The sequence below is a fragment of the Desmodus rotundus genome, chromosome 12 (genome assembly GCF_022682495.2).
Source record: "Desmodus rotundus isolate HL8 chromosome 12, HLdesRot8A.1, whole genome shotgun sequence".
Taxonomy (NCBI): domain Eukaryota; kingdom Metazoa; phylum Chordata; class Mammalia; order Chiroptera; family Phyllostomidae; genus Desmodus; species Desmodus rotundus.
This window is the reverse complement of record NC_071398.1, coordinates 47,615,190-47,759,368: the sequence shown is the minus strand read 5'-3', so window position 1 is coordinate 47,759,368 and position 144,179 is coordinate 47,615,190. Positions and strand designations below refer to the sequence as shown.

Here is a 144,179-nt window from a genome sequence, read left to right as displayed (position 1 = left end):
TCTCTGATGAAAACGGAGGCCAGTGACACCACGAAAAGATTTCCCACATTCACTGCACTCGTAAGGCCTTTCTCCAGTATGAACTCTCTGATGACAATGAAGGTGATGGACTCTTTTAAAACATTTCCCACATTGAGTGCATTCATAAGGCCTTTCTCCTGTGTGGAATCTCTGATGATAACGGAGACCAGTGCTACTGCAAAAAGATTTCCCACATTCACTGCACTCATAAGGCCTTTCTCCTGTGTGAACTCTCTGATGAATACGGAGGCCAGTGCTACTGCAAAAAGATTTCCCACATTCACTGCACTCATAAGGCCTTTCTCCTGTGTGAGCTCTCTGATGATAATGGAGGTTAGTGCTACTGGTGAAAGATTTCCCACATTTACTGCACTCATAAGGCCTTTCTCCTGTGTGAACTCTCTGATGATAATGGAGGTGAGTGCTACTGGTGAAAGATTTCCCGCATTCACTGCACTCATAAGGCCTTTCTCCTGTGTGAAGTCTCTGATGACAATAAAGGTTATAGGTACTTTTAAAAGATTTCCCACACACTCTGCACGGATAGGGCCTTTCTCCAGTGTGAACTGCCTGATGACGATGAAGGATCGATTTTGTTTTAAAAGATTTGCCACATTCACTGCACGCATAAGGCCTTTCTCCATTATGAACTCTCTGATGAGAGTGAAATTCACCCTTGTGGGTAAAAGATTTCCCACATTCACTGCACTGATATAGCCTTTGTCCATTGTTCACTCTCTGATAACAAAAACTAGGAAATCTAGTAAAATATTTTCCACAGTCATGACACACAAAACACCGTCTCCAATGAGAAATACTCTTGCTCTGAACATGCGTGTGACTGCAGTCAACAGCTTTTTTGCATTCATTCAGGGTGGAATAATTTTTTTGTTGAATAATCACTTGAGTCGTTGAGATTTCATCCAGCCTGTCCCTGGTGTGAGTAGCCTCTTGATGGCGATGTTCTGACTCAGTAGGGATGTCCAATCCAACCTCCCTACAGGTAAAAAGCTTCTGGGACACAGTATGATTGCAATCCTTGGCAAGTGGCATCCTGTCCACACCTCTCACAAAAGGCTTCTCTCTCACGTACTGCTCCTGGTGCTGGTGAATATCTGTACTGTGATGAAATTGTTCTGCACATGCTCCACACCTCAATAGCTTCTGACTGTTTTGTGCTTCCTGGCGCTCAATCAAGTGGAAAATATGTCTCAAGACAGGCCCACAACTCTCAAAGGGGTGGCTCTTCTCTGAAAACAAAGCTACCTTGAGATTCTTTGCCTGTGACACTCTTACAGGAACAGTCTGTTCAATCGGTGCTTCCACATTCTCTGCTCCACAACAGCAACCTGAACAAAAAGAAACACTGGTGAAGTATATGTTGATCTTATAAAGAAGGAACATCCTCATCACACATGGTCATCTGTCACAGCTAAGGATGATTCTATGAAACCATTTTCAATAGAAGTGAGTCAGACACTGAAGAAATGGCCCCAAAAGTAAGTCAGTGGTGGTGACCTCACCACAGAACACATGCAAGCAAAGGATGAACCATAAGGAAGGGAGACAGGGTTTAACTGTTCTTCCACAAATGGTTTCCCTTAGGACCTTTTCGGCTGGTGACGTAAGAGTGTGTAGAGTAATTTGAATGAGCTCAAACTCATCAACATTAATTGTACTAGAGCATGTTCAAGGTCAAGATAACAATGTGTGCATACTCCAAGGGTCTTCAAGCTTGGACAAAAGATAGAACACAGTTAAAAAAAAAAACCTGTAAAAGAAATGGTTGAAGTGAAAAGTTTAGATAGGTGAAGATTATCTGTGAGCTGGGAATGTGAGTGAAATGATGACAGAACTGAGTGGTCAACAAAGTGTCAACAATAAATAAGTAGAATGGGGTGGCGAACTGGCAATGATAACAAAATACTTTTAAATAAAATAGGTTCCTAATTATGTATTTAACAAATGCCATGTATCAAACCCTCTCCAACAGCCCTTCACCAAGGCACGACTGCCTCTGAGTACACCCTATCATGGACGGAGTCATATTTTTCCTGGAATGCACAAATGATTCTTCCCCTTAAATTCCAGTTGAGTCATTACATGGAATATAGAAGATAAAAATTCTGAGAGAAAAACTGAAGAGGTTAGCAGCACTGTGGTAGAATATCGAAGCATGAAAGATACCCCGGAAAAAAGTTCTATGTAACTTTAAGATGATGTCCAAATAAGAAATATGAGAATTCTCCCTTCTTCCAGAACAAGTAGACATCTATCCACAAACAGAATCAATCATGAGAGAGTGGAATAAAAAGCCAATTAAGACTAATAGAAAATTAGCCCTCATGATGTGGCTCTGTTGATAATGTGTCATCCTGATATGGAAGCATTCCAGGTTTGTTCCCCAGTCAAGGAACATACAAGAAGCAACCAATGAATACATAAATGAGTGGAACAACAAATGGAAGATTCTCTCTCTCTCTCTCCTTTCCCTTACCTCTCTAATACCAATTAATAAACAAATAAACAAACAAACAAAAGCCAAGCAGCAAAGCCAATTTGGAAAAAAAATAGAACAGCATAAAAAGGATGACTAGAAGGTGGGTTAGCAAACATATTTGAAGACCACTAGGATCAAAAACAAGGGTCAGTGTTACCTTTTACAACCACTAGTTGCTCTAAGGTTGAACTTATTGAACTGTTTGGTGAAAAACACTGGTTATTTGTTTTTAAGAACCAAAGAAGTCCCTACAACATCTGTGAACTCCCCACACCCCACAGTTTACATATCAGGGGACCCTACAGAGTTTCTCAGCATGATGTCCAGAGTCAATCCCTTGTCGATAACCTTGTCTAGTTAGACCACAAAAATCAGTATGTCCCATATGTCCCAGCAGTATTTGCCACCAGAGACTCCAAAACCCTTGATTGTCATTGAAAAGAAATGCTGCCAAAGCAACTGTGGACAGGTACATTTTTTGTTATTCTAACATCAGCTCATGTAGCATAAAGGGGACTAGGACTGGGACTTATCTCAAGACTGAAACACACCACCAACTCAGCCAACTCTTAAATCTATATGTAGATGAATCTATTTCTCTAGCCAGAATGGGTCCATAAAATTGAAAGAAGTTACTACTTCATCAAATGCATAAATACAGGACATAAATACAGGATAAAAATACTAAAGAGAAGGATGCTACCAAAAGAACATAATTAATTTTCCAATAATTGATACCAAACAAATGGATATCAATGCCTTAAAAGGTACAGGGAATAAGAACCATAATTGGTAGGTACTAAACAGACAGGGGGAGGTTAAAAATTGTATAGGAAATGGAGAAGCCAAAGAATTGAGAAGTATGATCCATGGACATGACCTAAGAGGGGAATGCTAGAGGGAATGGGGGTACCACGTGGAAGGGGATAAAGGGGAGAAAAAAATGGGACAATGTAATAGTGTAATCAATAAAATATACTTAAAAAAATTGCAGACTAGGAGAAAATAAAATGGTAAATCCAAAACTCTAAATGCAAACCATCAACATTTTATTCAGGAACCTGGTCTTTGGAAAAAATACCTTCCCAGAAACAAAAATCTATGGAAGTTCACTGCCACTTAACCTGACTTATTAGAAATGCTAAAAAAACGTTCTTTACGATAAAATGAAAGGCCTTGACTGGTGTAGCTCAGAGGATTGAGTGCAGTCCTGTGAACCAAAGGGTCGCTGATTTTGATTCCCAGTCAGGGTACATGCCCGGGTTGTGGGCCAGGTCCCCAGTAGGGGCCATGTAAAAGGCAACCACACATTGATGTTTCTCTCCCTCTCTTTCTCCTTCCCTTCCACTCGCTCTAAAAATAAATAAATAAAATATTTAAAAAATAATTTAATACATTTTTAAAAGACAAAATGAAAGAATACTAAATAGAAACTCAAATACACAGGGAAGTGTAATTTTCACTAATTATAGTGAGGGTAAGAATTATTAGTGAGAATTCTCACTAATTCTCACTAATTTTGTGAGGGTGAAAATGAAATGAAATTCACTATACTGTAGCACTGGATTGGTAGAAGGTGTATTATGTAACTATTATAAAGGTTTAAAATTAAATCTAGTAAAAACAATGAAGATAACACTCTATACCTCATTAGATACAAAATATAAAAAGTGTCAATTGTGACATCAAACACATATTAAGGGATACGATTGGAGATTCAAAAGGTAGAATTTTGTTATGCAAGGAAGTTGTTATCAGGATAAAATAAATTGTAAACAGCATTAGTTGTTTTATGTAAGTCTTTTGCAAATCACCAGCTAAAATGTATGTAATAATTATACAAAAGAGAAAAGAGTCAAATCCCTATACAAAGTCATCAAATCACAAAGGAAGACCACAAGACAGGAAGACAAACAAAGGAACTGCAATAGGATGAAACCAATGAAGAAGTGGCAATAGGTGCTCCTTAAACAAATTCCCAAACAAAAGACATAGAATGGTCCTGACGGGTATGACTCAGTGGGTTGGGCAACCTCCCACAAACAGCCAAGTCTCTGGTTGGATCCAAGTCAAGGTACATGCTTGGGTTGTGGGCCAGGTCCAAGGTAGGAGATGAGCAAGAGACAATCAATTGATGGTTCTGTCACACACAGATGTTTCTCTCTGTTTCTTTCTCCCTCCCTTCCTCTCTCTCTAAAAATAAATAAATAAAATCTATTAAAAAAAGACATTGTGTGACTAAAGATATTTTTTAAAATGAGATACTATATATGCTGCCTACAAGAGAGTAAACCTTTATGGACATAATCAGGATGAAAATAAAGAGATACAAAAAATCCCATGCAAATGAAACCAGAATATGGCAGCTGTAGCTAAAATTCTGGAGGCCAAAAAGACCTCCTCAAAAACTCACAAGGGTCTAAGGTCGTGACTGAATTGAAAAATAAGTCAATTCATCAACAAGATAACAATTTTAAGTATCATGCACTAAACAACACAACAAACAAATATGTTAGGCAAATAATATCAGGTCTGAAGGCAGAAAAAGAAACCCCACATTAGAAGGTAACTTCACTATTAACTCTTCAACAATAAATAGATCATCCCATCCAAAAGAAATAAGGAATTATTGAAGATTGAGTACAGTTTAGAGCAAAGAGTACAAATAGACATATAGAGAACAATCCATTCAATAGCAGCAGAGGATGCACTTTTGTCAAGCACACATAAAATATTCTCTACAAAGATCACAGGTTAGGTCGAAAATCAAGTTGCAAACTTTGAGAAAAAAAATCACATCAAATTTCTTATTTGATCACAATCTATGAATCTTGAAATCAATTTCAGTTTCAAGAAAGCTTGAAAATTCACAAATATGTTGAAATTAAACAATATAATCCTGAACAGTCAAGGGTAAAAGAAAAAAAAAAACAAAGAGAAATTAAAAAAAAACCTCTAGAGGCAAGGTAAGATTTGGCACAATGTACCAAATTAAGAAATGTCCAAATTAAGTAATGTCCACATTAACAAAAATGATCTCAGATAAACAAGCTATCATTTCACCTAGAAAACAATACATATAGCAAGAAAGTAAACCCAAAGCTAGCAAAGAAAAAAAAAAATTAAACGTTAGAAGAAATGTAAATGAAATAGAGATATGACAAAAAGAAGAACATCTAAGAGCTATTTTTTGAAAGATAAACAATACTGGCAAACCTTTACCTACACTAAAACAGAAGAAACAAGTTTCCTATACCAGACATTAGGATAAGACATTACACGTGACCCTGAGAGACACAACACCTCATAAAAGATGTTGGCAGACGCCATTTTATCCTGCATAGAAAATACTGATAAATTCCGACTATAAACTTCTGAAATTAATAAACAACTTCAGAGTCCTGTCCGGGTAGCTGAGTTGGTGAGACCATGGACTCCATGTGCCAAGATCGTGGATTCGATATCCACCAGGGAACACCGTGTTCCACCCAGTGAATGCATACATGGGTGGAACCACAGACCAATGTTTCCCTATCTCTCAGGCTCCCATCCTCTCTCTAAAATGAATAAGCAAAAATTTTTTAGTAATACATAAATAATTTGAGAAAATTTATAGGATACAAAACCAACATACAAATATCAGTTCCATTTCTACACATTAATAATAAATTATCAGGTAAAGAAATGAAGAGCCATGGCCAGGTGGCTCAGTTGGTTGCAGCATTGTCCCAAACCTCCAAAGACTAGTAGGTTTGATTCCAGGTCAATATGCAAACGTAACTTGCTGGTTGGGTCCCCAGTTGTGGTGTATGTAAGAGACAACAAAGCAATTTTTCTCTCACATCCATGACTCTCTCACATCCATAGTTCATTCTCATTCCCTCCCCCACACCCCTTTCTCTCTAAAATCAATATATATATCCTTAGGTCAGGACTAAAAAGTAAACATAGAAATGAAGAAGGTAGTCAAATTTAGAATAGCATCAAAAACAATTAAAATTCACAGGAATAAACTCAAACAAAAATTATGAAGTATTTGTACACTGAACACCATAAGAGTTCAATGAAAGAAAGAGATGAAAAATGAGTGCAAAGAAAGCCAGTGGTCTAGGAGTTTAAAAGTTAATATCATTAAAATGTCTATACTACCCAAATCAAATCAGTCTACAAATTAAATACAATTTTGATGATAACAATTTTAATGGCATTTTACACATAAAAAAAAAATCTTGAAATGCAGGGAACATCAAAAGGCTTCAAACAGCAAAAGGAATCTTGCGAAAGAACAAACTTGGTGGCATCACACATCCTGATTCAATCTATCACAAAGCCAAAGCACGTAAACAGTGTGTTAGTAAAATGAATACAGCACTGGCTGGTGTGGCTCAGTGGATTGAGAACCAGCCTGCAAAACAAAGGGTCGCTGGTTCAATTCCCAGTCAGGGCACACGCCTGGGTTGCACACCAGTTCCCCAGTGCGGGGCATGTGAGGGGCAACCCACACATTGATGTTTCTCTGCCTCCCTTCCCCTCTGTCTAAAAATAAGTAAATAAAATCTTTTAAAAAATTAAATGAAAAAATATTTTTCAAAAGTTTCCTTAATAAATGGGGTTGGGAAAATTGACATTCACATGTAAAACAACAAAACTGGAAACCACTGACAAAAATCACTTCAAACTGCATGAAAAATTAAACGGCAGCCCATAAACTTAACTTCCTCAAGACAACCTACAAAAGAAGTTTAAGAGATTTGCTTTTTAAAATCTATACAATTATTCACTTTAAAGATTTAATTTATACTTTCTTTCTGTGAAAGGGGAAGAGAGGGAGAAAGAGAGGAAGAAAGAGATGGTGGAATCATCAATATGCCACCCAAACATCAATGTGTTGCCTTTACCACACCCCAATCTGGGGACATGGCCAGCAACCCAGGCATGATCCCTGACTGGGAATCCAACCTGTAGCCTTTCAGTTTGCAGGACAATGCTCAACCCACTGACCCACACCAGTCAGGGCATCATATTTCTTTTTCAAATGATTTTCTGAATACAGAACAACCACTAGGCAAGAAAACAAATAAAAACAATGCAGACCTCAACAAATGAAAAAGTTTCTTCACAAAACAAGAGCAATTAACAAAATGAAATAAAATGGCAGACCTGAGGAGTGTGGCTCATTTGGTTGGTGTCACCCTGCAAAACTAAAGGTGGCTTGCTGGATTACTGGACAGGTTACATGACTGGGTTGTGTGTTCAGTTACTGGTTGGGTTGGGAGACAGAGGCAAAGGATTGATGTTTCTCTATCACTTAGCTGTTTCTCCCTCTCTTTTTCCCCTCCCTCAACCTCTATCCAAAACTAGAAATCAATAACACCTACAAAAAAATGAAAAATAAGAAAAAAAAACAGCAATCTCAGGATGGAAGAAAATGATTGCAAACTATATAAAAATATGGCTTGAAGATACTGTGGGCTCGGTTCAGAAAAACCCAACATTACTTTATTGACTTCCCCGTGAATAATGAAGTTATGTCAATAATATACTGCAGGCTATTAATAAAGCAACACCTTAGTCTAAATAAAACTCTGTATCATCAGTTAAAAATAACTGAACACCCCTGGCTGGTGTAGCTCAGTGGATTGAGCACAGGCCTGAGAACCAAAGGGTCGATGGTTTGATTCCTAGTCAGGACACGTGCCTGGGTTGCAGGCTGGGTCCCTAGTGGGGGGCGTGCAAGAGGCAACAACACACTGATGTTTCTCTCCCTCTCTTCCTTCTTCCCTTCCCCTCTCTCTAAAAATAAATAAATGAAATCTTTAAAAAAAAATAATTGAACACTAAACACTAATAATCTGCATCTGAGCCAGCTGAAAAACTAGCATCTAGACTTGCAGAACACAGGGTTACCAAAAACACTGAAATTATACTAAAAAAAGCAGTATCTGTGAAGCAAAAAGAAGCCAAGTACCAGTAAGTGAAAAAGAAATCAATATATAAAATATCCAAGAACTCAAAAGACTTATTAGCCAAAAATGTAGGAATAATTGTCCAAAAATATATATACAAACGACCAACGAGAATACAAAACTGCTTTTTCTCATTAATCAATATGGTATGCATTTGGCTCCCTGCAACTACAAACTGTAAATCCTTCCCTATGAGTTGAGTAAAATAGGTGTTGGTATTGCAGAGGGAGAAAAGAGCAGTGAGAACCAACTAACCCTAACAAGGAAAGTACGCAGAAAACTGGAAAATCAAGCGGTGCTTACAGTCCACATATAAGGAGAGAGAGCCCCCTAGAAAGTACTGGGCATAAAGAAATGCAAAGCCTAGTCCTCATCACTGGCAGGAGAGAGGGTCTTACCCAGTGAGGATATTAGTTCAAAATTGTCCAGCATCACATCCAGGTACAAGCATCTCTGATCTTCATCAAGCAGGCACCACTCTTCCCTGGAGAAGTACAGGGCAATGTCTGCAAAGGTCACACCAGCCTGTCAGAATTGAGACAAATGAATGGAGGGCTGTCTGAGAACCACAATCCTACTCCTTACACATCCTCCCCACGATCAATTTCCTCCAGGGCTCCCCAGTTCAGTGCGGACACCAAGCCCTAATGCCAGGCCTGGCTGCTCTCTCACCACAATCCCATTCATTACTGTTCACACATTCAGCAGCAGCAGCTTGCTTGGGAGTCGCAGGGGATGGCAGATCAATGCCATCTAAGCGATGGCCATGACTGCAGGGTCCCGTCCTTCCTGCCAAACACTCCACTGAGTCTCCAAGATCATGCCTCCAAGGCATAGTCACCGTTATGCCCTCACACTAGGGTCCAGGACCGTCACTTCACACTTTCCTAGTTGTGCACACCATTGTGGAATGTCTGCCTCCTTCACATCTTCGAATCCCAGGTTCACTCCCTCAGCTCTGCCACCTTTCTGCACCATAGCACAGGTATCCGTCTGGACTCACCCAAAAGCCAGGCATATGGCATCCACACAGTGCTTGGCAGGTTCCCGTGCGATCCAGCACAACCCGTTTCCTAACGGGTCCCACAGCCCGCCAAAGCCCCGAATGAGGCGCTTAAGTCCTCCCTGCCTGCCTTGTGATCTTTCCTTCAACAATCACCACCGAGATCATCACGGGAAACTCAGATAAGAGTAACTCCGTCCACTCTGCACTGTACTTGCTGTGTCCTAAGAAAGCACAACACTCTCTCCAATGAGCCTTCCTCAGGGTCCTCCACGAGGGTCCTGGGCGACAGGACATTCGTACACCTGGATGTTGGGTTCGCTGGGGTGAGGGGTCGGTGTGGGGGAGGTGTGAGGGGACTTGCACTTACCCCGGCCGGGCGTCTCAGCAAGGCCGCCAAAGGACGCCGGGGGAGAGGCTGGGCGGGAACGGAGGTAAGGGAGGACGCCCCCGGCTTCACCGCCCCTGTCCCGGCCCTGGCGCGGCTCACACGGGGAGCGTCGCCGAGCTGCTTGCTATCGTGTGTGCTGTGTGGACCACGACTCTGGCGCCTTCCCCGCCCCGGCATCTCCACCAACACCCAGCGATCTGGAGCTTTGGAGCATGAACTTCAGCGGGTTATGGCTGAAGCAAAATGCCCGCTGCAGAAAGATTCCGGAAGTCCCGCCTCTGTCGGAACGTCCCAACGGAAATGTCTTTTCTGACCCGTCAATGGGTAGGCGCGGCGGTATCCCTCTCAGGGTATTATGGGTAATATGGGTCTGAGACTCCAAGGCTGTGATCAGAGGTTTTCCCACATCACTTCAGCAGAAAAGGCCAAGATCCGCCTTTTAGGGTGCTAAGAAATGACAGGTGGTCAAGCAAGTCAAATCTTGAAAATGGCTAATGAAAGTTGTCATCCTTTCCTCGTGAAGGGGCTTGAGTCCATATTAATAAAAACACATTTTCTGTGAGACCAATACAGAGAGTAATAAAAAACATGAGTGGGTTCATTATAGACTCTGGAAAATTTTCTGACACAAATGACTTACTTACATCATCATATATGTATGTGACAAATATAACACAATACTGTAGGACAAGCCTTTGAAGGAAACAAGATGCTTAATGACATTAAATGGAATTCTATTGTTTAGTTATAGTTCGAACATCAATTAATATAAAAATTTTTTAAGTGGGAGAATTGAATTCTGACAGTTATTGGTGTTTTGGTTAATGTGTAAATCCTATGGTATTTATCATAGTGAAAGAGAATTTGTACTTTATAGACATCATGTGTAATATTTCGGGCATTCTCAATGTGTTCAGCTTACAAACATTTATAAATTATACTTAGAGCCGAAAGACAGGGCGAGAGAAATAAGAATCGGTTGCCTTTCACATATCCGCAACTGGGGAAACGACTTGCAACCCCGGCATGTACCCTGACTCGAATCGAACCTGCAACCTTTTGGTTCACAGGCAGGTACTGAATCCACTGAGCCACACCAGCCAGGGCTAACTATGTGATCTTAAAACCGTCAGGATCCACATGCTTGGTACTTCTAAGTGCTGCTCAGTTTATGTTTCCATATCATCAATAACCCAACGGTCTCTACAACAAAAGTTATTCGCTTTCAATTCATGGCTACTCCTTCAATGAAGCTATTGAACAAGCCTGGTTGTGATCACATTTCTTTATTCGCTGGTGTATATCACAGACCTAGACAGGCCTCTGAAGCAGTGAGATAATTAGTAATGGATTATCAAAGCAATGGAACATAATGCCATGGCTATTTTTTCACGATTCTAATTTATCTGCTCACACCTTATATTATCCTTCTCACCTCACTGTTTTCCCTCAAATTCTAATGAATAAATAGGACTCAATTTGTAGAAACAATTTTGATAACCACGTTTCCAGCACAGCTATAGTATATGTAAATTCTCTAATTTCTTAGAACTTAAACGTCCATTAATTACGTCCCATTGAGACTTAACCAATTCTCCAGCTTCAGAGCCTTTTGTCTTCCAGCTATTTCAAAAATGTTTACTTTACAATTCCACTAATCATCATGCATACTTTTCTGCAGTTTGCTCACCCCTTAACTTCATGCCACAAATAATCTGCAGTCCCATGCAGACATTGTCACTGTATTTACAGGTGTTAATGATCATTTTCCAACAAGGGGGTTAAATCCTGAAAGGAAAAATTACTCTCTCAGGTTCAAAGATTCATTTTCCCAACTTAAATAGAGGCGAACATGCACCTATTCCGGCACTAAATATAAATTTGGTACGCAGTCATTATTGCCAGGTACACATCATACTCCTAGATTTTCAGAACAAATCAAGTCTCAAAAAACTCAGTAAGAACTGTCACATGCAAGTAAAGGTGAAATGATGACTATTTCCCAGCGAGATGAGATCTTTGAATCCTAAGCCTTTTTCTCAGGGTCAGATGCCCACTTTCAACACCTTTATGGATGACAACATTGTAGACATCTTGGTAGCAAATGTTACCACACTCCCAGAGGTATGCTTTATTGTTAGAAATGACAAGTTATATTCCCAAAATACATTGAGAAATGTTATGGAGGAAAACAAGTATTTCCTGAGGTTTCAAAACAAGTATCGAGAAACAGCCAGATGGAATATATTCTGAGGAAACTAACAGTATGGAAAAACCGTATCTACTTGCTTTGGGGATGCCAAATATCTCCCCTCCATGTTCCCTCTATACCTGTCTTAAGTATTCTTCCTCTGATCACTGTGCAAACACCCTGGACCTAATGATGTTCACACTAAAAGCTTTGCTACTTATGATGTGAAGAGAATGAAAACTATGTGTTTTATTCAGTACTTTAGTGAACCTTCATGTTTTGAGAGCAATTTTTCTATATTCATTCTTCATCATTACAGAGCACGAATTACAAATGTAATCTGCAGGAACATTTTACTAAAATGTCTTTGGTAAAGGTGGATGTTAAATCTTCCTGCTGGCTTTAGTGAAAGAAACACACCCTTTAAAAGCATGCTAATAAAATACTGTAAAATATAAACAGCGAGATAATCACATATGTAAAGAATCTCAAAGCTACAGAATAACACTGGTGTTAGCATTCAGTATTTATAGTTCAAATGGCGCAACTTTCCTAATATCTGGTCCGTGCTTAGAGGACCTTGGCTGTGGCCGTGATTAGTATTCTCTGTAACTTGCATTTTATTTTTCTTACAAACTGTGTCTTAAGAAGTGTGGTTGTATCTGTCTGCTAACTGGAATCTGGGTAAGGGCCTCTGCTGTGGCCCAGGATGGATAAATTCATAGTGCCAACTTCAAAGGTAAGAATATTTCTCAGCAAAAACATTTCACTTACTAATATATCATTAATAAATATCCAAACACCTACGCAATGTAAATGCAAGAAATACACTGTTATTCCTATTACAATGGAATATAAATCAATGTTTACTTACAGAGCTGTGAAAGGCTGAGAATAAAATGGCCATGAAATAAACTGCCAGTGACAGTACTGATCAGTATTATGCCAATGATGATTGTTTTAGTATTACGTATAAGTGAAGACTACTCAAATTCTATACTTGAAATGTTTACTAAAATCTATATATCCAACTTTTTGCAAATAGGTTTAGCAGCTCTATATTCAAACACATTCTTATGTGCTCTGGATGAGACTTTACCTCATTCACAGTAAACCTAGCCTACAAGAGCCCTACTGATGTGGCTCAGTGGATTGAGTGCCAGCCTGCAGACTAAAGCATCACCAGTTTGATTCCCAGTCAGAGCACCTGCCTGGATTGTGGGCCAGGTGCACAGCTGGGCATATGTGTGAGGCAACCAACTGATGTGTCTCACACATCGTGTTTCTCTCCCTAAATCCCTCCCTTCCTTTCTCTCTAAAGATAAATAAAATCTATTAAAAAAATAGCCAACAATTAAAACTCACTGAAACCAGCGGGACTGCTGCCTGTTTCAAAATTCTGACATCCTTCAACTATATACACATTATTTTTTCTTTCTACAGGGCACCAGTGGCTCTGACGTGAATATCTGACATAAGACAGAAATCCACAAATATTTTTTTTTAATTTTATTGATTTGAAAGAGAAATCTGTATTTGTTGTTCCCCTTACATGTGCATTTATTTGTTGCGTCTTGCATGTGCCCTGACTAGAGTTTAAAATCAGAACCACAGCATATCAAGATGACACTAACCATTTGATCTACCTGGTCAAAGCCAGAAAACTTTTGATTATATTCAATCACAGTGACTGGATCAACAGAAGAGAAATATGCCTGCAGATCTGTGATTTGTGTACACACTGACCCTGCAGACTTTTTCTAAGAAACATTTCTGGATGCACACTCAGAAGAGGCACATTCCATCTAGTTGGCTGCAGTCTCCTCCGGCACCTATTAGGCCAGGGTTTCTGTTGCAATCAGTTTCCCCTAACCTCTATGGTGCTGCAACTAGTGATCATCACCCAAGTAATTGCAGACATTATGGCACATGGCCCTTTGCAAGCCCTGGGCCAGAGACTCCCTAAAATACTGATCACTACCTTTATAAACAATAAAATTCATGCTGCTCCCAGATGTACTTGAGGATGTCATAACTATCCCTTCTTTGGCGTGATCTCTGTGTGTCTTGAAACTCACAGCACTGAGCCTTCTCATGACACCCAGAGAGCGCACAGTCTTGCCTAGGTGGATGTGAGTAGGATGCAGGTTTACAAAAAAAATCACTGAGTTAATTCTGCAACAACAGGCTGCATGGAGGTAGAGAACGTTTGAGACACACATAATAGAGAACGTTTGAGACACACATAAAAGGTGTTCACGTCTTTATGCTTGTACAGAAGAAAGCTGTCTCTAAACTACTCCATCCAATAAATAGAGCAGTAAGATTAAAGAAGACTTAGGAAAAAGGTCTGGATGATTTTACAAACCAAGGAATATTAGCTCGGCAGTTCTTGTATTGGTGGTTTGACACTCAAAAATTATCACTAGTATGGAAAAAAAACATGTCCCCCAAAGGAAGTCCTTCTGCAAACTGAGCTGAATTCAGATGATTTTCTCTGGGCCAAAACTGCATCAGATCTGTGTCAGCTAGTTGTACAAGGAATAACCCCTACAAAGCATCTCCTGGAACCTTATAGGTGCTGCAGATGAAATACCATCAGCACAGAAATTTGCAGTGACATGAACTGGAAAAAGTCCTGGATTAACAGTAAGCGCAACATGGCCATACATGGTTCCCGTGTAAAAAGAAATTTATGGGGAACCTCCCTAGTGTTTATGTTTGGCAGTATGAGGTTTGATTCCCACAAACAAGGCTTCAGAGAGTTCCCTACACTGTTGTTTACTTGAAAAAAACCCTCTGAACATTTCTGATGCATCTCAGTATGTCAACCCATTTGAACTCTTACGTGCAGAAAAAGGTTATAATTTTGGCTAAAAGATTTCTGACATTAACTGTACTTATATGGCCTTTTTCCTGTGTGAAGTCTCTCATGATGAAGTAGTTGATACTTTTGGATGAAAGATTTCCCACAATAACTGCACTCATAAGGTCTTTCTCCTGAATGAACTGTGATGATAATGGGCGCCAGTGCTACTGGTAAAAAAAGATTTCCCATGTTCATTGCACTCATAAGGCCTTTCTCCTGTGTGAACTATCTGATGACGATGAAGGTGAGATTTTCTTTTAAAAGATTTCCCACATTCATTGCACTCATAAGGCCTTTCTCCTGTGTGAACTGTCTGATGACGACGAAGGTGAGATTTGGTTTTAAAAGATTTCCTACAATCACTGCACTCATACGGCCTTTCTCCTGTGTGAACTTTCTGATGATAACGGAGGCCAGCAGTACTCTGAAAAGTTTTCTCACATTCACCACACTTATAAAGCCTTTTTCCATTATGAACTCTCCTATGAAACTGAAGTTCACCTTTTTGAATGAAAGATTTCCCATATTCACTGCACTCATAAGGCCATTCTCCAGTGTTAACTCTCTGACAATAACAAAAACTAGAAATTCTAGCAGAATACTTTCCACAGTCACGGCGCACAAAACATTGTCTTCCAGCAGAAATACACTCTTGAACATATGCATGTTTGCAGCCAACAGTTTTTTTGGATTCATTCAGGGTGGAATAATTTTTTCGTTGGATAGTCACTTGAGTCATTGAGATTTCATCCAGCCTGTCCCTGGTGTGAGTAGCCTCTTGTTGGAGATGTTCTGACTTGGTAGGGATGTCCAATCCAACTCCCCTACAGGTAAAAAGCTTCTGAGAAACATTATAATTGCAACTCATGGCAAGTGACATCCTGTCCACACCTCTTACGAAAGGCTTCTCTCTCACATGGTGCTCCTGGTGCTGGTGACATTTTGTACCAAAATAAAATCGTTTTGCACGCGTTCCACACCTCAAAAGTTTCTGGCTGTGTTGTGCTTCCTGATGCTCAATCAAGTGGAAAATATGACTCAAGATGGGCCCACAACTTTCACAGGGGTTGCTTTGTTGAGAAAACAAAGCTGCGTTGAGATTCTTTATGTCTGACACTGTTACAGGAACACTCTGTTCTATCAGTGTTTCCACATCTTCTGTTCCACAGCAGCAACCTAAACAAAAGGAAACGCTGGTGAAATATATGTTGACCTTATAAACAAGGAATCACCTCATCACACATGGCCATCTGTCACATCTAGGGATGATTCTAAAACCATTTTCAAGACACATGAGTCAGACACTGAAGAAATGGCTATTATACCTTCCTTGGCCCCAAAGGTCAGTCAGTGGTGGTGACCTCACTGAGGAGGTGACAGAAGCATAAGATGAAACACGAGGAGGAGAGACTGGGTCTACTAGTGGTTCTTCCACAAATGGCTTCCTATAGGACCTTTTCTGTTGGTGATGTGAGGCATGTAGAATAATTTGAATGAGCTCAAACTCATCAACATCAGTTGTACTGGAGCATATCATATTCAAGATCAATATAATGATATGTGTGCACTTCAAGGGTTTGCAAGCATTCCCCAAAGTTAGAGTACAGTAAAAAAAAAAAAAGCCCATAAAGAATGTCTGAGGTGAAAGGTTTAGATAGGTGAAGATTATCTGTGGACTGGGAATCTGAAATGAAGACTGAGAACTAAGTAGATGACAAAGTGTCAACAATAAGTAAAAATAAGTAGAATGGGGTGACAATCTAGCAATGGTAACAAGATACCTTTATTTCTTTTTTAAAAAGATTTTATGTATTTATTTATTTTTTTTTAGAGAGAAGGGAAAGGAAGGAGAAAGAGAGGGAGAGAACCATCAATGTGTGGTTGCCTCTCGTGTGCCCCCCCGCCGGGGACATAACCCACAACCCAGGCATGTGCCCTAACAGGGAATTGAACCAGTGACCCTTTGATTCGAAGCCCACGCTCAATCCACTGAGCTACGCCAGCCAGGACACAAAATACTTTTATATAAAATAGATTCCTAATTATGACTTTAACAAAGTCCATGTATCAAACCCTCTCCAACAGCCCTTCACCAGGGCATGACTGCCTCTGGGTACACCCTATCATGGATGGAGTCGTATTTTACCTGGAATGCACAAATGATTCTTCTCCTTAAATTCCACTTGAGTCATTACATGGACTATAGAAGATAAAAATTCTGAGAGGAAAACTGAAGAGGTAGATGGCCAGCACTGTGGTAGAATATCGAAGCATGAAAGATACCACAGAAAAAAATTCTATGTGAGTGACTTCAAGATGATGGCCAAATAAGAAATATGAGAATTCTCCCTTCTTCCAGAACAAGTAGACATCTATCTACAAACAGAATCAATCATGGGAGAGTGGAATAAAAATCCAATTAAGACTAAGAGAATATCAGCCCTCACAATGTGGTTCAGTTGGTAGTGAGTCATCTCGATATGCCAATGTTGCAGGTTCTATCCCCAGTCAAGCACATACACAAAGAAACCAATGAATGAATAAATAATTCGAACAACAAACTGATGATTTTTTTCTCTCTCCCTTTCCCCTGCCTCTCTAAAATTATTAATAAACAAATAAAAAAGACAAGCAGCAAAGCATGAGTGAAAAAACACTGAACAGCATAAAAAGGATGACTGCGAAGATGGGTTACCAAACACATCTGAAGATGGCTAGGGTCAAAAACAAGGGTCAGCGCTACCTTTATCAACCATTGTAATTGTTCTAATGTTGAACCTTCTGGGCTATTCTGTGAAAAACACTGGAAAGTTTTGATTTTTTAAAAAGATTTATTTATTTTTTAGAGAAGTGGAGGGAGGGAAAAAGAGAGGGAGAGAAACATCAATGTGTGGTTGCCTCTTGCACACCCCCTACTGGGGACCTGGCCTGCAACCCGAGGCATGTGCCCTACCTGGGAATCAAACCAGTGACCCTTTGGTTTGCAAGCCAGCACTCAATCCACTGAGCCACACCAACCAGGCTTAGAAAGTTTTGATTTTAAGAACCAAAGAAGCCCCACAACACCTTTGAACTCCTCACTGTTTACATATCAGGGGACCCTACAGTGTTTCTCAGCATAATATCCAGAACAAAATCCCTTTGCACATAACCTAGTCCAGGAAGAACACAAAACTCAGTATGTCCCCAGCAGTATCTGCCACTAGACATTTCAAAATCCTTGATTGTCACTGAAAAGAAATGCTACCAAAGCAATTGGTACATTTTTTGTTATTTTGACCTCAGCTCATATAGCATCAAGGCTACTAGACTGCTGGGACTTGTCTCAAGTCTGAAACTCAACACGGACTCAGCCTACCTTTAAATCTACATGTAGATGAATATATTTCTCTAGCCAGAACTGATCCATAAAATTGAAAGGAGTTACTAAATTTTTAAAATACAGCGAGGTGAATAAAGTAACACCACCAGGATATGTGATATTTGCATTATGGGAATTGGAGGAAGTCCTGGTGCTGGTGGTGGGTGGACACAGAGAAAAGAAAAGGGAAAGGAGCAAGTCAGGTATAACTTTTATTTTAAAACAGTAAGCTGAAGACTGACTTCCCACTTCTGAAAAAGAGCTGTAAACAATCAAGTGCATGTATTCTCACAGGTCCTTGTACAGATTCAGTGCAAACTGGACTTTTCACAAAGACACAGTAAAATGAAAGTGTCAAAAATCAAAGGCAAAGAGAGCTGTGAAAGCACAAAAAAAGTAGAAATGACTTTCACACAGGGGAACACCTGAATAAAGGTAGCAGTAGATTCCTCTGGAAAAAAGTTGCAGACCAGGGGAAAATAAAATATGTAAAACACTGAATGAAAATCATCAATATTTTATCCATAAATTCTGTTGTTCAGAAAGAAATACTTTCCCAGAAAAACAGAAGATAAGGAAGTTCACTGCCACTCAACTTCACTAAAAATACCAAAATGATTTCCTGAGGATAAAATTTAAAAAATACTAAATAGAAACTCGATTACATGGGGAAGTATAATTCTCACTAGTAAAGGTGAGAATGAAATCAAATTCACTATACTGTAGCACTAGATTGGTGGAATGTACATTACATAGCTACTATAAGAGCTTAAAATTAAATCTAGTTAAAATAATAAAGCTAATATTCTGTACCTTGTTAGATGCACAATAATAAAAATAAAATTGTGACATTAAAAAAAAGGGATATGTCATAGAGATTCAAAAGGTAAAATTTTTGGATGCAATGAAGGTGTTATCAAGATAAAATAAACTGTAAAGTGTATGAGTTGTTTAATGTAAGTCTTTTGCAAATCAGCTAAAATGTATATAATAATTATACAAAAAAGAATCAAATCTCTATATAATCAAATCACAAAGGAAGACCACAAGACAGGAAGCCAAAGAAACTGCAAAGAGGGGGGGAAAAAAAAAAAAACAATGAAGAAGTGGCAAAGTATTTCCTTAAACAAATTCTCTAAACAAAAGACATGAATGGCCCTGACTGGTGTGATTCAAGGTTTGGGCATCCACCTGCACACTTGAAAAGTCACCTGTTCAATTCCTGGTAACAGACATGTTTGGGTTGTGGGCCAGGTCCTGGGTGGGGGTGTGCAAGAGACAACCAATTGTTGTTTCTGTCACACATTGATGTTTCTTTCTCTGTCTTTCTCCTTCCCTTCCCCTCTCTTTAAAAATAAATTAGTAACATCTTTAAAAAAAGACAAAGAGTGACTAAAGAGATTAAGGAAAAAAAGACAAAATATATGCTGCTTACAAGAGTCACTAACCTTTATGGACACAATCAGGCTGAAAATAAAGAGATACAAAAAATCCCATGCAAATGAAACCAGAACATGGCAGGCGGAGCTAAAATTCTGCCAGGTCAAAAAAGATGTCCTCAAAAACTGTCACAAGAGACTAAGTTCATGACAGGATGATAAATAAGTCGATTCTTCAAGAAGATAACAATTTTAAGTACTATGGACTAAACAATACCACTCCCCTCCCCTTTCTAAAATAGCATGGAAAGAAATAAATATGGAGGAATAAATTCAACCAAAAAAGGTGAAATGGCTGCACTATGAAAACAGTAAGACAGTGATAAAAGAAAAGGAAGAAAAGACAAAAGAGTGCAAAGACAGCCAGTGTACTTGTATTTTAAAATTTATTATCGGTAAAACGTCTACGCTACCCAAATCAATCTACAGATTCAATGTAACTCTGATAATTCCAATGGTATTTTAAAAGAAATTTAAAAAGAATCTTTAAATGAATAGAAATCAAAAGACTTCAAATAGCAAAAGCAATCCTGAGCAACAGCAATTTTTGGTGGCATGCTTCCTGACTTCAGTCTACTACAAAGCCAAAGCAACCAAACTGTTAAAATGAACACAGACACAAAGACCAATAAAACAGAACAGAGAATACAGAAATAAACACAGAAAAAGATGTTGAACTAATCTTTACAAAAAAAAAAAAATGCACCTATGTAAGAAAGAAAAGATAGTTTCCTAAGTAAGTAATGCTGAGAAAAATTGAGATACACATGTAAAACAACAAAAGTGGAAACCACTGATAAAAATTAGCTCAGACTACATGAAAAAATTAAATGTCACTCCTAAACTTTAAACTCCTTCAAGACAACCTAGAGAAGTTTTAGAGATTTGCTTTCTTTTTACAATCTATAATTTTTTTTAAAGAATTTATTTTTTCTTTTCAAGGAAGTGGAAGAGAGGGAGAAAGAAAGGGAGACAAACATCGATGTGAGAGAGAAACATCAATCTGTTGTCTCTGGCATGCCAACAACTGGGACCCTGAACTGCAACCCAGGCATGGGCCTTGACTGGGAATCCAACAAGGCAACCTTTTGGTTTGCAGGACGATGCTCAACTCACTGAGACACATGTAAGGGCTGAAGATTAGTTTTTGAAATGATATTCTCAATGTGACGATAACCACCAGGGAAAAAAGCAAATGTTAACAGTCTGAACTCCAACAAATGAAAGTTTCTTCACAGAACAGCAATTAACATAATGAAATGAAAAGGCAGCGCTAACCAGTGTGGCTCATTTGGTTAGGCGACATTCTGGAAACCTAAAGATGTTCCACTGGATTCCCGGTCAGGGCACATGACTAGGTTGGGGGTTCAGTCCCCAGTTGAGGTGAGCGAGAGGCACAAAGGATCAATGTTTCCCTCTCACATAGCTGTTTTCAATAAAATTGAAAAAAAATCATAATAATTAAAAGAAACAGTCTCAGCATGGGAGAAAATATTTGCAAACATACAAAAATATGGCTTGGTGATTCTGTGGGTTCACTTTGGAAAATGTCACATAAATTTAATCCTTTCCCAGTCAACAACAAAGTTATGTCATCACTACATAGCAAGTTATTAAAAAAACAAACCTTAGTCTAAGAAATACTCTAAATAATGTAATTAAACATAATTCATTATTAAACACTGGTAACCAGCCTCTGAGACTACTGAAAAACTGTCAAGACCAGACTTGCAGAATACAGGGCTTCCAAAGAGTGAAAATGTAAAAAAATAAAATTGATACAGTAACTACTATAAAGGACACATGGACAAAATCAAGGGGGAGAGTGGAAGTGGGGGAGAGAGGTGGGTTCGGCTAGGGTGGGGTGGAGGGATGGGGAGAAAAGGCATACAACTGAAATTGAGTAACAATAAAACATTTTTTTAAAATTGAGCAATGTCTATAAAGTAAAATAGGCAAATGAAAAAAAACATATCAGTAGGTGAAAGAGAATATATAAAATATAAAAGGTATTCAAAATACTCAATCAAAAACTGTAGAAAAATTTCCAAAATGAAATATATACAAATTGCTCTAACTGGTGTGGTTCAGTGTGTTGAGCATCATCCCATAAACCAAAAGGACCCTGGTTTGATTCCCAGTCAACGCACATGACTGGGTTGGGGGCCAGGACCACTATTGGGGTCACACAAGAGGGAACCAATCGATGTTTTTCTCACCTATCGATGTTTCTCTCCTCTTTCTCCCTCCCTTTCTCTCTAAAAATAAATAAATAAATACATAAATAAAATGTACATAAATGACCAACAGAAATAGAAAAAATTCTTTTTCTCACTAATCCAGGTGGTATTCATTAGGCTCCCTGAAACATTACTAACCACAAATCCTTCCCTATGAGTTCAGTGCAACAGGCGTTGGTATTGCAGGGGGAGAAAAGAGCAGTGCAAATAAACCAGTCCTACTAAGGAAAGCAACTACTCAGAAAACTGGAAAATCAAGCAGTGCTTACAGTGCACATAAGAGGAGAGAGCACCCCCAAGAGAACAGGGGGCATAAGGAAATTCAAAGCCTAGTCCATATCATTGGCAGAGTGAAGGCATTACCCAGTGAGGATATTAGTTCAAAGTTCTCCAGCATCACATCTAGGTACAGGCATCTCTGATCTTCATCAAGGAGGCACCACTCTTCCCTGGAGAAGTACAGGACAATGTCCGCAAAGGTCACACCAACCTGTCACAATTGAGACAAATGAAGCCAGTGCTCTCTGAGAACCACAATACTATTTCTTATAAATCCTCCCCATGTCCAATTCCTCCAGGGATCCCCAGTTCACTGTGGACACAAAGCCCTAATGTCGGTGCTGGTTGCTCTCTCATCACAATCCCATTAATTACTGTTCACACCTTCAGCGATAGCAGCTTCCTTGGGGGACAAAGGGGACGGAAGATAAATGGCATCTAAGCCTTGGTCCATGACTGTAGGGTCCCGTTCTTTCTGCCAAGAAATTTCAGTCTCCCAGTTCATGCCTACAACGCACAATCAAACATGACCTTATAATTCACCGTTATGTCCTTGCACCAGGGGCCAGGACCATCAGCTCACACTTCGTCTAGTTGGGCACATCACTGTGGAATGTCTGCCTCCTTCACATCTTCAGACCCCTGGTTCGCTCCCTGAGCTCTGCCGCCTTCCTGCTCCATAGCGCAGGTATTACTCTGGACTCACCCAGGCAGTAGGCATATGGCGTCCAGAGAATGCCTGGCATTCAGCAGGATCCAGCACAACCTGTTTTCTAATGGATCCCACAGCGGGGCAAAGCCCCGAAGGAAGCTCTTAAGTCCTCCTCCCCACCTGCTTCAATTTTGGCTTCAATAGTCACCACTTAGAACCGCAAATGAATTTCAGTGACGAATAAGCCCTGTCCCCTCTGCACTGTACTTGTTGTGTCCGCAGAAACCACAACACTCCTGCCTCCAATGACCCTTCCTCAGGGTCCTCTACGTGGGGCCTGGGCTGCAGGGCACCCGCACACGGGATGTAGAGTTCGCTGTGATGGGGCGGTGGAGGCTGAACGTGCGAGGGGCCGTGCACTTACCACAGCCGCGCGTCTCCACGAGGCCGCCAACGGTCGCCGTCCTCGAGGCATGGCTGGTCCCGCCCCGACGCGAGTCACCCAGTCACCCGGGGGCGATGCCCAGCTTCTTACTCTCCTGTGCGGACCACCACTCCGGCGCCTTCCTGGCCCCAGCACGTCCAACAGCACCAAGCAAACTGGAACTTCGGGGCACGTAGTTAACCGGATTCTCGTGGAAGCAAAATGCCCGCTTCTAACGGAAGAGGTCGCCGGAAACGGAAATACTTTTTATGACCCCTCATTGGTTATGGGTAACGGTTCTCCATGCAGGGTATTCTGGGTAATGAGGGTCTGAGACTCCGAGGCGGTGACCAGAGGTTCTTCCACATCATTACCGTAGAAAAGACCAAGATCCTAGGCTGAGTGCGGCGGGGAATGTCGGGTCCTCACAAAAGACACTTCTCTCAAATGGCTACAGAAAGCCCTCATCTTTTCCTGGTGAAGGGGCTTGAGTTCATGTTACTAGAAACAAATTATCTGTGATCCCAGTACACCGAGCTGTAAAGAGGTACGCCTGCATTACAGAGTCCTGATAATATTTACACAAATGACCTACTTACTCCATCATATGTGTATGTGACTAATATAATACAAGACTGTAGGATAAGCCTTTCAAAGAAAAAAAGAACTAAGATGCATAACATAAACATTAAATGGAATTCCATTGTTCGGCTATAATTTGAACATCAAGTTAATCAATTTTTAAGTGGGAAAATAGAATTCTGACAGCTATTTGCATTTATCATAGTGAAAGAGAAGTTGTCCTTTACAAACATAGTTAAGACACCAGGTGAAATGACATTTCAGGGATTCTCAATGTGTTCAGATTACACACAAATTTATAAATTATGGTTCGGTTAAAACAAGTATATATTTACCGCTAAAGTTGACCTAAGTATATCTGAAACTTTAAAAATCACATGAAATTGCCCTGGCTGGTGTGGCTTGGTGATTGAGTGCTGGTTTGTGAATCAAAGCGTCCTCAGTTCGATTCTCAGTCTAGGGCACATGCCTGGGTTGCAGGCTCGGTCCCCAGTTGGGGGCCTGTGAGAGGCAACCACACATTGATGTTTCTTTCTCCCTTCCCCTCTCTAAAAACTAAATAAAATCTTAAAATAAAAAAAAATCAAAAAGTAATTATGGGTATGCATATATATTTAATAAACACTAAATTCGTATAGGTTAAAAGGTTGTCCTATTTAAAATTTCAGAGCAAATATGACACTGAAATATAAACTATAATTTGAAAAACATTGTTAAGTAATGTAACAGAGGAGTTGACAAAACTCTAAAAAGTTACCAGAAATTATAGAAATCCTTGTGAATAAACACAATCTCCAGCATCCCGAAACTGTCACAATGATCATCAGTGCGGTCTGACACTGTCGGTGAACTACTGGCATGGGAAGATATTACAGCATCTTCTTGTCCATGAAACACCTTCCCCGTTAAGTCAAATCTCTTTTCATCTCCTTTAAATGTGTGCGCTTAGAATCCTCAGGATGAACATGCTTACCATTCTTGAGTACTGGTCAATTTATGTTTCCACGTAATATATCAGCTAACAATTTATTATATCATGAAATATTTTCTTTTTGAATTGTTGGCTACTGCTTCACTAAAGCCTTTGAACATCCCTGGCTGTGGTCACATTTCTGTAATCAGTGCTGTATAACACACACCTAGTTCAGCCTCTGAAGCAGAGATAATTAGCAAACAATTATTAAAGAAATGAAACACAACACCATGGCTATTTTCCCACAATTCTAAATTTGTCTCCTCATACATTATAGTGTCTTTCTCACCTCACTTTTTCCCCCTCAAATTCTAGTAAGTAAAAAGGACTCACATTGTAGAAACAAAAATTTTATGATAGCCATGTATGCAGCATAGCTACAGTTCATGTAAATTCTCTCATGTCTTAGAACTCAGTGTCCATTAATTACCTCCCATTTAGACTTACCTTATTCTCAGGCTTCAGAGCCCTTTGTCTTCCAGTTATTTAAAAAAATGTTCATTTTATAACTCCACTAATCATAATTCATACATTTCTTCAGTTTGCTCACCCCTTAATTTTACACCAGAAATAATCTGCAGTCCCATGCAGACACTCTCATGTATTTACAGGTGTAATGATCATCATTTCCCAGCAAGGGGGTTAAACCCTGAAAGGAAAAATTATTCTCTCAGGTTCAGATTCCCACGTTCCCAACCTACACAGATGCCAATATTACAGCCATCCTGGCACTGAATGTAAATTTGGAATGTAATCATTATTCCCACTTTCGGAACAGATTACAACTCAGAAAATTCAGTAAGAACTGTCATGTGCAAATACAGGTGAAATGCTTATTATTTCCTTGGAAAGAGAAGAGATCTTTGAATCCAAATTCATTTTCTCAGGGTCAGATGCCATTTTCAACACCTTCATGGATGACAACGTTGTAGACATCTTGGTAGCAAAGGTAAATTTGCTATGTAACCACACTCCCAGACATGTGTTCTGTTGTTAGAAAAAAAGCCATATCCCAAAAGTACATTAAGAAATATGATGGAGGAAAACAAGTAACTTATGATATTCATGCTGAAAGCTTTGCTATCCATGAAGTGAAGAGAATAAAGACTGTTTTATTCAGTATTTTAGTGAACCTTGTTTTGATAGCAATTGTTTTATGTTCAGTTTTCACCATTACAGAGCATGAATTACAAATGGAATCTTCAGGGACATTTTACTAACATGTCTTTGATAAAGGAGGGGGCTAAAGCTTCCCGCTGGGTTTAGTGAAAACAACACACTCTTTAAAAGCATGCTAATAAAACACTATAAAGTAGAAACAGCGAGATAATCAGGCATGCAGAGAATCTGAAAGCTACAGAACAATGCTGATGTTAGAATTCAATGTGTGGAGCTTGAATGGTGCAACTTTCCTAGTATCTGGTCTATGCTAAAGTATGTTGGCTGGGACCATGGTTATTATTCTCTGTAAAATGACTTGCCTTTAATTTTCCCTACAGATTGTTTCCTAAGAAGTGTGGTTGTATCTCTCCGCTATCTGGAATCTGGAGTAAGGGTCTCAGCTGTGGCTCAGGATGCTGAGCACTGCAATGAGGGTTTGTGTTCAGAAGGACTGTGTTCAAACCCAAAGGTTTGGTGTGTAGAAACAGACTACAATGGAGGATGTGGTTCCAGAACATGGTCCTGGCTGCAGGGCAGACATGGTGTGTTTTATTGTCTCATATACACAGTAGGGATACATAAGACAAAGTCACCTGGCCAGTGGGTAGCTTGCACAAAAAAGAAATGTCACTTTACAATGAGATTGGGATCCTTTAGGTACTCAGTATTCCAAATGTTAAGTTCCAGCATTCACAGCCATCTGGCCCCTCCACTTCAGGGTGAATGTCCATGCCACATAGGAACAACACTCACAAAGTCAAAATAAAGCACCAAATTCCTCAGAGTAAATGAGATCACAGCCTGACACCCAAAATGGGGATGAAGGTGCAAAGACACAATCCAAATGACCAAGGTTTCCTGAGTGTCAAACTGTGGTGGGACCAACAGAAACACAAACTGTAATTCCTTCTAAAAGGAGGTTCCCTTTTGTTCTGACAGATGTGGTCAGTTGGTTGGGCAACATCATGCAAAGTGAAAGACCCCTGGATCCATTCCTCATTAGGGCACATGCCCAGGTTGTGGATTTGACCCCTTGCTGGACAAATCAATGTCTCTCACATTAATGTTTCTGTCCCACTCTTTCTCCCTCCTATCCCTTATAAAAATGAATTAAGTCATTTAAAAATAATAAAAGGAGAATATCCTGGAGGACTGAGTGGCACAAGTTAGTGCTTTGACATTTTAGGGAATTAGGGGGAGAATCACATTGATTGTATTAATGCAAACCGCAGCTCCAGCTGACCCTCTCTGGTTTTCACACAGTACATGACCCAGTGAGGGTTTCACAGCAGTGGTAGAGGTGGTTTCTGGCTCTGAAGCCAGAATACACGGTTAAAATCAAGCCACTTAAATCTGACACTTGTGTGGTGAGTAAACTTAGAGAACCTACTTCATTCCTCTAATCCTGGAGGTTCCCAGCAATTCAATACTAGTTTCCACTTTTAAAGTTGTGAGAATTAAAAGTGAATCCTCTCAAAAAACAAACCGTGGAATCCTGGGATTGACAAGTACTCAGTTTGTTAACTTCATCTCAAATGCTACGGTTAAAAGACAGCATCACCCACATGTCACATCCAGCCAGCTGAGATTGGAGGAGCTCTAGCAAGTCACCTGCAGATTCCCAGGTTGGGAGCCCATATAGAGGGTCAGTGCCCCCCTGCAGGTGGGTCAGCCTGTACTTAAAGGCCTGATTGTATCTTCAAACACACACCAAAACAAAGGAGGTGTGGGTATTGGGTGAGTGAGGGGTGCCTGGCCTGGAAATGCCTCTGCAGGCAGAAACAAGGGTTGCCTGAGTCATAGAGGGTGTACACACAGCTGCCACATTGTGAATGGGCATTTTAGCACTTGACCTTGTCCAACAGCTGAGGGTTAAAAACATACTTTATATTCATTATACAAAGAACTAAAGCACAGACCAAATAGGGGTTATTTTTTGATTGGATACCTAAGAAGCTAGGAGAGTTCCTGGGCAAGCAGGATGGGGAGACTGAGAGAAGAAAAATAAAGAAGGTCAAACAATTTGATTAACTTACAGTCAGCTGGAGAATCCCAAGACCTTATCTCCCTTAACCAAGACACTCCAAGAGCAAATCATTTATACCTCTCCTCCCTGACTAGAAACTAGATCCTGGTCTGTGAAATGGAGAACAGAGATTTAATCCATGTCATTTGCAGCAGCTAAAGCCAAGGACAGATGAAGTCAAGGGAACAAATTTATTTTTTTTTAAGATTTTATTTATTTTTAGAGAGAGGGGAAGGGAAGGAGAGACAGGGATCAATGTGTGGTGATATCTCACACACCCCCTACTGGGGACCAAGCCTGCAACCCAGGCATGTGCCCAGACCAGGAATTGAACCAGCAACCCTTTGGGTCAGTCTACTGAGCCATACCAACCAGGGCCAAGGGAACAAATTTAAAAAATCACATTAAGAGCCAGACAGACCCAAGATTAAACTAAAACAGCATATTAGACCAAAGAATATTCCCCAAACCTCCATAAGCTCATTTTGAGGCATCAGCATATTAAAAACACAGTTGGAAAGGTAATGAATATTCTGCTGAAACACTGCCCTGAAATCCTCATCTACAGAAGATAAAAAGCCCTCAGGACAAAGGCTCAGGGCTGGCTCACTCTAGAGCATATCCACACCCATTCCCAGGCATGAATGTTTTACTTCCTCTTAAACTCTAAGGGACCCCAGGACACTTGCCTCCAGGAAACAGTGGGCAGGAGCATTTCACCTGGATTACCCCCTGATCCCGCCTCCAAGGCCCTATTTTCTCTGACCTCCCAGTGAGATGAAAGGAACCTTGCCTTGGTTCACTTCTGTCTCTGTGACCTCTACTTCCCAGTGAGGTAACAGCAGCCCTGCCTCGGGCTCATTCCTTTCCTGTAACTTTTCTAGGGAGCCAAAGCACAGCACTGCCTAGTCTCTCTCCTTTTACTTCCTCTACCCTAAATCCTTCCTTTGTTTCACTGTCCTCACCCTTAATAAACATATTCCAGGCTAGTTTCTGTCCTGTAACAATTTGACTGTGAGTCCCAATATTTCATAATCTGGGATTCAGGTCCATGGTGCCTGATCCAGGGCATGGGAAGTCTGATCACTGCTCTATTTCCCTCTGCACTGAGTTTTCATCCAAACCATTCCCTCCCATCCTGATGTAATCTGGTCTCCTTGAGAAACTGGTTCCAACTCAAGAACCTCCATAAGACACCAGAAAAATGAAACAAAATACAAAACAAGGGCTTATTGTAATACGAAATGACTGGACTTTTTAAACTGATGGAGAATGTTAGATACCAGAGATTAAAATAAAAAGTGTACATTGCATTGTGCTAAGTATAAAAGAGTACAAAGTATTAAAATGAATACAAAATACTATAACATCTTTCCCATAACCCCCCCCATTTACTTAATAAAGCAAGAAATGCCAAGAATGAGTAAAATTCCAACATACCCCCTTGTTGTTTTTGTCCTTTTGTTATAGAAAACCACCAAAAACTCAGATTAGTCAGAACTCAGGATCAGACATTTAGCAAAGGTAGACATAGTAAATACACAACTGAGAAAAGGCTCATGATAAATCCTTAGAAAAATAATATCAAACAACAGAGAAGTAGCACTAGATGTTTAAAAACAAGTTTTAACATGAAATGCTTTACCGATCAAATATTAACATTTAAAGTAAATAAATCTCTTACACACTGCTGGAAGGATACAAAAAGGTACAATTAGTTTATATTACAAATTCCTAATCTCTGTAATTTAAACATTCACCTACTCTACAACTTGGATTGTGCACTGAGTTATTGACAAAGGTAAATGAAACTAATGTCCATATAAAAACTTATACACAATTAATTAAACCAGGTTTAAACTAAAAAATTAGAAATAATCATTTTGAATGGATAAATTCATCGTACAAACTTCATAGACAAGAATAGAGGGGCAGGTGCCTCACTGGATTGAATACCAGCCTGCAAACTAAAGGGTCTATGATTTGATTTCCAGTCAGGGCACATGACTGGATTATCGGCCATGTCTCCAGTTGGGGCGATCGAGAGGCAACCACACATTGATGTTTCCTCCCTCTCTTTCTCCATCCCTTCCTCTCTCTAAAAATAAATAAACCTTTAAAAAAATATTTCTTAGCAAAAACAGATGAGTTACTAATATATTATTCTTCAAATATAAATGCAATGTAAAAGGAAGCAGAAAATACTGTTACTCTCAGTTATTTATTACAATGAAATATAAATCAATGTTTGCTCACAGAGCTGTGAAGGACTGAGAGAGATTAAAATGGCCATGAAGTAAAGTCCCAGTGACAGTAAAGGACAGTATTATGAAAATGGTGATGGTTTTAGAATCATGTATAAGTGAAGGCAGATCAAATATTATACTTGAAATATGTTTACTAATTAAAGCTTATTAAAAATGGTACAAGACTTTAAAAATATATATGCCCAACTCTTTTTGAAAATAGGTTGGCAAGTCTCTATTCAAAACACATTCTCATGTGTTCGGGATGAGACTTGGCCTCAGTGAAAGCAAATACAACCAACAATAAAAACTCACTGAAACCAACAGGACTGCTGGCTGGGTCAAAGTTGCAACATCACTCAACTTTTTCTTTCCACCAGGGCACCAATGACTCTGAAAAGGACATCCGACAGGAGACAGAAATCCACATCTTTTAAAAAGTTTTATTGATTTGAGAAAGTGGGGATGGATGAATCTGGATTTGTTTTTCCACTTATGTGTGGATTTATTTGTTGCTTCTTGTGTGTGCCCAGACCAGGGTTTAAAATCAGAACCATGGCATATCAAGATGACACTCAAACCAACTGAGCTATCTCACCAGGGTGGAGAACCTTTTGATTATATTTAATGAAAATGACTGAATCAACAGAAGATAAATATTCTTGCAGATCCTGAGATTTGTGCACAAACTGATCCTACAGTCTTTTTCTCAGAAAATTTTCTGGATGCATGCTGAGAAAATGCACATTCCATCTAGTTGGCTGCAGTCTCCTCCAGCACCTATTAGGCCAGTGTTTCTGTTGCACTCATTTTCCCCAGACCTCTATGTCGCTGCAATTAACCACCATCACCTACGGAATTGCAGACATTATGGCACATGGTATTTGGAAGACCTGGACCAGAGACTCCCTTCAAAAATGTTGGCATCTTTTACAAAAAAGAAAAAAAAATTCACGCTGCTCCCAGATGTACCTGAGGTTATCATAGCTACCCCCTCTTTGGAGGGATCTGTCTCCTAAAACACAACATTGAGGCTTCTCACGAGAACTAGAGAGCCCACAGTCTTGCCTGGGTGGATATGAGCAGGAATGCAAGTCTGGGAAAAAACTGCCATGTTAACTTCTGTAGCAAAAATTGTCCCCATGGAGGCAGAGAAAGGTTGAGACATTTATAAAAGTTGTTCACATCTTTATGCTTGTAGGACCAAAAACTGTTATTAACTACCACACACAATAGCACACTCAATATTAAAGAAGTTGGGGAAAAGGCCTTGATTATTTTACAAACCAAAGGGATATTAGCTTGGTAGTTCTTGTATTGGAGACTTGGGCACTCAAAAATCATCACTGGTATATTAAAAAAGCATGTCCCTAAAAAGGCCATCCTTCTGCAAACTGACAGCTGAACTCAGATGATTTTCTCTAGGCCAAAACTGAGTCAGGTCTGCGCCAATTAGTAGAAGAAGGAATAAAGCCCTGAAGTTAGGCTACTCCTACTTTTCTCTCACAAATCGGGTAACAGTTACCTTCTCTGAGCACATTAGGATGATGACTCATGCATCTCTCGGAACCCTACAGATGCTGCAGGTGAAGTATCTTCAGCACAGAAATCTGCACTGACATGAATCTGGAAGGAGACCTGGGTAAAGAAAGTGCAACATGGACACACATGCTTCACATATAAAAAAAAATTATGGGACACCTCTCTACTGTTCATGTTTGGCTGTATATTTGCTTCACACCAACAAGGCTCCATAGTTTCCACAGTATTAACATGGGGAAAAAAAAACATTGTACCTTTCCTACACATCTAAGACCTTTCCCCCTGCCCCATATAAACTCTTATGCGCAGAGGAAGATTGGAAATTTGGCTATTGGAGATTTCTCACATTAACCACACTTATAAGGCCTTTTTCCTGTGTCAGCTCTCTGATTACAATAAAGTTGTTGCTTTTGAATGAAAGATTTCACACATTCACTGCATTCCAAGGACTTTGTCCAGTGTGAATACTCTGATGAGAACAAAGTTCACACTTTCCACTGAAATACATCCCATATTCACTGCATTCACAAGGCCCTTCTGCAATGGCATATCAATGATATTTGTCAGCCAAACAGATGAGCTACTACTGTTAAAAAATCTCCAAATATATACAGAAATGTAAATCAATGTTTATTTGCAGATAGGTGAAGAGGTGGTAGAAACAAAAAAGGCCATGAAGTAAATTCCCAGGGACAGAGAATATCAGTATTATGACTATGGTGATGATTTCAGTTTTAAGTATATGTGAAGATTCACTAAATATCATACTTCAAATATGATATTAATGAATTAAAACTTTTAAAGATGGTTCAAGATTTGAAAACTTTGTATGTCCAATACCTTTTGAAAATAGATTTGGCAAGTCTATATTCAATCCATGTTCTCATGACCCCTGGGAGAGACTGCTTTAGTGACAGCAAACAGCCAACAAGAGAACTGTCATGAAAGCAAGAAGAATGCTGGGTGGGTCACAAAGCAACATCCCTCAACTAAAGATATCCTACATTTTTCTTTTCTGCCAGGGCACCAATGTCTTTGACATTAACATCTAATAAATGACCAAAATCCTCAAATTTTTGAAAACAATTTACTTATTACTCAGAGAGGCACATTCCATCTAGTTAGGTGCAGTCTCCTCAAGCACCTATTTAGGCCACTGTTTCTGTTGCAATCACAATTTCCCTTAACCCTTGTGGAACTACTAATGATCATCACCCATGCAACTATATGACACACAGCCCTTTGTAAAACCTGGGCCAGATTCTCTCCAAAATATTGGCATCCTTTGCAAAGGAAAAAATTCATGCTGCACCTATACGTACTTAAGGTTGTTTTAGCTACCCCCTCTTGGAGTGATCTGTCTCCTAAAACTCATAGCATCTAGGCTTCTCATGAAAACTAGAGAGCCCTCAAGTCTTGCCTAGGTGGTTATAAGAAGGAATTCAAGTTTGAGAAAAACTGCTGAGTTAACTTCTGCAACAAACTGTACCCACAAAGTCAGAGAAAGTTTGAGACACATGTACAATTGTTCACCACTTCATGCTTGTAGGGCACAAATCTGCTTATAAACTACCCCAGACAATACACAGAACACCCAAAGAATTTAGAAAAAAAGGCCTTCGTTATCTCACAATCCAAAAAGAAGGAAGCATGGCAGTTCTTATAGGGGTGATGTGGACACTCAGAAATTTATTACTGACACCTGGGTAAGAGCACATCCCTGGGAAAAAAAAAACAGGCCTTCTGCAAGCTGACAGCTGAACTCAGATGATATTCTCTGGGCTAAAAGTGCATCAACTAGTGAGTGAGAAAGGAATGAGAATCTAAACATAAGTTAGCCTACTCCTAATTTTGCCCTAGCTGGTGTGGCTCAGTGAATTGAGTGCTGGCCTGGGAACCTGAACGTCACCAGTTCAGTCCCAGCTCTGGGCTGCGGGACAGGTCCCAGAGGGGTTGTGTCAGAGGCAACCAAACAATATATATCTATCTCCCTAACATTGATTTTCCTCTCCTCTCTCCCCAACTCTAAAAATAAATACATAAAATTAAAAATATCTTCAACAACAGAAATACAGAATGACATGGAGATATCTGGCAAGACACCTGGTTAAACTGAAAAGTTCAACATGGACACACAGGCTTCCCACATAATTAAATTTTGGGGTTGTGGAACTTAAAATGGATGGAGACAAGATAGAGACATAGGTAGATACACTTTGCCTCCTCACACAAACAAAAGGACAACAAACTTAAAAACAGAAAACAACCAGAATTGCCAGAAGATCGAACTGTATGGAAGTCCAACAACCAAGGAGTTAAAGAAGAAACATTTACTCAAACTGGTCGGAGGGGTAGAGACAACACATGGTCAGGCGAAGGCTGGAGGTCCCACATTTGAGAGTGGATAAACTGTGAGGAACAACTGGGGAGCAAGACAGATTATGCAAGACAGGGTTCCAGCACAGGATAATAAAGCCTCAAAGCCTCTAACTGTAAAAAAACTGTGGGGGTTGCGGCAGCAGAAATCCCAGCCTCACAGGAGAATTTGTTGGAGAGACCCACAGGGTCCTAGAACGTACAAGCCCACCCACCCGGGAATCAGCACCAGAAGGGCCCAATTTGCTTCTGGGTAGCAGGGGAAGTGATGGAAAGACGGCTGAGAACTGAACAAGTAGCATTGTTCCCTGTCAGACTCCTACACCACCTACAGTGCCAAAACGCAGCGACCTGGGCTGTTCCCTCCAACACCGAAGGCTTCACCCCTTACAATGCAACAAGCATGCCAAGAAAAAAAATATATGGCCCAAGTGAAAGAACAGATCAAAGATCCAAAAATAGAACTAAGTGATGAAGAGATAGCCAAGCTGTCAAATGCACAGTTCAAAACACTGGTAATTAGGATGCACACAGAAATGGTTTGAGTATGGTCCCAAAATAGAGAAAAAAGTGAAAGCTATGTAAACTGAAATAAAGAAAAATATACAGGGAACCAACAGTGGACGTAAAGGAAACCAGGATTCAAATCAATGATTTGAAGCAGAAAGAAGAAATAAACTTATTCAACCAGACAGAATGAGGAAACAAGAATTCAAAAACAATGAGGAGAGATTTAGGAACATCCAGGACAACTGTAAATGTTTCAACATCTCAATCATAGGGGTGGCAGAAGGAGAATAGGAGGAGCAAGAAACTGAAAACTTATTTGAAAAAATGGAGAATTTTCCCAATCTCGCAAAAGAAGTAAGACTTCCAGGAAGTCCAGGAAGCTCAGAGAGGCCCAAAGAAGCTGGACCCAAGGATGCACACATTAAGGCACATCATAATTACCTTAGCCAGGATTGAAGATAAGGAGAGAATCTTAAAAGCAGCAAGAGAAAAGGAGAGTTAACTACAAAGGAGTTCCCATAAGACTACCAGCTGATTTCTCAAAAGAAACGGTACAGGCAAGAAGGGGCTAGAAAGAAGTAATCAAAGACATGAAAGGCAAGAACCTACATCGAGACTACTCTATCCAGCAAGGCTATCATTTAGAATGGAAGGGCAGATAAAGTGCTTCCCAGACAACAGTCAAGTTAAAGAAGTTAAAGGAGTTCATTATCACCAAGCCCTTATTATATGAAATGTTAAAGGGACTTATCTAAGGAAAAGAAGATAAAAAACTGTGAAGAGTAAAATGACAACAAACTCAGTTATCAAAAACTGAACTGGAAAAACAAAAACTAAGGAAACAACTAAAAGCAGGAATAAAATCACAGAAATGGAGATCACATGGAGGAATATGAGCAGGGAGGGGGAATATGAGGAAAAGGTACAGGGAATAAGAAGCATAACTGGTAGGTAAAACTTAGACAGGAGGTTAAAAATATTATAGAAAATGGAGAAGCCAAAACACTTATATTTACAACCCATGGACATGAACTTAAGGGGGGACATACTGGTGGAACTGGGGTGCAGGATGGAGGGTAATAAATGGGAGAAAAAAATGGGACAACTCAGCATAATCAATAAAATATATTTAAAAAAATAAATAATAAAATGGACAGAAAAATAGAAATGCAACAGAAAAAAATTTATGCGGAATCTATGTACATGATTGGCTTTATGTGGTTTGATTCAGATGAACAAAGCTTAAAAGAATTTCTTTTGGTATTATTAACATTAAAAAAAAAAAAAAGAATCTGTACAATTCCTACCCTTCTAAGACAATCCGCCATGTGAAGTCACGTGCGGAGAATGTTTTAATTTTTGATGAAAGATTTCCGACATCTGATTGTAACGATAAGTATTGCAACTGTAAGATTTCCCACATTCTCTGCATTTACAAGGCCTTTCTCATGTGTGAACCCTCTGATGATAACGAAGGATATCAATTCTGGTAAAAGATTTTCCACATTCACTGCAACAATAAGGCCTTTCTCCTGTGTGAACTCTCAGATGAACACGGAGGTTAGTGCTAGTGCTAAAACATTTCTCACATTCCCTGCACTGATAAGGCCTTTCTCCTGTGTGAACTCTCAGATGAACCCGGAGCCTAGTGCTAGTGGTAAAAGACTTGCCACATTCGCTGCATTCATAAGGCCTTTCTCCAGTGTGAACTCTCTGATGACAATGAAGGTGATTAATTCTGGTAAAAGATTTTCCACATTCACTGCAATGGTAAGGCCTTTCTCCTGTGTGAAATCTCTGATGATATCTGAGGCTAGTGCTAGTTGTAAAAGATTTCCCACATTCGCTGCACTCATAAGGCCTTTCTCCAGTGTGAACTCTCTGATGACAACAAAGATGATACATCCTTGTAAAAGATTTCCCACATTCACTGCAATGATAAGGCCTTTCTCCAGTGTGATTTCTCTGATGATAACGGAGGCTAGTGCTAGTTGTAAAAGATTTCCCACATTCAAAGCACTCATAAGGCCTTTCTCCTGTGTGAAAGATTTGATGATAACGGAGGTTAGTGCTAGTGGTAAAAGATTTCCCACATTCACTGCATTCATAAGGCCTTTCTCCAGTGTGAACTCTCTGATGACGATGAAAATCACCAATTGTGGTAAAAGATTTCCAACATTCGCTGCATTCATAAGGCCTTTCTCCAGTGTGGACTCTCTGATGACAATGAAGGTGATTAATTCTGGTAAAAGATTTCCCACATTCATTGCACTCATAAAGCCTTTCTGCAGTGTGAAATCTCTGATGATCTTGGAGGCTAGTGCTAGTGGTAAAAGATTTCCCACATTCAATGCACTCATAAAGCTTTTCTACTGTGTGAGCCTTCTGATGATAACAAAGGCTAGTGCTGGCGATTAAAGATTTCCCAATTTCACTGCATTCATAATTCCTTTCTCCAGTGTGAACTCCATGTTGTAACTGAAGGTAACAGAGCCTGCTAAAAGATTTCAGACACTCACTGCCTTCACGGGATTTCTTTCCAGTGTGAATTCTCTGACGATAATGAAAACTAGAAATACCGGTAAAATATTTTCCTCCTTGATGACGTACAAAACATTGTGTCCCAGTAGGAACACCTTTGTTCTCAAGAAATGTGTGGTTGTAGCCAATTGCTTTTTTATACTCATTCAGGGTATAATGATTTTTGCTGCTCTGAGGAGTCACTCCAGACGTCAAGATATCATTTGGCCTGTCCCTGGTTTGAATAGCCTGTTGTTGGAGATGTCCTGACCTGGTAAGGATGTCCTGCCCAAAGTTCCCATAGGTAAAAAGCTTCTGGGACACATTAAAATTGCAACTTTTCACAAGTGACATACTGTCCACGCCTCTCATGAAAGGCTTCTCTCTCACGTGGTGCTCCTGGTGAGGCTGACACTTGGCACTGAAAGAAAATTGTTTCCCACATGCTCCACATCTCAGCAGTTTCTGTTTGTGTTGTGTTTCCTGTTGCTCAATACAGTGAAAAATGTCTCTTAAGACTGGCCCACAACTCTCACAGGGGTGGCAATGCCAGGGAGAAAAAGGTGTTTTGGGCTGCTTTGCCTGTGACACTTCTATAGAAACATTTTCTTCATTTGATGCTTTCACATCCTCTGCTCCACAGCAGCAACCTGAACAGAAAATAAAAAGGGTGGTAAATAAATTTTGACCTTATAAGGAAGAAATATCCACATCATACGTGGCTATCTGTCACAGCTAGGTACGATTCTATGATTTTCAAGGAAAGTGAGTGAGACTCTGAATAAATGGCTGTTATACATTACTTGGGCCCAATGGTCAGTCTGTGGTAAAGACCCCATGAAGAGAGAGACAGGAACATAGAATGGGACACGGAGAAGAGAGGTAGGCTCTACACATTGCTCCTACACAAATGGTTTCTACAAGACCTTTCCTGCTGGTGATATGAGGCTGTGTAGAATAATTTGAATGAGCTCCAACCCATAAACATCAGTTGTATTGGAGCATATGATGTTCAAGGTCATATAATGATCATGTGCACTCCAACGGTCTGCAGGAATGGACAAAGTTTGAACTGCAGTAAATGGAACTTGTAAAATAAACGGCTGAGATGCAAAGTTTAGAGAGGGGAAGGTTATCTGTGGTCTGGGAATCAGAATAGAAATGATAACTTAGAATTGAGAGGTTGACAAAGATTCAACAATAAACAAGAATAAGTATAATGGGGTGAGGAACTGGCAATGGAAACAAAATACTGTTCAACAAAATGAGTTCCTACTTTTGACCTTAACAAAGCCCTTTCATCAAACCCTGCTCAGCAGCCACACACCAAGGCAAGGACACTCTCTGTCTCCCTGCCATGGATAAAGTCATGTTTATCCTGGAATGCACAAGCAATTCTTCCCCTTAAATCCCAGTTGAGCCATTACATGCAATACAGATGATATAAAATCTAAGAGCAAAATTGAAGAGACGGATGGCCAGCACTGTGGTAGAACAAAAAAAGCACAAAAGAGACCAAGGAAAAAAGATCTATATGAGTGACTTCAGCAAGACAGCCTAATCACAAACATGATAATTATTCCTTCTCCCAGAACAAGGAGACATCTATCCACAACAAAATCCATCACAGTGTGGCTCAGTTTATTGGGTGCCATTCTGCAAAGTGAAACACTGCCAGTTCAATTCCCAGTCAGGGGACACACCTGAGCTGTGGGTTAAGTCCTGGTCCAGCCTGTACAAGAGGCAACCAATTGATGTTTCTCTCTCACATAAATGTTTCTCTCCCTTTTTCTCCCTTCCTTGTCCTCTCTCCAAAAATGAATAAATAAATATATATATATATATATATATATATATATATATATATATATATATATAAAATTTTTAAATAGGTAATTCAGAAAAGTTACAGGATAGAAAATCAACATACAAATATTAGTTCCAACCTGGCTGCTGTGGCTCAGTTGGTTAGATGTCATTCTACAAACTGAAGTGTCACTGGTTAGATTCCAGGTTGGGGAATATGCCTGGGTTATGGGTTTAGTCCACGGTTGGGGTGCCTACAAAGCGCAACCAATTAATGTCTCTCTAACTCTTTCTCCCTGCCTTCTCCTCTCTCTAAAAAAAAATTTACTATACATATTTTATATGTTATTATATAATATATAATTATACATATACTATATAACATATAATTATATATAATGTATAAATATATATAACATGCAATTATATATATTATATAACATACATATATGTTTAAAAACATATATATATTCCATTTCTACACAATGATAATAAATTGTTTGATAAAGAAACAAAGAACCATGGCTAGTGTGGCTCAGTGCACTGAGCGCTGGCTTGTGGGCCAAAAAGTTGCTGGTTTGATTAGTGGTTAGGTCACATGCCTGGGTTGTGGTACAGGTCCCCAAATGGGGGTATTCAAGAGGCAACCTATTAATGTTTCTCTTGCACATTGATATTTCTCTCCTTCTCTTTCTCCCTACTTTCCCCTCTCTCCAAAAATGAATAAAATATTCAAATTTTTAAAAAGTAAAGAAATGAATGGCCATGGCCAAGTGGCTCAGTTGGTTAGAGCATTGTCCCATACACGAAAATGTTCCTGGCTAAATTCCCAGTCAGGACACATACCTAGGTTGGGGGGTTGGGTACCAGGTTTGGCATATACAACAGACAACTGTTCGATTTCTCTCTTTTTCTCTTTCTATCTCTCCTGCCTCAGTCTTTAAAGTAAATATACATACCCTAGAGTCAGGACTGAAAAAAAAAAAAAGAAGAAGAAGAAAGTAGTCAAATGTACACAGCATTAGAAACAATAAAACACTCAGGAATATATTCAGCCAAAAAGGTGAAGTGTCTGTACACTGAACACTACGAGACAGTGACAAAAGAAATGGAAGAAAACACAAATAAGCACAAAGACATCTGGTGTTCTTGGAATTGAAAATATAGTATAGTCAAAATGTCTATACCACCCAAATCAATCTACAGATTAAATGCAATTTCTAAGATAATTTCAATGGTATTTTACACACAAATTAAAAAAAAAATCCTGAAATGTATAGAATCTCAAAAGACTTTGAACAGCAAAAGCAATCTTGAGCAAGAACAAACTTGGTGGCATCTCACCTCCTGACTTCAATCTGTCACAAAGCCAAAGCAATCAAACTGTGTGTTAGTGGAATAGAAACTGAAATATAGATCCATAGAACAGAGAACACAGAAATAAACATAGGCACAGGCTTTCAACTAACATTTGACATTTAAAACTCAAGACTTATAAAAAAGAGCCCTGACTGGTGTGGCTGAGTAGACTGAGTACTAGCCTGCAAAACAAAGGGTCGCTGGTTCGATTCCCAGTCAGGGCACATGCCTGGGTAGCAGGCCAGGCCCCTGGTAAGGGATATGCAAGAGTCAACCACACACTAATGTTTCTTTGCCTCTCTTTCTCCCTCCCTACCTCACTCTAAAAATAAAAATAAATAAAAATCTTTTTTAAAAAAGATATATAAAAAAGAAAAGAGTTTCCTTGATAAATAGAGCTGGGAAAAATGGATAATCACAAGTAAAACAACAAAACTGGACACCATTGATAAAAATGAACTCAATCTACATAAAGAATTAAATGTCAGTCCTAAAACTTAATACTTCTTCAAGACAATTTAGAGAAGAAGCTTTGGAAATTTGTTGTGGATATGATTTTCTGGGATGTGACAAGATCCACTAGACAAAATATGAAAAAACAAACCGTCCAGACTACAACAAATGAAAAAGCTTTGATATAGCACAACAGCAATTATCATAATGAAATAAAAAGGCAATCTACAGGACTGTAGTGAATACTTGTAAAAGCATTTAAAGGTATCATTTGGAGGGAGCATTCAATCAGAACAGCAAGAAGAAATCAGAATTAATAAAAAACAAGAATAGAATAAGGAGCCTTTGGGACATCTCCAAATGTACAAACATCTGAATCATAGGGGTGCCAGAAGGAGAAGAGGAAGAGCAAGAAATTGTAAACTGATTTGACAAAAATAATGAAAAAAAACTTCCCTTATTTGGTGAAGAATATAGAAATACAAGGCCAGGAGGTACAGGGTCTCAAACAAACAAAAGAGGACCACAAGAGGACCACACCAGGACACATAAATAAAATTCCAAAGGTTAAAGATATAGAGAGAATCTGAAAAGCAGCAAGAGAAAAGCAGACAGTTACCTACAAAGGAGTTCCCTTAAGACAGTTACCCGATTTCTCAAATGATACCTTGCAGGCTAGAAAGGACTAGCAAGAAGTATTCAAAGTGATGAAAAGCAAAGCTATCATTTAGATGGGAAGGGCAGATAAAATGCTTCCCAGACATGATAAAACTAAAGGAGTTCATCATCACCAAGCCATTATTATATGAAATGTTAAAGGGAACTATGTAATAAAAAGATCAAAACTATGAACATGAAAATGGCAACAAATACATAACTATCTACAACTGAATCTAAAAAACAAACTACGTAAACAAGCAGGACAGCAACAAAATTGTAGATACAAAGATCATTTTGAGGGTTATCAGCTTATAGAGGGAAGGATAAGAATGAGGGGGAGGGTGCAGGGCCTAAGAGGTACAAATTGGTAGGTATGAAATAAACAGGGGGATGTTAAGAACAGTATAGGAAATGGAGTAGCCAAAGAACTTATATGCCATGGACAGACCCATGGACGTGAACTAAGGGAAGGTACTGCCGGAGGGTATGTGGTTACCAGGCAGCAGGGGGACAAAGGAGGAAAAATTGGGACAACTACATCAGCATAACCAATAAAATACACTTAAAACAATAAAAAAATTAAAGAAACTACACATAATTAAAAATAGTTTATCACCAAATACTGGTTACAAGAATCTAAACCTGCTGAAAAAATGGCAACACTAAACTTGCTAAATGTTGCATTGTCAAAAACACTGAATTTGTAAAAAAAAAAAAAAACAACACCAAACCAAACCAAAGCAAAACAAACAAAAGAAACAAAGAAAGAAAGACAGACCGCAATATGTACAATGCACAATTATGCAAATGCAAAAAAAAATGTACTTGTATGTGAAAAGGAATTAATATGTAAAATATATAAGGGACCCACTGGCCAAAAAAATGTCGAGAAAATATTCCAAAAAAAGAATGTATAAATGAGCAACAGGAATAGAAAAAATGCTTTTCCTCATTTAATCAAAGTGATATCCACTAGGATCCATGCAACACTATATACCACAAATCTTTCCTTTTTAAAAAAAAAAAAAGATTTTATTTACTTATTTTTAGAGAGAGGGGAAGGGAGAGCGAAAGAGAGGGAGAGAATCATCAATGTGTGGTTGCCTCTCACATGGCCCCACTGAGGACCTGGCCCACAAGCCAGGCATGTGCCCTGACTGGGAATTGAACCTGTGACCCTTTGCTTCGCAGCCCATTCTCAATCCACTGAGCTACACCAGCCAAGGCACAAATCTTTCCCTATGAGTTCAGTACAACACATATGGATATTACAGGGAGACAAAAGTACAGTGCAAAAACCAGCCCAGCCAATTAAAGCAGCTACTCAGAAAACTGGAAAATCAAGTAGTGCTTGCAGTCCACAGATGAGTAGAGAGCACCTCCTATAGAATAGGAGGCATGGGAAATGCAAAGCCAAGTCCATGTCACTGACGAGAGTGACCGTCTTACCCAGTGAGGATATAAGTTCAAAGTTCTCCAGCATCACATCCAGGTACAGGCATCTCTGATCCTCATCAAGGAGGCACCATTCTTTCTTAGAGAAGTACAGGGCAATGTCCGCAAAAGTCACACCAACCTGGCAAAATGGAGACAAATGAAGCCAGAGCTGTCTATCTGAGATCGACAATCCTATTTTTTAGAAATCTGTCCCACGCTCAATTTACTGCAGGGCTCCCAGTTCAGTGAGCACACCAGGCCCTAATGCCAGTGCTGGCTGTTCCATTAATCACCTCATCACCTTCAGCAACAGCAGGTGAGCTTCCAGACGCTGACAACGGCAGAAAAATGCCATCCAAGCCTAGGGCCATGAGTGCAGGGCCCCGTCCTTCCTGACAAGCAATACCACTGACTCTCCCAGATCATGCCTACAAGACACAGCCAAACATGAGCTTAAGCTGCACCCTGAAGTCCCCTCACCAGGCACTCAGGACCCACAGCTCAAGGTTCCTCTAGTTGTGCACGCCGTTGAGGAATGTCTGTCTCCTTCACATCACACTCCAAGTTCACTCCCTCAGCTCTATATCTTCCTGCTCAACACCACAGTAGTCTCCCAGGACTCACACATGAAGTAGGCACATGCAGAATGCTTGACAGGTTCCAGCAGGATCCAGCCCAACCCGTTTTCTGATGGATCCCACAGTCCGGGAAAGCCTGCAGTGAGGATTTTCGTCCCCCCCTGCCTGCCTCTGACTTTGCTTCAAAATTCACCACCCAGATCCGCAAGGGAATTTCAGGTAGAAATGATTCTTGTCCACTCTGCACTGTACTTGCTGGGTCCTAATAAACCACAACACTTCTCTCTCAGGTGAAACTTTTCCACTTGACAAGAGACCTGGGCTGTAGGACGCCCGCACACGGGGTACAGTGTTCGGTGTTGTGAGGTGGTGATGGGGTGGACGTGTGAGGGGACGTGCACTTACCTCAGTCCGGCATCTGGGCGAGGTCACAAACGGACGCCGTGGGCGAGGCCTAACAGTGGCAGAGGGAGAGGAGACCGCCTCCGATATCGCAGCCCTCGGGCCGGCGCCGGTGCCAGTCTCCCAGGCACCGTCGCTCAGCTTCTTAGTTGCCGATATTCTATGTGGACCACCATTCAGGCGCCTTCCCCGCCCCCTCATCTCCACCAGACTCCAGCGATTTGGAGCTTCCAAGGCCTTATTCAACTGGATTACGGCTGATGCAAAATGCCGACGGTGATGAGGGCGCCGGAAGTCCCGCCCTCCCCGTGCGCCATAATGGAAACGCCTTTTCTGGCCCTTCATTGGCTAGGCTTCTGCCGGCATTCAACACCCGGTATTTTAGGTAACGTGGGTCAATGAGTCCAAGGCAGGGATCAGGAGTTTTCCTACAACGCTCCAGCAGAGACGAGGACTACCCGCCGTTAGGGTGTATGGGAAATGAAAAGTCCTCATGACAGACACATCCTGAAAATGGCTAATGAAATCTGTCATATTTTCCTGGTGAAAGGTCTTGAGTCCATGTTCATAAAAATGTATTATCTGTGTGCCCAATACAGAGAGTCATAATAAAAGAGGTGTTCCTGAATTACAGAGTCTGGAAAATTTTATCACACAAATGATCTAATTACACCATCCTAAGTACATGACAAATATAACCCAAGACTGTAGGCCATACATTTGAAACAAAAATACTAACACATAATATAAACATTAAATGAAAATCTACTGTATAATTATAATTTGAACATCAATTCGAAATCAGTATTTTTAAATGTTTGACAATTAAACACTGATGATTACTGATGTTTTTGTTAATATGAAAATGTTATTGTAATTATCAGAGTTAAAGAAAATTTGTCTTTTACAGACATATTGAAAGCATCAGGTGAGATGTTTCAAGTATTCTCCATGTGGCAAGATTATGAACACATTTCTAAATTATATTTAGAATTAAGTAAAGTATATATTCATAAAGGAAGTTGACCTATATATAGTTCCAATAATTTTTTAAATCACATGAAATATTATAAAGAACTAATTATGGATATATATACATGCATTGAATATTAAAAATCAGTATTTTTGTAAACAGCTTTCCCTTTTAAAAATTCAGAGCAAATATGATAGTGAAGTATGTACCAAAGTTTGAAAAACATTAAAACAAAGTGTAACAGAGGAGTTGAAAAGTTTGCATGAAGGAAAATAACTCACACTTTCTAGAAACAAGAAACCCTAGGGGACCAAATTTCCAGCATAGCCATAGCTCCAGCAAATTCCCTCATCTTGTGCAACTCAGTGTCCTTTCATCACCACTCAGGCAGACTTACATGTTCCCAGCCTTCTAGGGCCTTTTGTCTTCTAGCTGTTTCAGGAATACACATTGTATAACTCACTCTTTCCTTTCCATAGTTGGTACAACCATCATTTTCTTTAGAAATATTGATCAGTCTCCATGCAGACATGGCCACTGCATTAACAGGTGAAATAATCACTATTTCCTAGCAAGGTGGTAACATCCTGGAATCCAAAATCTGTATCTCAGATTCAGATGCTCCCTTTCAACACCTTCAAATATGCCAAAGTTGTAGCCATTGTGGCAATAAATATAAAGTAGCTACATAACCAGTTGGAAATAGATGTCATGTTCTTAGGGAAAGTGGACAATATGCCAGAAAACGAAGTTAAGAACGTTATATAAATTATTTGGGGGGTTTGTGGAACAGAAAACACAAAGAGCCATACAGGGTATATTCTGAGGAACGAAATGGCATGGTGTCACACCATCCATTTGCTTTGGGGCTAATATATCACCTCCATGTGACCTCTACACGTCTGGAGTATATTCTTGCTCTCTTCACTGAGCAGACAACCCGGGCATCCTGATAGTCATTCTAAGAGCTTTCCTCCCTATGAAGTAGAGTATGAGGATAGTGTGTTTTATTAAGTGTTTGAATGAACCTTAGTGTATTTACAGCAATTAATGGATAGGTATTTCTGACCTCAAAGTATGAGTTGCAAATGAATTCTGTCAGAGTATTTTACTTACATGTTTATGATGAAGGTGGACGTTAAAACTTTTTGCTGAATGTTGTGAAAGGAAAAATCTTATTAAACAGGCCAATAAAATATTGTAAAATACATATAGCAACATAATCAGGCATGAGAAAAACCTCCAAGCTAAAAAAGGGAAGTGATGTAGAATTCAATGAGTGAAGTTGAACAGTGCCTGAAACTGACCTGATACCAGGGTTATGCTTAGGAAACTTTAACCTGTGTCCTTTCTTACTTTTCTCTTAAAAATGACCTACATTTATTTGTCATTATATATATTGTATCCTAAAATGTGTATTTGTATCTCAGTTGTGGCCAGTGTGTACTGGGCACTGGGGTCAGTTACTATTAAAAACAAAGTGAACAAAAACTACGTTTCAACACCAACTTCACTTGTGCAGACAAAAGTAGGCTGCAAAGGAATACATAAGTTCAGAACAGGTGGGTACAGAGACCCAGCCCAAATTACCCAGGTCTCCTGGGTGTCAAACTCCATGCTGAGATCAAAGAAAAGGAAGAGAGACTATAGCTCAGCCTCAAAGAACGTTCCTCTGAAGAAACCACAGGAGCTGACAGATGATGCCATTCCAGTGGAGACAGAAGGGCAGACAGTGTGTTCTGAAATTTTAGGAGAATAGAGGATCACGATAACTGCACCAATGCAAAGACCAGCTTCAGCTGAGCATCGCTGGTGAAGACCATACACTGTGAGGCAGTGTATATGCGCCAGTGAGAGCTTCACATTTGTGGTGGAGAATGTCTGTAGCTCTGGAGCTAAAATACTGAGTTAAAATCCAGCCTCTTGAATCTGACATTTCTCTATTGAGTAAACTTGGAGAACCTCATTCATTTCTTTAATCCTGGATGATTCAAGCCATTCAGTATTAGTTTCCACTTCCAAGGTTGTGGTGACAATTAAAAATGTGGAAATGCAAACCCTAAAATCCTTTCAATGACAAATACTTTGTTACTTTCAATGATCTTTGAAGGCCAAAATAAGGCCATCTCCATCTGCATGTCATATTCAGCCAACTTAGATTCAGGGAGCTCTAGCGAGTCCCCAGGATATTCCCTGGTTGGGACAGCACACTAAGGGGTCAGCATCAAAAGTACCTGCCTTCCTGTAGGTGGATCAATAGTAAATGCACACCCCCAAATATGGTGTTTGTGGACACTGGGGGAGTGAGGAGGGCCTGGTTTGGGAGTATCTCCACAGGCAGAAGCGGGAGTTGCTCCAGCCCAGGAGGCTGGAGACACAGCTGCTGTACTGCAAAAGGACACCTTAGTTCTTCACCTCCTCCAACAGCTCAGGGATGTAGATATACCAGATGCTCATTTCACAAAGGAGAAAACTAAATCCGAGTCCACAAGAGGGACATTTCATGTGAGTCCCAAAGATATCTGGTATTCTGGGATTCAAATCATGGGTGCCTGACCCAGGGCATCGTGAGTCTGATCAATGGCTTCCATTTCTCTCTGCACTGCGCTTTTGGAGTCCAAAACACTCTACCCATCCTGATGCCATCTGGATTCCTTGAGTCCTGTTCTGACACAAAAACCCCCATGACAGAAGGCCAGAAAAATAGGATAATACTAGAAAGCAAAAGATTAATTATGAAATGACTAGATTTTGAAAGTAATAAAAAGTGTTAGTAGTCAAAGTTAAAATGAATGTCAATTTTATTGTGCACAGCATAAAAAAAAGTAAAAAGGAATTAAACATATCAGTCCAACACAAAAAACATTTACTTAATACAGTAAAAAAGGCAACAAATGATTGAAATTTCAGTAAGGATCTTTGTTATTTTTATGTCTTTTAATTATAAAAAAACTCCCCAAATCGTATCAGATTAGACAGAACATAGGCTCAGACAATTTAGCAAACATAGAGAAATAGCAAATACATATATAAGAAAAAGGTTACCATGAATCCTTACAAACATACAATCCAACAACAGTGAGGTAGAACTGCAATATTTAAAAAAAAGTTTAGCCCTGGCTGGTATGGCTCAGTGGTTGAGTGCCGGTCTGTGAACCAAAGAGTCACTGGTTTGATTCCCGGGGAGGGCACAGGCCTAGGTTGCAGGCCAGTTCCATAGTAACGGAAGTGTGAAAGACAACCACACATTGATGTTTCTCTCCCTTTCTCCCTCCCTTCACCTCTCGAAACATAAATAAATAAAATCTTTTTTAAAAAAAGTTTAAATGAAAAAATGACTAACCAAACCAAATACTTTCTAGGATGTGGAGGAAGTGAATCCCTCATGCACTGCTAGAATTATGCAAAAAGTACAATAGATTTTGATAGCAAATTGCTAATCTTTGTAAGTTAAACATTCACCTGCCCTATGACTCAGGCTGTCCAAAGTTATTGACAAAGGCAAATGAAACTTATGTCCATATAAACAATTATACACAAATATGTATACAAGCATTAAAGCCAAAAATTAGAAATAACCGAATTCAATGGATATACTCATAGGGTTTTCTTCAAAGATAAGAATATTTCTCAGCAAAAACAGATGACCTACTAACATATCATTAAAAAAAAAACTCCAATTATACATGCAATGTAAATGAAAGCATAAAAATACCATATTCTCATCATATAAATTTAAGAAATTGCAAATTAATCTATTAGAATGGAATGTAACTCAGTGTTTACTTACAGAGGTGTGAAGGGCAGGAGATGAAAATAGGCATGAAGTAAATTCCCAGTGACAGTAAAAGACAGTATTATGACTATGATGATGGTCTTAGTGTTGTGTGTAAGTGAAGACTGATCCAATATTACACTTGAATTATGATGTTTACTAATAAAAGCTTATTAAAAATGGTTCAAGATTTTAGAGGTTCCAGCCAAGAAGGAGGGGTAGGTATATACACATCACTTCCTCGCACAAACAAAAGAAGGGTAACAACCAATTCAAAAACAAATCCAACAACCAAGGAATTAAAGAAACTTTCATCCAGACTTGTAGGAGAGGTTGGAGACAGGAAGCCAGGGTAGAGAGGACACATGGTAAGGCATGACTGATGGACAGGGGTGGGCAAGGTGTCAGCTGGTGGACTGGGATATCCCACTTTCGCATGCAGATAAGCCAGGAAGAACAACTAGGGAGTGAGACAAAGTGCCCAACCCAGGGTTCCAGCACAGAGAAATAAAGCTTCAAAACCTCTGGCTATAATAACCTGTGGGAGTTGCAGCAGCTGGAGAAACTCCCACTGTCACAGAAGAGTCCATTGGAGAGGCCTGTGAATTCCTAGAACATACACAAGTCCAGCCACCCAGGAATCAGCACCCGAAAGGCACAATCTATTTGTGGGAAGCAAGAGAAGTGATAGAAAGTAGGGCAAGAGCCAAGCAAGCAGGCAAGCTGCATTATTTCCTCTAGGACCCCTCCCCACATACAAAGCAAAGTGATTTGCCTCTCCCTAGTGAATACATAAGGCTGGGGTCCTTACAACATAATAGGTACACAAACACAAAGAAATATGGTCCAAATGAAAGAACAGAAAGAAATATGGTCCAAATGAAAGACAGGAGGAGTTTCAGCCAAGATGGAGGTGTAGGTAGAAACACTTCACTTCCTTGCACAACCAAAAAAAGGATAACCACCAATCTAAAAACAATAAACCACCAGAAGTGCCAGAAAATTAAACTGCGTAGAACTGTGACAACCAAGGAGTTAAAGAAACACTCACCCAGACCGTTTGGAGAGGCAGAGATGGGAAGATGGGCAGCTGAAGGGAGAAGACGTACAGCAAGGTGGCAGACAAACGCGGCGAGGTAGGGCTGGCTAAATGGGAAACTAAAGACTCAAAGCTAGCTATAAACTACTGTAGGGGGTTGCCACAGCAAGAAACTCCCAGTCTCACACAAGTTTGTTGGAAAGTAGGGCTAGAGGGGAGCAAGTGAGCAGCATTGTTCCCTCTGACCTGTCCCCCAAGACAGTGTCACAACACAGCAGAGAGGGTTGCCCAAACCTGGCAAATACCTAAGGCTCCGCACCCCCTAAAAACATAACAGGTGTACTGAGACAAAAAAATATGGCACAAATGAAAGAACAGATCAAAACTCCAGAAAAAGAGCTAAGCAACGAGGAGATAGCCAACCTATCTGATGCAGAGATCAAAACACTGGTAATCAGGATGCTCATAGAACTGATTGAGCTCAGTCACAAAATGAAGGAACAAATGAAAACTACCCAAAGTGAAATAAAGCTAAACATACAGGGAACCAACAGTGAAGGAAAGGAAACTGGGTCTCAAATCAACAATTTGGGACAAAAGGAGGTTAGTGCTATTGGAAAGACTTTCTACATTCATTGCACTTATAATGCCTTTCTCCTGTGTGAATTCTCTGAGGACAACGAAGAGCACTGATTCTGGTTAAAGATTTTCCATATTCACTGAATTCATGAGACCTTTCACAGACCTGAACACTCTGATGGTAACAAAATCCAGTTCTACTGGTAGACGTTTTCCCATATTCACTGCATGCACAAGGCCTTTCTCCAGTGTGAACTCTCTGATGATGATGATGGCCGGAGCTACTGACAAAAGATTTCTTACATTCACCGCACGCATAATGTCTCTCTCCAGTGTGACTTCTCTGATGGTAATGAAAACTAAATATTCTGGTATAATGTTTTTCACAAATATGGCACACAAGATACTGTCTTGCATATGAACACCGTCGTTCTCAAAAAATGTGTTGTTGCAGGCAACAACTCTTTTACATTCATTGGGGGTGGAATAATTTTTTCTTTTTCCTATAGTCACCCCAGATGTCGAGATTTTAATTGGCCTCTCCCTGGTATGAGTAGCCTGTTGTTGGAGATGTCTTGACCCTGTATAAATGTCTTGTCCAACCTCCACACAAGTAAAAAACTTGTGACACATCAAAATTGCAGCATTTCGCAATTGACATTCTGTCCACAACTCTTATGAAAGGCTTCTCTCCCACATGTTGCTCCTGGTACTGGTGACACTTTGTACTGAAATAAAATTGGTTTGTACATGCTCCACACCTCAGCAGTTTAAGGCTATATTGTGTTTCATGCTGCTGAATAAAGTGAAAAATGTCTCTCAAGACGGGCCCACAACTCTCACAAGGGTGGCTCTTCCTGGAAGGTAAAGCTAACTTGGGATTCTTTGTCTGTGACATTTTTACAGAAAAGCTCTGTTAAATTGGTGCTTCCACATGCTCTGCTCCACAACAGCAACCTGAACAAAAGGAAATGCTGGTGAAGAATATGTTGACTTTATAGGAAAGGAATATCCTAATCAGAAATGGCCATCTGTAACAGATACATGATTCTATAAAATGATTTTCAAGACAAGTGAGTTAGACTCTGAAGAAATCACTGTTATACCTTACTTGGCCCCAAAGGTCAATGGTGGAAACTCACCAAGGTGAAGACATGAGCATAAGATGGGACACAGAGAAGGGAGGCAGGGTCTACTAGTTGTTCCTCTACAGATGGCTTCCTATAGGAACTTTCCTGCTAGTGATGTGAGGCTCTGTAGAATAATTTGAATGAACTCAAAGTCACTGACATCACCTGAACTAGAACATATGATGTTCAAGGTCTGTATAATGATACTTGCTCACTGCAAGGGTCTGTAAGCATGGAACAAGGTTGAACTGAAGTAAAAAACAACCTGTAAAAGTAATGGTTGAGGTGTAAAATTTAGAAAGAGGAAGATTATCCATGGGCTGGGAATCTGAGTAGAAATGATAACTTAGAACTGAATAGTTGACAACATGTCAGCAAAAAGATGATTAAGTTCAATTTGGTAAGGAACTAGCAATAGTATCAAAATACTGCTGGAAAAAAATGGGTTCCTAGGCATAACCTTAAGAACACCCTGGCATCAAATGCTTTTCAACAGCCCTTCACCAAGTTAAGACACCCTCTGGGTTCACTTTGCCATGTAGATAGAGTGTCAATCTTTTCCTAGGATGCACAAATAATTCTTAAACCCCAGTTGATCCCTACATTGAAGACAGATGATATAAACGTTAAGAGAAAAACAGAAGAAATGGATGGCCAGCACTGTGGTAGGGAAAAAAGCACAAAAGAGATCAGGGAACAAGTATCTATGTGAGTGAGGTCAGAAAGATATCCAAATGAGAAATATGAGATTTCTTCCTTCTTTCAGAACAAGGAGACAGCTATCCACAAACAGAATCAACCATGGGGAAAGGGAATAAGAATCTGATTATGACAAACAACAAATTAGCCCTGACCAGGTAGCTCAGTTGGTTAGAGCTTCGTCCCGATATGCCAAGTTTGTGCGTTCGATTCCCAGTCAGGGCACATACAAGAAGCTACCAATGAATGCATAAATAACTGGAAAAACATATCAATGTTTCCCTCTCTGCCTGACTCCTTCCATCCTCTCTCTCTCTAAAACCAATTGCAAAAAAAAAAAAAAAAAAAGAGAGCAAAGCAAAAGAAAAAACAGAGAACAGACTACAAATGATGACCAGGAAGATGAGGTTACCAAACATATTTGAAAATGCCAGTGCTCAAAAACAAGGGTCAGAGTTACTCTACCAACCACTGTGACTGCACTCAGGTTGACTTTAGTGGACTGTTCTGTGAAAAACACTGGAAATTTTTGTTTTTAAGAACCACAGAGGCCCTTACAACATCTGCAACTTCTCATGTTTACACATCAGAGGACCCTACAGTGTTTCTCAGCATGAAAGCCAGAAGAAATTCCTTTGTCCACAACCCAGTGAAGAAAGAAAACAAAAATCAGTATGTCCTCAGCAGTATTAGCCACCAAAGTCTCCAAAACCCTTGACTGTCAGTGAAAAGACATGCTGTCAAAGCCACCGTGAAGCAGTACATTTTTTGCTATTCTGACCTCAGCTCACGTAGTATCAAGGAGAATAGGCTTGTGGGCCTTCTCTCAAGCTTGAAACACATCTTACCCAGCCAACACTCCTGAACCCACATGCAGATAAATCTATTTCTCTAGCCAGAACTGGTCCATAGGTTAAAAGGAGTAACTACTTCATCAAATCAATAGACATCAATACAGGATGAAAAAAGCATATTAAACACAAGGACACCAACAAGAGAAGATAACTTTTCAATAATCGATACAAAACAAATGGATACCTATGTACAGCCTGATAAGAAATCCAAAATATTTAGTTTAAAAATGTCTATGAGCTACATCAGAACATAAATGAAACCAATCAAATGAAGAAACCAACACAGAAACATAAGGACAATATCACAGAGAGAGAAAAATTTAAAAATAGTTAAACAGAAACACTGGAGCTGATGAATTGCAATGAACAAAATAAAAAATGAAATAAGGAGTATCAAAAGCATACCTCAAGCATGTCATCTCTAACAGGACATTTGAAAGTGTCAAGATGGAAAGAAATAAGGAGGGAAATAAATTTTTTAAATTTAGCAAGGTAAATTAAGTAACACCATCAAAATACAGACATATGCATTATGGAAATTCCTAGACACACTGAGGGTGCTGGTGGTGGGGCTGAGACAGAGAGAAGAAAAGGGAGGAAAGGAAAAATAAAGAGAGCGCATTTATTTAAAGAAAATAAACTGAAGACTGAGTTCCCAAATTGGAAAAAGGTCTGTGAATAAACAAATGCACACATTCTCAAAGGTCCCCGTACAAATCAATGTAAACTGGATTTCACCAAAAGATATTATAATGAAAGTACCTTAAATCAAAGGCAAAGAGAGCTGTGAAAGCAGAAAGAAAATAGAAACTGCCCTAGTTGGTAGATTGAGGGTTGGCCTATGAACTGAAAGTTTCAGTTCAATTCCTAGTCAGGTCACATGCCTAGGCTGCCAGCAAGAGGCATGCAAGAGGCAATTAGTTGATGTTTCTCTCACACATCAATATTTCTCTCCCTCTTTTTCTCCCTATCTTCCTTCTATCTAAAGACAAATAAATAAATAAAATCTTAAAAAAGAAGAAATTAATATAGAAACTCATCTCACAGATGGGAAACAACTAAGTAACGGTAACAGTATGTTCCTCTGAAAAACACTTGCAGGCTAGGAGAAAACAAAATCATATATTCAAAACACTAAATGGAAACCATCAATATTTTATCTAGAAAAACCTGTTCTTTGGAACAAAATACTTTCCCATACAAACAAAAGCTAAGAAGTTTACTGCCATTCAACCTGACCTTTTAGAAATGCTAAAAAAAGTTTTTGAAGATGAAATAAGAGATATTACATAGAAACTCAAATAGATATGAAGTGTAAATATCACCAGTAAAGTCAAGAATGAAATGAAGTTCACAGTACTGTAACAATGGATTGGTACAATGTATATTATGTACCAATATAAAGGTTAAAAATTAAATCTAGTAAAAGCAACAAAGCTAACAGTGTGTACCTTAATACCTACACAATTATAATAGATATGAATAGTGATGTGAAGAGCATGTACAGAGGTATGTGCTGGTGATTCTAATGCAGAATTTTTGTGCAACTGAACGTGTTATCAGGCCCTGGCTGGTATGGCTCAGTGGACTGAGCATCAGCCTGCAGTCTGGAAGGTCACAGTTTCAATTCCTGGTCAGGGTACATGCCTGGGTTGTGGACCAGGTCCCCAGTTGGAGGTATGCAAGAGGCAATCAATTGATGTTTCTCTCCATCTCGTTCTCACTCACTCTCCCTCTCTAAAAATTAATAAATATTTTTTTAAAAAGAAAGTGTTATCAGGATAAAATAGATTGTAAAGAGTATCAGTGATTTTATGTAAATCTTTTGGAAAACACAAGCAAAAATATATGTAATAGACATACAAAAGAGAAGAGATTCAAACCACAGTGCGAAACCATCAAACCACAAAGGAAGACCACAGACAGGAAGACAGAAAGTATACTGCAAAAGAACCAGAAACCAATGAAGAAGCTCCTTAAAAAAATTCTCCAATCAAGTGACATTAGAGGGACTGAAGAGATAAAGACAAAAAAAGAACAAGCACAGTATGTGCTGCCTACAAGAGAAACTGAACCTTTTATGTATACAAACAGGCTAAAAGTAAAGAGGTACAAAAAAATATTACAGGCAAACAAAAAAAGGGCAGGAGCAGCTTAAAACTTATCAGATGAAACAGGCCACCTCAAAAACTGACACAAGAGACTATAAGTTCATCAGAGAATGATAAATTAGTCAATTCATCAAGATAACAAATTTAATCATTATGTACTAAACAACAGAGCAACTACACATAATTAAGCAAATGCTATCAGATGTGAAGGCAGAAAAAGAATCCCAATTATTAGTAAAGAACTTCAATATTTCTCCTTTAACAAGTTGATCATCCCATCAAAAATCAATAAGGAATTATTGAAGATAGACTACACTTTAGAGCAATCAGAACTAATAAAAATATATACAGTCCATTCCATCCAAAAGCTGCAGATGATGGATTCTTCTCACGTGCACATAAAACACTTTTAGGTAGATCATATATTAGGTGAAAAATCAAGTCTCAAACTTTGACAAAAAAATCACATCAAGTATCTCATTTCATCACAATATATGAATCTTAAAATCAATTTTAGTTTCTAGAAAGCTTGAAAATTCACAAATATGATGAAATGAAACAATACACTCCTGAATAATCAGTTGTCAAGAAAACACATAAACCAAAAGAGAACTCCCGTGCACCTCAGAAAACCATAAACAAAACAAGAAAGTAAAACCAAAACTAGAAAAGAAACAGATTCCAATAAATATTAAAACAAACATAAATGCAATAGTGACAAGACAAAGAAAGAGTATCTATGGGCTAATTTTTTGAAAGATACACAAAATTAGCAAACCTTTACCTAGGCTAAAACAAAAGATTCAAGTCTCAAATAAATTAAAGAACAATTTAAGATAAGACATTACACCTGACACTAAGAATTACAACACCTCATAATAAAAGATGTTGGCACATGCCATGATCCTATATATAAAAAACTGTCAAATTCCCACTATGAACTTCTGAAACTAATAAACAGCTTCAGAATTCTGGCCAGGTAGCTGAGTTGGTGAAAGCATGGTCCCAAATGCCAAGATTGTGGGTTCAATTCCCCATCAGGGAACATGCAAGGGCCAGCCAATGAATGCATACAGGTGTGGAACAACAGATCAGTGCTTTTCCCCATTCTTTCTCACATTCCCTTCCTCTGTCTAAAAATCACTACATAAAAAAATTTTTAAATACATTAATTAATTGAGAAAAATTACAAGATACAAAACCAACATACAAATCCCAATTCTGTTGCTACACACTAATAATAAATACTTTGATAAAAAAGGAAGAGTCATGTCCAGGTGGCTCAGTTCGTTGGATCATTGTGCCATAACCAAAACATTATGGATTTGATTTTAGGTCAGGGTACACAAGTAGGTTGCAGTTTGGGGCGCATATATGAGGCAACCAATTGATGTTTCTCTCTCACATACATGATTCTCTAACTCTCAGCCCTTCTCCATTTCTCTCTAAAATCAATATACACATCCTCAGATCAGGATTAAAAAGTAAATAAATGAAAATGGTAGTCAGTATTATAATAGAATCAAAAACAATTAAATACCAGAAATAAATTCAACCAAACAAGGTGAAAATCTGTACAATGAACATGGTAAGATAGTGATGATAATATGGCTTAGAGGTATTGTGGGTTCAGATCAGAAAATATCACATTAATTATTCTGATTTCCCGGTAAATAATAAAGTTATGTCCACACTACAGTGTAGGCCAGTAACAGAGCAACACCTGAGTCTTTAAAAAAAAAAAAATCCTCTATATAACTTATTTAAAATTACTTTATCACTACTCACTGGTAACCACCATCTGAGCCTGCTGAAAACCTGGCAACACTAATCATGCTTCATGCAGGGTTGCCAAAATCATTGCAACAGTATAAAAAGTAAAAAGAAAAATTAATATCTGCAAAGCAAAATTAAGCCAATGGAAAAAGCCATGTCTCAGGAAGTGAGAAGACTTAAATACAAGGGATTCAAAACTCATTAGCCAAGAAAAATGTAGAAACAATTTTCCAAATTTGTACAATTTTCCTGTACAAATGACCAACAGGAATAGAAAAAATGCTTTTTCTCACTAATCAAGGTGGTATTCATCAGGGTCCCTGCAACATTACAAGCCACAAATGCTTCCATTTGATTTCAGTACAACAGGTTATTAGTATTGCATGGGGAGAAAAGGGAAGTGCAAACAAACTAGTTCTACCAAGGAAAGCAACTATTCAGAAAACTGGAAAATCAGGCAGTGCTTACAGCCCACATGTGAGGAGTGAGGACCTGCTACATAACAGGAGGCATGGGAAATGTAAAGCTAAATCCATGTAACTGGTGAGAGTGAGAGTCTTACCTAGCGAGGATATAAGTTCAAAGTTCTCCACCATCACACCCAGGTACAGGCACCTCTGATTGTCATTGAGAAGGCACCATTCTTCCCCAGAGAAGTACAGGAAAATGTCTGCAAAGGTCACACCAACCTGTCACAATTGAGACAAATGAAACCAGTGCTCTCTGAGAACCACAATACTATTTCTTATAAATCCTCCCCATGTCCAATTTCCTCCAGGGCTCCCCAGTTCACTGTGGACACCAGGCCCTACTACCCAGTGCTGGATGCTCTCTCATCACAGTCCCATTAATTACTGGTATCGTGTTCAGCAACAGCAGTTCAGTTGGGGGACTTGGGGAGAGCAGATAAATGCCATTTAAGCTTTGGGTCATGACTAGAATCCCATTCTCCCCAACAAGCAAGTCCACTGAGTCTCCCAGATCATGTCTCCAAGACACAGCCAAACATGGGCTTAAGCTTTAAATGGAAGGCCCCAGAACAGGTAACCAGGACCATCAACTCACTTACTTTATGATGTACACAATTGTAGAATGTCGGCCTCCTTTACATCTTCAGACCCCAGGTTCACTCCCTCAACTTTGCCACCTTCCTGCACCATAGCACACGCATATCTCTGGACTCACCCTAAAACTAGGCATATGGTATCCAGAGTTATCCAGAGTTATGGTATCCATAAGAACCCGTTTTCTGAAGGATCCACAGCCCAGCAAAGTCCCGAAGGACCATCGAAAGTCCTCCCTGACTTATTTTTTTTAAAGATTTTATTTATATTTTTGGGGGGAGGGGAAGGGAGGGAGAAAGCGCGCGAGAGAAACATCAATGTGTGGTTGTCTCTATGTGGCCCCCACTGAGGACCCGGCCCACAACCCAGGCATGTGCCCTGACCGGGAATCAAACCAACGACCCTTTGGTTTGCAGCCTGTGCTCAATCCACTGAGCCACGCCAGCCAGGTCCCAGCCTGACTTCTGATCTTCACTTCCCCATATCCGCAAGGGAATTTCAGGTACGAATAACCCCTGTCCGCTCTGCGCCGTACTTGCAGTGTCCTCAGAAACCACAACACTCCTCTCTCCAGTGACCTTTCCTCACGACCCTTGACGCGAAGCCTGAGAGGTAGAAAGCCTGCACACCGGAGAGTAGCGTTAGGGTCGTGAGGCGATGAAGGAGGGAAGGGGGAAGGCCGTGAACTAACCGCAACCGCACGTCTCAGCGAGGCCGCCAACGGACGCAGTGGGTGTGGCGGAGAAATAACGGCGGAAAACAAGGACACCAGGGCCATGGCGGACCCTGTCCAGGCTTTGGTCCTTTTCACCCAAGTAGGGTCGCTCGGCTCCCTACTCTCCTGTGCACTGTGTGGATCATGACTCCGGCGCCTTCCCCACCCCCGCATCTTCACCAGCACCCAGCAAACTGGAGCTTCTGAGCCATGTGGTTGATTTCCGGTTAAAGACAAAATGCCCATCGTGGCGCCGGAAGTCCCGCCCCAGAGGTGTACACCAGGGAAAACGCCTTTTCTGACCCTTCGTTGGCTAAGCGCTGCGGAGTTCCTCGCACGGTATTCTGGGTAATATGCGTCACAATGTCCAAAAGAGGGTTACTGGGTTTTTCTTACATCAGTTCCGCCAAAAAACGCCATGATCCCTCGCGAAGGCTGATGGAAAATGACACGTTCTCACGAAAGACACATCTGCAAAATGGTTAAAGGAAGTTGTCATCTTTTCCTGGCCAAGCAGCTTGAGTTTCTATTAATAAAAATACATTTCCTGTGAATCCAAACAGTGAGTTGTAATAAAAGAAGCATTCCTGCATTAGAGAGTCCGGAAAATTTTAGCTAACAAATGACGTACTTACACCACCATTTATGTATGTGACAAATAATTCATAAAACAGGGCATGCCTTTGAAACAATAAAACTGTGATGCGTAATATAAACATTAAATAGAGGTCTACGGTTTAGGTAATTTGCACGTCCATTAGAAAAAAATTTAAATGTTGGACCATTGAACTCTGACGGTTATTGGTGTTTTGTTAATATGAAAACCACAGTGAATGAAAATTTGCCTTTCACAGACACAATTAAGACATAAAGTGAGATGATGTTTCAGGCATTCAAATTGTGATAATATTAAAAACATATTTGAAAGTCATGCCAACATTGCAGCCATCCTGGCACTGAATGTAAATTTGGTATGTAGTCATCATTCCCAGGTCCGTGTCATACTTTTATATTTTCAGAACAGACCATGTCTCAGCAAATTCAGTAGGAAATACCATGTACAAATACAAGTGAAACGATAATTATTTCCTGGAAAAGTGGTATTTCAATCCAAAACGTTTTTCTCAGGGTCTGATGCTCACTTTCAACACCTTCATGGATGACAACATTGTAAACACCTATTTTTTAAAATTTTTTAAAAAGATTTTATTTTTATTTTTTAGAGAGGAAAGGAGGGAGAAAGAGAGAGAAACTTCGATAAACGAGAGATACAGCAAATGTTTGCCTCTCACACACACCTGCTAGGGACCTGTCCTGCATAACTCAAGCACATGCACCAACAGGGAATTGACCCCGCCACCCTTCCAATTGCAGGCCTGTGCTAAATCCACTGAACCACACCAGTGAGGTCATATTATATAGACATTTTGTTAGCAAATGTAAATTTGCTATAGAACAGTATTCCCAGATACGTGTTCTAGTCTTAGAATAAATAAACCATATCCCTCAAATACATTAAGAGATATTATGGAGGAAAGCAAATATTTTCTGGGGCTGCAAAACAAATACTGAGAGCCAGATGGAATACATTCAGAGGAACTAAACGGTATGGTGCATCCATATCCACTAGCTTTGGGGCTGCCAAATATCTTCCCTCCATGTTCCCTCTACACGTGTCTGGAGTCTTCTTCCTCTGATCACTGTGCAAGCACACTGGACCCTATGATGTTCATGCTAAAAGCCTTGCTGCCCATGAAGACTGTGTGTTTTATTCACTGCATTAGTAAAACAATGTTTTCATAACAATCTTTAGATATACATTTTTCACCATTTCAGAGCATGAATTACAAATGGAAACTGCAGGAATATATTACTACATATCTTTGATAAAGGTGGAGGTTAAGTCTTCCTGCTGGCTTTAGTGAAAGCAACTCTTCAAAAACATGCCAATAAAATACTGTAAAAACAAATAGCGAGATAACCAGGCATGTTAATAATCTCAAAGGTAAGAATAACATTGCTGTTAGAATTCAATGTGTGGAGTTTAAATGGTGCCTTCAATTTTCCTAACATCTGGTCTGGGCTATAAGGCCTTGGCTGTGACCATGGGTATTACTCTCTTTAAAATCACCTCTTTAAATTTTTTCGTATTCAGATTGTATCCTAAAAAGTTTGTTTGTATCTCTGCTAACTAAAATATGAAATAAGAGTCTCAGTTGTGGATAAGTCCTTTACTGAGAACCAAGATGGCGGCGTAGGTAGACACACTGCACCTCCTCACACAACCAGAACTAACAGAGAATCGAACAGCAAGGGGGACCAACACCAAGGAAATAGAAAATAAACATTCATCCAGACTGGTAGGAGGGGCGGAGACAGGCACCGGGGTGAAGAAGACTCGCGTGGCTGTGGCAGGACTGAGACTGGCGGAGTGTGGGACAAATGGCGCAGGCAGCCCGAGCACTAGCAGACCCTGGGGCCCCACATTTGCACAGATAAACCCAGAGGGCCGGACTCAGAGTAGCGGAGAATGGGGCAGGCAGAGCAGTGGGTAGCACCCTGCGGCACCACATTCGCCCACAGATAAACCTGAAGAACGGCAGGGAGCGAAGCAGACCTCGCAACCCAGGCTCCACCTCGGGGAAATAAAGCCTCAAACCTCTGATTGAAAATGCCCGTGGGGGTTGGGGCAGCAGCAGGAGAGACTCCCAGCCTCACAGGAGAGGTTGTTGGAGAGACCCACAGGGGCCTAGAGTGTGCACAGGACCCCTTACTCGGGAACCAGCACCAGAGTGGCCCAGTTTGATTGTGGGTATCGGAGTGAAAGATTGAAAGCTGGAGGAGAGTGAGGCTGGCGCCATTGCTCCCACTCTGCCCCTCCCCCACGTACAGCGTCACACCTTGGCGACCAGAGCAACCCCACCCCAGTGAACACCTAAGGCTCCGCCCCTTAAAGTAACAGAAGCGCCAAGACAAAAAAAAAAAAAAAATGGCCCAAATGACAGAACACTTCAAAGCTCCAGAAAAAATACAACTAAGCGAGGAAGAGATAGCCAACCTATCGGATGCACAGTTCAAAGCACTGGTTATCAATATGCTCACAGACTTGGTTGAATCTATTCGAAAAACAGATGAAGAAATGAAGCCTATGCTAAGAGAAACAAAGGAAAATGTACAGGGAACCAATAGTGATGCAAAGGAAACTGGGACTCAAATCAATGGTGTGGACCAGAAGGAAGAAACAAACATCCAACCAGAAAAGAATGAAGAAACAAGAACTTGGAAAAATGAGGAGAGGCTTAAGAACCTCCAAAGGACGCTTTGAAACGTTCCAACATCCGAATTATAGGGGTGCCAGAAGGAGAAGAGGAAGAAGAAAATATTGAAAACTTACTTGAACAAATAATGAAGGAGAACTTCCCTAATCTGGCAAAGGAAATAGACTTCCGGGAAGTCCAGGAAGCTCAGAGAGTCCCAAAGAAGCTGGACCCAAGGAGGAACACGCCAAGGCACATCATAATTACATTACCCAAGATTAAACGCAAGGACCTACATCCAAGATTACTGTATCCAGCAAAGCTATCACTTAGAATGGAAGGGAAGATAAAGTGCTTCTCAGATAAGGTCAAGTTAAAGAAGTTCATCATCACCAAGCCCTTATTATATGAAATGTTAAAGGGAGTTACCTAAGAAAAAGAAGATCAAAAATAGGAACAGTAAAAATGACAGCAAACTCACAGTTATTAACGGCCACACATAAAACAAAAACGAGAGCAAACTAGGCAAACAACTAGAACATGAGGGTTGTCATTAAGGGAGTGGGAGGGGGAGAGGGGGGGAAAGGTACAGAGAATAAGTAGCATAGATGATAGGTGAAAAAGAGACAGGGGGAGGGTAAAAATAGTGTAGGAAATGTAGAAGCCAAAGAACTTATAAGTATGACCCATGGACATGAACTATAGGGGGGGAATGTGGGAGGGAAGGGGGGTGGGCAGGATGGAGTGGAGTGGGGGGGGAAATGGGACAACTGTAATAGCATAATCAATAAATATATTTTTTTTTAAAAAAAAGAGTCTCAGTTGTGGCCCAGGGCACTGAGCACTGCAGCAGGGTTTGTGTTCAGAAAGATTATGTTCCAAACCAAAGGTTTGGCGTGCAGAAACAGAAGACTGCAAAGGATGACATGGGTCCAGAACACAGTATGGATTGCAGTGGAGACAGGTGAGTTTTATCGTCTCATAGCCAGTAGGGATATACAAGACAGAATCACATGGGCAGTGGGTCCCTTTTGTGGAAAAGATGTGTCACTTTACAATGAGACCGGGATCCTTTAGGTCTCCAGCATTACTTCCAAATGCTAAGTTGCAGCATTCACATCCAGCTGGCCCCTCCACTTCAGGGTGAATGTCGGTGCCGCGTACAAACAATACTCCAAAAGTTAAAATAAGGCATTAAATTCACCAGAACAAATGGGATCACAGCCTGAGACCTAAAATGTGTGTGAAGTTGCAGACTCCCAGCCAAAATTACCAAGGTCTCCTCAGGGTCAAACTCCATGGTGGGAATCAAAGGAAAGGCAGACAAACTATAGTTCAGTCTAAGACGTTCCCCTGGGCATTAACCAGTGTGCCTCATTTGGTTGTGTGCCATCATGCAAAGTCAGTTTCCTGGTTGTATTCCTGGTAAGGACACATGTGGGCGAGGATTTGGTCCCAAATCAGCAAGTGTTTAGAAGCATCTGGTGAATCAAGCTCTCACTTTGATGTTTTTTTCCTTCTTTCCTTTCTCTCGAAAAATGAGTAAAATATGTAAAAATACGATGTTTCCCTGGATGACTGAGTGGCTGAGGGTAAATGCTTTGACACTTTAAGGAAATCAGAGGAGAATCGTAATAATTGCACCAATGGAAAAAGCAGCTTCAGCTAATCCTCCCTGGTTCTCACACTGTACATGACCCAGTGAGGGCTTCACAGCAGTGGTAGAGGTTGCGTTAGGGGTGTGAGAGGGTGCCTGGCCTGGAAATGACTCTGCAGGGAGAGGTGAGGGTTGCCTGAGTCCAGGAGTGTCCACACATACCTGTTCATTGAGAACAGTCACCTTAGCACTGGCCTGGTCCAATAGCTCAGAGGAAAAAATATACCTTATACACTTTACAGAGGAGAAAACTGAAGTCCAGACCAGAGGAAAAGATTGCTTTGTGGCAAGATAGTAAGAATTTAGGAAAATTCCTGGGCAAGTGGATTGGGGAAACTGAAATAACAAAATTGAACAAGGCCAAAGAGTTTGAGCAACTTACAGCCACCTGGTGAATAACAAGACTTTATTTCCTCTACCTAAGGACACTTGAGAGTAAATGGTTTCTATCTCTCATCCCTAAGCAGAGAATAAATACATCCTGGTCAGGGAAATAGAGAAGAGATTCAAGTAATGTCATTTGTGCCAGGTAAAGGCAATGACAGATAAAGTCAAGGGAACACATTTTAAAAATGACATTAAAGGCCAGATAGACCCGATATAAAAGTAAACATAGTTGATCAAATATCCCCAAACCTCTCTTATGCACTCCTTGAGGCATCAGCACGTTAAAAATGCACCTGGAAAGCTAATGAGTATTCTGCTGAAATCCTCCCCTGAGACTGTCACCTGCAGAAGAGATAAAAAAAAAACCCCTTAGGACAAGGACTCAGGGCAGGCTTGCTCTACAGCATATCCATGCCCCTTCCGATGCATGAACTTTTTACTTCCTCCTAAACTCTAAGGGTCCCCGGAAGACTTGCAGCGAGGGAACCAGCAGGCAGCAGAGGCCTGACCCAGGTTACTCCCTGATCCTGTCTCCAAGGTTCACTTCCCTCTGACTTCCCAGTGAGCGAACAGCAGCCCTGCCTTTGCTCACTCCTTTCCTTTAACTTTTCTAGGGAGCCATAGCACAGCAGCATCTTAGGCTCTGTCCTGCTACTTTCTCTACCCTAAGTCCTTCCATTGTTTCACTGTCCTCACCCTTAATAAACATACTCTGAAAATCACCTAGACTTCTGTTGTAAAATCGTTTCTACACAAAGTCAAAATCCCACATACTACAGGCCGGCCTGAGGCTAACCAACTCCAAGTCAGCTCCTGCCCTGTAACAATTTGACTGAGTCCCAATGATATTTTCGAATCTGGTATTCAAATTCAAGGTGTCTGACCCAGGGCGTGGGAAGTCTGATCACTCACTGCCTTTTCCCCTCTGAACTGAGCTTTTGGAGTCTAAACCACCCTGCTCATTCTGATGCCATCTGGTCTCCTCTAGAAACCTGTTCCAATACAAGAAACCCCAGGATAGAAGACCAGAAAAATGGGATAACCCTACAAAACAAGGGCTTATTATATTATCAAATGACTGGACTTCTAAAAGTGATGGAGAATATTAATAGTGGAGGTTAAAATAAAGGATGTCTGTTACATTGTACAAAGCATGAAAATAATAAAAAATATTAAAACTTCATTCCAATACAAAAACCATTTTTAATATAATAAAAAAAAGCAACAAATGAGTGAAATTCCAACATTCACCTTTGTTGTTTTTCTGTCCCTTTGTTTAGAAAACTGGCAGATAGGATCAGACACCTAGCAAGACACAGACGTAGCAAATACACGTCTAAGACTCACCATAAATCCTTAGAAAACCAGTGAGGTAGCACTACAATTTTTGAAAGTTTAAATAAAAACAATTTACCAACAAAATATTCCCTAGGATGTAAAGGAAATGAAGCTCTCACACAGTGCCAAGTGAGTGCAAAAAGATGCAATCAGTTTAAATAACAAATTGCTAATCTCTTTAAGTCAAATACTCACCTACCGTATTACACAGCCTGTGCAGTTATGTGAAACTTATGTCCACATAATCATACACAAATACCATACCAGCTTTATTTTATTTATTTTTAAAGATTTTATTTATTTTTGAGAGGGGGAGGGGGGGAGAGAGGGAGAAAGAGAGAAAGAGAAACATCAATGTGTGGTTGTCTCTCGCATCTCCAACTGGGGACCTGGCTCGCAACCCAGTCATGTGCCCTGACTGGGAATTGAACCAGCAACCCTCTGGTTCGCAGGCTTGCACTCAATCCACTGAGCTACACCAGTGAGGCTACAGCAGCTTTATTTAAACACCCAAAAATTAGAAATACCCAAATTAAATGGATCAAGTCAGTAATATATTAAAAAATAAGAATATTTTCAGCAAAATGATGAGCCACTAATATATCAGTATATCTCCAAATATATTTGCAACACAAATGAAAGCAGAAAAGTTAATCTCATAATGTAAAATTAAGAAATTGCAAAGTTATTAGAATGGAATGTAAATCAATGTTTACTTAAAGACCTTTGAAGGGCTGACAGAAATTTAAAAGACAATGAAATAAATTCCCAATGAGAGATACAGTCAATTTTAGGACTATGGTGATGGTTTCATTTTCATGTATTTGTGAAGACTGACTAAATATTATATTTGAAATGTTTACTAACTAGAGCTTTTTTAAATGGTTCAAGATTTAAAAAATTGGTATTCCCAACTCCTTCTGGAAATAGTTTTGGCAACTTTGTATTCAATCCACATTCTCCTGTGCTCTGGGACAGACCTTGACTCAATGACAGCAAATATGGCCAAAAAACCCTCACTCAATCCAACAGGACCATTGGCTGGATCAAAAAAGCAGTATCTATCAAGCATAGATATCCTTCTTAAAAATTTTTCTTTTCTGACACTGCACCAGAGACTCTGATGTGAACATCTGAGAGTAGACAGAAAGTCACAATTTTAAAAATTTTATTGATTTTACAGAGGGAGAGAGAGAAAAACATGCACTTGTTGTTCTGCTTACATGTGCATTTATTTTTTGCTTCTTGTATGTGCCATGATTGAGCCCAGAACCTTGTCAAATCAAGATGACCCTCTAACCAACTGAACTACCCAGCCAGCCCCACAAAACCTTTTGCTTATATTCAATGACAATGACTGAGTGAACAGAAAATAAATATTCCTGCAGATCCTGTGATGTCTGTACACACCGATCCCGCAGTCTCTCTCTCAGAAACATTTCTGGATGCACATTCCATCTAGTTAGCTGCAGTCTCCTCCAGCACCCATTAGGCCAGTGTTTCTATTACAATCAGTTTCCCCTAGCCGCTGTTGGGCTACTGCTAGTGACCATCACCCATGGAATTGCAGCCATTATGGCACACAGCCCTTTGCAAGCCTGGGCCAGAGATTGCCTTCAACAGCACCAGTATCTTTGCAAACAAGGAAAAAACCATGCTGTTCCCTGATGCACTTGAGGTTGTCTTAACTACCTCCTCTTTGGAGTGATCTCTGTGTCTCCTAAAACTCTTGGCATCCAAGTTTCACATGACCACTAGAGCCCACAGTCTTGTCTAAGTGGATATTGGCAGCAACACAAATTTGGAAAAAACAGCTGAGTTAACTTCTGCACAAAACTATCCCAACAAAGGCAGAGAAAAATTTGAAATACACACAGAAGTTCTTTGCCTCTTCATGGCTGTAGGGCTCAATCTGCTTATAAGGTACCCCATGCAGTAAAGAGAACACCCAAAATTAAACAAGACTTAAAATGGCCTTTATTGTTTTACAAATCAAATGGAGATGAGCTTGGCAGGTCTTGCACTGGAGACCTGGACCCTCAATAATTTATCACTGATACCTAGGAAAAGCATGTCCCTGAAAAAGGCAGTCATCCTGCAAGGTGACAGCTGAATTCAGATGATGTTCTCTGGACCAATATCACGTCAGGTCAATGTGCCAACGGTAACAGTGAAAGGAATAGACTTAAACACTAAGGCAACTCTTAATTTTCACCAACAAATCAGAGAGAACAATGACCTTCTGTGAGCACATTAGGGTGGTGACTAAGGTAATCTGTGGGAATCCTGTAGGTGGTGCAGATGAAATAGCGTCAGCAATAGAAATATGCAGGGACATGGATCTGGCAAGACACCTGGATAAATTAGAAAGTGCAACAGAGAAACACATGCTTACTGCATAATACAAATGTATGGGGGAATCTCCCTATTGTCGACTACTGGATGTGTCCGATTCAATTCAGACAAAGCATTAAAGAGTTTCCTATAGTTTAAAACCAAATTAAAAAAAAAAAACCAAAATAGTACATTTATGGCACATCTAAGACCTTCTATCCATGCAAACTCTTCTGTGGAGAAGGAGATTAAAATTTTGGCTAAATGATTTCCAACATCAACTGTACTCACAAGGCCTTTCTCCCACATGAAATATCTGATAACGAAGGCCAGTGCTTTTAGTAAAAGATTTCCCACGTGCATTGCATTCTAAAGGCCTTTCTCCAGTGTGAAATGTGGATGATAACAAAAGTCAGCACTACTATAAAAAGATTACCTACATTCATTAGATTCATAAGGCCTTTCTCCTGTATGAAATCTCTGATGATAACGAAGGGAATAGATTGTAGTATAAGACTTCCCACATTCACTACACTCATAAGGTCTTTCTCCAGTGTGAAATTTCTGATGATACCCGAGACCACTGCGACTGATAAAAGATTTCCCACATTCACTGCACTCATAAGGTCTTTTTCCAGTGTGAACACTCTGATGACAACGAAGGTTATGCATACTGGTAAAAGATTTCCCACATTCACTGCACTCATAAGGCCTTTCTCCAGTGTGAAATCTCTGATGATACCCAAGGCCACTGCGACTGATAAAAGATTTCCCACATTCACTGCACTCATATGGCATTTTCCCAGTGTGAACACTCTGATGGCAACGAAGGTGATGGATTCTGGTAAAAGATTTCCCACATTCACTACATTTGTAAGGCCTTTCTCCTCTGTGAAATCTCTGATGATAAAGAAAGCCAGTGCTACTGCAAAAAAATTTCCCACATTCAGTGCACTTATAAGGCCATTCTCCAGTGTGAAATCTCTGATGACAACGGAGACCACTACGACTGGTAAAAGACTTTCCACATTCGCTGCATTCATAAGGCCTTTCTCCAGTGTGAACTCTCTCATGACCACGAAGGTGATGGATTCTGGTGAAAGTTTTCCCACATTCATTGCACTCATAAGGCCTTTCTCCTGTGTGTAATCTCTGATGATAATGGAGACCAGTGCTACTGGTAAAAGATTTCCCACATTCACTGCATTTATAAGGCCTTTCTCCAGCATGGACTCTCTGATGATAACGAAGGCCAGTATTACTAGTAAAAGATTTCCCACATTCACCACACTCATAAGGTCTTTCTCCAGTGTGACGTCTCTGGTGATAACGAAGGTGATCGATTCTGGTAAAAGATTTCCCACATTCACTGCACTCATAAGGCCTTTCTCCCGTGTGAAATCTCTGATGATAACGGAGACGAGTGCTGCTGGTAAAAGATTTCCCACATTCACTGCACTCATAAGGCCTTTCTCCAGTGTGAACTCTCTGATGATAACAAAGGCCAGTATTACTGCTAAAAGACTTCTGGCATTCACTGCATTTGTAAGGTGTCTCTCTAGTGTGAACTCTCTGACGGTAACAAAAACTAGAAATTCTGGTAAAATATTTTCCACATTCATGACACATAAAATGCTGTTTTCCAGTACAAACATTCTTGTTCTGAAGAAACATGTGGTTGCAGCCAATGGCTTTTTTACATTCACTCTGGGTATAATCACTTTTTCGTCTTTGAATAGTGACCTCAGACGCCAAGATTTCATGTGGCTTCTCCCTGCTTTGAGTAGACTGTTGTTGGACATGTTCTGACGTGATAAGGATGTCCTGCCCAACCTCCCCGTAAGTTAAAAGCTTCTGGGAAACACTGAAATTGCAGTCCTTCACAAGTAGGTTCCTGTCCATGCCTTGTATAAAAGGTTTCTTTCCAACATGGTGTTCTTGCTGCTGGTCACACTTTCCACTGAAATAAAATCGTTGTGCACATGCCCCACACCTCAACAGTTTCTGGCTGTGTTGTGTTTCCTGCTGGTTAGACAAGTAGAAAATATATCTCAAGACAAGTCCACAACTCTCACAGGGGTGGTTCTTCCGGGAAGATGAAGCTACCTTGGAATTCTTCCCCTGAGACACTCCAACTGAAACGTTTTGTTCAATCGGTACTTCCACATCCTCTGTTCCACAGCAGCAACCTGAACAAAAGGACATGATGGTGAAGTATATGTTGACCTTATAGAGAAGGAATATCCTTATCACACATGGCCATCTGTCACAGCTAGGCATGGTTCTATGAAATGATACTCAAGACAAGTGAGTTAGACTCTAAAGAAATGGCTGTCATACTTTACTTGCCCCCAAAGGTCAGTCATTGGTGGAGACCTCACCAAAGGTGAGACAGGAGCATAGGATGGGACACAGAGAAGAGAGGCAGGGTCTACTTGTTCCTCCACAAATGGCTGTGTGCAGGACCTTTCCTGCTGGTGATGTGAGGGTGTGTAGAATAATCGGAATGAGTCAAACCCATAAATCCATTGTACTACAGCATATGATATTCAAGGGAAATATAAACCAAGGTTGGAGTGAAATAAAAAGGAACCTGTAAAAGAAATGGTTGAAGTGCAAAGTTTAGAGAGGGAAAGATTTAACATTGGCTGGGAATCCAAGTAGAACTGATAACTTCAAACTTAGTAGTTGACAAAGTATCAACAATGAACAAGAACAAGTAGATGAGATGAGGCCTGGTAACAGTATCAAAATACTGTTCAACAAAATGGGTTCCCAGTTACGATGTTAACAAAATCCTGGCATCAAACCCTCTCCAGCAGCCCAATACCAAGTCAAGACTGCCTCTGAGTCCATCCTGCCATGGATGGAGTCATGTTTTTCCTGGGATACACAAATTATTCTTCCTCTTAAATTCCAGTAGAGATGCATAGCCAGCACTGTGGTAGAAAAACAAAGCACAAAAGAGACCACGGAAAAATATTTATGTGACTGACTTCAGCAAGACAGGAGAATGAAAAATACAAGAATTCTTCCTTTTCCCAGAGCAAGGAGAAAACTATCCTACAACAAAATAAACCATGCAGGAGGGAAAAAATAATCCATTAATGACAAACAGGAAATTAACCCTGACCAGATTGCTCTGTTGGTTATAGCATCGTCCCAATACACTAAGGTTGTGGGTTCAATCCCTGGTCACAGCACATACAGAAGCAGCCAATGAATGCATAAATAAGTGAAACAACAAATAGATGTTTCTCTCTTTATCTTCAAGAAAAAAAAGACAAGCAGCAAAGCAAAAGAGCAAAAAACAGAGAACAGCATAGAAAGGATGACTGGGAAGATGGGGTTACCAAACATATTTGAAGATAGCTAGGGTCCAAAACAAGGGTCAGAGTTACCTCTATCAACCACTGAGATTGTGTTAAGGTTGACCTTAGTAGACTGCTCTGTGAAACACACTGGAAATTTTTGTTTTTAAGAACCACGGAAGTCCCTGCAATGTCTGTAAACTCCCCAGAGTTTAAACATCAGAGGACCCTACAGAGTTTCTCCACACAAAATCCAGGAGAAATTCTTCATCCACAACCTAGTCCACTAAGAACACAAAATCAGTATGTCCTCAGCAGTATTTGATATTACAGTTTTCTCACTTTTCCCCCTTTTACCTCCTTTACCCAACCCACCCCCCACTTTCATAGTCAGTCCCCACACCATTATCCATGTCCATAGCCCCCCCATATATGTTCTTTGACTAACCCCTTCACCGTCGTAAAATCCGTCCCCACCTCCCCTCTCCCCTCCTACAGATGCCAATCTATGCCATTATTCTATGCCTCTGGTTCTATTCTGACTTCAGTTCATGTAGCATCAAGGAGACTAGGCTGCTGGGACTTGTCTCAACCCTGAACACGCTCCCAGGCAACACCCTTGAATCCACATGCAGATGAATCTATTTCACTAGCCAAGAATTGGTCCATAAGGCTGAAAGGAGTAACTGCTTCATCAAATGCATAGACATCCATATAGGATTTTTAAAAATACTAAAAACAAGGACACCACAAAGAGAGAGAACATAATAATTTTCCAATAATCGATACCAAACAAGTGAAGATCTATATACAGCCTAATAAGAATCCAAAATATATACTTTTAAAAACATCCATAAGCCTACAGAGAATATAAACAGAACTAAGTTAAGAAACCAACACAGGAAGAAAAGAATATCAGAGAAAGAAAAATTCAGTAATAATGAAACAGAAACGCTGGAGTTGACAAATTACAATGAACAAAATAAAAAATGCAATACAAAGAATCAAAGGCAGACATGAAGAATGCCATGTCAGACAGGTCACTGAAAGCATCCAGGTGGAGAGAAATAAAGAAGGGAAATAAATTTAAAACATACAGCAAAGTGAACTAACACCATCAAGATAAATGATATTTGCATTATGGGAATCCCAGGAAACACAAGGGGAGGGGGGAGGGGGGAGACAGAGAGAAGAAAAGAGAGGAAAGGAAAAAGAGAAGTAGAACATTTACTTAAAAAAATAAGCTGAAGACTGACATCCGAAGTCTGAAAAAGAAATGTGAATAATCAAGGGCACGCATTCTCACAGCTCCCTATACAGATTCAGTGCAAAGTGGACTTCACCAAGTCACAGTAAAATGAAGTGTCAAAAATCAAAGGCCAAGAGAGCTGTGAAAGCACAAAGAAAGTGGAAACTCGTCACGCACAGAGGAACGCCTGAATAAGGGTATCAGTATATTCCTCTGTACAAAACTTGCCAACTAGGAGAAAATAAAATAATAATGTGCAAAACACTAAATGGAAACCATAAATATTTTATCCTGAAAACCTGTTCTTCAGAAAGATTTTCCCAGACAAACAAAAGCTAAGGAATTTCACTGTGACTCAACATGACTTATAAGAACTACCAAAGAAGTCCTTGAAGATGAAATAAAAGACTACGAAATAGAAACTCGAATACATAGGAAAGTGTAAATCTCAGTAGTAAGCTGACAATAACATAAATTCACTATACTGTAACTTTGGTGAAACACACATATGTAACTATTATAAAGGTTAAAAATAAAATCTAGTAAAAATAACAAAGCTAACACTGTACATCTTAATCGATACAGAATATGAAAAAGTATGACTTGTGACATCAAAAAAATATAAAGGGATGTGAGGTGGAGATTCAAAAAGTAGAATTAATGCATGCAACTGAAGGTGTTATCAAAATAAGACAGATCGTGCCCTCACAGCATAGCTCAATTCGTTGAGCATCATATTACAAAGCAAAAGGATGATGGTTCAATTCCAGGCAAGGCACATGCCTAAGTTGTGGCTGGTCTTGGGTTTTGGGCAGGACCCATGTTGGGGTGCATGCAAGAGGCAATCAATGATGTTTTTCTCACACACTGATGTTTCTCTCCCTTTCTTTCTCCCTCACTTCCCCCATCTCTAAAAATAAGTAAATAGATTGTAAAGTGTATGAGTTCTTTAAACAAGTCTTTTGGAAATCACAAGCAAAAAGTATGTTATTCCTTACACACACACACACACACACACACACACACACGAGTCAAACCACTATACAAAATCATCAAATCACAAAGCAAGACCATAATAAAAGACAAACAAAGAAAATGCAAAAGAGCCAGAAACCAATCAAGAAGTGGCAATAGTAGCTTCTTAAACAAATTGTTCAAACAAGAATAGAGTGACTGAAGGGATTAAAAAATTAAAAAAGACGCAATATATGCTGCCTGCATGAGATACTAAATTTTTATGGATACAAACAGGTTGAAAATAAATAAGGCAGGGATTGCTATAATTCTATCAGACAAAATAGACTACCTCAAAAACTGTCATAAGAGACTGAGGTCATTACAGAATGATAAATAAGTCAAAATCAGAAGGATAACAATTTTAAGTATCAGCAATGAATAAGAGAGCAACCTAATGTATTGTATTATGCAAATAACATCAGATGAGAAGGCAGAAAAAGAAACCAAACATTCGTGGACAGCTTCAATATTGCCCCTTCAACAATAGGTAGATCACCCATTCAAAGGCAAAAAAGAATTAATGAAGATTGCATACAGTTTAGAGCAAACAGTACGAATAATTATATTCAGAACATTCCATCCAAGAGGAGCAGAAGATGCATTCTTGGCAGGCACACACGGAACACTTTCTAAGTAGATCATATGTTAGATCAAAAATCAAGTCTCAAACTTTGAGGGAAAAAAATCACATCAAGTATTTTATTAGATCACAATGTATGAAACTAGAAATCAATTTTAGTTTCAAGAATGCTTGAAAATTCACATATATGTTTAAATTCAACAGTACACTCCTGGACAATCAGTCGATCAAAGAGAAATAGCAAAAAAGAACTCAAAAAAATCTAGTCATAGGAAATTAAAATATAATCTATCAAAGATTACGTATAAAATGCAGGAAATGCAATTCTAAGAGGAAATTTTATAGTGATGTCTACATTAAGAAAACAGATCTCAAATAAAAAACCTAACCTTGCACCTCAGAAAATGCCAAGAAAGTAAACCCAAACCTAGCAAAGGAAAAATAAATAAATAAATAAATAAATAAATATTAGAACAAACATAAAGGAAATAGAGACAAAAAAAATGGAATATCATAACTAAGAGCTATTTTTTGAAAGATACAGAAAATTGGCAACCCTGAACGACACTAAAATGAAAGAAAGAGGACTCAAATAAATTAATGAAATATAAGACATTATTATACCTGGCACTATGAACCACAATGCACACAAAATAACCACACAAAAAAACAAAAATAAAAAGACTGGACTACAACAAATGAAAAAGCTTTGTGATAAAACAACCGCAATTAACATAATGAAATAAAAACAATCTACAGGAATGGAGAAAAACACTTGCAAATCATATGAAGGTATCACTTGGAGCTATTGTGGGCTCAGTTCAGAAAACCACAATAAAGCAAGCATTGTGATATAGAAATTCACAAAAATTTTTGATTTCCCAGCGAATAATAAAATTATGTTAAACTATACTGCATGCTATTTTTTAAAAAGCTTTTATTTATTTATTTTTAGAGAGAAGAAGGGAGGAAGAAAGAGATGGAAAGAAACATTCAGTGAGAGAGAATCATCCATCCGTTGCCCTAGGTAGGCACCTCAAGGGGACCAACCAACAACCCAGGAATGTGCCCTGACAGGTAACTGAACCAGCGACCTTTCACTTTGTAGGACCACACCCAATGTACTGAGTCACACAGGTCAGGACTCTATTGCAGGCCATTAACAATGCAATACCTTTGTCTAAAAAAAAATCTCCACATAATTAAGAATAGTTTATCACCAAACACTGGTTATCAGAATCTGAACCTACAGGAAAAATGATGCAGGGTTGTCAAAAACACTGGATTTGTAGGAAGAAAGAATGGAAAGAAAGGAAGGAAAGGAAGGAAGAGAAAGAAAGAGAAAGATCCACCATATCTGCAAAGCACTATTAAGCAAATGCAAAAATACATGTACTTGTATGTGAAAAGGAATTAATATATAAAGTATACAAGGGACTCATTAGCCAAAAATATATGCACATATGACCAAAAGGAAGAGAAAAAAAATGCTTTTCCTCATTAATCAAGGTGGTATCCATTAGGCTCCCTGCAACATTACAAACCACGAATCCTTCCCTATGAGTTCACTACAGCAGGTATTGGAACTGCGGGGAGACAAAAGGGAAGTGCAAACAAACCAGCCCTACCAAGGAAAGCAACTACTCATTAAACTGGAAAATCAAGCAGTGCTTGCAGTCCACAAGTGAGAGAGCTCCCCCTAGAGAACAGGAGGCAGGGAAATGCAAAGCCACGTCCATGTCACTGGCAAGACTGAGGGTCTTACCCAGGGAGGATACAAGTTCAAAGTTCTCCAGCATCACATCCAGGTACAGGCGTCTCTGATCCTCATCAAGGAGGCACCATTCTTTCCTGGAGAAGTACACGGCAATGTCCGCAAAGGTCACACCAACCTGTCAGAATTGAGACAAATAAACCAGAGTAGAGTAGTCTAAGAACACGCAATCCTACCCTTTTTACATTTTCTGCTCACTCATTCTCTTCCAGGGTTCCTCAGTGCTGGCTGCTCTCATCAGTCCCATTAATCACTGTTACCGCCTTCAGCAATAGCAGTGCAATTACTGTTATGGCTTTCAGCAGAAGCTGGTTGGGGGTGGGGGAACAGAGGGTAAATGACATCTAAGTTCTGGGCTATGCCTGCAGGGGCCCATCCTTCCCAACAAGCAATTCCACTGAGTCTCCCAGATCACAGCCCCAAGACACAGCCAAACATGGGCTTATGCTTCACCCTTAAATCCCCACACACCAGGTCACCAGGACCATCAGTTCCCATTTCCTCTAGTTGGGCACACCATTGTGGAATGTCTGCCTCCTTCACATCTTCAGACCCCAGGTTCACGCCCTCAGCTCTGCTACCTTCCTGCTCCATCACCTCTCTGGACTCACCCAGGAACTGGGCCCATGGCATCCAGAGTGCTTGACAGGTTCCAGCAGGACCCAGCACAACCCCAGCTTTCTGACGGATCCCACAGCCCGGCCAAGGCCCGAATGAGGCCCTGAAGTTCTTCCTGCCTGCCTGTGATCTTTGCTTCAATAGTCACACCCAGATCCGCATGGGAATTTCAGATACGAAAAAGCCCTGTCCACTCTGCACTGCATTTGCTGTGTCCTCAAAAGCCACACAACTCTCTACTGAGCCTTCGTCCCGGTCCTCCACGCGGGCCTGGGCTGCAGGACCTGGCGGACATCTCGCACCCGGGGCCGTAGTGTCCACTGTGCTGAGGGTGAGAACGAGTTTGGGGACTGGGCGACAAGGACGGTCACTCACCTCAGCCGGGCGCTTCAGCGTGTCCGCCGCCATCACACTGTTTGCAGTGGGGCGAAAGTGTCCGGAGAGAAGGACGCCCCGGACACGGCGGCTCCAGGCCCGTCCGTGGGGCGGGTCACCCCGGCAGCGCTGCCGAGCCCCTTACGCTGATGTTTACTGTGTAGACCACGACTCTCGCGCCTTCTCCGTCCCAAGAACCAGAGATGTGGAGACTCCAAACAAGAAATTGAGTGGATTCTGGACGAAGACAAAATGCCGGCTGTGAGGGCACCGGAAGTCCCGCCCTCTGCATTGTGCCCTAATAGAGATACCTTTCCTGACCCTTTATTGGTTAAGCCTGGCAGTGTTCCACGCAGGTCTTCTGGGTAATGTGGGTCAGAGAGTGCAAGGGGACGACGAAGAGCTTTCCCATTTCCATTCAGCAGAAAGACTGCGATCCACCGCCAAGGGAGCTGGGAAACAACACGCACTTATGAAAGAGACAACTTGAAAATTGCTAAAGTAAGTTGTCATCTTTTCATCGTGAAGGGTCTTAAATTTCTGCTGATGAAAACGCATTATCTGTGAGGCCAATACAAGGAGTCATATAACAAAAGAGGTATGCCTGCCTTAGAGTCTGGAAAATTTTATTACATGAATGTCCTACTTACACCATCATATATGTATGTGACAAATACAGAACACAAAACTATGGGCACATCTTTAAAATAAAAAAGTAATATACACAATATAAACATTAAGTGGAAATCTGTAATTTGAGCATTAAATTTTTGAAAAGGTGGGAGAATTGAATCCTGACAAATTTATTGATGTTTCTGTTATTTTGAAAATGCTATAGTAATTATAATGATAAAACATTTGTCCTTTACAAACATATTTAAGATGGCAGGTGAGATGATGTTTCAGTCATTCTCAATGTGATAAGATTATGAACATATTTATAAATTATATTTAAATTATTTATTCATAAAGACAGTTGACATATATAGCTCAAAAACTTTTAAAAATCACATGAAATATAAGAAACAAGTGTGGATATACCTATGTGCAGTGAATATTAAAAATCAATAGTTCTGTAACAAGCTTCTATTTAAAAATTCATAGTAAATATGACACTGAAATATAATCCAAAATTTGAAAAACATTAAAACAGTAATGAAACACAGGGGTTTTAAAAAAATCTAAAAACCTACCAGAAATGGAAATCATTTCTAAATGAAAATAATCTCTAGCACCCTAGAACTAACACAATGATCAGAGAGTGCTCTGACACTGTGTGTTTTATCAGGTGAGTGAACCTTAGTGTTTTTATAGCATGGGTGGGTATGCATCTTTGACATTTTTGAACCATGAACTACAAATGGATTCTGTGAGCGAATGTTACTTACGTGTTTTTGGTTAAGGTGGGTGTTAAAACTTCCTACTAGATGAAGTGAAAGACAGACATACTTAATAAACAGGCCAATAAAATATTGTAGAACACAAATAGCAACATAGTCAAAATAATCTCAAAGCTAAAAAATCATAATGATGTTAGAATTCTATAAGTGAAATTTGAACTGTGCCTGAAACTGACCTGACACCATCCTATATGCTTAGGGGACTTTTGCTGTGACTGACATTTAGCCCCAGCTGGTGTGGCTCAGTGGACTGCATGCCAGCCTGCAAATAAAAGGGTTGCTGGTTCGATTCCCAGTCAGGGTACATGCCTTGGTTATGGGCCAGGTCTGCAGTAACGGGTGCTCAAGAGACAACCACATATTGATGTTTCCCTTTCTTTTTCCCTCCCTTCCCCTCTTTATAAATAAATAAATTAAAATCTTTAAAAAAAGAAAAAGTCACAGACCTGGCTGTTCTTGTGTTAGTAACTTTGATACGGTAAATATTCAACACAGGTTGTGGGGAAAGCATATCTCTGAAAAAGGCAGTCCTGCAAGCTGCCAGCTGAACTCAGAGGGTGTTCTCTGGGGGTCAACACTAGGTCAGGTTCATGTTGCAACTAGTCAGAGTGAAGGGACTGCAGATCCCCTAAGAACTCAGTGTACTAATTTTCTCCAACAAATCAGAAGAAAAAGTTTGCTTTTGTGAGCACATTAGTACAGTGACTGATACAAACTGTGGAAACCTGCCAGGTGCTAAAGGTGAAATAGCTTTGGCCAGAAAAATGTGCAGTGACATAGATCTGGCAACAGTCCTGGGAAGGTTATATAGTGCACCACAGACACAGATGCCTCCCACACTACTAAAATTGATGAAGAATCCCCATTCTGTTGGCGTTTGGATGTATAGATTCAAGTCAGACAAATGGGGCTTCACAGGGCTTCTTACAGTGTCGTTAACACTGAACAAGGAAAATGTACATTTCCTACATATCCAAGACTTTTCTCAGTGTGAACTCTCATGTGCTGTGAAAGAATAAAGTTGTGGCTAAAAGATATGCAACATAACTGCACTCATAAAGCCTCTGTCCTCTGAACTCTCCAATGATAAAAAAGGTTATGGCTACTGGTACAGGATTTCCTGCATTCACTGCACACATAAAGCCTTTCTCCCAGCATGAACTTTCTGATGAGAGTGAAGGCCATAAATCCTCGCAAAGGATTTCCCACATTCATTACACCTATACAGCTTTTTTTCTTAAATAAAAGCATGTTATTGTTTAGTGAAGAAAAATATCAAACATATCTTTTTTAAAAAAGATTTTATTTTTAGACAGAGGGGAAGGGAGGGAGAAAGAGGGAGAGAAACATCAATGTGTGGTTGCCTCTCACATGCCCCCACCTGGGGATCCGGCCTGCAACCCAGGCATGTGCCCTGACTGGGAATCAAGCCAGTGACTCTTTGGTTCACAGGCCAGTGCTCAATGCACTGAGCAACACCAGCCAGGGTTCAAACATATCTTCATTGTTGATCCCTACGCCTATCAGAGCCCAAAGTCACAGGCCTGCAGGCTATTCTGCAGGTAGAGATTTAAGAAACCGTGAAAGATCTTCACATCAATGAGGATGGCTGATACTGTGGGATCTTCCCTCATGGCTGCCATGCAGAGCTGAAGTTTTGGAGTGTGGTCTACACATTCATTTAACTCCAAAGCTTCCAGCCCTTCAAACCAGGGCCAGAAGAGGTAATCCATCATAGAAAGTGAATGGCCACCAAAGAAGGTTTTCTTCTTATTGGTCAGACCTCCTGCAGCTTACTGAATTCCTTACAAAATTCTTCTTTTAAGCCAGAGCAGTCTTCCTAATTTTTTCTTCTAATAAAGCTTCCTAATAAACCACTCAGGCTTATTTTTCAGGTTGATGTTGATGGCTTCATGTTAGATTCCCTTGGCCTTCAGGACCAGGAGTGTCCTCTCGGCCAACAGGCAGAACCTCATGATGTAGACACAGATCAGGCCCTCTGGGATGGGCCCTGAAGGCGCAATATCCTTTTTTAGGCTCTTGGCTGACACTTCAGACATCATAGCACAGCCTCACAAGGGCTTCCTCAGTGTGATCAGCTGATGATAATAATGAGCAAAGCTACTGGTAAAAGATTTCTCACTTTCACTGCACATGTAAGGTCTTTCTCCAGTGTGTACTCTCTGGTGATAACATAGGTCACTATTGAAAGTGGTGAATAGTTTCCCACATTCACTCCACTCACATGGCCTTTCTCTTGCATAAACTCTCTGTTGATAAGAAAAGCCAGAGATTCTGGTAAAATATTTTGCACCTTCATCCACAAAAAACACTGTCTTCGACTACAAACAGCTTGGTCTGGAACAGGTGTGTGGTTTCAGCTGATAACTTTCTTACATTTTTCCTGGCATAATACTTTTTTCTCCATTGAAAAAGTCACCCAAGATGTCAACATTTCATTTGGCCAGTCCTTAGTATGAGTAATTTGTTGTTGGGGATGTCCTGAGCTGGCAAGGATGTCCTGCCCAACCTCCCCGCAGGTAAAGAGCTCCTGGGACACATTAAAATTGCAGCCCTTTGCAAGTGAGATCCAATCCACACCTCTTCTGAAAGGCTTCTCTCCCAAGTGCTGCTCCTGGTGCTGGTGACACTTTGCAGTGAAATCAAACCATTTTGCACAGGCTCCACACCTCGACAGCATCTGGCCGTGTTCTGTTTCCTGCTGTGGAAAATGTGTCTCAAGACCGGTGCACAAGTCTCACAGCGGTGGCGCTTCCAGGAAGACAAAGTTACCTTGGGAATCTTTGTCTGTGAGATTCCTATAGAAACATTCTGTTCAAAGGGCACTTCCACATCCTCTGCTCCACAGCAGTAACCTGAATGACAACAGTAAAAAGAAACACCGGTGAAGGACATGTTGACCTTATAAGGAAAGGGTACTCTCATCATAAATGTCCATCTGTCACACCTAGGCATGATACTCTTGGATGATTTCCTAGGAAATAAATGTTATGTATTAGTTGACCTCAAAGGTCAGTCAATGGCAGAGACCCTACCAAGGAAAATGACACCAGCTTAGGATGGGAAACAAAGAAGAGAGGCAGGATTTACTAGTTGTCCCTCTGTAAACGGCTTGCTGTAGGACCCTTTCTGCTGCTGATGTGAGGCAGAATAATTTGAAATGAACTCAAACCCATAAATATCAATTGTATGAAAGTGTATAATGTCCAAGGTCAATATAATGTGTGTGTACTCCAGGGGTCTGCAGGCACAGACCATGGTTGGAGTGCGGTAAAGAGGAACTTGTAAGGGAAATGTTTCAGATTCAAAGTTTAGAGAGGTAAAGATTATCCATGGGCTGGAAGTCTGAATACAAATGCTAACTATTACAGCTGAGTAGTTGGCAAACTGTCAACAATAAGCAAAAGCTTATTGATGTTTTTTTCTTTCTCCCTCCCTTTCCCTCTCTCTAAAAATAAATAAAATCTTTAAAAAATAAAATAAATTTTCTACCCCTTTCTTCCTTCCTCCATTCTCTGTTTCCCTTTTTCTAACCCAGCATTTTCTGGGCTTCCCATAATGCAAATATAGGTTATCTTGACAGTGTTACCTAACACATTTTGCTGTATTTTTCACATATATTCTTCTTTTTCTTTAAAATTTTTATTGTATTTTTTTCCACTACCATTTAATCTCCTTACACCCCCTCCCCTACGTAATCATCACACTGTTGTCCACGCCCAAGTGTCCTTATTCCTTTTTTGCTTAATCCTTCCATCTCCTAACCTCCCTCTTCTTCTTTTTTTTCTTCCCACCTGGGTGCTTTCAAATAACTTGTGTTTGACATCAGAGATTTTTTTCATGCCTGTTTTTGATACTCTTTATTGTATTTTAATTTCATTCATTGTAATTTTCAACTCCAGTATTTTGGTTTTCCTTTTTATAATTTGTCTCTCTGATATTCTCCCTTTGTTTCTGTATTGGTTTCTTCATTATGTTGGCTCCATTTGTGTTCTCTTGTAGCTCCAGAATGTTTTTAAAAAATATTTTGGATCTCTAACCAGGCTGTATGTAGATCTCCATTTGTTTGGTATTGATTAGTGGAAAATTACTATGTTCTCTTGGTGGTGTCCTTGTTTGTAGTATTTGTTTGAATCTTGTGATAATGTTTACACATTTGATGAAGTTATTCCATTCAACCTCATGGACCAATTCTGGCTTCAGAACTAGGTTTATCTGCATGTGGAATTAAGGGTGTTGGCTAGGTTAGGGTGTTGTGTTTTGGTCTTGAGAGTTTCAGCCACCTAGCTTCCTTGGTGCTCCATAAGCTGAGGTCATAAAAACAAAGAATGCAGGGGCTCTCATTGGTTATGGCAGCATTTTTCTGCAATGACAATTGTAAACTCTCTGATAAGGCAGGGCAGTGCTAGTGGTAAGATATTTCCTATATTCGCTGCACTCCTAAAACCTTTCTCCCGAGTGAACTCTCTAAGAGGCCATATATTCTGGTAAAATATTCCCCACATTTATGGCACAGAAAACAGGTTTCTATTACAAATACACTGGTCCTAAACAAGTTTGTGCTTGCTGCCAACTTCTTTACATTCTTTCCTGATGTAATAATTTTTTCTTCTTTGAAAAGTCACCCCAGACTTCAAGACCTCATTATAATTAAGAAGTCATAAATGTACATATATGCAGTAAAAATTAAAAATCAATTGTAATCCAGCAACTTTTCTTTTATTCAAAATTTAAGGCAACTCTTGAGTCACCCCCACACATACTGCTTGCGGTGTGTAAGCCAAGCTTAGACCCTTTTCTCTCATATTTGCATCTTCACCTTCAAGGCCTGAATAGTGTGGCTCAGTAGGATGGGTGTCATCCTGCAGACCAAAAGGTCGCTGGTTCAATTCCTAGTCAGGGCACATGCCTGGGTTGCAGGCCAGGTGCCTGGGTTGCAGGCCAGTTACCTGGCTGGGGGTGAGTGAGAGACAAGCCATCAATGTTTCTCTTGCACATCAATGTTTCTCTCCCTTTCTCCCTCCCATCCCCCCTCTTTAAAAATAAATTAATCTTTAAAAAAATTTTTTTTTAAAAAGATGCCTGAGGAAGTGCACCACAGAGAGGAGGATGTGGAGACTTTTGCCTTTCAGGCAGATGTTGACCAACTCATGTCTCTCATCATCAGTATCTCTACTCCAACAAGGAAATTTTCCTTCAGGAGTTGATCAATAATTCTTCTGATGCCTTGGACAAGATACACTATGAGAGCCTAAAATTGACATCATCCCCAAAACCCTGGAACACACCCTGACTGTGGTGGACACAGGCATTGGCATGACCAAAGCTGATCTCATAAATAATCAGGGAACCACTGCCAAGTCAGCACAAAAGCAGTTATGGAGGTTCTTCATACTAGTGCAGATAGCTCCATGATCAGACAATTTGGTGCTGGATTTTATTCTGCCCCCCTAGTGACAAAGACAGTGGTTGTGATCACAAAGCACAATGATGATGAGCAGTATGCCCAGTAGTCTCTGCTGGGGGTTCCTTCACTATGCAAGCTAACCATGGTGAGCCCATTGGCCAGGGTACCAAAGTGATCCTCCACCTTAAAGAAGACCAGAGTAAGTAGAGGAGGGGTGGGTCAAAGAAGTGGTGAAAAAGCACTATCAGTTCACAGGTTATTTCATCCCGCTTTATTTGGAGAAGAAACAAGAGAAAGTAATCAGTAATGATGAAGCAGAAGACAAATGGGAGAAAGAAGAAAATAAGGATGATGAGGAGAAACTCAAGATTGAAGATATGGGCTCAGATGAGGAGGATGCTAGAGCTAAGGATAAGAGAAAGGAAACAAAGATTAAGGAGAAATATATTGATGATGAAGAATTTAACAAGACCAAGCCCATTTAAACCAGAAACCCTGGAGGAATATGGGGAATCCTGTATGAGCCTTACCAATGACTGGGAAGATCACTTGGCAGGCAAGCACTTCTCTGTGGAAGGTCAGTTAAAATTAAGGCCATTGCTATTCATCCCATCCAACTCCCTTTGATCTCTGAGAACAAGAAGAATATCAAACTCTGTATGTCTGCCACGTGTTCATCACGGACAGATGTGATGAGTTGACACCAAAGCATCTCAATTTCATCCGCAGTGTGGTTAACTCTGAAGATATGCCCCTGAAAATATCCTAAGAAATGCTCCAGCAGAGCAAAATCTTGAAGGTCATTTGTAAAACCATTGTAAGGAGTGCCTTGATCTCTTCTCTGAGCTGGCAGAAGACAAGAACTATAAGAAATTCTACAAGGCATTCTCTAAAAACCTAATCCATAAGGACTTGACTAATCTGCAATATCTTTCTAAGTTTCTACACTATCACATCTTCCAGTCTGGAGAGGAAGTGACATCTTTTTCTGAATATATCTCTCACATGAAAGTGGCCCAGAAGTCCATCTATTACATCACTGGTGAGAACAAAGAACAAGTCCCCAGCTCTGCTTTTGTGGAGAGTGCAGAAGTGGGGTTTTAAGGTAGAATATATCATGGAACCTATTGATGAATACTGTGTGCAGCAACTCAAGGAGTTTGATGGAAAGAGCTTGGTCTGTTACCAAGGAGGGCCTGGAGCTACTTGAGGATGAAGTGAAGAAAATAGAAAACAGCAAGGCCAAGTTTGAAAACCTCTGGGAGCTACTGAAAGAAACCTTGGATAAGAAGGTTGGGAAGGTGATAATCTGCAATAGGGTTGTGTCTTCACCTGCCGCATTGTGACTAGCACCTGTGGCTGGACAGCTAACATGGAGCATATCATGACAGCCCAGGCCTTTTGGGATGACTCAACACTGGGCTACAGAATGGCTGAAAAACACCTAGAATCGACCCCAACCACCCCATTTGGAGACTCTGCAGCTGAAGGCAGAGGCAGACAATGACAAGGCTGTCAAGGCCTTGTGCTGTTGCTGTTTGAAACTGCGCTGCTCTCTTCTGGCTTCTCACATGAGAATCCCCAGACTCACTCCAGTTGCATCTACCACACAATCAAGCTAGGCCTAGGCACTGGATGAAGATTAAATGACAGTAGAAATCATAGTGCTGCTGTTCCTGATGTAATGCTGCACACCCCCCACCCCCTGGCAACACACGGAGGGTGATGAGGATGCCTCTCGTATTGAAGAAGTAGAGTAAAAGTTTCTACTAGCCCACCTGGTTTCCTCTGCTGATGTTTAGTGACTTTTTTTCTCCTCTCTTTGCCTAAGGCAGGTTACAGAGGCCTCAAACCTTTCTTACATTTGACATCGGGTTTGGATGCTGTGTATTGTTGTGTGTTTTCTGAAATTCAAGTATGCAAAATTTAAAAATAAAATTTAAAGCAAATGAACTGAAATATAAACAGTACTTGAAAAACACTGGAACTAAGACATGTAACAGGAGAGTTAGAATCTAAAACTTAACAGAAATTAAAAACAACTTTTTTTTTTAAAGATTTTTATTTATTTTTAGAGAGGAGAAGGGAGGGACAAGAAGAAGAGAAATGTCAATGTGTGGTTGCCTCTTTCATACCCCCAACTGGGGACCTGGCCCCCAACCCAGGCAAGTGCTCTAGATGGGAATTGAACCCATGACCCTTTGATTTGCAGGCCGGCACTCAACCACTGAGCCACACCAGCCAGGGCCAAAAACCACTTCTCAATCAAAATAGAACATAGCTCCAGCACCCTGAACTGGCACAGTGGCCAGAGGAGCAGTCTGACACTCCAGGGAAGCTCCTGGTACAGGAACATTGTACTGGCTTTTTCTTGTCCACAGATCAGCTTCACAATTTACCCAAATCGTTTTCTCTCCTCCTTTAAAGTTGTGCTCCTAAATTCCTGAGGCTCCACGTTTATCATTCCTGGGTGCTACTCTCTTCATATTTCCACAATATCTGTCACGTTATAATTTACTATAAAATATTTTTTTGTGACATCTTGGCTACTCCAGTAATGGCTTTGAACAAACCTTCCTGAGAATAAATTTCTTTATTCACTGCTATCTGAAGCAGATAAGTAGTTAATGTTTGCTGAAGCCCTGAAACATGATGCCGTGGCTTCCCTTCAATTACTCTGAGTTTTTCTGCTTGTACCTTACTGTATCTTTCTCACCACACTATTCTTCCTCAAGTTCTCATGAATAAAAAGGACTCACACCTTCTAGAAACAAGAATTTCATGGTGGCCAAGTTTCCAGGATAGCCAAGGGCTCGAGTAAATTCTCTCACCTCTTAGAACTCAGTCCTTTATTCACCCCCCCACCCCCCCCCAACCCCCCACCATTGAGACTTACCTGATCTCAGGCTTCACAGGACCTTTTGTCTTCCAGCTATTGAGTAATGCTTGTTGTGAAGTTCTGTTCATCAACATTGATAATCTTCCGGTAATTTACTAACTCTATAACTGTTCCAGAAATAATCTCCACTCCCCATACAGACACTGTCACTGCATTTACGGGTGAAATGATCATCATTTTTTTGATGAAACATTAGATCGTTGAATCCAAAATCTTTATCTCAGGTTCAAATGCTGACTTTCCACATGTTCAAGGATGCAAACGTTGTGGCCATCTTGGGACCAAGTGTAAATCCGGTACATAACTTCTATTACTATGCACGTGTTCTTCTTTTTTTTTTTTTTTTAAGATTTTATTTATTTTTTTAGAGAGGGGCAGGGGAAGAGGGAGAAAAACTTCAATTAGTTGCCTCTCACTTGCCACCAGCAGGGGACCTGGCCCACAACCAAGGCATGTACCTAGACTAGGACTTGAACCAGTGACCTTCCAGTTTGTAGGCCAGTACTCAACCCATGGAGCCACACTAGCCAGGGACACATGTTATGTTTTTAGAAAAAAACAAATCACATCTCAGAATATTCAGTAAAAAATGTTATGGCAAAAACAATTATTTTCTGGGGTTGGAACACAAACGCTGAATGAAAGTCAGAAGGGACATACTCGGAGGAACTAGAAGGCATTGCGAGAACACATCCACTTGCCTTAGGGCTGCCTAATATCTCCCCTCCATGTTTCCTCGACAGCTGTCTGCAGCATTTTCGTTCTCATCGCCGAGGGAACACACTGGGCCTCCTGAAGTTCATTCTAAAAGCTTTGCTTCCTATGAAGTGAAGACTATGAAGACAGTGTATTTTATTCAGTTTTTGAGTGAACCTTGATGCCTTTATAGCAATTGTTGGATGTGCATTTTTTACCTTTTCAGAGGATGAGCTACAAAATGAAACTTCAGGAGTATTTTACTAACATGTCTTTGATGAAGGTGGGTGTTAAAATGTCCTATTAAACTTAAGTGAAAGTAAGACACACCTAAAAAACTTGTCAATAAAATATTATAGAAGGCAAATAGGGAGATAATCTGGCATTTAAAGAATCTGAAAGCTAAAGGATGCAGACAATATTCGAATTCAGTGAGTGGAGTTTGAATGCGTCTGCAACTAACCTGACACTCAGTGTGTGGTTAGGGGACCTTAGCTGTGACCATGCTTATTATTCTCTTTAAAATGACTGACTTACATTTAGTATTTCTTCTATCAACTGTGTCCTAAAAAGTGTATTTCTCTCTGTTCTCTGGCTGGGAAAGCCAGTTTGACTTGCCATAGGTGATAGGTTATCTTGAAAATACAATGACATCAAAATAATGTTCTAAAGTCCCAGAGAGTTTACAGGGCCTGCTCAGAGCTGCTCCCTCTGTTAAAGTGGAAGATCACTAACACTTAGGAAAACTTTGGAACTCAGCACCAATTCAAGACATTCTACTACAGCAGGGAGATGGAAACAAGGGGGAAGGGGGTCAGTTTTCAGAGGGCATCCATGCATGTCACTTGGTGCCTTTTAAAGGGATTGTGTTGTTTAGGAAGATACCGGGACAGCACTGAGGGCAGGCAAATGTCTCATCAAAAATGCTCAATACTCACCCTCTCCTGTGAGAAAAGCCCACCACCCACGACTCTGGTAACGGGGCTGTGGGGACATTGGCTTGCACAGTTGGCTCCCTTCTCAGGAAATCTGGAGTGAGCATCTAAGTTGTGGCCAGAGTGTTTAGGGTTTATATTCAAAATTATTACGATCTTCCACAAAGATCCCTGGTGCAGACTCAAGGAGACTGGAAAAGAGGACATGGGTCCAGAACATGGTTAAGGCTGCAGGGAAGGCATGGTCTCATCCAGCCAGTATAAACAAAGAAGACAGAATCACATGGTAAGCAGGTCCCCTAGGTGATATAGTGGTGAGCACTTGACCAATGAGATAAGGATCCTGCAGGTCTCCAACATCACTTCTGAATAAGATGCCTCAGTGTATGCATCTAGCTGTTCCCACTCCTTCAGAATGAATGTCAGAGCCCTGTACCAACACCTAAAATGTCAAACTGAGGCATCCCATTCACCACAGTGGGTGGGATCCAAGCCTATCACACAAAAGGTGGGTGAAGGGCTGAATCACCAGGGTCTCCTTAGTGGCAAGCTCTGTGCTAAGCTCGAAGGTGAAACGAAGTGTGGCTAAGGCTCAAAGAAGTTTGCCCTGGAGAAACCACTGGAGTTGACGCAGATGGTGTTCCCATGAAGACTGTGGGGCAGACTAGGAGTGCTCTGGGATATCAAAGGAATCAGGAGGAAATCATGATGATACTTTCTGCAAGGCAAACAGCAGAAGCAGCTGAGCCTCCCTGGCCATCCACTTGGGGCTGAGGGCTTCACACGTCCTCAGTGTGAGAGGAGAGACTGTCCCCAGTGCTTGAGCCAGACTCCCTGCTTCAAACCTAGCCTCTGGAATCTGACACTCTTCTCTTGTGTGACCTTGGAAAAGCCACTTCACCTTTCTAATCCTTTGTTTCCCCTCAAATTCCTAGGATGTTGTAAAAATTAAAGAAAAAACACTCAAAAAGCAAATTCTGGCATACTAGCACTGGTAAGCTTCCAGTGTTTTGTTACTTTTACAGATCCTCACAGGAGCCATAGTTAGCACCTCCATTATTGTCATATCATCAGTGAAGTGAGTTTCAGAAGGTTTTAGAGCCATCCAGAGATTCCCTCAAGGGTAGTCCACACTGAGACCTCAGTGCCCTTAAGATACCTCCATGTAAGGGGTCTTTGCGGACTGCAGCAGAGCAGTGGGTTCTGAGAAGCTCCATTTATTTTTCACAAGCATCTGGGACAGAAGATCCCAGGGGAGTCTGGCCTGTGGCTAGCACCCACACGTGAAGGCTGGTGGTATAGCCAGTGAAAGGGCACTAAGGCCTGGAGCAGGGCTGCTCTTTACACTTTTCCACAGGAGAAACGTAAAGCCCGGAGAGTGGATCCCTTGCCTGTCATCACGGCAACTGTCGGAGATCCAGGATTTAAACCCAGCTTGCGTGGCACAAGATATAAGGAGTCTGATCACTGATCTCTTCTCTTTTGCTTCTGGGAGTGTTCTAGGGTTCAACAAATACCCATTCATCTTCATACCACCCAGTGCGCTTTCAAGTCCTGCTTCAAAAGCAACCCCAGATGATAGACCACAAAAATGGGTGAATACTAAAAAGCAAGTCTTTATTATATTACTAAATGTTTGAACTTATAAAAATGATGCAGTGTATTAATGCAGATTCTTTAAAGTGTATGATAAGTACCTATAACATTGTGTATACCAAAAAATTTTTTAATTTTCCAGTATTGAAAACAATTATTCCAGAAGGCAAGAGTTACGTCCGTTACTCAAGCAATTGAAATGAATGACATTGCAACATATCTCTGTTATTTCACTGTTCAATTTGTTAAAGGAGGGTAGCTCAAATGTATAAAATAGGTAAATCACGTGAGCACACATTTCACTAAAAACTTATCAGTACTAAATATTCATCATGATGAGCATTTTTAGTCATTTTAGCATGACTAAAAACGCTCGCTATGAATCCTTCTGAAAATGCAACTAAAACAGCCAAAAGAGAACACAATATACTTATTGAAAAGCTAAAATTAATAAAATTTAAACAAAGCATCAGTTTGGTAGGCCACCAAAAATGGGCCTATCACATACTGCTGTGGTAAGAAAGCAAAAAATTATAATCAGTTTATATCACAATTTGTTAGATTCTTTAAAATTTCAGCATTAAACTTAAGAAAAATGTCCCCACTGGGAACATTCATATAAAGTTCAACTCAGATGGATGGCTATTCAGTTTCCTTTAGTGTCTTTGCACTGAACAAGACACTAACATATTTCCTAATAGTGTGAACTATTCAATCTCAAGAGACATAATTTTATGGCCAAATAATTCCCCACATTCAGTTCACGCTTGAAGCCTTTCACCAGTATGAACTCTCTGGTAACAGAGGCCACAGCTACTGGTGAAAGGTTTCCCACATTTAGTGCACTCATAAGGCCTTTCTCTTGTGTGACTTCTCTGATAATGAAAAGCATGGCTACAAGGTAAAAGATTTTCCACATTTTTGCACTCAGGAAACCTTGGTACTATGCGAACTCTCTAATGAAGGCCATGGGCACTGGTAAAAGATTTTTCTATCCAAAGCACTCATAAGGCATTTTCTCAGTGTGAAATCTCTCATGATAATGAAGGTTTCCGATATGGACAAAGGATTTCCCACATTCACTACACTCATAAGGCCTTTCACCTGTGTGAACTCTCTGATGATAATAGAGGCCACTGCTACTGGTAAACGACTTCCCACATTCACGACACTCATAAGGTCTTTCTCCCTTATGAACTCTCTGATGATAACGAAGACCAGTACTACTGGTAAAAGATTTCCCACAATCACTGCACTCATAAGGCCTTTCTCCAGTGTGAACTCTCTGATGACGACGAAGGTCAGAGTTCCTTTGAAAAGATTTCCCACAATCACTGCACTCATAAGGCCTTTCTCCTGTGTGAACTCTCTGATGATAGTAGAGGCCACTGCTACTGGTAAAAGATTTCCCACATTCACGACACTCATAGGGCCTTTCTCCAGTGTGAACTCTCTCATGAAAACGAAGTTTCCTCATATTGGTAAAAGATTTCCCACATTCATTGCACACAAAAGGCCTTTCTCCTGTGTGAAATCTCTCATGATAACGGAGGCGACATCTAAAGAAAAAGGATTTCCCACATTCACGGCACACATAAGGCCTTTCTCCAGTGTGAACTCTCTCATGATAACAGAGTTTACTGCTACTGGTAAAAGATTTCCCGCATTCACTGCACTCATAAGGCTTTTCTTCTGTGTGAACTCTCTGATGACAATGGAGGCCTGGACTGCTTGTAAAAGATTTCCCACATTCACTGCACTCATAAGGCCTTTCTCCAGGATGAACTCTCCGATGTTTTCCAAGGCTGCTGCTTGTGGTAAAAAACTTTCCACATTCACTGCACTCATAAGGTTTTTCTCCTGTGTGAACTCTCTCATGACAACGGAGACCATATACTGTGGTAAAATATTTTCCACATTCAGAGCACACAAAATTCTTTCTTCCATTATGGACACCTTGGTACTGTATGAGAGTGTGCTTGTGAACAGTGGCTTTCTTGCATTCCCTCCAGGTGTAATGATTTCTTCTTCCTTGAAAAGTCACTCCAAACAGAGAAATTTTATTTGACCTATCCCTAATTTGAGTAGCTTTTTGCTGGAGATTTTCTGAGTTCTTCCCAATGTCTTTGGCAATAAAAGTTTTCCTTGATATATGAAAATTACTGCTCTTTGCCAGAGAGACTCTGTCTACTCTGCATACAAAAGACTTCTTTCTCATGTGCTGCTCCTGGTGCTGATAATTTGCACTGAAATAAAAACGTTTTGCACATGCCCCACACCTCAACAGTTTCTGGCTGTGTTGTGTTCCCTGCTGCTCAACCAAGTGAAAAATGTCTCTCAAGACTGGCGCACAACTCCCACAGGGGTGGCATTTCTGAGAAGACAAAGACACCTTCTGATTCTTTACCTGTGACACTCTTACAGAAATGTTCTGTTCAATGGGTGCCTCCATATCCTCTGCTCCACAGCAACATCCTGAACACAAAGAAATGCTAATGAAATATATTTGGATCTTAGAGGGACGGGATAATCTCATCATGAATGTCCATCTGTCACATCTAGGTAGATAACATAGAGTGATTTCAAGACAAGTGAGTTTGGCTCTGAGGAAACGGCTATTGTACATTGCTTAACCCTTAAGGTCACTAAATGGCTACTGTACATTATTCAACCCTTAAGGTCAGTAAATGGTGGAAACCTCACAAGCATAGGATGGGACACAAGGAAAAGAGGCAAAGTCTCCAAGTGGTTCGTCTGCCAATGGCTTCCTGCAGGACCACTTCTGCTGGTGACATGGGGCTATGTAGAATAATGTGAATGTACCAAAAGCCATGAAAATCGATGCAGCAGAACAGATCCCGTTCAAGGTCAATATAAAGATATATGCACACTGTAATGCATGGCAGGCCTGGGTCACAGACAGAGAGCAGTACAGAGAGACCTGTGAGAGAAAGGTTGAGGTGCAGGCTTTACAGAGGTGAAGATTATTCATGAGCTGGAAGTCTAAGTAGAAATAATAATTCTTAGAACTGACTAAGTTTGTAAAGTGTCAACAACAAGAAAAAAACAAGCAGATGAGGGTGTGGGCACTGGAAATGGTAACAAAACATGTTGGTACAGCCTGGGTTCCCAGTTATGATCTTAACTAAGTGCTAACATCCAATCTTCACCAGTAGTCACTGACCAAGGCAAGACTCCCTCTAAGCCCACCCTGCCATGGATGGAGTCATGTCCCTCCTGTGATGCACAAAACATTCTTCCCCTTAACAGCCAACTGAGTCATTACATGGCATACAATTCCTAAGAGAGAAACTAAAGAGATGAATGGCCAGCACTATGGTAGGACAATGCACAAGACAGACCACAGGAAAAAGACCTATGTGGGTGATGTCAGCAAGATGGCAGAACAGGAGACCAGCATTTCATCCCCCTTCCAAGAACAAGTAGACAGCTATACACTAACAAATACAGCAATGGGTTAAAGGAATAAGAGTCCAATTAAGACAAATAGCAACATAGGGAAGCAAAACAGAGAACTGCGTAGAAAGTATGCATGTGGAGACTAGGTGTGCAAAGATGTGTGGAAACAACTAGAGTCTAAAACAAGGGTAGAGGCTAGCTCTGTCACCCAGTTTGCTTGAGCTAGAGTCGACCCTAATGGCCTGTTTTGTGGAAAACCCTGGTAAACTTTGTTGCTACAATCCTTGGGAGGCTCTGAAACATCTGAAAACTCTCCAGAATTCACAGACCAGAGTACACTGTAGGGTTTGTAGGCATGGATTCCAAGAGGAATCCCCTTGGCCATAACCTCCGCAATGGCAGAAAATGAGATCAGCATTTTCCTGCAAGTATATACACCTAAAACTCCATAAGCCAATGCTGCCATTGAGGAAAAATCCTGCCAACACCACTGAAGACCTCTACATTCTTCACTACTCTGACCTCAGCTCATGGAACAGCAAAGTGACAAGGTTGCTGTGATTTATCTCAAGCTTGAAACACAACACCCCACCCAGTCAGAACCCTTGCATTTCCATGCAAGTGGAGGTTTTTCTCTAACCAGAATAGGGGTGCAATGAGTAACTGGTTCATCATATGTGTAGATATCAACATTAGACTAAAAGAAATATGAGCTCTAACTGGTGTGGCTCAGTGGGTTGGGCGTTGTCAGCAGACTGAAACATCGTTGGTTTGATTCCCAGTCAGGGCACATACCTGGGTTATGGGCCAGGTCCCCAGCTGGGGCTGTGTGAGAAACAACCAGTCGATGTTTGGCACACTGATGTTTCTCTCCCTCTCTTTCTCCCTCCCCTCCCTTCTCTTTAAAAAATAAATACATAAAATCTTTTTTAATAAATAAAAAATAAAAGGAATATAAAAAACACAGAAACTACCATAGAACATCATAAATTTCTAATAGAGTATACCACACACATGGAGATCTACAAACAGCCAAACAATAAAATCAAAATACTTAATTTTAATAACCTCAGTAAATTACAAAAGAACACAAATGGAATTCAACATAATAAACCAATACAGGAACAAAAGGAGAAACTGAAAGAGGCAATCATAAAAAAGAATCAAACAGAACTTCTCAAGTTGAATAATAAAATTAATAGTGAAAAAATGCAAAGAACATTTCATAATCACACATAATCAAGTAGGAGAAAGAACAGGTGATTTCTAAGACAGATCATTTGAAATCATCCATGTAGGAGAGAAAAAAGAAGAAACAAGTGAAGACAGCCCAGTTGAATTATTGAACGCCAACAAGCTAATTTATATTTGCTTTATCGGAGTCCCAGAACAAGGGGAGAGTGAGAAAGAAAGAGAGAGAGAGAGAGAGAGAGAGAACGAAAAAGAAGGGAAACAGGGAGAAAAATAGCAAGGGAGGTGAAAAGATAGAAACCTTACTTACAGAAATAAGCTGTAGAGCGACTCCTGAAATCTAATCAGATATATGATTATCCAACTTCATGATTCTCATTGGTTCCTATACAGATTCAATGCAAACAGGAGTTCACCAAGACACATTTAATGAAAGTGTCAAAAAAAGCAAAAGAGTATTTAGAAAGCACAAAAAGAAAAGAAACTCCCCTCACCCAAGAAAACAAACCCATAACAACAAAAATGTTTTTGGCAGACACCAGGCTATAAGTAAACCAGCTGATTACTTCAAAACACTAAAAGAAAACAACTGCCATCAGTAATACTATAACCAGAAAACCTGTCCTGCAGAAACAAGAAGAAATAAAAAGTTTTCCAGACAAACAAAAGCTGAGGAAATAAACTGCCACTCACCCTGACTTGTTAGAAATGCCAAAGAATATTCCTCAAGCTAAAAGGAAAGGTTACCAAATAAAAATACAAAAACATAGGCAAGTGTAAAACTCACTGGTAAAGCTGAGAATGGATCAAATTAACAATACTGTATTGTATTGTATTGGTGGTATATACAATAAATGATTGTTATAAAGGTTAAATATTAAAAGTATTAAAAATGATCCCTGGCTGGTGTGGCTCAGGGGATTGAGTGCCGGCCTGCAAACTAAAAGGTGGCAGGTTCTATTCCCAGTCAGGGCACATGCCTGGGTTGTGGGCCCGGCCCCCAGAAAGGGGAGCATAAGAGGCAACCACACATTGAAGTTTCTCTCCCTCTTTCTCCCTCCTTTCCCCTCCGAAAATAAATAAATAAAATCTTTTTTTAAAAATGAGAATTCAAATACAGAAGCAAACATAAAGGAAACACAAGCTACCAATGATTATGTATGAGGTGCAGAAAACAGTTTTAAGTGCAAATTTTATAGAGATGAATGCCCACATTAACCATAAGACCTCAAATAAACAGCCTAACCTTATACCTCAGAAAATGAGAAAAACGACAAAAAAAAGAGGACAAAGTTAGTAAAGGAAAAAAACAATACATAATAGAACAAAGACCACACAAAAACCATATAAGGGAAAGAATAGTCTCTTCAATGAATGCTGTCAGAAAAACTGGTTCTGACAGTTTTGTTTTGTATTCACATACAAAACAAAAATTGGACCCCACTAACACCATTCATAAAAATGAGCTAAAAAATGTATTAAAAATTAAATATAGGAGCTTAATACCTAAAACTCCTATTAGACAATCTAGAAAAAAAGTTGCATGATTTTATGTTGGCACTTTCTGGATATGACACCAACACAAAGGCCACGAAAGTACAAATAAACAATCTAAACTACACCTAATGAAAAAGCTTCTGCAAAGCAAGACAAAAAAGAACAGAATGAAAATGTAAGCTCCAGGATGGAAAAAATATAGAGCTATCCATTGGAGATGCAGTGGGCTCGGGTGAGACCACCACAATGGAGCGAATATCGCAATGTGAGATGTCATATGAAATTTTTGATTTTCAGTGAATAATAAAATTCTGGTTACACTATACTGTAGTCTCTTAATGGCACAATAGCATTATGTCTTTAAAAATGTATACAGCTTAATCAAAAATACTTGATTGCTAAAAATGTTAACTATATGCTAAGACTGCTCAAAAAGTGGCACCAATAAACTTGCTGAGAATGCAGGGTTTCCACAAACCAATTTTGTACAAAAAAACACAATATATACAAAGCACAATTAAGCAAATACAAAAAGACATGTACCTGTATCTGATAAGAAGTCAATATATAAAATATACAGCCCTGGCTGGAGTGGCTCAGTGGATTGAGCACCAGCCTATGAACCAAGGGGTTGCCAGTTTGATTCTCACTATAGGGCACATGCCTGGTAGAGAGCGCTCAAGAGGAAACCACACATTGATGTTTCTCTCCCTCTCTTCCTCCCTTCCCCTCTCTAAAATAAATAAATAAATAAATAAATAAAATCTTTTAAAAAATATATATGTGTATGTATGTATATATAAAAAATTTAAAGGACTCATTGCAAAAATAAAAGAGATATGGTTAAAAAATGGACTTAGGATGTACAGATAGTTTTCAAAAGAACATATGAAAATGAGCATCAGAAATATAGAAATATGCTTTTCCTCACTAGTCACGGTAGAATCCATTAGGCTCCCTGCAAGACTACTTCAAATCCTGCCCATTGTGGGTTCCGTGCAGCAGGTACTGGGACTACAAGGAGAGAAGAAGGCAGTGCAAACAAACCAGCCCTACCAAGAACAGTAACCAACAGAAAACTGGGGGAGCAAGCAGTGCCCACAGTCCACACATAAGGACAGAACACCCACTGGGAAAGGCGGGCAGAAGGAAATGCAAAGCCAAGTCCAGGTCACTGTGTAGCGTGAGGGTCTTACCCAGCGAGGAGATAAGTTCAAAGTTCTGCAGCATCACATCCAGGTACAGGCATCTCTGAGCTTCATCAAGGAGGTGCCATTCATCCAGGGAGAAGTAGATGGCCACGTCCTCCAAGGTCACACCAACCTGTCAGGATTAATACAAATGAAACAAGAACAGTGTCTCTCTGAGAACCCACAATCCTCTTCCTCATACATCTTTCCCATGTTCATCCACCTCCAGGGCTTCCCACCTCAGAGGACATACAAGGCCTCCCATTAATCACTATTATGGCCCTCAGCAGCAACTGCGGGGGGTGGAGTGGGGCAAATAAATGCCTCCTAAGCTCTGGGCCATGCCTGCAGAGCCTCATCCTTCCTGCCAAGCAATTCCACTGAGTCCCACAAATCATGCCACCAAGACAGCCAAACATGGGCTTATGCTACACCCTTATATCCTCACACCAGGTCCCCAGGACCATCAGCTCACACTTCCTCTAGTTGTGCACACCATTATGGAATGTTTACCTCCTTCACATCTTCACACCCCAGGTTCACTCCCTCAGCTCTGTCACCTTTCTGCTCCATACCACAGGGATCTCTCTGGACTCAGCCATGTACTTTGCATATGGTGTCCGGAGAGTGCTCAAATATTTCAAAATGATTTAGTACAACTGCAGTCCTTTGATAGATCCCACAGCTAGATAAAGCCTCAGATGAGGCTCTGAAGGCCTCCTTGACTGCCTTTGATCTCCGCCTCAATGTTAACCACCCAGAATCACATGTGAATTGCAGATATGAATAACTCCCTGACACTTCTACACTGCAGAGGCCACACCATCCTCTCTCCACTAAAACTTCCATAAGTGCCCTGTCCAATTTGTTTCCTATTCAGGCACAGTGACACTCAAAAATGACAACATTTGCCCCAGACATCATCTACCAGCAAGACTGAAACACTCCAAACCCCATCAAAGCGTACCACAAACTTCGGATGAATCTATACAGTAGTAAATAAGCAGGAGCTTTGTCCACAAAGTCATCGTTTCTCAATCACTCTTCTGCCTTCAGAACTATCACGTCCACACATCCCATGGATGTCTTAGTCACCTGGGAGATCGCACTCTCTCCCACTTTGTTGCCACTATCACTCTTCTCACTAACCTGTGTTTGTAAGGCTTAGCAACCCCAGTCAAGAGACAAGGAAGGGAAGCCACTCCTGGGCAGGCACCCTAGTCTCTCTGGCCTTTGCCACCAAAACCTGCACTCAGTCCTGAACATCATCGCAGCTCTACCCCGTTCCACTCAAGAGCAACAACTTTCGGATATCTCCTCCTGGATCCCTCTCCAGATTTCCAGGCCTGGGTATCCAGCTGCCCACCAGATGCCTCTACTCACTGGTCTCTGAAACTTCTGAGACTCTTCACAGGGCCAAAACAAACTTCTGATATTGCCAAGAAAAATTATCCTACCACCAACTTCCCCAGTCCAGTTGATGGACAGTCCATCACTTCAACTGCTAAGACCAAAACTCCTGAAGTCATCCCCAACTCCTCCCTTTTTCTGCATCACCTACAATGTCTGCAAGTCCACTTGGCTCTTCTTTAAAAATTGACCCAGGATCCCAACTTTTTCCCTAATCCCTTGGACACAATCCTGGTCCATCAGCAGTCCTCTGGATTACAGCAGTTACCTCTTCCTTGCCTCCCTGCCTCCTGCTCTAACCCCTGTGCAGCCAGATGGAGCCTGTTAAACCCAGGAAAGAACAACTCCTTCTCAATCTAGATTGAGAACAACTCTCAATCTAGATCTGATTCTAGAGTTGCTTGCTCTTTGTTTTAAACACACAAAAAAGGAGAGACCTGTGGGACCTATTCCCAGTTCAGTGGCATGGCCTCCAAGCACTCGCACATGCTGGTGACGCTCCCTGGTCAACCTTCCACCTCAGTTTACACTGCTGTATTCCAATGCAAGCACCTCCGTGATCCCTGAGCCTGCACTCAGGACACAGGTTTGGGAGTATTCCTCGAGTCTACGTATCCAAGAGATGGAAAAATACCAAGGGAAGAGTCTCAAGACACCACAATTCCAATCACTACATGGTTGTGCCACCACCAGGGAGGGACTCGGACACCCTGTCCTCCCTTGTCTTGTTTAAATAAGTGGTTTTTCATCCTTCGAAACCTGTAGGAAGATGCAGACCACCACCACTCAGCTCCAGGTAAGCAGGCGTCCTCTGTCCTTGCCCAGGCCTGAAGACGGGCGACCTCCAGCATGCCATCCATCCTCTGGATCAGTCTCCACGGCTGCCTTTAAGCAGCTGTGAGTTTGCACAAGGACCCAACTCTCTGTGTCTTGCTGTCCTCATCAGCCCATTCCAGTCTGTTCTCTCTCTGCGCAGGATTTTAAAAGCTGGGAACGCTAACCCAACCGGTGTCTCTCCTTCACAACCTTCCACGGCTCCAAGACCCTCAGAAAGAAGGTACCATCCCTCTGCCGCACAGTCGAGAGGTGACTCTCCCTCAGACTGTTTAATACTGACAGAGGACCCCAGGTTCCCCGGTCCTCCCGCTCAGCGGCCCCTGCACGTGTCCACACGGGCTCCTCTGCCTGTCACTCTCTTCCACCGCTGTCTCATCGTGTCACCTAGGAGCGCCGCCCTCGCCTGGACGCCGGGACCAGAGCTGCAGGACGCGCCTGGCGCCCCGCACCCGAGGCTGTAGGGCTCGGTGGGGTGCGGCGGTGAGGGCCAGGGGGACGCGCACTCACCCACCACCGGCGCCTCAGCGCGGCCGCAGCCATCGGACTCTGAGGGTGGAGCGTGGCCGGAGCTGCGGGCGAGGAAGAGGCCCCGGACTCGGCGGTCCCAGTCCCGGGCCTGGCGTCGGTCTCCCGGGCGGCGTCGCCGGGACTCAGACCTGTGGCTGTGTAGCGGGGCCCACTACTCTTGGGCCTTTTCAACTGGACTCTGCGAAAAGATCCTCTTGATCGCCTGAAATAAAACTGACAGAAGACGAAATGCCCGCCAGGTGGACTACCGAAGTCCCGCCCTACAAAAGTGGCCAAACGGAAACTCCTATGCTGAGCCTTCATTGGCTCAGTGCGGTGGCATTTTTATGCCTGGAATTCTGGGTAATGTAGTTCCTGCAGTGTATTTCCCCAGCTGACTAGAAGAGTGCATCATGGGTCATATACCCCCAAAATACACTAAGTAGACTGAGTGCCCTCTAGCGCCCCCCGGTGGAGATCAGTGGTCTGATCAGGGCAAGTTTGTTTCTGGTGCAGCCACGGGCTTCCTTTTTAGCTGCAGGTTTTGAATACCTTTCTACAGGATCCGCTCTTTCTGACCACCAGACATCCTATTTCCTGATTCAGGCCATCTGGCATCTGGCTCCTTCAGGCCGAAGGTATTTGGGGAGGCCGCTCAAGTCCCTTACGCTATTTATAGCGTTAGATAGCATCATCCCATATGCCAACATTTTGCAGGTTTAATTCCGGATCAAGACACATACCTAGGTTCAATCCCAGGTCGGGGTGCTTATGGGAAGCAACCAATGGGTGTTTCTCTCTCACATTGATGTTTCTCCCTCTCTCTCTCTCCCTTCCCCTCTCCCTAAAATCAATAAACATATCCTTGCGTTAGGATTAAAAACATAATAATGTTTCAAAAACTTTTAAAGGGCTTCCCCACTCCAACCCTCCCCCATCCCATTTCTAAGATTGCAGCTGGTATCAAGGTGTCTGTCTCAGATCATCTTTTGCCATCCTAACAAACTGAGGATGTTGCAGGTTTTAGAAGTTTGAAATTTTCTGACCCTTTTTAATTTTTTTTAGTTTCTGACACTTTTGGTCCAGGACAACCCCTCAGGCTGGTGTCCCTGTGAGGTTCCTGAGCAGTTTTGGGATATGCTCTAACAGCCCTTCAGCAAAAGAGATTGGCCAACAAAGACTGAAGACTGGATTGGTACCACATATCAATAGCTTTAAATCCATTTATGAACATTAATGCTTTTTGATAGTTTGTTCACTCTGTAACTCTTTTGCAGAAATAGTCTGCAGTCCCATGCAGACACGGTCACAGCATTTACAGGTGAAAGGATCATTATCTCTTGGCAAGGCAGTGAAACCCTGGAATTGAAAACCCTTATCTCACATTCAGATGCCCACTTTTCAAACCTTCACAGATGCCAACATTTCAGCCATCTTGGTATCCAATGTATATTTGGTACATAATCATTAATCCTGGGCATGTATCACATGCCTAGAAATTCGGAATAGGCCATATCTCAGAAAATTTGGTAAGAAATGTCATGGGAACACTAGATGAAATCTATGAATTCAAAACCTTTTTCTCAGGCTCAGATGCCCACTTTCAACACCTTCATGGATGACAACATTGTAGACATCTTGGTATCAAATGTAAATTTACTACGTAATCATAGTCCCAGATATATGTTATTTTCCTTTATTTATTTATTTATTTATTTATTTATTTATTTATGGGAAGGGAAGGAGACAGAGAGGGACAGAAACATCTTGCACAAGAAAGAAACAGTTGTCTCTCACATGTTCCCAACCAGAGACCTGGCCTGCAACCCAGGCATATACCTTGACTGGGAATCAAGCCAGTGACCTTTTGGTCACAGGTCAGCACTCAATCCACTGAGCCACACCAGCCAGGGCCAAATATGTGTTATTAGAAAAAAAAAAAACATATCTCGATAGTACATTACAAAATGTTATGGAGGAAAACAAAGAGCATTTCCATAGTGGAGTGGTTATCACATTTGCCTAACACGCAAAGGGTCCCTGATTCAAAACCAGGTAGAAACAACCTGTTAGTCTTTTTGAAATGTTATGTTATGAAGGAAAACAAAATTTTTTTCTGGGACTGGAAGAAAAATACTTACTGAGAGCCAGATGGGATATAATTTAAGGAATGAAAAGGCATTGGGGGACCATATCCACTTGCTTAGGGCTGCCTAATATCTCCCCTCCATATTTTCTCTACACCTGTCTAAAGTATTCTTGTTCTCATCACTGAGCAAACACCCTGGGCCTCCTGATATTTATTCTAATAGATTTGGTCCCCATTGTGTGTTTTATTCAGTTCTTGAGTGAAACTTAATGTCTTGATAGCAATTCTTGGATGTGCATTTTTTACCTTTTCAGAGCATGAGTAACAAATGAATCTGTAGGAGTATTTTATTAACACGTTTTTGATGAAGGCAGGTGTTAAAGCTTCCTGTTGGATTTAGTGAAAGCAAAACACACAGAAAAAAACACGCCAATAAAATATTATAAAATGCAAATAGCAAGAGAATCAGTCAAGTAAAGAATCTCATAGCTAAAGAATAAGGATGATGTTAGAATTCAATGAGTGGAGTTTGAACTGTACCTACAACTGTCTGTGCGTAAGGGACCTTAGCTGTGACCATTGTTATTACTCTCTTTTAAATGACCTACAATTAATTTTTCTTATTAGATTGTACCCTAAAATGTGTACTTGTATCTCTCCGCTAGCTAAAATTTGGAGTAAAGATCTCAGATGTAGCCCAGTGTCCTGAGCACTGCAGTGAGGGTTGGTGCTCAAGAATACTATTTTTCTTGTTTTGTTTGTTTGTTTTAATAACAGAAATTTATTTTCTCATAGTTCTGGAGGTTAGAAATCCAAGAGGGAGGTGTTGGCAGGTTTAGTTTCTGCTGAAGACTCTCTCCTGGGCTTGGAGATGGGCCGTCTTGCTACTGTGTTCTCACGTGGTCTTTCCTCTGTGCACCCGCATCCCTCGGGGCTCTTCCTCTTCTTGTAAGGACACTAGTTACATAGAGTTAGGGCCCCAACCCTATAAACTCATTTAAAGCTAATTCCTCTTAAAGCCTCTATGTCCCAATATAGTCACTTTTTAAGGTACTGGGGGTTTAGGATTTTCAGTACGAATTTTGGAGGGGACACAGGTTAGTCTACATGACGCCTTACTACAGGGTCCCTGTTTTAGAGTGGCTCATGGTGTAATAGAGGGATACAGCGAAGGAAACAAAAGTATGAATCACTTGACAAAGGATAAATCACTTCCTTTCTCAATTCCTCAGTATTTCAAAAACACTATTTTTTAACCCAGAGGTTTCTGATATAGACACAATAAGACTGGAAAGAAGCATGTGGGTCTAGAATTTGGTCAGGACTGAAGGGCAGACATGATGAGCACCACTGTCTCATACAGTCAGTAGGGAGATAGACAACAGATCACATGGGCAGTGGGTCCCTTGCATGAAAAAGCTGTGAGCACTCGCCCAATGAGGCTAAGATCCTGTAGGTCTTTAGCATCACTTTCAAATATGAGGTTCCAGAGTTCACACCCAGTTGTCCCCTCTCCCGCTGGATGAATGTGAGTGCCACGTATGTACAATACTTGAAGAGTCAAACTGAGGCATCAAATTCACCACAGTAATTGGAATCATAGAGTGACACCCAAAAGGTGGGGGAAGGTGCAGAGACCCAGCCCAAATTACTGAGGTCTCCTGAGGTCAAACTGTATGCTGGGATCAAAGGAAAGGCAGACAAATTGTAACTCACTTTCAAAGGAGGTTCCCCTGAAGAAACCACTGGGACACCAACAGATGATGGTGTCCCAGTGAACAGTGGGGGAAGAGGGTAAATGCTCTGAGATGTTAGGAGAAAAAGAGAAAAATCGGGAAAATTGCACCATTAGAAAGCAGCTTCAGCTGAGCCTCCCTGGTCCTCACTGTGCATGGCCCAGTGAGGGCTTCAAATACATGGTACAGATCGTCCCTGGCTCTGGAGTCAGAATCCCAAGCTGGAATCGAGCTTTTGAACCTGACAGATTGTCTTCCATGTAAACTTGCAGAAGCTACTTAATTTCTCTAATCCTGGATGTTCCCAGCAATTTGTTATTAGTTTCCACTCCCCAGGTTGTATTAAAGGGGGAAATGCTAAAAAAGCAAACCACAAAATCCTGGCAACAACCATTCTGTTTGTTACTTCTATTAATCCTCAAGAGGGCAAAGTAAGCGCCAACATCAGCAGTATGCATGTCACAATCAGCCAACTGAGATTCCGGGAGCTCTAGTGAGTCACCTAGACATTCCCTGATGGGAACCCCACACTGAGACCTCAGTGCCTACAGTACTTCCTTCCTGCTGCCTTCCTTCTTAAAAGTCCTATTTCTTAATCAAATATACTTCCCCAAATAAGGTGCTTGTTGGCATCGGGGGAGAGGTACCTGGTCTGAGAATGACTCTGCAGGTGGAAGTGGGAGTTGCCACAGCTCAGGCAAGCTGGAGACACAGTTGCTTCGCCACAAATGGGCACCTTAGTACCTGTCCTCCTCCAATAGCTCAGGGACTGAGACATACCTTATATCCATTTTACAGGGGAAAAAACTAAAGTCCAGACTAGAGGGAGGGGTCTTTTCCCTGTGACTCCCAGTAAAATTCACAAATCTGGGATTTAAATCCAGGGTGCCTGACCCAGGGCATGGGGGTCTGATCAATGCTTTCTTAGTTCACTCTGCACTGAGCCTGGGACTCCAAATCCTTTTCATCCTGATGCCTTCTGGTCCCCCTTAGGGGCCTGTTCCAACTGAAGTATCCCCATGATGGCAGACCTGGAAAGTGGGAGAACACTACAAAGCAAGGACTTATTATATTATTAAGTGTCTGGACTTCTGAAAGTGATAGACAATGTTAATAGTGTGGGCTAAAATTAAGTGTCCATTACCTTGTGTGTAGCATTAGAAATTTTAAAAATATTAGAACATATTATTCCAAAATAAAAAACAGTGCATAAAGCAAAAAAGCCACAAAATGAAATTCCAACATGCACCTTTGTTTTTTCACTTTTTCTTAAATTGCCAAAATTCTTAAGATTAGGCAGAACATGTGACCAGACATTTTCTAAAAATACAGTGATAGCAAATACACATCTGAATAAATACTCATCATAAAGGTTAGAGAGGAACCACCAGATGAAGAGATAGAGCGTGAGGTCTGTGAGAGTCCCAGGCACAGGAGCTTCTGTCCCCATGAAGTTAGGGTGCATCACTCTCCCCGGGCTTGGATGTACTTACCCACTGAAGTTCTCTGAACCCACTTTCTATTGGTGCGTTTATGGAGGCTTCCTCAGACAGGCATGGCTGGTCGTCAGCTCCATTTCTAGCCCCTCACCCATCTCCAGACGTGTGGGGTGGAGATGAACATTCCAACCAGAGCCACCTCGACAGAACGAAAGATGCTCCTAATGCTGTTATCACTTAGGAATTTACAAGGGTTTCAGGAGCTCTGTGCCAGGAGCTGGGGATAGAGACCAGTGTGTATATATTTTCTGTATATCACAAGGTCAAATAGCCAATCTCAAAAGGGAACATACTAAATGACTCCATTTTTCTATTATTCTATAAATGAGAAAATTACAGGTACCAAGAGACCTGTGATGGCAAGGGTTAGGGTCAATGAAAATACGTGATCATGAAGGAATAGCACGAGGGTTTGTGACAACAAAAACTTCTGAATTTCTAATATGGTGTTGGTTACAAGAACTTACATATGTGATAAGTTTCTTAAAACTACATATAAAAACCAAACAAAAATGAGTGTCTCCTGACTAGTGTGGCTCAGTTGCTTGGGCGTCGTCCCACCAGATAAAATATCACCAGTTCGATTCATGGTCAGGATACATGTCTAGGTTGTGGATTTGGTCCCTGGTCAGGGCACATATCAGAGGCAACCAATCAATATTTCTCACTGACATCGATGTTTCCCTCCCTTCCCTTCTCTCTAAAAACAATGAAAAATAAATAAAGAGTGCATGTTAAGACTGGAGATACAAATAGATCCTGTAAACAGCACTGCAACAATTTCACCTTCCTCTCTTTGATATGAACTGTGACTATGTAAAGTTTTTCCTTTGGGAGTAGTTACCTGAAAGGCATTTAAAAAATCTCTAAAAATTTTGTTTTTGTAATTCTAAACTTATTTCAAAATTAAAAGTTATAAAAACATCTAATAAACCACTTGTTACCACTTACAAACTTAACACATCCATACATGTTGTTATACTAATGAAATGAATATATTCAGTTTTATTATCAAGTACTACAAGTATTGTGAAATACATACAGGCAAAAAGATGTAGAATTACATAATGAAATAGGCATAGACCACTCCTGTGTTGTATATATTAAAATTTAATCCATGATGAGAGTAACTGTCACTGTTTAAAACTTATAAAATTAATGAATGGCAAGGCAAGTAGAAATATGGCTGAAGGTATCCTGTCCCAGTTGCTTCTGAGGTGCATTATCTGTCTGGACTTAGAACAGAATGCTTTCATTCAAGGGTTCTTTCGTTCACTAATGTATCTGAGGTTTTGCTAAAGACCAACGAATTGAATGCATTTATGAGTTATTTCTGCATAGACTTCCTGGCAAATGATGAGGCAACATAAATTACTGCAAACCATGCCATATTCACTGCCAGAGAAAAGAATTTCTCTAGTGTGAAGTGACATCTCCTGAGGTCTTACTTTTGGCCAGATGCTTTCTCACAATTAGAAATATTCATTGATTCATTTACTCATGATCTCTGATGATCACATGAGAGGGTGTACATCCACTAAGTTTCCCAGTTTGTCACATTTATAGGATTTATCTCAGTATACACTTTTAGACATATAATGTCCTAAAATATTTTCATCAAGCTGATTGTGTCTGAGTTGTTTCGCAAATTTTGGGGGTATGAAATATAATGTACCATATTTTGCCGTGTGTAATGCACATATTTTTGCCCAAATTTTTGAAGGAAAACAGGATGCCCATCATACATAGGTATAATGATTACATACCATGGGTACTATGATAGTTATAATAATCCCATGTATAACATGCACAAAAATGTGGGTGCGCATTATACACGGCAAAATACAGCGATGGATCAATAAAGACAGTACCACATTCTTTACATGAACTTATTCTTTCTCTCTCTCTCTTTTGCATGGTTATTCTTCACTGCATACTATTATCTTGAGGGCCTACAACTGGCAACAGGCTTTCCCCAAAGCAAGTACCTATGAATTTTCATGTTTAACAAGAATTGGCAAGTGGGCAAAAGCTTTCCCACTATCACTGCACCCATAGGGCCTCTTTCATGTATGTTTTGTTTGATGAATTTTGGTTCCTATCTTTGTAGTGAAGGCTTTCCTATATGTGTTAGCTTCACAGGGTTTCTCTGATGTGTAATGAAGTCGTTTCTGATCAATGAGAATTTTCTGCATTGAGAACATACAAAGAAAACTGTTTCCTGAGAGAAATCTCTGATGTTGTTATGAGGCACGTTTTCTTCCTAAAGCCTTCACATACATTGCATTTGTACAACTTCTCTGCAGTATGAGTTTACTGATGTACACCTAAAGTACTCTTCCTGATGAAGCCCTTCCCACATTTATTGCATATATACAATTTCTCTCCATATAAATTCACAGGTGTGCAATAATCATGCTTTTTATCAATTGAGCCTTTGCCATATTCCTTGCATACATAAGGTTTCTTTCCCATATGAGTGAGCCAATGTACACTGAGATGACTCTTCATAGGGAAGCCTCTCACACTCACTGCACATACACAGTTTCTCTTACATATGAGTTCGTTGATGTAAAGTGAGATCAGTCTTCACAGTGAAGCCTTTTCCACACACACCACATACATAGGGCTTCTCTCCTGTATGTTTTAGCTGATGTCTGATGAGATTACACTTAGCTGTGAAACCTTTCCAGCATTCACTACATATGTAAGGTTTCTCTCCTGTATGAGTCCGTTCATGTACAATCAGCTGCATTTTCACTGGGAAGCCTTTTCCACATTCACTGCACACATAGGGCTTCTCACCTGTGTGCATTCGCTGATGTACAACTAGACGACTCTTCACAGTGAAGCCTTTCCCACATTCGTTGCACATATATGGTTTCTCTGAAGTATGACTTCGGTGATGTACAGTGAGATCACGCTTCATTGTGAAGCCTTTTCCACAAACACCACATATGTAGGGCTTCTCTCCAGTGTGAGTTCGCTGATGTCCAATGAGGCAATGTTTCATCGAGAAGCCTTTCCCACATTCACTGCATAAGAACGGCTTCTCTCCTGTATGAGTTCTTTGATGTGCAGTGAGATTAAACTTTTTAGAAAAGGTCTTCCCACATAGACTGCACCCATGGGGTTTCTCTCCTGTATGCGTTCGATGATGTGCAATAAGACGACTCTTCTCAATGAAGCCCCTTCCACATTCACTGCAAACATAAGGTTTCTCTCCTGTATGAGTTTTCTGATGGGTAGTGAGACTAAACTTTGTAGAGAAGGTCTTCCCACATAGACTGCATCCATGGGGTTTCTCTCCTGTATGAGTTCGCTGATGATAAATGAGCCGAGACTTTTTTATGAACGCTTTCCCACATTCACTACAGGTATAAGGTTTCTCTTTCATGTGAGTTTTCCAATGTACATTGAACTGTGATGTCTTGAAGAAGGTTTTGTCACATTCAGTGCATTCATACTGCTTCAGTCCCATATGAATTCTCTGATGTTCAGTGAGTCTGGACTTTCTGGAGAAGGCTTTCCCACACAGACTGCACCCATGACCTTTCTCTCTAGTATGAACTCTCTGATGATCAGTGAGCTCAGATATCTTGATGAAGCCTTTCCCACATTGAATGCATGTATAGGCTTTCTCTTTTTTGTGAGTTCTTTGTTGCTGAATGAGCTGGGACTTATTATTGATGGGATTGGAACTAACGTGTAATGTCATTTCAGTGTAAAACTGTTCATGGTTAGCATGCAGAATGGATGTCCCATCTCCATTCAACTCAACAGACTCCCTTAAGTTATAATTTCTGTTCAGGTTTTCAAAACTTAAATTTGATTTTAAAGGTTTTTCACATATCTCAAACATATCATGATTTTGCTTTAATTGGAAATGACCTTCGCTCTGATGAACAATATTTGCAAACATATTATGTTCACAGCATTGTTCCACACTCTTCTGAATGCTTCGACTTTGCAAGTGACACTGCAGAGGATCATCACCTCTCCTGAGTTCTAGGAAAGAAGAGGACAGTGAATCATTCTGTAATATCTCATAATCCTAGTTTGAAATAAAACTGTTCTTTCAAGACTTCATGTGAAGTAACTATAAGAAATATATTTGGTCTTTGTCCATAGTTCTTGACACTGAGCTTGTAAAACCTTTGTAATTTCCTAAGTGATAGAAGTATTATTTGTTCTAAAACAATGTCATCAACAACAACAAAACCTTACAGTAACAGTCCTGGCTGGTATGGCCCAGTGGATTGAGCACTGGCCTGCAAACTGAAAGGTCACCAGCTTGATTCCCTGTCAGGGCATATGCCTGGCTTTTGGGTCAGGTCTCCAGTTGGGGGCAAGGGAGAGGCAACCAACTGATGTTTCTCTCACACATCGATGTCTCTCTCCCTCTTTCTCCCTCCCTTCTCCTCTCTCTGAAAGTAAAAAAGCAAAATTAAAAAAAAAAAAACACCTTACAGTAACAGCCAAGTTTATGGTAAGGAGGTGACTTAGCACAGGGTTCCTATATAGTTTCAGGAAGGAGCTAGTCACTAGAAAGACCAATTAATTAGAAGGCTGGACTTTCAGCCACATTCACTGACCTCTGGAAAATGAGGAAGGGCCTAGATTAATACCCTATAAAAACCCTTAACCAGATCTGGTCAGCTCCTGGGTTAGCGATCACATGATGTGCCCCATGGGTGGTTCACTGCAGTTCCATGGGGCAGAAGCTCCTGTATAAAGGAACCCTGCAGATCTTGCCCTACATACCTGTTCATCTACAGCCTTTATAATAAACTAATAAACATATGGGAGCATTTCTTTGAGTTCTGTGAGATGTCCTAGCAAAATAACTGAATCCAAGGTGGAGGTCATGAGAACCTGTAATTTACAGCCAGTTGGTCAGAAGCACAGGCGACAATCTGGACTTGCGATTGATTTCTGAAGCAGGGGCAGTCTTGTAGGACTGAACTCCAAACATGTAGGGTCTGACACTATTTCTATGTAGTGTCAGACACTATTTCTATGTAGTGTCAGAACTGAGTAGATTTGTGAGACACCCAGGTTTAATAATTTTAGGTATATACACCTGAAGCAAAGTAAGAAAGGCAACTGCAGCCTGTGAAACATGGTTAAATGAGCAATGGAATGTAAAAGGTGGAGGGAATTAGGACGTATGGGATGGGGGAAAGTAGAATTACTGTTGTTCATATGGAAATGATATAATAAAAAATAATAATAAAGGAATAAACTCTATGTTTCATGTACTCACAACTGTAAACCTACTGTACCCTACTGTGTATTTAAAAACAAGACAAAGTTCACTAATGGGCTCAGTGGCAGAAGCAGGAAGACATTAATGAAAGTGAGGACTCAGGATTACTCCAGGAACGATGTGACTTGAGCCACTGGGCACATGAAATGCCTGTCAAGGAAATGAGGAGTATTACTGAAGTCCAGAATGAGGGCAAAATCTAGAGTGTATTGTGAAACGAAGTTTAAGGTGATAATCCACTTATCCAAATACAAACATAAAGAAACTGGTTGAATACAAATATCTTTTTTTTAAAGATTTTATTTATTTTATTTCTAGAGAGAGGGGAAGGGAGAAAGAGAAGCATCAATGTGTGGTTGCCTCTTGTGTGCCCCATACTGGAGACCTGGCCTGCAAACCAGGCATGTGCCCTGACTGGGAATCGAACCGGCAACCCTTTGGTTCACAGGCTGGCACTCAATCCACTGAGCCACACCAGCCAGGGCTTAATTTAGATATCTTCAAATAGATTTTCTGAAAATAGCAGTGTGAATTCCATCACTACATACAAATTCTTCAAAGAAAGTTACAAGTACTAAATAACAACGTGCTTCAAAAAATGTTGAAGAAAAGGTGCAGGCACATGGAGAGTTTTGGAAATCAGTAAGCCCTCAGAAGAAAAGCAGACATTGAGTATTGTGATCAGGTGTACACCTGGAAACCCAGGTGTACTGAACAAATCCATGGTGAGTAAGGATGTGGATCCTCAGCATCTGATTTCCAGATAAGTATAACAGACTATCGAGGGTTATCATATTCCAAAAACTTGCCATTCTTCATCATTCTGCAGCAACCTAACTTTCCCAAAGCGCTAATCTCAAATGTAGACAAAAGCTTCTGTGATCAAGATCCCAACTAATGTGGTGGCTGGAACATAATGTCCTATGTTCCTACATAGAGGAGAATGGACAACATGCAGTAAAGCGTTAACTCAGTTAACTGTGCAGAGGGTCACACCATCCCTGCACATTCCAAGACAGGAAGGGCCCTGACTGATTACTGGAAGATAACCTCTCATTCCCAGGAATATCCGGCCTGATGGAAGTGTCTCTTTATGTCTGAGGTCTTAGGCCATACCAGACAGTTTATATGAACGAGGTGATTTGTGGCCTGTTTTTGTGTTCCTGAGGCTCTGGACAGCACTGCAAGCTTTTGACTTTAAGGGGCTACAGGCACCAGCTGGGTCAACTTCCCCAGCTGGAAATGCTTCACGTGTGTTGGCAAACATCATTGTTGGGAAAATTCAGCAATTTTCTTAAAAATTTATTTTTATTTATTTTTAGACAGAGGGGAAGAGAGGGAGAAAGAGAGGGAAAGAAACATCGACTGGTTGCCTCTCGCACATCCCCAACTGAGGACCTAGCCTGCAACCCAGGCATGTGCCCTGACTGGGAATCGAACTGCCAGCCTTTCAGTTTGCAGGCTGGCTCTCACTCCACTGAGCGACAGCAGTCACGGCAACAGCAATTTTTTTTTTAAAGTCAATAAACACGTATTATCTGTTTCCATGGATTAGGAGTTCAAGCAGAGCCTAACTTGGTCCTTTTCTCAGGGACTCAAGACTGCATGAAGTCAGTCAGGGCTGTGGTCTCATCAGGCACCGGGGACTCGTCCAAGCTCACTGGTTGTGGGAGGAACTCAGTTCCTGTGCTTGTGGGACTGAGGCCCTCTGCTCCCACAGTCAGCACACTGTTTCCTGACAGGTGACCCTCTCAACATGGCAATTTGCTTAGGGATGACAAGAGAGCACCTCTGCTATTTCTGCCTTTTGTCTCTTAACTTTAGACACTTTCAAAGGCTCACCAGATTAGGTCAAGCGATTTAGCATTTTCCATGTCACTCCTGAATTTTTCCCCACACACCTTTTATCTTCGATAATTTTAATCTGTATTGTTATAGAGTCATGTATGGTAACCTTGAGTATAACAGTACATGCCCCTCCCCAATAATGTCTACCTTGTACATTGTAAGCAAAGTGGTCCATTTTTAAAATCAGTTAAATAATGCCACTATTCCACACAAAAGTCCCCGCTGGTTTCTCAACTCCTTTGGAAGGAAAGCATGGTCTTAAATGGCCTCAAAAGGCAATGTGTGACCTAAATCTCAGAACTCCACCTACCATCCATTGCCTCATCTCCTGTCATTTTCCCTTTTGCTCATTACAGTCTATCCAGACACGTGTGCTAGAAGTTCCTCCAACACATTCCAGATTTAGCTCTTTCAACTTCCATGGTCTCACATTTGGAAAACTCTAGGGAGGTGACTCACATCCCTCACTATGTGCTCAGAGGCACTTTATCAAAAAGCCATTCCCACTCCTGAGAGTGCAGTTCTGGGACAAACAGCCACTGTTCATTGACTGCTTCAATTTTCCTTACAGCAATTTTACCCTAAGATGCATGTTTATTATTGATTATATAGTACTCAAAATGAAAAAATAGGAAGAGTAGGAACAAGGTCTATTTTTTTCTTTCTTTTTTTTTTTTTGTACTGCAAGCTTCAAAAATACTATGCTATCAAAATGAAGCTTTAAAGAAATGAAGTGATCATTTCAATTGCAGGAAGGAATTATAGGTATGGAACACAGAGTGTTTAGAAAGTAGACAGAAACTTTCTGATCAAGATAATAACATATCATGTACATCACTGAAGGAAAAAATGCAATTTCATATGATAGGAAACTTGGTCACCTGGGACTGTCATCAGAATATAATGGAAAACTAATCGATTTTATTTTTATGTCCTAGAAATAAATAATCAGAAACTACAATTAAGAAAACAATCCCATTTACTATATAATAAAAAATACATAGTACATAGGAACAAATATAAGAAAAGAACGTGTAAAACTTTCACTCTGAAACTTACAAAATGATGTTGGAAGAAATCAAGGACTGAATTAGATAGAAAAAAACAACCAATTATCCTGATTAGGACGCAGAATATGCTGAAGATGGCATTACTGCCCAGATGAGAGACAGATTCAAAGTAATATTATCAAAATCCTAGCCAGGGTTTTGTTGTTTTTTTTTTTCAGAAATTTACAAGCTAATTCTAAAACTCAAATGGAAATTAAAGGATCAGAAGTCAAAATCATCTTCAAAGAGAAGAATGGAGTTGGAGGATTCAGTCTCTCCAATTTCCAAACTTATTGCAAAGTATAGGAATCAAGGCCACAATAGTATACGTACATATAAAATGTTCCAACATTGGCTGTGGAGATAACTATCACTAAGTATATGAATATATTAAAAACCAATTAACTATATATTTTATTTTTTAATGGTTTTATTTAATTATTTTTAGAGAAGGGGAAGTGAGGGAGAAAAATATTCATGTGCTGCAACCCGGGTATGTGCTCTGACTGGGAATAGAACTGGTGACCTTTGGTTCGCAGGCTGGCACTCAATCCACTGAGTCACACCAGTCAGGGCAAGTGTATCAAACTGTACACTATGTGAATTAAATCCAAGTAAAACCAATAAAAAATATGATGAACAAACAACATATTTAGGAATATAAATGCAGTAATAACATCTAGGAAAAAAGAAAACCTGCATGAGGAAAACTAGGAAGTCAGTCATTTGAGCCTGACATAAGTTATTACCTAGTTAGGGCTGGAACTCATAGAGCAGTTAAGATATCTTCTTGTTTATCAAACAAAACAGAAGAGAACTTAAGGAAGAAAGCTTAGCATGTAGGGAACACCCCAGCTGATGCCAGGATAAACAGAACTTTACATGTTTAGGGTGGAGAGAGAAACTGAATTTAAGAAAGGATGGAGGGAAGGTGATTCCTGCTCTCTGTTCTCACACACAAAATGGGAAGTCAGAAGCCAGCGGCAGTGACGATGAGTAAAATACACAGGAAGGAAGTGCATGTTAGACAATGATGAGGGAGAAGTCAATTTGGGAGTTTATCTCACAGAACAGAAGAAGGTTAACTCATGGGAATAGAGGAAAAGTTTAAGAGTGGAAAGAACTGAGTATGAAGAACTTTGTGGGGAGGGGGGATAAAGAACAACATAAATGCACCATAAAAACCACGTTATCACAGCACAGAAGAGGAGGCTGGATGCTATGGAGGGAAATCACTATTTCCAAACATGCATGAAGGCCCTGTGGTAAAAAAAAGTGATGAATTCAAAGTTCTGTCTTTCCAGAGAGGCCTGGAAAGTGGAGTTTCACAGCAAGAAAGGTGGTAACACAGGCAGAGACACTGTGACTGTGGACAAAGATGAAGAAGTTACGAGAAGCCTAGGACAAAAAAACTATGCAAACACAAACAAGAGGTAAATAAAGCAAAAGGGGGTCAGAGCCCAGGACAGAAAAACGAGGTATGGTTTCCTTTAAACTTCTACAAACAAAAAGGGTTCTCACACATGGAGGGTGGTTTGAGTTTCCTCTTGCACTGTCACAGCTCTGACACCGTCTCTGACCAGAATATGACTTCCTGGCCTCCCACCTTGCTCGTTCTCACCCCCTCACCTGGGCAGACTACATGGTGCAGTTCATCCTGTACTGTCCTTGGTTCTTCCCCTCGTTCCAACCTGGAGAGCGTGTCTGGTTTGCTGGCTTGATACCCTGGTTGTGAAGAATGACAGAAGACTTAGACATACTGAACTGGGCTGATGTCTGTTAAGAAGGGAGAATGTTACATTTCAGAGAATGAACAGTTTCACATCTGTAACCCAAAGTCTTTTCTCTCAGAAGAGGGGACATTATACACTCTTGTGAGAGATCTCAGATTCTACCATTTCAGAGAACTATACTTATTATGAAGAGTTAAGCAGCTGAGGGGAAAAAAAGCCACTAATAGGGGACCATCTGGGTGACACCGGGGAGCTGTCCTCACCCACTGACACCAGGTTGCTGTAGTTCTCCAACATCACATCCCTGTACAGGTCCTTCTGACTGGGGTCCAGGAGCTGCCACTCCTCCCAGGTGAAGTCCACGGCCACGTCGTGAAATGTCAGGGATTCCTGTAGCAGCACCATGATGTTCAATGGCATGATGTGCTTTAGATGGTATGAAAGAAATGTTAGTTTTTCTGCTCATTTTCACTTTATAGGCGGCAGCTATATAGCAAGTGGCGTTTTATTTTGATACACAGTTGCATAATAACATGTGTAGTGAAATACAGGGTGGGGCAAAATTAGGTTTACAATTGTTTGCATAAAAATAATACAATTAATAATAACACAAGAATACAAACTCTGTGTTTAGCATACTCACAACAGTAAACCTAATTTTGTCCCACCCTGTATTTTGTAATTGTTCATTTAGTCACCCATGCATTCATACAATTAGAAGTTTCTATAAGGGGAAGTTAAATGTCCTCATTAACCTAGAAACACCACATCACACATTTGAGGGGAAAAAATGTATAGTTTTCACATTAATGGAGATGTTTTTTTATATGCATCTACAAATCCATTAATGAAGAAAGGAAAGCATAAAACAAACTTAAGTCACCTGAGCCTGGAGCATTGTCTTCTGTTCTCTGAAAAAAGCTGGCAAAGGAAGGCTCTGTCTTGGTGTGTTCCGGGTCTGCTCTAACTTTCTGCTCAGAAATCTGTCTTCAGCCAGGTGTGTCCCCAGACATGCTGATACCCAACCCTGCAACTTCCTCCTGCTTCACATGATTCTATTGCTCCTGGGGAATCAGGACCTGTGGATTGAGGAGAAAATTCAGTGGGTGGTACATCTCCTCTGGGCCCAGATGCTACAGTGCTCCTGGGCCCTGACTCTCACACAATGCTCACAGGATTGCTAGTATCGCTTCATATGGTGTCCCTGAAGTATTCATTCTTCTGGCAATAAAGTCTTGGGTTCTAACTGTTTTAGAGGTACTCCCAGATCCTGTGGAGTTTACATGGTGTGACTGTCAAAGGAGACCTGAAAAAGGACATCCACCTCTGCGGCAGGAGCAGCCGAGTCTCAGTAAAATCATTTGTACAAAGCAGACCTTATGGAAAGAGAGGGTCTGTATTCCTTTAAACCACGTGTTCTCAGGGGCTTCTTCAAATGTTTCTCTACACCCCATGACTGCACACATTTCAGGGGGGAAACCAATGCACTGGGCAAGTCATCAGCACTGTCTCACAAGCAGTAATGATAGTATCTTAGGAGGTTTTAAATACATATAAAAGCATACAATAGTATAAATTGGAAGGTAGTAAATGAAGTTGAAGTGCTGTAAGATTCCTGCATTATAAGAAAAGAGTGTAAAGGTTCTATTTCACACAAGAATTTAACACAGTTCCAGGTTGTATACAGTCTCTCGTGTCAGGATGAAACCTAACAGTCATCTTAAGGTACATAATTTCCACGCTATGTACTTTAGCGTGGGTGGGGGAAATATAGTTTTCAAAAATCATCAGAATAATGCAAAAAAACACACAAAAAAGAGTAATTGGGGCAAGTACAATGCGCTTAGATGACTGTATTAACAGAAAACATAATGCCCTGGCTGTGCACCTCAGCTAGTGAGAGCGTCGTCCCAACACACCAAGCTGGCAGGTTCAATCTCAGGCCAGGGCGCATACAAGGAGCAACCAATGAATGTATACATAAGTGGAATAAGAAATCGATGTTTCTCTCTCTCTCTCTCTCTAAAATAAAAAAATTAAAAAATCTTTTTAATAGGTTAAGATAAATAAAACAAAACATACTTATAAGTAGAAACAGAACAAGGATTTCAGTTAACTATATTAAATACAAATGACTCAAAACTGTCACACTCAATTAAAATTTAAAACTGAATAACATGCTATTATAGGTGACATGTCTAAAACATAATGGCTTAGAAAGCTTATAATAAAAGGTCAGAAAAACTCCTGGCTGATGTGGTTCAGTGGATTGAGTGCCGGCCTGCGAACCAAAGGGTTGCCGGTTCGATTCCTAGTCAGGGCAAATGCCTAGGTTGCAGACCAGGTCCCCAGTAGTGGGCGCACAAGACACAACCACACATTGATGTTTCTCTCCCTCTCTTTCTTCCTCCCTTCCCCCTCTCTAAAAATAAGTAAATAAAATCTTTTTTAAAAAACAGGTCAGAAAAAGATATTCAAGAAAAGAGTCACCACAAGTAATCTGGTGTAATTATATCCTTGGACAAATGAACCAGAAAACCCAAAAATTACTACAGAGAAAGATAAACAACACACACTGATAAAAGGTTCAATTTAACACCTTATAAAAGTTTTCAATTCCTAGGCACCTAGCAATACAGCCTTGAAATACATACAGTAGAAGTGGACCAAAAAAAAACACCCCAAGAAAAAATACACAAATCCATTCTACTACTAGATTTCAACATACCTCCCTCAGTAACTGACAGACAACCAGGCCCTCAACAAACAAAATAAAATTTACAAACTATCATTTTAAAGAATATCAAAAATATTTCATAAAGTAGCAAGAAATATAGAAATTTTAACAGACTTAAATAAATGAAAAGATGGACTATGAAGATGATTCAGAAAACCAAGCATTTTAAACATGTCATGTCTCCCAAATGTATACATAGATCCAAAATCCTTGATAACTAAATAACTTTTTAAAAAAAGTTGAAACACTTGGTGTATCAGTTATGAGAGCTGAAAGTTACTGTAGCTGTGACAGTACTATATGTGTTAGCATGATAGGTAAATCAGACAAAGGAACAAAATAAAATGCCTATGAACAGACTCAGGCATTGATAAAGATGTGATGACACAGGAAGCTCTGCAGAGAATAGGGTAAGGGTGTCTTTTCAAAAACATGGTTCTGGGACAATCAGATATTCATGCTGGAAGTGGGGGATGGGGAGAAGAAGACTCAACCACACATGAGAACACACACAAAAATCATTTTGGGCGACAACTCTCAATCTCAATGGAAGAGGCATGTCATTGCCTCTAAGATAGAGAAAAAAATTTTTCTTTAAGATAGAAAAAAATTTCTCAGTGTGTTAAGTTATGAAAAGATCTTTTAAACAGGCCTCATAGAGCACACTAGAAAGCTAATTACAACACGTGTGGCTAGAGGAAATGTAAAGGGTACAAACACTTTGGAAAACATTTTGGCATCATCTATTTGGATTGAAATTATACACATCCTAAGACACAGCATTTTGACTCGGAGGTATACATCAAAGCTATGTACTCCCCCCCAGAAAAAAAAAAAAAACATAAATAAAGGCACCTTTGAACCAGAAGAAATGTACAAGAATTTTCATGGCAGCAATATTCCTAACAATCCAGCCTGCAAACAATACATGGTCAGTTAACAGTAGGCTAAATTGCCATACACTCAAACAACAGCACACCGTGGGGAAAATACAACCTTGGCCCAGCTTGCAAGCTAAGACTGCTTTTAACTTTTTTATTGTTTAAATTATGAGAAAGTTCATTTAGAAAGTTACAGAGGTAGCAGAAGTAAGCCAGCTGGGCTGCGCAGGCTCAGGAAACAAGGTGCAGAAGCTAAAGGAGGGCTGTTAGAGCTTAGGGAAGAGAAAGGCAAGGGTAACACACCTGGGGAGAAGAAGGTGGAGGGTGGGGAAGGAAAGGCCACAGGCATGCTCCAGGGAGAGAGAGCTCCTAATCTTTTTAAAGAATAGTAAAAAACAAAACAAAACCAAAAAAACCTCCCTTTTTGTGACTCATATGTCAGAGACACTCTGAGGTTTGCAACTCCTAAAATAATTACTGTGTAAACATTATAGAATTACCTGACCCTTGTTACAGAGCAAAAAAATACATACACCTATGTATTCAGCTAAGGAAGACTCACATAAAAAACTGCATAATATATGATTGTTTGATCCAGTTAAAATTAAGTACAACTAAAACTATAAAGATTAGGAATGATTAATTATATTATAAAACTATAAAGAAACATTAAAGTGCTTGGGATGGAGAGTGGATGGTAATTACTTCGGGTGTGAGGATGTGAAATCATTGGAATGGGGCTCACAGAACACCCCTGGGGTGCTGGCCGTTTCTGTTTCTTCACCTGGGCAACAGCTGTGTTTATGTGTGTGTATGTATACACACACACACATACACATTGTAGCTATTATATTTTACACATGTGTAAAATGTATTTTTATACTGTGATATACACGTGATGCAGATCTCGTCCCGCAAGATCTGCTGTTGAGGTTTCAGTATTCAAACACACATACACACGGACTATAGAAATCCGGTGGGGGAAAAGGGGCTACGTGGCCACTCTCCAAGTTAGAGAGAGCGACCCCTTCACCCCCCGCCTGGACAGACTTTATTGTTTTTCTAGGCCTCCTACGTCAAAGATGGTCCTCATTTATTATTCATAGGTTTGTTTGGGGTGGTTATCTTTGCAGACACAGGAGAGGAAGTCACTGAGTACATCAAAGGGGGATATTTGCAATGTAAAAGGAGAAATGGTCAAAAAGGCTTTGTCCCATACCTGGGGGGTCTAGCCCAGATTCTGGGAAGATAAAGATACTCAGTAAACATTTGCTTCCTCAATTCAGGGTGAGGGAGTTTTTTAGCAAGAGCAAGTCTCATAGCAGTCTAAGTAAAATGCAGGCCTGATTTCCCACTGGAGAACTTATCCATGGACGTGGGTCCTGCCCGCCTACTTCGCTCCCCACTGGTTTTCCAAGTGGGGGCTGAGCCACATTTCCCACGCTTGGAACGGTTCCCCACACACATGTATATTTGTGTATATTATAAATATGGACAGTATATGCATACATATATGTAAATATTGCTTTTATACTAAGTTGTAGATCTTTTAAATTAACAAGTCAATGGAAGAGCTCAACAATGCCAAAAGCTTGTCTCTTAAAAACACCAATAAAATATATGTAGTTGTAGTGAGACATAGCAAAGAAAAATGGTGCAAAGTCTACAAGGAATTAATGGGAGACATAAATCACATTAAATATTTATTTTTTGCCTTGAAGAACATCATAAACAATTTTATGTCATTAAATTTGAAATCCTGAATAAGTCATAATTTGATGATTCTTCCCTCCTAGAAACTGTTAACTCCAGACACCAGCAAGTGAATTTTCTGGGTAGGCAACAGGGCACAGATGTCCACTACAACCCCACTTCCCTATTTTGTATTGGAGAGTTGAGCCAATGCTTTGAGATAAGAATAAACTCTAAACATTGTAAAGTAAGACAAAAAATTAAGCTTACATTCTGACAATGTTACATCAAGATGGAAAAAGAGATTCAAGGAATTACTTATTTAAAAGAGAAAATGTTCTCCACAAACCACTAAGCAGATTTCCACTTATGAGGTGGGCTAAAACTGCACGCACCACGTAACTAAGCTCATTTCCTGGTAATCCAATCACTACCAATGGGAACTGGGGAACCACCACTGTTGAGTAAGAACGACGAGGACTTAATAACACACTGACACATGGGTCACCTTGACAGAGGGATGGATATTAAATGAAATGGAGATTCTATCAGCAAAGACGAAAGTGTGAGTGTATGTCAGGCAAATAAGCAACAGTGTTCGCTGCTGCATATAAAGAGGTGAGAGCAGATGTTGGCCTTTTCTGCACAGGTATAGATATATATCTTTGGCTTTGAGGGCCATAGGTCTGGGTCACAAGGACTCAGTTCTGCCTTTGCAGAGGGAAAGCGGCCAGATGATGAGTGACCAAAGGGCGTGGCTGGATTAGTCTCACAACTGCAGTTAACCAACCCTTGGATAAAAGGCTGAAAAACAGCAGGGTCTCTAACTACTTGCCCTGGGCTCTACTACCTTCTCTGAGGTTTACATCTAAGCTCTATCCCCCGCTCCAAAAGGAACATCTCAACCACAACACATGAACAAAAATGTTCACAGCAGCATTATTCATAACAAGCCAAACTGCAAACAATACAAGCTTAATTAACAGTAGGAAAAACTGCCATATACTCCAGCTATGGAATGCTAACGGTTCCGTCGCGTCCCAACAGCTGAGATCGGAACCTCAACCCAACCACCGGCCCGGGGTCCTGGGCGTCCTCAGGATCAGGAGCCTCTCCGGAAAGACAGTGACCACACACACAACCTTATTATTCCGAAACACACACCAGACACCCTCAGGTGATGACCATCCACATTGGCCACAACATCACTGAGCCCCAAGTTAAATTCCGAACCTGAACCTGACACCGTGAGTATCCTAAATGCCACCTCCATCCGTTACAAACGGAGTGACCCGAAAAGATCATGGCCATCGGGAAACGGTCGTCGATCTCTACAGACCCTTAACTGCCAGATGACCCCAAAGGTACCCCAACCAGAGACCGGCGTGTCACACCTGACTGCTCCCAAATACCTAGACGCTCCTCCCACTGGACCCCGCCGATAATTTCATGGGTCCAAATCCACAACTACGTCCCTGTGACCTCACGTACTCTGGGACAGACAAACCTCCCAGGTGACAAAAATCTTTCTAAAAACTTCAAAGAACAAGAGAAAACTGACCTGGTTTTCTGCAGGCAGCAGGAGAGTCTGCACTTAACACTTCCGCAAACTGCTTCCGCGCCTGAAACGTCGCCCAGATATGTCCTCATCCTACGGCGGCCGACGAGGATCTAGGGTTTGAAGAAACGCGGGCAATTTCCGAACGCCCTTCCGAAGCAACAGGTTCGGCGCCCGTTTCGCGTGGCCGCCTTGGGGGCGTCCTGTTGGACGTATGACAGCCGTACCAGAGGGAAGGCTCGACTCCGGCACCAGCAGCCAGAATTAGCTGAAAGGTGAGAAACTCCTGAAATTAGCTCTTATCCTGGCACTTGTACTCCTGTGGAAAATGAGTATTATTTTCAGAGAGTCGAGCTTCTCGAGGAAAATACGGAGTGATCTCTCTCTATATATATTGTGCAGCGGACTTAGCAAGAAAGTCACATGGAAGCAGCCTTTATTTTTCAGTTTGTACAAAAAAAAATTTTTTTTAAGTTTCAAAAACGGTCAGGAGCTCAGGTGTCGATGTAGCAGTAGAGAATGAAATCCCGCAAAGTTAAAAGGTCGTACAGCGGGTAAACGGACATCGACGGGAAGATTCTGGCGGAAAATTTCCTGCAGGAAGTGATTTTTAGGAACAGAAAAAGATTTAGAAAATGATACAGTGTGGCGCTGGCCATCATTGACCGGGGTGAAACAGTGGCTGGGACGAGCTGAAGTTGTCATTGGGATGGGGGCTTTGTAAAAGGCCACTTAAACCGAGGTCAGTAAAAGGTCTGGAGCCAAGGAGAGAGGCACAACCAGAATTGAGAATCCAGCAATTGGATCTATTAAGGTCTATTGCTTTTTTAACAAGATCCCAAGATAAGCCAATATGATAGTTCTTTTGAACAAAAGATGCTGGGGTAATTGCATATCTATTTGCCGTAAAAGAAATTGAGACCCTTAACTCTAGCCATAAAGAAAGTTAATTTAAAATGGGTCACAGACTGAACTATAACAAGTATAAAACTGAGAGAAGCAAACAAGAGATAATGTTCCTGAACCTGAGTTAGCCATATAGTTCTGAGAGAATACAGTCAAGGATGAGCCATAAAATAATATAATAATAATAATAATAATAATAATAATAATAATAATAAACTGGACTTAATTAAAATTTTAAGTGCTTGTATTCCTAAGCACAACATCTATGAAAGTGAAAAGTGGAACCAGTGATTGGGAGAAAATATTTCCACATCATACGTCTGTATTCAAAATATTGTATATAAAGAACTTGTAAAGCTCAACAATAACAAAGCAATCACCCAATTAATTTATGTATGAGGTCATAACATTTTCTGAAAACTAATTTGTGGTGATGATGGCATAATCTAAACTTACTAAATGTCAACAAGTTGTAAAGTTACAATGTAAATGTTATATATAAATTATGCTCCTAAAGCTGTTAAAATGAATAGCCATTATGTAGTATAAAATTTAAAGGGTATGAATTTTTTTTAAAAGACACCAGGTACAATTGCAAAATTATAAACAACCTATGATTACAAGTAACTGGAGATGTCTGGGACATACAAGAAAAAAGGTACCAACATATCATGGAGTATGAAAATAAGAATTTGGATATTGAAAGGATCATAATATAAACTGAACATATTGAATTTTATGTTTTTAAAATATATCCCACTTTAGTGCATACCTCCTATGTGACTGTAGTTACCATTCTACTTGTTCACCCATGACATTATACCTACTTCATATTAATTACATATAGATATACATAAATATTTTATACTAAGGAAATATGTGTATGAGAAATTACAATAAAATTAGATTATACCTTTTTGCCAGTTTTGTTGAGATATAATTGACATGTAATAGACCTACTTTTAATAAAGTTTTATTGTGGAGAATTTTTATACTTACACAAATGTCACAAGGTACTACTACGAAGAGTTCGCATATACCTTCATTAAACTTCCCATTCTGTGAACATTTTATATCACCACGATACAGAGATTTGTGAAACTGACAAATTAACATTGGTATAATATTGAACCAAATTACAGATTCTTCTCAGATTTCACAAGTTTTTCCACTACCATCCTTTTTTTGTCCCCAGATTCAACCCAAAATACAATATTGCATTTAGACATCACGTTTCCTTGATTTTCTCTTTCTGTGACTGTTTCTCAGTCTTTTTCTCTTTTACATCCTCAATTATTTTGAGGAGTACTAATCAGGTATTTTGTATATTAACCCATCTTTTGGGTTGGTCTAAGTTTTCCTCATTAAACAAGTGCATGTTGGAAAAGACACCTCGGGCCCTGGCTGGTGTGGCTCGGTGGACTGAGTGCCAGCCTGAGAATCAGAGGGTCATTGGTTTGATTCCCAGTCTAGGGCACATGCCTGGGTTACAGGCCAGGTTCCCTGGGGTTGGGGGGTGGGGCGCACAAGAGGCAACTACAGTGATGTTTCCCTCTCTTTCTCCCTCCCTTCCCCTCTCTAAAAATAAATAAATAAAATCTTAAAAAAAAAAGAAAGAAAAGAAAAGACACCTTGGAATTGAAGCCTCTCATCACACCTAGTGAAGTGTCTCATCACTAGGGGTAGGAAATACCAAAATAACAACATTTATCTCCTGGTAAACATATTATTTGCCAGGTTTCTACACTAACAATTGCAAAAACTATTCTGACCAGAAAGAACCATCATAGAGGGCTTACATCAACAGATTTTAAACTAATGTGTATTATTGGTATTGATAGTATTTCTGACAGAATAGATATCTCACAAAAAGAACCACACATATCAAACACATTCAACTGTTTGACAAAAGTACAACGGGTATTCAATGGTGACAGATTAAATGTTCCAACAAATGATGCAACACTTAGAGGTCCACAGGCATACATAAATAAATAACATCTGAAAAATAAATAAATAAAAGAGGAAAGTAAAAAAAATTAATAAAATCTGAATAAATAATTAAAATCTCAACAGATTCATCAAATTTTTATTTTTATGAGATAAACTTTTATCTCATAAAAGACTGGTCCCAGAACATAGAAAGAATTCTTACAAGTCAGCAATTTATAAAATGAGCAAAGACCTTGAACAGACACTTTTAAAGATAAGCAGATGGGAAATAAGCACATGAAAAGATGGTCAACATCATTTGCTATCAGGGAAATATAATTTAGTACTGCAATGTGATCTAAGTATTCAGTTATTAGAATGGCTAAAATCAAAAAGCAGAAAAGATGAAATGCTGGTGATAAGGTGGAGTAATAGGAACTCTTAATTTACCAGAGAGAGTGTAAAAAAACTACAACCATGTTGGAAGATATTTTGACTGTATGTTTATGCATATGATTTTAATTTTTAGACAAGTAGTCTAAAATTTTTTTAATGAACTGTTCTCACTAGCGAGTAGAATTTAGGAAAATGGTTGTTTTTACTTGTATCTAACAAACCTGAAAGGAAATATCCAAGAATAAACTTTGCCCTAGATGAACAAAAAAATCCCATCTTCACCTGTAGATACACTATTGGCCATGGTAAACTATTCTGCTTTGTGAGGACATTGAGAAGAATGGAGGTAGGAAAGAAATTTTTTATAAGAGTTTATTATAGCCACACTGATGACTCATGACGAAGAGCAAGACCTCAAGTGCTCTAGGACACAAATTTTTAATGGGAACCTTGAGCAGGGGCTTGGACTTGAAAGACTGAAAGTCCAAATAGCCAATGGTCAAATAGCCAATCTCAACATCCAAAATCCGAGCTTCAAAATACCCACTAGCCTGGGGATATGGGTCTCAAAACTTAAAGAGTCCTATGTTCACAAACCCAAACAAATTCTGCATTCTTCAAAGAACCTCAAATTCAATCTGAAATTTACCACAGAAACTCTTGTCCATTGACACCTTTCCCTGATTTAAATAAAACTTGATTTAGATTAAATCACTAATGTAGACGACAAGCAGAGTTCACTGGTACAAAGCTCCCACAGTTTTTCTATCACGAAGCCTAGGAGGGTTGACATAGAGACCTTAAGCCATGAACATCAGGTCTTTAGTCATTCATTTCTTCAGACTAAGCCTTAACCAAAAGCCCCAAACTAATAATGCCCAGACCCTTCAGTAACTGAACCTGGGTATGCACAAGCATTCCTGCTTCACCCGCCCCACAGGCTCTTCACTTGGATCCACATAGATTCAGGCAAACAAGACCTTGAGCCTCAGAAGACTCCACTGGGAGCTGCCCAAGGCTGAACCTGGATACCAAACTACTTCCAATTTGGTACTCTCTGTCCAGGTACTTTCTTAACTGTTGTGTTGCTAGGGACACCAAAGGGCCAAGAGAAGTGTGTGGCCAGAGCTCTGGGTCATTTCCAGAAGTTCCAGTTCTGTCCTTGCACAGGATCTAAAACCTAGAGCATTTTCCCAAGTTTCTGATGGGAGTGCTTATGTAATGGTTGCTATGACTCTGCCAGATGAGAAGAAATAGATATCTCTTGTAGACTTCCCAGTGCCTTCCTCTCTTTGCAAGAGATGGTCACAAATGCAGAGTTACTACTTAAGATTTTAGAAACAGAAACCTAACCATGGCCAACTTAGCATGGGATGCACTGTATCCATCAGTTTGGAGAGAACAGAAAGTTGACTGTGCCATTGAGCTGTTAGACAAGGACACCTAGGCTGCATGCAGGCAGAGAAGACCCTAGAGAGCTTTGGGCTAGATCTTATGTTGAATTCACTTGAGGTCTGTCTTGGCAAAACCTACAGTTCAATCTTCCTCCTGGGTTTTTCCTTTACTCTCACACTCACAACACTCCTGGTCACCAAAAGGTGGGGGGAGTTCCCCACACCACAAATTCTCCACATCACCTAAGTGTTCTACAATTTGGATCAATTCTGACACAATAGTGTCATATCTCACAACTTAAGGGTGCAGTGCTACAATCTGCTTCCACCCCACTTCAGATGCCAATTAAATGTAGTGTAAGTCTCCAGGTTACCCACAACTTCTTATTTGGCTTCAAATGGAGTTTCCCACAATGCCTCCTTTGGTTCAATTAGAGTGACTCACATCACAGAACTCAGGAAAACCATGAGCTTATGTTTAGCACGTTACTAAAGGATATCATAAAGGTTACAGATGAGCAGCTAGATGAAGAGATACTAACATGTCTGAGAACATCCAGAGTTTCTGTCCCCATGAAGCTAGGGTGCATGACTCAACCAATACTTGGATGTGTTCACCAACCTTGAAGCTCTCTAAACCCCCTCATATTGGAATCTTTATGAAGGCTTCCTCAAGTAGCCATGATTGATCGTTAACTATTTCCAGCCCATTGCCCTGCTCTAGATGTGTGGGATGGAGCTGAACATTCCAACCAGAGTAGCCTTAACAGAACAAAAAAATGCTCCTAGTACTGTCATCACTTAAGAGTTTACAAGTTTCAGGAGGTCTGTGCCAGGAACTGGGGGCACAGACCAGTAGGTATGCATTTTCTGTATCTCACAAGGTCAAATAGCCAGTCTCAAAAGGGCACATGCTAATTGATTCCATCTTCTTAATATTCTATTAATGACAAAATTAGTTACCAAGATAGCTGTGATGCCAAGGATTGGGGTCAGGGAAAGAATGTGACTATGAAGTGGTAACATGAGGGAGTTTGTGATAACAAAAAATTCTGCATTTCTACTGTGGTGTTGGTAACAAAAACCTACATATGTGATAGTTTCTTAAAACTATATACAAAAACCAAACAAAAACAAGTGCATGTTAAAACTGGAGATACAAATAAATCCTGTAGTTAACAGCACTGTAACAATTTCACTTTCCTCTTTTTGATAATGAACTGTGACTATGGCAGGGGTGTCCAACCTGTGGCCCACAGGCCACATGCAGCTCAGGATGGCTATGCATGTGGCCCAACACAAACTCGTAAATTTAGTTAGAACATGATATTTTTTTTGTGTGATTACACGTTGCAACGTATTTAATGTGTGACCCAAGATAACTCTTCTTCTTCCAGTGTGGCCAGAGATGCCAAAAGGTTGGACACCCCTTAAAGGGATTACCTTTGGGAGTAAGCTATCTGAAGGACATTTATAAAATCTTTAGAAATTTTTTGTGACTCTAAACTTATTTCAAAATTAAATGTTATAATTATGAAGTGAATATATACAGTATCATTTTCAAGTACTTTAAGTATTCTGAAATAACAGTGATCTGGAACTAAAAAATGCAAAATTTAATTACATAATTAAACAGGCATAGAACACTCTTGTGCTGTGTATATTAAAATTTAAGCCATAATGAGAGTAACTGCCACTATTTAAAACTTAACTTGTATAAATCAAGGGCAACTCAAAATTCAGCTGTAGGTATCCTGTACCAAACTGCTTGTGAGGTGTATTATCTGTTTAGACTTGTGACAGATGCTTTTTAATTTAAAGCTTCTTTCCTGTATTAAGTTATATGAAGTTTTCATAAACACAACCAAATTGAATGTGTTTATGAGTTACTTCTCCATGCATATACTGGCAAATGATGAGGCAACATTCTTCAATTCATATTATCTCCAGGAACTACAACTGGTAACAGGCTTTCCCCAAAGCAACTACCTGTGAATTCTCTTGTTTAACAATAATTGACAAGTGGGCAAAAGCTTTCACACAATTGTTGCCCCCATAGGGCCTCGCTCCTGAATGTTTTCTTTCTTTCTTTAAATATATTTATTGATTATGCTATTACAGTTGTCCCATTTCCCGCCCCCCTCACTCCACTCCATCCTGCCCACCCCCTCCCTCCAACATTCCTCCCTTATAGTTCATGTCCATGGGTCATACTTATAAGTTCTTTGGCTTCTACATTTCCTACACTATTCTTACCCTCCCCCTGTCTATTTTCCACCTATCATCTATGCTACTTATTCTCTGTACCTCCCCCCACCTCCCTCCCACTCCCTATTGACAATCCTCCATGTGATCTCCATCTCTATGGTTCTGTTCCTGTTCTAGTTGTTTGCCTAGTTTGCTCTTGTTTTTGTTTTAGGTGTGGTCGTTAATAACTGTGAGTTTGCTGTCATTTTTACTGTTCATATTTTTTATCTTCTTAGGTAACTCCCTTTAACATTTCATATAATAAGGGCTTGGTGATGATGAACTCCTTGAACTTGACCTTATCTGAGAAGCTCTTTATCTTCCCTTCCATTCTAAATGATAGCTTTGCTGGGTAGAGCAATCTTGGATGTAGGTCCTTGCCTTTCATGACTTGGAATACTTCTTTCCAGCCCCTTCTTGCCTGTAAGATCTCTTTGGAGAAATCAGCTGACAGTCTTATGGGAACTCCTTTGTAGGTAACTGTGTTCTTTTCTCTTGCTGCTTCTAAGATTCTCTCCTGTTTAATCTTAGGTAATGTAATTATGATGTGCCTTGGTGTGTTCCTCCTTGGGTCCAGCTTCTTTGGGACTCTCTGAGCTTCCTGGACTTCCTGGAAGTCTATTTCCTTTGCCAGATTAGGGAAGTTCTCCTTCATTATTTGTTCAAATAAGTTTTCAATTTTTTGCTCTTCCTCTTCTCCTTCTGGCACCCCTATAATTCGGATGTTGGAACGTTTCAAGATGTCCTGGAGGTTCCTAAGCCTCTCCTCATTTTTCTGAATTCTTGTTTCTTCATTCTTTTCTGGTTGGATGTTTCTTTCTTCCTTCTGGTCCACACCGCTGATTTGAGTCCCAGTTTCCTTCGCATCACTATTGGTTCCCTGTACATTTTCCTTTGTTTCTCTTAGCATAGGCTCCATTTTTTCATCTACTTTTCAAACAGATTCAACCAATTCTGTGAGCATCTTGATAACCAGTGTTTTGAACTGTGTATCTGATAGGTTGGCTATCTCTTCCTCGCTTAGTTGTACTTTTTCTGGAGCTTTGAAGTGTTCTGTCATTTGGGCCATTTTTTTTTTTCTTGGCATGTCTGTTACTTAAAGGGGCAGAGCCTTAGGTCTTCACAGGGGCAGGGTAAGGTTGGTCGCTGCGCTGTGACGCTGTAGGTGGGGGAGGGGCCGAGAGGGAGCAATGGCTCCCGCTCCACTCTCCACCAGATTTCAGTCCTTCATTCCCCTACCCACAATCAAACTGGGCCCCTCTGGTGCTGGCTCCCGAGTGGGTGGGCTTGCGCACGCTCCAGGCCCCCGTGGGTCTCTCCAATGACCTCTCCTGTGAGGCTGGGAGTCTCTCCTGCTGCCGCTCCAATCCCCACGGGCGCTTTCAGTCAGAGGTTTGAGGCTTTATTTCCCTGCGCTGGAGCCCTGGGTTACTCGGTCTGTTTCGCTCCCCGCCGTTCATCCTGGTTTATCTGTGCATGAGTGTGGGGCCGAGGGGTGCCACCCGCCGCTCTGCCTGCCCCGTTCTCCGCCACTCTGAGTCCAGCCCTCTCGGTTTATCTGTGCACGAATGTGGGGCTGCAGGGTCTGCTAGTGGTCAGACTTGCCTGCCCCGTTCGTCCCACGCTCCGTCAGTCTCCATCCCGCCACGGTAACGTGAGTCCTCTCTGCCCCGGGTACCCGTCTCCGCCCCTCCTACTGGTTTGGATGAATGTTTATTTTTTATTTCCTTGGTGTCGGACTTCCTTGCTGTTCGATTTTCTGTAAGTTCTGGTTGTGCAAGGAGGCGCAGTGTGTCTACCTACGCCACCATCTTGGTTCTCCTGTATGTTTTCTTTGACTTTGACTCCAGTCTTTGTAGTGAAGGCTTTCCCACATTTATTACACTCATCAGGTTTCTCACCCATGTGAATTCTCTGCTGGGTAATGACATCATTTTTGCTCAATGAGAATTTTTCACATTCAGTACATGCAAAGGAAGTCTTTTCTGAGTGAAATATCTAGTATGAGGTATGTCTTCTTCATAAAGACTTCACCAAATTCATAGCATTTGTATGGCATTTCTACAGTATAAGATTGCTCTGAGTACTCTTCACAGTGAACTCTTTTCACACTTACTGTATACATAGTTTCTCTTTGTATGAATTCACAGATGTGCAATAAGCATGCTTCTCCCAGTTAAGACTTAGCCACATTCCTTGCATGTATAAGGTTTCTCTCCTGTATGAATGCAGTGATGAACATTTAAATGACTCTTTATACAACAAAGAAAGAAACTGAAGATACAAATAAATGGAAGCACATACCGTGTTCATTGGTAGGAAGAATTAACATCATTAAAATATCCATACTACCCAAAGCAATCTATAGATTCAATGCAATTCCTATCAAGATTTCAATGACATATTTCACAGAACTAGAACAAATATTTCAAAAATTATATGGAGCCACAAAAGGCCCTGCATAGCAACAACAATCCTGAGAAAGAACAAAGTTGGAGGAATCACACTACCTAATATCAAACTATACTATAAGTTCACAGTAATCAAACCAGCATGGTACTACAAAACAGCATGATCAACATGGTAGATCAATGGAAAACAACAGAAAGCCCAAAAATAAGCCAACACCTTTAGAGTCGATTAATAGATAGAGGAAGCAAGCACATAAAATGGGCTAAAGATAGTTTATTCAGTAAGTGGTGTTGGGAAAACTGGACAGATACATGCAGAAAAATGAAACTATACCACCTTCTCACATGACATACAAGAATAAATTCAAAATGGATTAAAGACTTAAATGTTAGACCCAAAACCATTAAAAAAAAAAAAAACAGAAGAAAACATATGCAGCAAAATCTTGGGATTTAGCAATATTTTATCAGATATATCTCCTTAGGCTAGGGAAACAAAAGAAAAAGTAAACAAATGGGATTACATCAAAATCAAAAGACAACACACAGAATGGAAGAATATATTCGCTAATACATCATAAGGGGTTAATATCCAAAATTTATAAAGAACTTACAAAACTCCACACCAAAAATACAACCCAGTTAAAAAATAGGCAAAGGACCTGAATAGATAGTTCTCCAAAGAGGACATACAGATGGCCAATATACAGACATATGAAAAGATGCTCAATGTCACTAATCATCAGAGAAATGCAAATTAAAACTATAATGAAATATCATTGCAAACCTGTCAGGATGGCTGTTATCAATAAATCAACAAACATGTTGTGGCTGGTGTGGCTCAGTGGTTTCAGTGCTGGCCTGTAAACTGAAAGGTCATTGGTTCGATTCACAGTCAGGGCACATGCCTGGGTTGTGGGCCAGATCCCCAGTTTGCGGCATGGGAGAGGCAACTGATGAATGTATCTCCCTCACAATGTTTCCGTCTTTCTCCCTCTCTTCCCCTCTCTCTTAAAAGTAAATAAATATTTTAAAAAATAAATCAACAAACAAGTGCTAGTGAGGATGTGGACAAAAGGGAATCCTTTTGCACTATTGGTGGGAATGTAGATTGATGCAGCCACTGTGGAAAGCAGTATGGAGATACCTCAAAAAATTAAAACTGTATCTGCCTTTTGACCCTGTGATCCCATTTCTGGGAATATATGCAAAGGAACCCAAAACACTAATTCAAAAGAACCTCAGTACCCCTATGTTCATGGCAGCATTTCTTACAATCGCCAAGGTATGGAAGCAGCCCAAGTATCCATCAGTAGATGAGTAGATAAAACAACTATGGGAAATTTACACAATAGAATACTACTTGGCCGTAAAAAAGAAGTTTTACCCCTTTGCAACAGTATGAATGGACCTGGAGATCATTATGTTAAGTGAAATAAGCTAGTCAGAGAAAGACAAATATCATATGATTTCACTCATACGTAGACTCTAATGAACTGAAAAAAACAAGCAAAATAGAGAGACTCATGGAAAGCAGGATGACAGCTAAGGGAGGAGTGTAGTGAGTGGAGGGATTGAGCAAAAAGGAAAAAGGACTCATTCACATGAACAACAGTGTGGTGATTGGGTGGGGGGAAGGGAGGTATAACGGGGGTAAATGGTGGGAAAAAATACAATTAAAAAATCATTTAAAAAAATGACTCTTCATGGTGAAGCCTTTTCCACAAATACTACATATATAGGACTTCTCTCCAGTGTGAATTTATTGATGTCTGATGAGGCAGAACGTCACTGAGAAGCCTTTCCCATATTCATTGCATTAAAAAAGGTTTCTCTCCTGTATGAGTTTCCCCATGTATTTTGAGGGTAGACTTTTTACCAAAGCCTTTCCTGCATAGACTGCATCCATGGGGCTTCTCTCCTGTATGAGTTTTCTGATGTACAGTGAGAATTTTCTTTCTATGGAAGGTCTTACCACATTCACTGCATATAAAGGGTTTCTCTCCAGTATGAGTACGATGATGTACAATAAGATAGCTCTTCTCAACGAAGCTTTTTCCACATTCACTGCATCTATAAGGTTTCTCTCCTGTATGAGTCCATTGATGTACAATCAACCTGCTCTTCTGTGAGAAACCCTTTCCACATTCACTGCATTTATAAGGCTTCTCTCCTGTATGAGTTTTCTCATGTTTTTTGAGATTAGTCTTACTACAGAAGGTCTTCCCACATAGACTACATCCATAGGGTTTCTCTCCTGTATGAGTTTGTTGATGACTGATGAGCAGAGAGTTTTTGATGTATGCTTTCCCACATACAGTACACACATAAGGTTTCTCGTTCTTGTGAGTTTTCTGGTGTATATTGAACTGTGATCTTTTGAGGAAGGTTTTGTCACATTCAGTGCATTCATGCGGTTTTAGTCTTATATGAATTCTCTGATGTACAGTGAGATTTACCCTTCTATGGAAGGTCTTACCACATTCACTGCACATAAAGGGTTTCTCTCCAGTATGAGTACGATGGTGTACAATAAGATAACTCTTCTTGATGAAGCCTTTTCCACATTCACTGCATCTATAAGGTTTCTCGCCTGTATGGGTCTGTTGATGGACAATCAACCTGTTCTCCTCTGGGAAACCCTTTCCACATTCCCTGCATTTATAGGGTTTTTCTTCTGTATGAGTTTTCTCATGTCTTTTGAGATGAGTCTTTCTATAGAAGGTCTTCCCACATAGACTACATCCATAGGGTTTCTCTCCTGTATGAGTTTTCTCATGTCTTTTGAGATGAAACTTTCTATAGAAGGTCTTCCCACATAGACTACATCCATAGGGTTTCTCTCCTGTATGAGTTTTCTCATGTCTTTTGAGATAAGTCTTTCTATAGAAGGTCTTCCCACATAGACTACATCCATAGGGTTTCTCACCTGTATGAATTCGCTGATGACTGATGAGCAGACAGTTTTTGATGTATGCTTTCCCACATTCAGTACACACATAAGGTTTCTCTTTCTTGTGAGTTTTCGGGTGTATATTGAACTGTGATATTTTGAGGAAGGTTTTATCACATTCAGTGTATTCATAATGATTTAGTCCTGTAAGAATTCTCTGATGTGCAGTGAGATTTGCCTTTCTATGGAAGGTCTTACCACATTCACTGCACATAAAGGGTTTCTCTCCAGTATGAGTACGATGGTGTACAATAAGATAACTCTTCTTGATGAAGCCTTTTCCACATTCACTGCATCTATAAGGTTTCTCACCTGTATGGGTCTGTTGATGGACAATCAACCTGTTCTCCTCTGGGAAACCCTTTCCACATTCCCTGCATTTATAGGGTTTTTCTTCTGTATGAGTTTTCTCATGTCTTTTGAGATGAGTCTTTCTATAGAAGGTCTTCCCACATAGACTACATCCATAGGGTTTCTCTCCTGTATGAGTTTTCTCATGTCTTTTGAGATGAAACTTTCTATAGTAGGTCTTCCCACATAGACTACATCCATAGGGTTTCTCACCTGTATGAGTTCGCTGATGACTGATGAGCAGAGAATTTTTGAGGTATGTTTTCCCACATTCAGTACACACATAAGGTTTCTCTTTCTTGTGAGTTTTCCGGTGTATATTGAACTGTGATATTTTGAGGAAGGCTTTGTTACATTCAGTGCATTTATACTGTTTTAGACCTGTATGAATTCTCTGATGTTCAGTGAGACTCAATTTTCTGGAGAAGGCTTTCCCACACAGACTGCATCCATGAGCTTTCTTTCTAGTATGAACTCTATGATGATCAGTGAGCTCAGACATCTTGAAGCCTTTCCCACACTGAATGCATAAGTGGGCTTTCTCTACATTGTGAGTTCTCTGTTGCTGGGACTTATTGATGGGTTCAGTACTGACCGGCAATGTGATTTCGGTATAAAATTGTTCATGGTTAGCATGCAGAATGGATGTCCAACTTCCATTCAATTCAGCAGAGTCCTTTAACTTACAGCTTCTGTTTAGGTTTTTAATATTTAAATTTGATTTTAAAGGTTTTTCATTTATCTTAATCATATCACAGTTTTGCTTTAGTATGAAATGACCTTCGCCCTGATTAACAATATTTGCAAACATATTATGTTCACAGCAATGTTCCACACTCTTCTGAATACTTCGATTTTGCACGTGACACTGAAGAGGATCATCACTTCTCCTGAGTTCTAGGAAAGAAGAGAACAGTGAATCATTGTGTAATATCTCATAATATTAATTTGAAATAAAACTTTTTAAAAAATGCCTTCATGTGAAGTATCTATTTAGTGACAATCCTATGTATTATAGGATAAGTGATGAGTCTCTCTTTTTTTCCTACATAAAAATAAAAGCCATTAAAGTTACAGTTGAGTTTATTTATCACAGTGTTCCTACATAGCCTCAGGAGGAAGCTAGTTACTAGATAGAACAATTGATTAGAAGGTTGGACTTTTAGCCCCACCTGTTGACATATGGGAAAGGAGGGTGGGCCTAGAGACTAAACCTCTATAAAAATTCTTAACATAAGTAACTATCAGCCCTGGCTGGTGTAGCTCAGTGGATTGAGCACCAGCCTACAAACATAAGGTAACTATTTCCCTGAGTACTGTGAAATACTTGAGCAAATTAATTGAACCCAAAGAAGAGTTCATGAAACCCTCCAACTTATAACCAATTGGTCAGAAGCACAGGTGACAGTATGGACTTGCAATTGACATATGAAGAGGGGCAATCTTATGGGACTGACCTTTTAACTTGAACGGTCTGACACTATTTCTTGAATAAATAGTGTCAGAATTGAGCTAAATTTGTGGGTCATCTAGGTTTAATAGTTTTGGTATACACATATGAAGCAAAGTAATAAAGGCAATTATAGTCCATGAAACATGGTTAAAGGGGCAACGGAATGTAAGAGGTTTACAAAATCAGGATGTACAGGGTAGGGCAAACGTAGGTTTACAGTGTTCATATGGAAAATGATACAATAATTAATAAGTAATAATGTAAGAATAAGCTCTGTGTTTTGCATACTCACAACTATAAACCTGATTTTGCCCCAATGTGTACTTAAAAGAGAAAACAAAGATCACTGATGGGATCAATGGGATACATGAGAAGAGGGTTCATGAAAGTGAGGACTCAAAATTACTCCAGGAATTATGTGGCTTGAGCCACTGGGTAGGAGAAATACTGGGTAGGAGAAATACCTCTTAATGAAATGAGGACTATTACTGAAGTTCAGATGAGGGGAAAATAGAGTGTGCTTTGTGAAACAAAGTTTAAGATGATTATTACATATATAGGACTATAGTAATTCTACTGAAAACAAAAGTAATGTTAAAAGTAGAGACAAGATCTGTGTTTTTCTGTTTTTTGTACAGCTGTCATCTTCAAAAATATTATGCTATCAGAATGCAAGTTTTCAAGAAATTATGCAATCCCCTGTCATAGGAGGCAATCATAGGTATGGAACACATTAAGGGGTGTTAAACAGGATGACAGAAACTTTCTAGTCAAAATGATGGCATATCACAAAGATCACTGAAAAAGAACTGCAATTTCATATGACAGGGAAACTTGGTTACCTGGGACTAAGTGTCATCAGAATATGAGAAAATAATTTTACTTTTATAACCTAGCAGCAAATAATTGGAAAATGCATTTAAAAAATCAATTCCATTTACTACATAATATAAAAAAAAATCTCTTGCCCTGGCTAGTGTGGCTCAGTGGATTGAGTGCTGGCCTGTGAACCAAAGAGTCACCAGTTCAATTCCCAGTCAGGGCACATGCCTTGACTGGGTTGTAGGCCAGGTCCCCAGTAGGAGGCGCACGAGTGCAACCACACATTGATGTTTCTCTCCCTCTTTTTCTTACCCCTTCCCCTCTGTCTAAAAATAAATAAAATCTTTTAAATAATTTTAAAAAATACATTTACAAACTGTATACACACATCTGTGGACAAAAAAAGTGGGGTTGGGGGGGTGGGTTCTATGGAAAGTAACCTAACAAGGTGATCTGATCATAAATTCCTAACAGGGCATGTAAAAAAAAAATTTTTTTTAAAATATACATATACAAAAAAAAAATCTCATACTTAAGAATAAACTGAAGGGAAGTGTAAAACTTTTATTCTGAAACTTACAAAACATTGTTGAAAGAAATTAAAGACCAAATTAGATAGAAAAACACCCCATGATTCTGAATTAGGATATATAATATGTTTAAGATAGAATTACTACCAAATTGATAGACAGATTCAATGTAATCTCTATCAAAATTGTCTTGAGAGAGAACAGAGTTGGAAGATTCACTTCTTCCAATTTCCAAGCTTACTGCAAAGCTAAAGAAATCAAGGCCACAATGAGAATATGTACATATAAAATGTTCCCAAATTGATTGTGGTAATGGTTGCACAAGGATGAATATACTGAAAATGAATTAACTATATAATTTAAATGAGTAAATGGTACGGTTTATGAATTAAATCTAAGTAAAACCATTAAAAATATGATGTGGGGAAAAAAGCTTCAAAACAAAAAATTCATCGATAACATCTAAGAAGCAAAATCTGAATTATGAAAACTAGGAAGGGAGTTATTTGAAGCAGACATAAGTTATGATATAATTTGTGCTGGAACTCGTTTACCATGTTAAGATTGTTTCTTGAGGTTAGGGGAGCAAAGAACGATGTGACGTGAAACCAGATTATCATGGGGATACAGCATCCGAGTTGGGGTTGGATTTTAGGGAAGGAAAGCACTATGCTGAAACAGGGCACTACGGCCCCGCAGTGAGAGAAAGTGATGAATTCAAAGTACTATCTTTCCAGAGAGGCCTAGAAAGTGGAGTTTCACAGCAAGAGAGGTAGTAACACAGGCAGAGATGCTGTGACTGCGGACAAAGAAGAGGAAGATCTGAGAATCCTAGGACAAAAAAACTATGCAAACACAAACAAGAGGTAAATAAAGCAAAAGGGGGTCAGAGCCCAGGACAGAAAAACGAGGTATGGTTTCCTTTAAACTTCTACAAACAAAAAGGGTTCTCACACATGGAGGGTGGTTTGAGTTTCCTCTTGCACTGTCACAGCTCTGACACCGTCTCTGACCAGAATGTGACTTCCTGGCCTCCCACCTTGCTCGTTCTCACCCCCTCACCTGGGCAGACTACATGGTGCAGTTCATCCTGTACTGTCCTTGGTTCTTCCCCTCGTTCCAACCTGGAGAGCGTGTCTGGTTTGCTGGCTTGATACCCTGGTTGTGAAGAATGACGGAAGACTTAGACATACTGAACTGGGCTGATGTCTGTTAAGAAGGGAGAATGCTACATTTCGGAGAATGAACAGTTTCACATCTGTAACCCAAAGACTTTTCTCTCCAAAGAGGGGACATTATACCCTCTTGTGTGGGGCAAAAGAAAGATCTCAGATTTTAACATTTCTGTAGTTTCTGAAGAGTTAAGCAGCCGAGAAAAAAAGAAAACACTAACAGGGCACCCTCTAAGTGACACCGGGGAGCTGTCCTCACCCACTGACACCAGGTTGCTGTAGTTCTCCAACATCACATCCCTGTACAGGTCCTTCTGACTGGGGTCCAAGAACTGCCACTCCTCCCAGGTGAAGTCCACGGCCACATCGTGAAATGTCAGGGATTCCTCGAACAGCACTGTGCTGTTCAATGGCATGATGTGCTTAAATGACATGGAAGAAATGTTAAGTTTTTCTGTTCATTTTCACATTATAGGCTGCATATATATATCAAGTGGGGTTTATTTTAATATACAGTTTAATAATCACCAGCCTAGTAAAATACTATTTTGTAATTATTAATTTGTTCATCCATGCATTACAACAACTAGAAGTTTTTATAATGTGAAGAAGTTAAATATTCTTGTTTACCTGGAAACACCACATTCATACATTTGACAGACAAAAGGTATATATATGTATACTCCTCAGATTAACAAATGTGTTTTTTTCTAGGCGTCTACAAATCCATTCATAAAAAAGCAAAAAATAAATAAAACCAAAGTCACCTGAGCCTGGAGCATTTTCTTATGTTCTCTGAAAAGAGGTGGCAACAAGGAGGCTCTGTCTTGGTGTATTCTAGGTCTGCTCTAAATTTCTGTTCAGATCTGTCTTCAGTCAGGTGTGTCCCCAGAAATGCTTATACCCCGCCATGTAACTTCTTCCAGCTTCACATGATTTAATAGCTCTTAGAGTCCTCATTAGAAATGTCCAATGCTGTAGGAAATTTTTATGAGTTTATTTGAGCCAAATTGACAGCAACTGCTGGGAAAAAAAATAATAATGGATTAAGAAAACGCCCCATTGCATTTGTGCACCTTATTTTATACATTAAATTCAAAGGAAAGACATAAGGAGGTTACCTGAAATCCACTGGTAATAGATTAGGGAGGCGAGAGAAAGCAAAAGAGAAAAGTCTCTGGGACTGGAGAAAAAGTAAAAAGAATAGATACATACTTCTTTTATGTAGGTGGAAATAGGATGGTTAACAATTAATGCAATAACTATAACCATGAGGGGTTCTGTAGAGTCTTGGGCTGGTGGGAGATTGTTCGCTGATGGGGCTGGAAAAAATGAAGTTAATCTGACATTCCAAAAGTATGTTACTGTAGATGCAAAAAGAAAATGGACAGGCCCAGTTAAGATAAAGATTGACCTTTCTCAAGGAAGATACTGGTCTAAAACATGACTACCCAACATTACTTACTTTCAGTTAAAAAGTTTTAATATCAGCCCTGGCTGGTGTGGCTCAGTGGATTGGGTGCCCGCCTGTGAACTAGAAGGTAGCCAGTTTGATTCCTAGTCAGGGCACATGCCTGGGTTGCAGGCCAGGTCCCAATTGGGGGCATGCAGATCGATGTATCTCTTGTAACTTGGTGTTTCTCTCCTCTTTCTCCCTCCCTTACCCTTTCCCTAAAACTAAATAAATAAAAGCTTTAAAAAGTTTTAATTTCAGACCATCATAGGTGGTTATTTTCAGCCCCTGAGTTTGTAAGACCCACCAGGTGGGCCTTCCATGAGCTTATCAAGTTGAGCATGTAGCCTCATTTTCATCCATACTGAAGAGTCAGAACCTGTGGGTTGAGGAGAAAATTCTTTGAGTGGTACATTTTCTCTTGAACCTGATACTACAGTGCTTTTGATTTAATACCCACAGTATTGCTGGTATCCCTTTACTTATTTTTTCCTCAGGCACATAAAGTCTTAGGTTCTAAATACAGTGGAGCCCTGGCTGGAATGGCTCAGTGGATTAAGCGCTAGCCTGCAAACCAAAGGGTCACTGGTTCAATTCCCAGTCAGGGCACATGCCTGTGTTGCAGGCCAGGTCCCCAATTGGGGACTTGTTAGAGGCAACCATTTGATGTTTCTCTCCTTCTTTGTCTCCCTCCCTTCCCCTCTCTCTAAAAATAAATAAACATAAAAAACTTTAAATGCAGTGCAGGTATTCCTTTATTCTGTGGCGTTTAAGTGGAGTAACTGTGAAAAAAAGATGAAGGGAATGACATTGTTGGTGGCAGAAAAAATTTTTTTCTTCCCTTCTAGATTCTTTGGTCTAATAATTAAACTGATATAACACAGATTAAGAGAGGAAAAACAATTTAAAAGGTTAATATGTATAACTCTTGTATACATGGAAGCGACCCAGAAAACAAAGTAACTGGCCAAAATGGCAGCCACCAACACCCAAAATACCACCTTCACCTAAAGTTCAAAGACGTTGGGGGTGAAGAGTCAGTTACAGAAGGTTACCAATAAAGGCACAGTAAACAAAGGACAAGACTGCTATGCAGATGTAAGTCCTGCTTCTTCCACTGATAGTTATGGGGAGTGTGGTATAGTGAGGGAGACACCCTTATAGATGAGATTGCTCTTACAAATGTAAATGTCCTTCACAAGTGATAACTTCTACTACGTTTTCAGAGCTTCTCCCAGGGCTGCAGTTTCTTCAAATTAACCAGCCTAAAATAACCAACACCCCAAAGAGGCATATTTCAGGTGGCAAACTACTCACTTTCAGACTCAAGGAATTATATATTCAAAAGACAAAATTTTCTCCGAAAAACAGCTAACGTATTTTCACATATACAAGGTTTGCTGATGCATGCTCTCACCTCTTCATATAGGTGCAAAAAGAAAATGTATACATTCCCAAAATGGAATTTATTTATAAACAATTGTGTATTTATTCTTAAAAGTTTAAACTTCAGTCACCTTCAAAGCATCCTCCATTTTATATAATACACTGATTGAGACGTTTTTCTCTACTGCTCAAAACAGTTTCTGAACTCATCGATTTCAATATTTTTTAGTGCTTCTGCTGTTTTTTGTTTCATCTCTTCCACATTAGCAAAATATTTCCCTTTAAGGACTCTTTTTTCATACAGGGGAAGAAAAAATAATCACCAGGGGCAAGATTGGGTGAACAGGGTGGTTGTGGCACAGGTGTCATCCTGTTTTTGGTCAAAAACTGCTGAACACTCAGCACAGTATAAGCAGGTACACTCATAAATCACTCATCATAAAATGGGCAAGAGTCTTAAAAAAATATATTGAAAGAGTCTTCAAAAAAAATTTCAGTGAAGCCGAATGCAGCCTCTCATAACAATGCCAACTAACTGGTACACTGATACACATGAGTTCCTAGAACACTCACCTAGTGGGGGAATCTTATACTACAAGGAGCCCACCCTCCAGAAGATAATTCCAGGGGGTTTTGGGGGTTCCTCCTTGTATCACTGGCTAGAACTACACAATGTGTCTAAATTCAATTTATAGTAATTCAGTCAGTAGTGATGGAAACTGGAATCACCACAGTTGACTTAGACCAAAACTTACTAACATATTTGTATGTGGGTCACCTTCCCAGAGGGATGGATATTAAATAAAATGGAAATTCTGTTAGCATAAAAAAATGTATGAACGTATTTCAGTCAAATAAGCAACAATGTCCACTGGTCTATATGAAGAGGTGAGAGCAGGCATTGGCAAACATGTGAAAGAGACAGATAAACATTTTCCACTTTGCAGACCAAAATATCTGTCTCACAACAGCCCAATTCTGCCTTGCCAGAGGAAATGTACCAGAGAGGCTATATTATGAACAAGTGTTTAGTCCCTGGATGTGTAGTTAGTGAACTTCTGGATTAAAGATTGAAAACCAGATGGCTTGTAGCTAGTGCTCTGAGCCCTAACACCTTCTGTCCCAGCAGCAGTTGAGGTTGTAACCTTAACCAAACACCAGTGGTCCTGGGCATTCAAAACTTAACCCTCACAGGCATCTCCTGACCACAGACACTAATCACAGTTCCTAAGTGATGGTTATGGCTCAGTTGGTTGGACACTGTGGTTCAGTACATCGCTGGGTTGTGGGTTCAGTCTCTGGATGGGATGCTAGGAGAGGCTCTCTCTCTCACAACTATGTTTCTCTCCAAAAAAAGAAAAAAAAAAAAAAGTAAAATCTTAAAAAAAGGAAACTGGGCCAGACACCATGTGATGAACAGCCACACCACCCCCAAACATCATTGAGCAGTGTATTAAATCTCCAACTTAAACCAGACACCATGTTCATCCTAAATGCCACCTGTACCCTGTGCAAGCCAGGTGACCTGCAGAACCCCATACCCTGAAGGGCCAAGGGCATTATTGTAATGTGAGGGCACACACCCCTGGAAATGGGGGAGGGTTTTGAGCTGGGCATGTGTGACTAGCACTTTGCCCCCTTGCTAAACCTGGCAGCCAGAAGAGGGGCAAAGGCAAATAGGGCTGATACTGGCCCTCATTGGGTGGAGAGCCAGACACTTCCACTGGCTTTCAGCATGCATGGGATTCTGAGAGAGGACTTTTGAAATGGGGTGTGCATGGAAGCGAAGTCAGTTGATTCTTTCCCCTTCCCCTGCAAGTGGTGTGCCAACGGTGGCCAGTGAGGGGCCTCTGAGCAGAGACCTGCGGGAACAGACTCCAAAATACGGCTAGACAGTGACTGGAGACCAGCTAAGCCACTTACGTTTATGATTCTCTGGGTGGGGAAAGAGGTTTCCAGTGCAACCTTGAACTGAGCTGGCAGAGGGTGACAGGGTGACTTTTTCTGGGTGTCTTAGAAGGAACAGGGTCTTCGGCAGAAACTTATTGTTACTCCCAAAGACATCGGTGATAATAGCACTGTGAACAGATTTATGTTCCTGTATTATTTTCAGTTCTTGAACCTATGTGGTTGTTGTAATGACAAATATTTAAATAGCTATTTTTGATGTCATACTCTGACTTTTCCTTTCCCCTTACTTTTGTTAGCTAGATATTTTAGGCAGAAACTTGCCATTAAATAAAACATTCCTTTCTTTTCCACTGAACTCCGTCTTTGGAGATTTGCCTGATGGCAGCGGTAGGACTTCCCCCGTCCCCCCCCACCCCACCCCACTGGTTGGGTTGGGTAACATTATCTCTACACACCGACCCCCAATCACAGACAGACGCCTCTGGTTCTCCTCAAATCCGATTTCCACATCGTTCCCCTTAACTAGCTCCACCTGTGTTTTTCTACTCTCCCCCTCCGACCCGGTGATGGTTCAATGCTCCACACGACACGTCATCCACATCTCACCTTGTGAGAAACAAAACTCCTACTGTGACGAAAAAAACTTCCAGAGACAAAACCACATACTGACCTGACCTGGTCCCCAGTCCCACAAGGAGAGCACAAACGTTGTAATTTCTCATCTCGCTTTTACTTTGGCACGTTCCTACTCGGCCTACAGTGAGCGAAGAGGGTCTCAGGCGTTTGAAGAAAGGCCGGGAACAATTTCCGGTATTAGAGGGTCTCAGGCGTTTGAAGAAAGGCCGGGAACGATTTCCGGTATTAGATGGCAATATGTCCGCGCCCATGGCGCGGTGGCGCCCTGCGGGCCGCCATGTTTGGCCCCCTGACTGCCGAGCGGAAGGCAGAGCCGCGGCTTTAGGGACGTTAGTCCGAGAAGGCGAGAATGAAAAGTTACTGACATTCTCTCTTTTTCTGGCACTTCCACTCTTTTGGATATTCGGTAAAAATTCAGAGCTTCGCGATGCAAACACGGTGCGGGCAAAGTTGCCTTCAGCAGGCTCTGCAGAAAAGGACTTAAAGCCTCAGACTATTATCTCCACTTTATATATTTATAAACGTTTCCAAACGGACAACTAGGAGTTCA

General features: G+C 40.4%; 7 protein-coding genes and 3 pseudogenes across 12 annotated transcripts in view; 1 reads left to right on the top strand and 9 right to left on the bottom strand.

Moving 5' to 3' along the window:
• Nucleotides 1-10,150, bottom strand: part of LOC112310129 (zinc finger protein 211) — a 12,869-nt gene extending 2,719 nt beyond the window's left edge. Inside the window, exons 1-3 of the mRNA XM_024566363.3 lie at nucleotides 9,861-10,150; nucleotides 8,886-9,012; nucleotides 1-1,370 (exon numbers count right to left, since the gene is read on the bottom strand). The exon at nucleotides 1-1,370 is cut by the window's left edge and continues 2,719 nt beyond it. Of these exons, the coding sequence (XP_024422131.1) occupies nucleotides 1-1,370; nucleotides 8,886-9,012; nucleotides 9,861-10,058 (1,695 nt within the window). The 5' untranslated portion in view covers nucleotides 10,059-10,150. The remainder of the gene's footprint in view (nucleotides 1,371-8,885; nucleotides 9,013-9,860) is intronic.
• Nucleotides 10,151-11,162: 1,012 nt separating this feature from the next.
• On the bottom strand, nucleotides 11,163-23,468 carry LOC139440399 (zinc finger protein 211-like). Its single transcript, XM_071219835.1, has 3 exons — nucleotides 23,337-23,468; nucleotides 22,345-22,471; nucleotides 11,163-16,117 (listed from the first exon to the last, which is right to left on the bottom strand). Exons 1-3 carry the CDS (start codon nucleotides 23,385-23,387, stop codon nucleotides 15,057-15,059), a joined length of 1,239 nt encoding a protein of 412 aa, XP_071075936.1. The 5' UTR covers nucleotides 23,388-23,468; the 3' UTR covers nucleotides 11,163-15,056.
• A 12,730-nt stretch (nucleotides 23,469-36,198) lies between these two features.
• On the bottom strand, nucleotides 36,199-44,246 carry LOC112310169 (zinc finger protein 587). Its single transcript, XM_024566414.4, has 3 exons — nucleotides 43,971-44,246; nucleotides 43,000-43,126; nucleotides 36,199-37,922 (listed from the first exon to the last, which is right to left on the bottom strand). The coding sequence occupies exons 1-3, from the start codon at nucleotides 44,166-44,168 to the stop codon at nucleotides 36,199-36,201; spliced, it is 2,049 nt and encodes a 682-aa protein (XP_024422182.4). The 5' UTR covers nucleotides 44,169-44,246.
• Nucleotides 44,247-64,232: 19,986 nt separating this feature from the next.
• Nucleotides 64,233-76,861, bottom strand: LOC112310158 (zinc finger protein 256). The gene is made up of 3 exons (XM_024566400.3): nucleotides 76,580-76,861; nucleotides 75,578-75,704; nucleotides 64,233-69,844 (listed from the first exon to the last, which is right to left on the bottom strand). Exons 1-3 carry the CDS (start codon nucleotides 76,610-76,612, stop codon nucleotides 68,088-68,090), a joined length of 1,917 nt encoding a protein of 638 aa, XP_024422168.2. The 5' UTR covers nucleotides 76,613-76,861; the 3' UTR covers nucleotides 64,233-68,087.
• A 2,434-nt stretch (nucleotides 76,862-79,295) lies between these two features.
• Nucleotides 79,296-96,964, bottom strand: LOC123480349 (glutathione S-transferase omega-1 pseudogene; annotated as a pseudogene).
• LOC112310127 (heat shock protein HSP 90-beta-like) lies at nucleotides 83,079-85,721 on the top strand (annotated as a pseudogene).
• Nucleotides 89,534-99,714, bottom strand: LOC112310159 (zinc finger protein 256). Its single transcript, XM_053914971.2, is given in 4 exon segments — nucleotides 89,534-90,530; nucleotides 90,533-92,008; nucleotides 96,838-96,964; nucleotides 99,586-99,714. Coding segments are annotated over 4 exon segments (1,677 nt in total). The 5' UTR covers nucleotides 99,619-99,714; the 3' UTR covers nucleotides 89,534-90,489.
• Nucleotides 99,715-105,894: 6,180 nt separating this feature from the next.
• On the bottom strand, nucleotides 105,895-107,455 carry LOC139440446 (zinc finger protein 615-like; annotated as a pseudogene).
• LOC112310226 (zinc finger protein 615-like) lies at nucleotides 105,895-121,758 on the bottom strand. The gene is made up of 5 exons (XM_053914926.2): nucleotides 121,680-121,758; nucleotides 115,692-115,887; nucleotides 115,072-115,234; nucleotides 114,705-114,800; nucleotides 105,895-108,917 (listed from the first exon to the last, which is right to left on the bottom strand). The coding sequence occupies exons 2-5, from the start codon at nucleotides 115,704-115,706 to the stop codon at nucleotides 107,461-107,463; spliced, it is 1,731 nt and encodes a 576-aa protein (XP_053770901.2). The 5' UTR covers nucleotides 115,707-115,887; nucleotides 121,680-121,758; the 3' UTR covers nucleotides 105,895-107,460.
• An 8,868-nt stretch (nucleotides 121,759-130,626) lies between these two features.
• Nucleotides 130,627-143,900, bottom strand: LOC112310238 (zinc finger protein 615). Of its 6 annotated transcripts, XM_053914907.2 has the most exons (7): nucleotides 143,664-143,900; nucleotides 143,006-143,160; nucleotides 140,004-140,075; nucleotides 139,011-139,263; nucleotides 138,503-138,665; nucleotides 138,134-138,229; nucleotides 130,627-135,163 (listed from the first exon to the last, which is right to left on the bottom strand). In XM_053914907.2, exons 4-7 carry the CDS (start codon nucleotides 139,023-139,025, stop codon nucleotides 132,774-132,776), a joined length of 2,664 nt encoding a protein of 887 aa, XP_053770882.1. In that variant the 5' UTR covers nucleotides 139,026-139,263; nucleotides 140,004-140,075; nucleotides 143,006-143,160; nucleotides 143,664-143,900; the 3' UTR covers nucleotides 130,627-132,773. The 6 variants fall into 6 exon arrangements, with proteins under 6 accessions (XP_053770882.1, XP_053770881.1, XP_024422259.3 ...); XM_053914906.2 differs by lacking the exon at nucleotides 140,004-140,075 and having other exon boundaries at nucleotides 139,011-139,266; XM_024566491.4 differs by lacking the exon at nucleotides 140,004-140,075.
• Nucleotides 143,901-144,179: the final 279 nt, after the last annotated feature.

What these genes read in the sequence shown, in the direction of transcription:
- LOC139440399 (XM_071219835.1), bottom strand. Translation starts at nt 23,387, where the DNA reads ATGCCTCGAGGACGGCGACCGTTGGCGGCCTCGTGGAGACGCGCGGCT. An exon ending in CGTGGAGACGCGCGGCTGTG is followed by an intron (nt 22,472 to 23,336) that starts GTAAGTGCACGG and finishes CAATTGTGACAG; the next exon opens with GTTGGTGTGACCTTTGCGGA. An exon ending in TGAACTAATATCCTCACTGG is followed by an intron (nt 16,118 to 22,344) that starts GTAATGCCTTCA and finishes CCTTTTGTTTAG; the next exon opens with GTTGCTGCTGTGGAACAGAA.
- LOC112310169 (XM_024566414.4), bottom strand. Translation starts at nt 44,168, where the DNA reads ATGAGGGGGCGGGGAAGGCGCCTGAATGGTGGTCCACATAGAATATCG. An exon ending in CGCCCAGATGCCGGACTGAG is followed by an intron (nt 43,127 to 43,970) that starts GTAAGTGCACGT and finishes CCATTTTGCCAG; the next exon opens with GTTGGTGTGACTTTTGCGGA. An exon ending in TGAACTTATATCCTCACTGG is followed by an intron (nt 37,923 to 42,999) that starts GTAAGACGGTCA and finishes TTTTCTGTTCAG; the next exon opens with GTTGCTGCTGTGGAGCAGAG.
- LOC112310158 (XM_024566400.3), bottom strand. Translation starts at nt 76,612, where the DNA reads ATGGCGGCGGACACGCTGAAGCGCCCGGCTGAG. An exon ending in CGCTGAAGCGCCCGGCTGAG is followed by an intron (nt 75,705 to 76,579) that starts GTGAGTGACCGT and finishes CAATTCTGACAG; the next exon opens with GTTGGTGTGACCTTTGCGGA. An exon ending in TGAACTTGTATCCTCCCTGG is followed by an intron (nt 69,845 to 75,577) that starts GTAAGACCCTCA and finishes CCTTTTGTTCAG; the next exon opens with GTTGCTGCTGTGGAACAGAG.
- LOC112310226 (XM_053914926.2), bottom strand. An exon ending in CAGCAACCTGGTGTCAGTGG is followed by an intron (nt 114,801 to 115,071) that starts GTGAGGACAGCT and finishes CTTCACAACCAG; the next exon opens with GGTATCAAGCCAGCAAACCA. An exon ending in GCACCATGTAGTCTGCCCAG is followed by an intron (nt 108,918 to 114,704) that starts GTGAGGGGGTGA and finishes CTTCTTTCCTAG; the next exon opens with AACTCAGGAGAGGTGATGAT.
- LOC112310238 (XM_053914907.2), bottom strand. An exon ending in CAGCAACCTGGTGTCAGTGG is followed by an intron (nt 138,230 to 138,502) that starts GTGAGGACAGCT and finishes CTTCACAACCAG; the next exon opens with GGTATCAAGCCAGCAAACCA. An exon ending in GCACCATGTAGTCTGCCCAG is followed by an intron (nt 135,164 to 138,133) that starts GTGAGGGGGTGA and finishes CTTCTTTCCTAG; the next exon opens with AACTCAGGAGAAGTGATGAT.